Below are 144,179 nucleotides of genomic sequence, written 5' to 3'. Positions count from 1 at the left end.
CATTTTGGGATGCCAATTTTAAATCCAATTTAATAGTTTTATAAGTTGCCTAAAACCTGAAGTCTAAAACTGATAGGTTATATACATCAACTATACCTAAATTAATAAACTAATTAAACTGATAGGCTAACACCTAAAATTCATACAGAAATGGCAAGGGACCTAGAATAGGCAAAATAATCTTGAAAAGGAAGACCAAATCTAGAAAACTCTCACTTCCTGATGCCAAACTTACTACAAAGCCATAGTAATCAAAACAGTGTAGGACTAGTGTAAGGGCAGACAATGGAATACAATTAAAAATCAAGAAATAAACCCATACATCTATGGTCAACTGATTTTTGACAAGGGTGTCAAGAGTATTTAACAGAGAAAGAGGAGCCCTTCAACAAAGGTACTGAGACTACATATCCATGCAAAAGAATGAAGCTGAACCTCCTCTTGGCACCACACACAAAAACTGACTTCAAATGGATCACAGGCCTAAATATAAGAACTAAAACTATAAAACCCGTAGAAGAAAACACAAGTAAATCTTTGTGACCATGGATTAGGAAAAACGTCTTAAACAATAAAAGCATAAGTAATAACAAATAAATTAACTGGACTTCTAAATTTAAAACTCTGATGCTTCAAAGGACAATATCAAATTACCTCACACAAGTTGGAACGGTTACTATCAAAAAGAAATAACAAGTGTCAGCAAGGTTGTGGAGAAAAGGAAACAGTCCCACACTGTTGGTGAGAATGTAAATTTGTGTAGCCACTGTGGAAAATATTATTTCAAATATTATATATATTATATATATATACTTCCATAGATATATATCTCCATAGATATATATCTCCATAGATATATATCTCCATAGATATATATAATATATAATAATATAGATATATAGAAATATAATATATACATAGAAATACCATAAAATTAGGGCACCTGCGTGGCTCAGTCATTAAGTATCTGCCTTCAGCTCAGGACATGATCCCAGGGTTCTGGGATGAAACCCCACATCGGGCTTCCTGTTCAGCGGGAAGCCTGCTTCTCCCTCTCCCACTCCCCCTGCTTGTGTTCCCTCTCTTGCTGTGTCTCTGTCAGATAAATAAATAAAATCTTAAACAACAAAAAAAAAGAAAATACCATAAAATCCAGTAATTCCACCTCTGGATATGTACCTGAAGAAAATGAAAACATGAATTCAAAAAGGTATATGAACCCCTATGTCTACTGCAGCATTATTTACAATCACCAACATATATGAAAGCAACCTAAGTGTCCATTCATAGATGAATAAAGGAGCTGTGGTACACATACACAATGGACAACTCAGCCATAAAAAAGAATGTGATCTTGCCATTTCTGACACAGATGGACACAGAGTATATTATGCTAAGTGAAACAAGTTAGACAGAAAAAGACAAATACTGTATGACTTCACTTATATATGAAATCTAAAAAACATATGTACAAAAAACGGAAACACTCATAAAGAGAAAAAACGGGTGGTTTGGGGGGACAGTGGGGATAGGTGAAATAGATGATTAAGAGGTACAAACCTACTGCTATAAAATAAGTCACAAGGATGAAAAGTACAGCATAGGAAATAGAGTCAATAATACTGTAATACTGTAAGACAGTAATGGCACTTACACTGGTGAGCATGTCATAATATATGTAATTGTTGAACATCGTACACCTGAAGCTAATATTATACATCAACTATATACTTCAATTAAAAATAACTTTTAAGGGGCACCTGGGTGGCTCAGTGGGTTAAGCCTCTGCCTTCAGCTCAGGTCATGGTCTCAGCGTCCTGGGATAGAGCCCCACGTCGGGCTCTCTGCTCAGCAGAAAGCCTGCTTCCCCTCTCTCTCTCTACCTGCCTCTCTGCCTATTTGTGATCTCTCTCTCTCAAATAAATAAAATCTTTTAAAATAATAATAACTTTTAAAAACAAATAAGTTTTCAAAAAGGACAGCATCAAGAAAAAAGCCCACAAAACAGAAGAAAATGTTTACAAAATCATGTATCTGATAAAAGACTACCCAGAATATACAAAAACTCTTGCAATTCAATAATAAAAACACAAATAACCTAATCTAAAAATGGGCAATGAATCTAAAAAGGTATTTCTCTAAAAATATTTTTAAAAGCACATGAAGAGATGTTCAACATTAGCCATCAGAGAAATGGAAATCAAACCCACAAAGAGGTATTACTTCACACCCATCCACTACAATAAGACTGATAACAAGTGTTATCCAGCATGCAGAAAAATTGGAACATCAGACATTGTTAGTGGGATTGTAAACCATGCAGTCACTTTGGAAAACAGTTTGGCAGTTTTTCAAAATGTTAAAGAGTAACAACATGACCCAGCAATTCCATTCCCAAAAGAAATGAAAACATTTCCACACAAAAACCTGTACAAAAATGTTCATAGCAGTATTTATTATTCATAACAGCCCAAAAGTGGAAACAACCAAACGTCTATCACTGATGAAGAGATAAATGTGGTATACACACACAATGGAATGTTTGGCCATAAAATGCAACTAAGTACTGATACATGCCGTATCACGGGTGAAGTGTGGAAACACGCTAAGGAAAAGAAGCCAATAAAGGATAACACATATGATCCCATTTATATATGTCCACAAGAGACCAATCTCTTTGGCAAAAATTTATAGATTAGTAAACTGCCTAGGCTGAGTTAGGGGCGAAGGAGGTAATGACTGCTTATGGATACAGAGATTCTTTCTGAGGTAATGATACTGTTCTAAATTGATGTGGTGACGTAACTGCACAGACGAAAAACCCCTGAATTGTACACTTAACTGAGTGTATAGTATGTGAACTGTAACTTCATTAAATATTTTTTATTTGACAGAGAGAGAGAGAGAGGGAGAGAGGAAACACAAGCAAGGTGAAGGGGAGAGGGAGAAGCAGGCTTCCCGCTCAGCAGGGAGCCTGACGCGGGGCTCGATCCCAGCACCCTGGGATCATGACCCCAGCCAAAGGCAGATGCCCAACGACTAAACCATCCAGGCGCCCCATAAGGGTATTTCTTAAAGAAAAACCTAATGCCTCGTATTTATGTCGCTTGCGGAAAACAAGAAACATTCAACCCAAATGACTAGGAGCTGATTTGATTACTAAGTCCATACGTGATACACTTAGAAATAAGAATTTAAGACACACCTCTTCTTCCCTGAAAGAGCAATCCTTTAATTACTTCTGAATTTTAACTAAAATGGAGCTGTAGTACTTGGAGCTGTCAGGACCTATAATGAGATTGACCCAAGATACCGGGGTAAACATGCTCCTTCTCCCGCACTCGGCTGCACTGCACTTCCCATTGCAACAAACAATACAGAAAAAACACCCCGCACGGTGACTGAAGTCATTCTCAGAGAACCACCTAATACTAATACGGAGTTAAGAAGAGGGGTATGGAAAGAATGAGGAAGGGAAAGGAGCACAGGACACAAGGGGAAGTCTTCGTGCATTTAAGCCCAAGGAATCCAGTTACATTAAATTCAACTTTTACACGCTTTGTGAACAGGCCCAGAGGCAAAGTCCTGGGCGCAGACCAAAGAGCCGAGCTGCGAGGCCGAGAGGAAGTGCTGATCCAGGCCAAGCCCGCAAGGGACTCCGTGTGGAAACCACGGGGGGCAAAAGGGCTAAGATGGGGGCTGCCGCGCGGGACGAGGGCGAGCCCCCTCCGCCCAGCTCCGGCCGGCGATCGCTGGCAGCGCGCAGGGGGAGGCGGCCGTGCCGCGGGCCCGGCGACCGCGTCCAAGCCGTGGAGCGCGCCGGGAGCCCAAAGCCTCCGGCGCGGCCGGGTCCCGTCTCCCGCCCCATCCGGCGCTTTGTCCCAGCGCGGGCGGCGGGCGGCCCCCAAGCGTCCCCGCCGCGGGATGAGGGGCCGTGCTGACAGCCCTCGTCCCCGCAAGGGCTGCGAGCCTGCGAGACCTGGCGGCCGGCGGCCCGCAGCCCTCCCGGCTTCATACAAGCCGGACCCAGCCGGCGGCGGTCCGAGGACGCTAGAGCTCACCGCCGAGCCTTCGCCGCCGCCCGGAGCGCTGTACACAGGCCGAGGTCAGGCGGAGAAAGCTTCGCACCCCAAAACCCAATTTCCAACATCCCGCTCTTACCCAAAAATTTTCGACGAAATGCGCCATGACCATCCTGCCGTCGCCGCGCCAGGTTCCGCGTCCGCGCCCGCCCGCCGCTGTGTAAACACGGGCACGGCCCCCACGGCTCCCCCGCCTTTCCCCACAGCCGCCGCCGCCGCCGCCGCCGTCGCCGCCGCGGCTGCCTTCCTCCCGGAGACCGGCCCGCACCCTCCAGGGCGCATGCGCCACCTAGCGGCTGCGGCCGCAGGGCGAACTCTTGAAAGCCACCGCCTGGTTGCGCATGCGCTCTTCATTCTATCCCCGGGTTTTAGTAACCCTCCCCTCTACCCAGCGCGGGCGCGGCCAAATTGAGTATTCTCTTGGGAATGGTGGAGAACCGGGTTCTTGGGGAGTCACTGGGGAGACTGCGCGCACCCTTTGCGGTACGATGGGTACTGGCCCACGGATGAGCGAGGAAAAGGGCCGGCCAGTGGCAGTGGATACGGCAGCCTGACTGCCTCCTCTCTTCCTCCACGCAAGACGCGCTTCCCCGGCCTTGGAGGATCTTGAAGGGACCAAGTCTGGTCAAGCTATGATGGGGGAAATTTGGCCTCCGGCCACCGGGAGGAGACTGGGAAACCTTTGGTCCGTAGGGTTCCTTTCCTTGACATGGAACTAAGAACCAAAACAAAACTTTCCGAGGCCGGAAAAAGAGGAAACGCCCAGTGTCGCCTGAGAGTCTCTGGAGCAGCGCGAGACCCAGGCACCAAGTTCCTTGCGGAAGCCACTGACCTCCAGCACGCCCCTAGCAAACCAGGCCAGCTGGGGCAGGAACGTGACCCGAAAGGAACGAATTTCCCTGACCCACGCATTTAAAAAAAAAAAAAAAGTCTTTTCCAGGACTTGTTAATTTAAGTCTCTAGTTCTCTTAGCAACTTGTACATTTTGGAAAAAGAAACAAGTTTAAACACGTCCTGGCACAATATGAACTAAATCCCCTTCCCATGCCTTGGTTTCCAGAGGTTAGGGGGAAAAATTAAACCCTTGTGGAGAGGTCTCAGGTTCACTGTCACCAGGTCGGCTCAATCCGAAGTCTGCTGTTCTTGACACCAAGCCCCACTAATAGACTTAGTGTAGCTTTAACTATATACACTCATATCACACCTCAGATGCTCTGACTTCAGATATAATGAACACTAGGACACATGTTTCTTGGTGGAAACTTGTTTTCATCCTCAAAAGCAAAAACCACACAATGCCTTGCACGTGATTAAAACTGTGAAGTGTTTGTTGAATTGGGAATAAGTGGATATTGGTATTGTGATTATATCTTTTTTAAAGAATATCTTTTAGAAATATATAGGAGGTAACAGTCTGCTTTAAAATAACTCACTGAGGGAGGAACAATGAATAGAGGTATGCATGAAACAGGATTGTTGGAACAATTGTTAGGACCTAGGTAACGGAGACATGGTGGTTCACTATACAGCACTAGACTCATTTCGTATATGTTTGCTATTTACTTTTCTTTAAAAAGTCTTCATAACACTGTCATTTACATAACACCGTCATTTCGTATATGTTTACTATTTCCTTTTTAAAAAGTCTTCATAACACTGTCATAACATTGGGAAAGTCTAACTTAGAAACTTGCTACTATTCTCTAAACCATTAGTCTAGCACTATCTTTCTTCATCCTGAAAAAATTCTAAAAAATACAGCCATCTAGATCTCTCTGCAAATAAGCTTGACATTAAAATCCTAGCGTCACTAGGCACTACCGAGCTTAGATCTCGGGAGGAAAAACCTTATCCTAGACTTATACTTCAAAGGGCCTTACATATTACATTAATTTATTAAAAAAACAAATAGGTGCGTTTGCCAGTGATGATCTGATGCTGAACTCTGTCCCTTAACCATATAGACCCTCTCTCATGACCCAACACCATTCAGGCCCCCCAGAAAACAATTCTTCATAGCTCTTGCCCTAAGTCTTCAAAACAAAAGGCACAACTCCAAATGCAGTGAAAATCTGTGTGTAGGATAGCTTCCCATAACAGAGATAGACTCCTTTGGAGTTCAGGCAGAATCTGAGCAGCAGAGTGCTTAAGTAAGAGAAGACAAATCAGTTAACTTGTTCAATTTTTCCTCCCAGCACAAATGCAATAGATTGTTGTTGTTGTTGTTTTAAGATTTTATTTATTCATTTGATAGAGATACAGAGGCAGAGATGGAGAGAGAGAGCACAAGCAGGGGGAGAGGGAGAGGGAGAAGCAGATTCTCCACTGAGCTGGGACCCTGGCATGAGGCTCGATTCCAGGTCCTGGAGATCATGGAGACATGGAAGGCAGACGCCCAACCATCTGAGCCACCCAGGCACCCCAATGCAATAGATTCTTACATAACAAAGTATTGTTTTGCAAACAATGTGATGTTAAGCACAGATTTTCCTTTTTTTAGTGTTCTAACCCTGACAATTTAGCATAGTACTCAAATAACACGCATGGTACACTGGTCTCCATTTGTACTCTTACCTCTGATCTCATAAGTGTCAGACCCAGACTTGCCATAAAGATAAATATTCTGTGTATTTGGATATTTACAAAGCTCATTAGGGCCAAAACACCCTTGCTGTAATTGCCTGATACTTTAATTGTGGGAAATTAAAGTAAAAGTGATTAAGGTGACTAAATTTCAGACGAGATGGGGAAGTACAAGAAGAATGTGGGTAGTATCAGGCACATTCTGTTCTCTCAAGTGAGGCTTCCTGGGATGTGCATACAGTCTGGCAGAGTGTAGATAAGGCCCTGAGAGGGTAGCTCACTTATGTGTCGTTAAGTATTTGTGACCCAAACACTTAGCCTTTGCTTATTCAAACACATTCTGAAATTACTAAAAACTGACACAGATAACAACACTGTTCTACTCACTGCCTATGCCACCTGGCATTTAATAGTCACTCAATAAATGTTTGGTGAGACAACAGGTGAATGATTGAACCTATCAGGGAAATGTCAAGGGTGGATGAAACTTTGAATATGCAGTAGTAACTCCATTCTTTTACTCATACTTTTCATTGGTGCTAGGTCTTTAGAGCTTATAAAAATAGCATTATTTACATTCTACTTGATTTAATTGTCTTACATTATTTCAAATATTTTCAAAAGAATTATTTGGGGCTTGAATATACTTCTTTAAAAAAAAAAAAAAAAGGTTTATTTATTTGAGGGGGGAGACCGGGAGGGAGATGGAGAGTGAATTCTCAAGCAGACTCCTCACTAAGCACAGAACCCGACCCCAGGACCCTGAGATCATGACCTGAGCTGAAATTGAGAGCCATCTAACCTACTGAGTCACCGAGGCGCCACAGTTTGAGTACACTTCTTAAAGGATAAGTTGCCTTTTGTAATAAAGACAAAATTAAATTCGGATAATAATATTCAAAATTGGCTCTCAGGGGATGTTGCTGGTCCCCATTAAACTCTGTCCAAACATATATGTTATAACCAGAGCTCTAACATAACTGCTATAACATAATTTGACAAGTCGTAGCGAATAAGACAGGAGAAATTAACACAAAATTACCTAAATCTACATTCTCTGGTTTTACAAAATATAACTTGTCTCCCAGATTTGAGGACAAGATATCCAAAGAATGTCCCCCTTTTCGTTCCTTAGTTTGATCTCTTATTTCCGATCTTGGGGTCACAGCTCACACCCCCTTAATCAACATTTAGCTACAAAGGCCATTTCCTCATTACTTCATTTAAAACTAGCTCTGGGGGCACCTACATGGCTCAGTCAGTTAAGTGGCTGCCTTTGGCTTAGGCCCTGATCCTAGCTAGGGTCCTGTAATCTAGCTCCACGTCGGGCTCCTTGCTCAGGGGGGAGACTGCTGCTCCCCTTGTTTGTGCCTGCTCTCCCTACCTTTCCTGTCAAATAAATTAGTAAAATATTTTAAAAAACTAGTTCTGTCCCAGAAAAGTGGGCTATAAAATAAAACATAATTTTTCCCATTTATTTTCAATAAAATTTTGCAAATGTACTTCTAATTGTTTCCAAGACAAGAGCAGCAGAGGAGAAGCTCCTATAAACCTCTATTTCCTGCTAATTTCTTCAAGGACAACATCCTGTGTCAGGTGCAGTAGTCCTCTGTACTTGTACCTGAAGAAAACAAGCAGCAGAAGAACTAAGCTCCATTAGAAGGCTGAAGAGAAAGAGGCAGATCCCAGAAGTCTGGTGTTCTCTTATTTTTCCCTACGCCACTGCAACATATTGAAAGCAATAACGTTAAGAAAAACAGAAAGAAAAGCAAAAGCTCAGCAGATGGTAGCCAGGCAGGCAGTTATGCAAGGCCAAGGAGATGGAAACATGCTAATCAAAGTGCGGAAAGCAGCTAAATATCATCTTCCTTACACTCTTCTCGTTTCAGAGCAGCTTTCTGGGCATGCCCTTCTCTCCTGCCTGCAGCTGGGATCAACTGCCTGCTCTTTGATGTAGCATCATCTCTAACTCCAGAATGAGATGTACTTTTCTTTTCTTTTTTTTTTTTTTAAGATTTTATTTATTTATTTGACAGAGATCACAAGTAGGCAGAGAGTGAGAGGAAGAGAAGCAGGCTCCCGGCTGAGCAGAGAGCCCGATGCAGGGCTCGATCTCAGGACTCTGGGATCATGACCTGAGCTGAAGGCAAAGGCTTTAACCCGCTGAGCCACCCAGGCGCCCCAAGATGTACTTTTCAATGGACCCTCTTATCAGCTGTCTGTAAAAGAAACACAAAACACCTGACAGGTTTTTCAGGGCTTTATGGTGCTCATGATCACAAGAAACCCAACACAGGTTTCAAAATTTCAAACACACACACACACACACACACACACACACACAAAACAAGGATAGGACCACCTGCCTGGCTCAACCAGCAAAACATGCAATTCCTGATCTTGGGGTCATGGGTTGGAGCCCCACACTGGGGGGTGGAGATTACTTTAAAAAAATTTTTTTTTAATTTTTAAAAAGTAAGAAAAGAAAAGTTGATTACAGAAAGTCATAAAGGTACAATAATTTTAAAACATGCAGATGTTTGTCATTAATGTTAAGTGGAAAGGCAGAAGATGACATGAGATACATTAAAATTATAAGGGTGTACAAATACACATATAAATGGACAAAAATCAAAAGAAAATGGAAAATATGTGTTGAGGTGGTGAGATTATGGCAATTACTAAGCATCTAAAATATATTCTAATGTAATAACATAATCGCTTTTCGGGCTTTTGGCTAAGATCAAGTCTAATATAATAATATAGTACGATTTAAAGAGCAATCACTGTTCTTTGTTTTCATTTGAATATAAATGTAACCAGGCAAATCTTCCCTAGGTCTTTCATTAACCTTCTCTTCTCATTGATTCAAGCAAGAGACAATAACTGGGCACTTAACACCATGAAAAGACCATATCTGCTCTTACAAAATTCACAATCTAATATAGATACAGAAGAAATAAGACAATAGAGATGATGACAATTATAAAATAATAAGCGTAGAAGAGTACCTGGTATATAGTTGACAATAAAGATTTTTTTTTTTAATTTGACAGAGAGAGAGAGAGAGAGAGATCACAAGTAGGCAGAGAAGCAGGCAGAGAGAGGGGGAAGCAGGCTCACTGCTGAGCAGAGAGCCCGATGCGGGGCTCGATCCCAGGACCCTGAGATCATGACCTGAGCCGAAGGCAGAGGCTTAACCCACTGAGCCACCCAGGCGCCCCGACAATAAAGATTTATTGAATAAAAAATGAACAAATCACTGTTCAGGCTAACCTCAAAGGAATTCAATTTGTCCTTTTTCATTTTTCTCTCTTCCCCCTACCTCTCTCTCTCTTTCCCTCTTTTCAAGATAGTGACAGGAAATTGACCTGGATTCACAGGGGGTTTCTTCCATTAGCACAGAAGTCTTTGGGTCCCTGGGATAACAGAATCCAGAGCAACTTTTAAAAGTCAGTGCTTCTGGGATCGGCTAGCCACTTAGGAGCTAGCTGTATATGGGAATTGGAAGAACAGAGCGCCAGGAATTGTAACCATAGGAACCCACAAAAAGAGGCACCTTTGGATCAGCTAAGAATAGAGGAATGGGCTTGGTCTCCTCTGGAGATCAGTTGAAGCCTCACACGTGACACTAGATTTTAGCAGTAGCACTAAGTACTAGTGAGAAGGATAGTCCCTGCGTTTCCTGGACAACTGAGGGGAGGGAGCTCCACCCAACCATTTATGTAACAAACATTTAGTAAACACCTATATTAAGCTAGGCCCGCTTCTAAACACTGGGGGATCCAACAGTGAAAAACACATGACTTCTCTACTCTTGTTGCACTCAGTGTGGACAGACAGACCACAAGGATATAAATAAATGAGAACCTTTTGAATAGTGATACATGCTATGACATATAATTGGGATAGATTGTGGTGGGGAGTGGTGACTTCTTCACCTAGAGTGGCGTCTCTAAGGAAGTGACATTTGAGCAGAGACCTGAATGACCCAAAGGAAACAGCCATGCAAACATCTGCAGAGAGGTCCACGTTGAAGGAACAAACTGTGCAAAGGCCCAGAGTTAGCAATGAGCTTCGTGTGTTCAAATAAGTGGAAAGGAGACCAGCATGGGTGGAGTGGTGATCAAAAGGGAGATGATCAGAGATGAAGTCAGAGAGGAAAGCAGAGTCAAGGGTGGAGAGGCTGGTTTATAGACTTAAGTGGGATAGGAAGCCAAGAGAGGGTTTTCAAGCTTCAGAGATGCCTGATTTATGTTTTACAAGATCACATTGACTGCTCTGTGCAAAAGGGTGAGGGGGAAGTGGTGGTAAAGCGGAGGTCACTGAAAAGACAGATGTAGTAGTCCTGATAAGAGAAGACAGTGGCAGGAACTCGTCAACAGCAGCAGAATTGAGAAGAAGAAGCGATTGGGCTTAAGATCTATTTTGATTGTGAAGCTGACAGAATTTGCTAATGGAGTGGACATGGGGTGTGAGGGGAAGAAAGAAATCAAGGATAATCCCAGCAGCTGTGCCTGAGAACGCAGATGTAAAAGAGTGCCACAAAGATAGAAAGGATATGAAAAGCAGCTGTTTCAAAGAAAGGAAGACCCAAGGGTTCTGATTGGCCTTGTTAGGTTTGAGGGCCCTACTGGAAATACAAAGGGAAATGTCTATCAGACAATTGGATGCATGATTTTGGAACTTAGGACACAGGTTGGATTGAAGATGTAAATTTGAGGGTCATCAACAAATATGGATGAGATCACAGACAGAAAGGACAGGAGCGGGGAGCTGAACAAAAAGCTCTAGGGCACATCTACATTTTCAGTTAGGAGAAGGAGCTGAGCCAGTAATAGAGATGAAGGAAGGGTAGCAAAGTAGAAGTGCCAGGAAAAGGGATAACATTGAAGCCAAGAGAATGTTTTAAGACTGGTCAGTGGATGGGGCGCCTGGATGGCTCAGATGGTTAAGCATCTGCCTTTGGTTCAAGTCATGATCCCAGGATTGTGGGATTGAGCCCCATATTGGGCTCCCCGCTAGCTCAGCAAAGAGTTTGCTTCTCCCTCTCCCTCTGCCTGTTCCCCTGCTTGTGCTCTCTCTGACTCTGTCTCTCTCTCTCAAATGAATAAATAAAACTTAAAAAAAAAAAAAAACTGGTCAGTGGATGACAAACACTGAGAAATGACCAACAGGTTTAGGGATGGAAGGAGGAGTCTTGGCAAGCCAGCCTTCTCTGAAGTGCCGAAGATACAAATACGATTATAATGGGTTGAAGAGAGAAAGGGAAGTAAAGACCACAAGTAAAGACAACTTGTTCAAGAAGTTTTGCCGTGAGAGGGAAGGGTGAGGTAGGTAGATATTGAAGGGACCCGGGATGAAAGGGGAAAAGTGTTAAGATGAGTGGTAGTAAGTCATGCTTGGATGCCAGAGGGGATGAGCCAAAGAGATGGAAAGAGGAGAGAAGGGTGGAAATGTGGTCCTTGAGTAGAGGAAAGGGATCCAGAGTGAAACTGGAGCTTCAGGAGGGTGTTTCTAGTTTTACAGCTAATAAGTCTAATAGGACCGTGGTCACTAAGTTGGAAAAAGTCTCCTTAACTGCATGTGCAATTGTGCTTTTCTGCATGGGAAATGCCCCTTTCATGTATCACCTGCCTAAGCCCCCACATGGACCCTATGAAACCACTACTGTTACGATCCCAACTTTACAGATGAGACAATATGCTCTAGAAGATTTAATAGATTGCCAAGGTCAAACAACTAGCGGATGGTAAACTACTGTTAACAGTGGCATGAACAAACTCTTAATGAAGGAAGGTAGGTGAGTCCTCAAGAAACACAAGAGGTCAAAAAAAAAAAAATACTAGTCAAGGGTGAAAGTTAAACTCATCCAACAAGGGCTTTTATTTGTGTTTGTTTGTTTTTTTTAACTCATGGTCTGGTGTTCCTCAGAAAGACCCGTGGTTACCGTCTCTCTAACCCAGGTTTTCTGAACGATTATGAATGCGAAATACTAAGGATCCCATAAAAATTTCAAACTAATGTATTTATATCTAAGTCTTTGAAAAAAGTCTTTTCTCTCCTCACAGTCAGTTCTGAAACATGCAAAAAATGTAAGTGTCCAAAACTCAGATTCCAGGCAAAATCTAGAGCTGTCCCACCCTAAACAGGATGTCTGGTCATTGTACTAAAAACCAGTCACTTCTGACAGGCAGAGGGAACAGACAACCAAAGCAGTCTGTGGTCTTGGAATGTTCTCTATCAAATCCTTAGACCACTAAATTCTGATGAACTATTTGCAAGGAGGCCACTGGACTGGGTCAAACAGGCCAGATTGAAAGGTGACAAAATAAAATTTCATTTCTAGCCTCACAACTTCACTAGATGACGTCTGCCTTAATATGCTTTTTAAATACAGTTTTAAGAACAAACTGTCACCAATTAGTTGTTTTTTTTTTTTTTTTTTTCATTTAGGTCCAGAAGATGTATGTTTTTTTTTTCTTTTTCTTCCCACTTCCCACATGCTAGCTAAAACCAATTCTTTCTTCAAGCTGTCTTCAAGTATAACTCCTCCAAAAAAAGAAAGCTGCTAAACCATTACCTTCTGGATAATCTCATTATATTTCTTCTTTCCTCCATTACTCACAAATATACCCTTTAGATTAAGTAGTTTATATGTTGTCAAAAACAGCTACATACTGCTTTTTATGGTGTCTTTTCTTGTTTTTCTTTCTTTCTTTCTTTCTTTCTTTCTTTTTTCTTTTCTTTCTTTCTTTTTTTTTTTTTTTTTTTTGCAGGTGCATGTGCTTGTATTGGTGGTTATGGGGATTCATCAAGATATATTAATAAATAGAAAAAAATAATAAATAGAAAAACCTGGCTGGCTCAGACGATATAGTGTGTAATCTTGATGTCAGGGTTTTAAGTTCAAGCCCTACACTGGATACAGAGACTACTTAAAAAATAAAACCTTAGGGGTGCTTGAGTGGCTCGGTCAGTTAAGTGTCTGCCTTCAGCTCACGTCATGATCCCAGGGTCCTGGGATCGAGCCCCACATCAGGTTCCCTGCTCAGCTGGAAGCCTGCTTCTCTCTTTCCCTCTGCCTGTTACTCCCCCTGCTTGTACTCTCTCTCTCTGTGCCAAATAAATAAATAAAATCTTTCTAAAAAATAATTAAGAAAAAATCTTGAGAAAAACTGTATACATACATGCAAACATATATGTACATATGCACACATTTATACATATACATAAATGTTTTATACATAGATACATAATCTATGTCTATAATGAGTATTTTCTTATGTGTACATTTCCTATCCTGGAAAGGATATATAAGAAACTGGTAACCACACCTGTCTTTGAATTTAATCTTAGCCAAAAGACCCAAAAGCCACTGTAATTATATTTGAAGAAAGGAACTAGATAATAGGAATTTAAAAGAAGCTGGCTTTTACACCTTTTGTGTATTGTTCTATGTAGAAGTACTACCCATTTCAAAAAATAAAAAAATTTGTAAGGCGCCTGGCTGGCTTGGTTGGTAGAGCATATAAGTCTTGATTTGAGGCCTGTGAGCTTAGGCCCCACATGGGGCATTGACCCTACTTAAAAAAAAAATAAATAAATAAAATAAAAGTAGATAAGAACTTAAATATTAAAAGAGAAGAAACAAATCAAAATTATTTTTTTCCCAGATATTAAAAAATGGTGGTCAAACTAGGATTGGGAGTTAGGGCAAGAACCGGAAGTACCAGAATCCAGGGGATGCTTGGGAAGAAAAAATACAAATGTCACCACCGAAGGTATTTTCAAAATAGAACAAAAGTAAAATGTTCTCCTCTTACCTTTTTTGCTTCAGTGACTATTTGACTACTTCAACTGTGTGCAGTTATTGTGTCAGGTTTTATTTCTTCAATTGTATAGGGCTGTTCTACTCTCTCCTAGAAGGAAATATCCTGCGGAGAAGTCTGAAGCTAGCCAGAATTATTTTTCCTTTTTTACATTATTTTTTCAATCTGTCTGTTCAAAAGGTTATCTATTTTTCTTTGAAGGCAAACGAATATATTACAATATTTCTTCCTGTAGATGTTCCACATTCATTTTTTCTGTGAGTCTGTTGAGATAGGCTAAATCATTATGATAGATCCCAAACAAAATGGTCCTAACAAGACCAGGTTTAGTTCTCCGTAGGGTAACTGTCTGCAACATATGTCAGGTCATAGGAGAACTCTTCACCAATAGTGATGCAAGGATTCCAGCCATCTGGCCAGCTCTTTGGAAGAAGGGGAGAACAAATTTTGGTATCTAGCAAGTAGGTTTGGCCAATGATATGTTGTGTCTCTTCAGTCAGTTGGTGTAAGTCTTTGGTTACTGGAATATTCTTTTGAATTATATCTCAGATACTTCTTAAATGTTATTTGAATGATATCTTGACTATCTTATTTCAGTGTTTAGACTGACAGACACCAGTCATGCATACATAGCTTTTCTTTTCCTTGTTTTCCAAAATAACAATGTTGCTTTTTCATTTTGTTCTTTTTTTTTTTTTTTTTTTTTTTTTTTTTAACCCTATCCTCTGTGTACCTACCTCATTGTGCTTTCAGCAAAGCCTATTTTCCATTGTGGGCTTCCAATGCCATATTCTTATCCACAATTTTTTTTTCTAACTTTTAAAAAGTGATCTCTATACCCAATAAGGGGCTCAAACTCAGACTCCAAGATCCATAGTCATGTCCTCTACCAACTGAGCCAGCCAGGCGCCTCTCTACCATTTTTCTTTTCTTTCCACTTCTCCCTGAGCCCAACTATCTTGTGTCACAACATGAAGAACTTGTCTTCATGTTTTTATCATATGTTCCCTTAAATATTTCTGCCTGGTGCTCTTATTTTATACAGATGAATTGAATAGAGACCCAATTTTAAAACTTAATTCATGACAATTTGTCTTGTCTGTTTTTAACTGCTCCACGGCGAGAATTCTTCATGTCATTTGTATTGCCTGTTTCCCCTCCCCCCCACTACTCTTGCTTGTCTCTTCCCACTGTTTCTGTGATAGCTCTTTCTTTTTTCTCTTAACTTATTCAGCTTTAAACAAGCTATTTAGACAGCAATTTACTGGAATTTTGTGTGAGAAAGGCCAAGACTGCCTTCATGGTCTGAAGAAACTCTCCTCATAATACAGAGTTGTGTGTGTGCATCAGCTCCTTTAGATTTCGCTTCTCTGTAGCCTACTTGAGGTCTGCACCGAAGGCATGACACAACGCAGTCCTCTCCCTCTCCCTCCTCCCTCAACACTAGACTACTTCCTGAAAAATATGATTAGTCTATGATATTTCTTGCTTAAATCAACTTCCTTAGCTTTTTCTCAGTAACAAACTGATTCCAGAGAAGTTCCCACCTCCTCATTCCATTGTTGCTAAAGACCGACTATCGATTTTCACCTCAAGAGATGTACTTTACTTGGGAGTGGTTTCTACTGGCTTTTCCTCCTCTCTGGAGCTCTGGGCTCCAAACTTCCCTGCATCTGTTTGACCTTTGCCAGGCTGGCAGTATTCCTTCCTATTTTAGCTTCAGATGCCTTCTAGTTTCATCAGATACGGAGTTGGCGTTATTGTTTCTCATTCTTCAAATTACTTATGGGTGGTTTCTAAAAACAGAGGCAGGAAAAGACTTAAATTTTCTTTGTCATGTTAATACTTGAATGCCTTCAAAGGATAATTTTGCATTAATTCTCCCTGGCATTTAATAGGCCCCTTCTTTTCATGTTCCTCTTTGGTTCTGGGAACTCTTTTCTTTCTTTTCTTTTTTTTTAAAGAGTTTATCTATTTATTTGATGGAGAGAGAGAGAGAGCCAGAGAGTACAAGCTGGGGGGAATGGCAGAGGGAGAAGGAGAAGCAGGCTCCCCACTGAGCAAGGAGCCCAATGCAGATCTCTATCCCAGAACCCTGGGATGATGACCTGAGCTGAAGGCAGATGCTTAACTGACTGAGCCCAACCCCAGGCGTCTTTATTTCTTTGATAATTTCTTCCCTTTCATTCTCACAGTCATATACTTAGAATTTTTGTTATATCTATCTTCCATGTCTTTTAACATTTCTTTCTTTTCTCCTTCATCCATCCTTTCTTTCTTTCCTTCCTCCTTTCTTTCTCTTTCTCCCTTTCTTCCTTCCTTTCTTTTCTTTTCTATCTTTCTTTTTTTTTTAAGATTTTATTTATTTGACAGACAGAGATCACAAGTAGGCGGAGAGGCAGGCAGAAAGAGAGAGGGAAGCAGGCTCCCTGCTGAGCAGAGAGCCCGATGCGGGGCTTGATCCCAGGACCCTGGGATCATGACCCGAGCTAAAGGCAAAGGCTTTAACCCATCGAGCCACCCAGGTGCCCCCTATCTTTTCTTTCTTTCATTTCTCCCTTCTTCCCTACCTTCCTTCCTTCTTTCCTTTCTTCCTGTCTTCTCATGCTCTCTCTTTCCATCCCATCCTTCCCTCCTTTTCTCCCTCTCTTTCTTCTTTTTTCTTACTTTTTTGGTGGGGGGGGCATACCATTTTGGAAGAATTTTCTCAACTCAGTTTTCCAACTCATTTGTTGCATATTTGGCCCAATTCTTAGGTTTAGCAATCATAGTTTAAATTTTTCATCAATTCTGATCATGTTTCATAACAGCTGTCTTTTTTGGGTATGATGTGCTTTCAACTACCTCTGAGGATATTAACTATGTGTAATCTATTTCCAGTAACTCTATAGTTTATCCCAGGGTGGTTCTGTTTGTTGAATTTGCTGTTATCCTTCATGTTCTTGGTTTTTAGTTTCCCAGAATCTTAGTGTTCTGCTCCTTTTCGTAGGTGCAGGTCTGAACTGAACTGAACTTCATAGCTGAAATGCATTTCCTCACTTCATATAAGAGGGCCTGCTCACCTGGGAGTGAATGCAGGCATTAGTTACAAGGATCTGCCTCATGGGATAGGCAGATTATGTAGGTAACTTCTCTTCTGAGCAGTCTCTCTGACCCTTGGGGCATTGTCCTTTTTCTGTAATCTTAGTTTACCCTGGAGCAGTAGTATGCTGGTAAATGTTTAACACCGTGCTCTGGGTGAAGGGAGCATGCCTTGATTTGCAGCATTTGCTGATTTCCATGGTATCAATTTTCCTTTCCTGGGCTAAAACTAATGGGCAAAATAGAGGACTACTGTTGTTTTAAGCCACCAGGTTTTGAAGTGGTTTGTCATGCAGCAATAGATATGCCCCCTGGATATCACCTGCTTGACACCATGAAATCCAAAACTTCTGTCTTGTCGGAGATCCTTACCCTGAGGGCTCTCTACTGACCAAATTTGCCTCACTTCTGCCAAATTGTTGAGCTGCTTCAGGAGAGAACGAATATAAAGAGTACATTTAGAATCTTTCCCTGATTTCACTTTTCACTTTCAAATCTTTAATCTCCTAAGGATATATTTTAAGGCATGATATAGGGATCTGAGTTTTCTTCAAGTTATCACACAAGTGTTTACTAAATTTTCATTTTGTTACTGATTTACAACATCACCTTTATCATAATTTGGGACATCAAAGGCAATGTTATCAAGGTAAAGGTCAGCTGGAAACAAATCTACTGTAAAGAAGGGAAGAGCAAAGAGACTTGCTGATCCTGACCTTCACAGTGGAAGGAGAAAGCAAATCTCTGCAAAAATCAACACGAGCTAGCCCTTACATGAATTTGTAGTCTGGATTCCTGCTATTTGAAAACACAAACAAACAAACACCTCAAGCAGAGAACTTATTTCAGTGGCCCTGGACTACTTACCTGCCAAAATGTAGCAGAGGAAAATAAAAACCCCTTTGGGGTGGGGCACTTGGGTGGCTCAGTCTGTGAAGAGTCTATCTTCCGCTCAGGTCAGGATCTCAGCATCCTAGGATCAAGCCCCTCAGGCTCCGTGCTCAGTGGGGAGTTTGCTTCTTGATCTCGATCATGCCTCTCTCTCTAATAAATAAGAGAAATTTTAAAAAATCCTCCCTGGGGGACAATAATTTAAGTCCCTGGGTCAAGGATTTCTATGAATAAAACTTCAAGGAATATGAGAGCAAAGTTAAAAATCATAAAACACAAGCAAATCAGGCACCATAAGTGATAGAGATAACAGAGATACCAGAGTCAGACAATATGTTCAGATACTGAAATTATCAGAGGCAGAGTATGAACCACTATGATGAATATGTTTAAAAGCAAAAAAAGATTGAAAATAATGAGCAAGTAATTGGAGACTATGTAAAATGACCAAATTTTGAAAAGAGTCAGCTAGAATTTTGGTCAATGCTATAATTTTACTAAATTTTAATAAAACTCAGTGGGAGGCTGGGGCGACTGGTGGCTCGTCAGTGTCCAACTCCTGGTTTCCGCTCAGGTCATGATCTCAGGGTTGTGAGAAGGAACCCCACTTCAGGTCCTACACTCATCCTGGAGGCTGTCAGAGATTCTTCTTCCAGCCCCCTGCCTCCCTGCCACCCACTCCTCACCCACTGCTCTTGTGCACGTGCTCTCTCTCTCTCAAATAAATAAATAAAATCTTTTAGAAAATTTTAGGAAAAAACTCAACAGGAGGATTAAATGGCAGATCAGAATTAAAGCTAGAATTAGTGATTTGAAAGATAAATCTCTGAAGACAGTGAGAGATAAAAATAGGAAAAGAATATTAAAAGGTAGAGATGATAGAGCAAGTTCTGACAAACATTTAAGGGCAGTTCCAGAAGTAAATAAGGGATTAAAAAATAAAGAAAGATAAGTTTCAATATTTTAAGAGAGAATGGGCTAGGGAGATGAATGGGAGACATGGGTGAATGGGAGTGGGAGACACAGGCTTCAAGTTATGGAATGAATAAATCACAGGGATGAAATTTACAGCATAGGGGATAGAGTCTATGATATTGTAGCAGTGCTGTATGGTGACAGATGGCAGCTACACTTGCAGTGAGAACAGCATAACATATAGAGACGTTGAATCACTATGTTGTGCACTTAAAACTAGTGCAAGTGTGCAAACTATATTTCAATTAAAAAATAAAGTAATTAATTTTAACAAAGAGAATGGATAAAAATTGTTAATAGACATTTATCTTCCGACTTAGCCAGTCCAGTGTATTATAAGAAGGATAAATTATAAATATTTCCACATGCAGAATCATCTTAGTGAAACATGCACCAGAGACAAAAAAAGATCTTGAAAACAAGAACAGATCACCCACCCCACTGCTGCTTTGCTTCAAAGATTGTGGTCTCAACAGTGAACAGCTCAAGAGGGTGGAATAATATCTTTAATGTTCTAAGAAAAAAGAAATAACCTAGAATTATCTAACAGGCCAAAATATCCTTTCAAGAAAGAAAACAAGGGCGCCTGGGTGGCTCAGTGGGTTAAGCTGCTGCCTTCAGCTCAGGTCATGATCTCAGGGTCCTGGGATCGAGTTCCGCATCGGGCTCTCTGCTCAGCAAGGAGCCTGCTTCCCTCTCTCTCTCTCTCTCTCTCTCTCTGCCTGCCTCTCCGTCTACTTGTGATCTCTCTCTGTCAAATAAATAAATAAAATCTTTAAAAAAAAAAGAAAGAAAGAAAACAAAATTAAGGTGTTGTTTTTTTTTTTCCAGACAAGCAAGAACAGAGTTTAGTAAAACTAAAGGAAATTCTTAAGTATATACTTCAGGCATATAAAAATTGACTTTAGACAAAAGATTTGAGATACAAAAAGAAATGATAAGGAAAGACAATAGCAAATATATGGATAAACCCAAACAAAAGTAAAATATAAAAGTAAATATAATGTATACTTTATAGAGTTTTTAAAAAAGAGCAGGAACTGAAGTAAGATTCAATAATGGCCCATAAGTAGGAGAGGGTGATGACCAGAGTTACAACAGTCTAAGGTCCTGGCACTGTTTCAAAAAAAAAAAAAAAAAAAATACTGGTTAATTGTAGACAGCATTGAGTGACATATTAGGTAGGAATGTTCAAATAGCTGAAATCACCGTAAAAGAATATAACTTTCAAACTAACAAAAAAAAAATGACATTAAAGAAAGAAGAAAAAGGTATAATCAGTTTCTCCCCAAAAAGTCAAGGATAGAAAAGAGTTGGGACAGACATAAAGCACAGATAAATCCATACACAGTAGTAATCATAATATACCTAAAAGGACAACAGTGAGAAAGGAAAGCCCCTCCTTACGATAGAAGGCCAACTAAAAAATGTCAAAGAACACAATTTCATAGCCTGCATAATAATAACAGACTCAAGAGTAATCAATAAATGCTGCGATGAAGGAGTGAAAGTTTAATGAGAAAAAATATTTGCATAATCTTACGGTATTAGCCCATAAGATACTTACTAATAACAAAGGGAAAAATAGTAACTTTATATTTGAGAAATGTGCTAGACAGGACCTCAGTTAAGAGATCAAAGTTGGGGGGCGCCTAGGTGGCTCAGTGGGTTAAAGCCTCTGCCTTTGGCTTGGGTCATGATCCCAGGGTCCTGGGATCAAGCCCCGCATGGAGCCCCGCATCGGGCTCTCTGCTCTGCAGGGAGCCTGCTTCCTCCTCTCTCTCTGCCTGCCTCTCTGCCTACTTGTAATCTCTGTCTGTCAAATAAATAAAATCTTTAAAAAAAAAGAGAGAGAGATCAAAGTTGGGGTGTCTGTCTGGCTCAATTAAGCATGGGACTCCTTTTTTTTTTTTTTTAAGATTTTATTTATTTATTTGACAGACAGAGACTACAAGCAGGCAGAGAGAGAGAGAGAGAGAGGGAAGCAGGCTCCCTGCCAAGCAGAGAGCCCGATGTGGGACTCGATCCCAGGACCCTGGGATCATGACCTGAGCCAAAGACAGAGGCTTAACCCACTGAGCCACCCAGGCGCGCTTCCTTTTTTTTTTTTTTTTTTTTAAGGATTTTATTTTGTATTTGAGAGACAATGAGAGAGAGAGCACAGAGGGAGAAGCAGACTCCCTGCTGAGCAGGGAGCCCAATGTGGGACTCGATTCCAGAACCCTGGGATCATGACCTGAGCAGAAGACAAACCACTTAACCCTCTGGCCACCCAGGCACCCCAGCATGGGATTTTTGATTTCGCCTCAGGTCATGATCTCAGGGTTGTGAATCGAGCCCCAGCTCGGGCTCTGCACTAGGCATGGAGCCTGTTTAAGATTCTCTTTCTCCCTCCGCCCCTTCCCCAACCACCCCTACTCCTCCCCATACTCTGTCTCTTCAAATAAAAAAATTATCAGTACAATTTTGTCAGCCACCAGAAATATATAAAAGCACTCTAATACTAAAGGTCCCTAATCTGAAGGTGTTGTTTAAGCAAATCTCAAAGTTTCCTTGAATGAGTTCACGTGCTCTCTAAAAAAAAAAAAAGAGAGAGAGAGAGAGAGAGATCAAAGTTGACATGATTAATAACAGCATATACTGGCACCTGCCAGAAATGCATATTTCTGATCCAATATAAAGAAACAGTAAATGAACCCAAGTTGTGGGACATTTTATAAAATGATTGGTTTATCCTCTTCAAAAATGTCAATATCATGAAAGACTATGATTGAGGAATCTTTCCAGATTAAAGGATACAGAGTGAAATGAACTTGCCTGAATATGATGAGTGATATGGACATTTTATTTCATTATAAATGACATTGGGACAATGAGTAAAATTTGAATAAGCATGCAAATTGGATTCTAATTTTGGTCACTTTCATGTGGTCACGCAAGAGAGTATTTTATGAAATACCTATTGAAGCATTCATGGATAAAGCAACATCTGCAACTTACTCTCAAACGATTCAGGAAAAAGTATTATCAATTTCTCTGTAACAAATTGCCCCCAGACTTCAAGACTTCAAACAACAACATTTACCCATTAATATTTACCCAAGGAAATCCCTTATGGTCACACAAAAACCTGTATGTGCAGGTTTATAGCAGTCTTATCCATAATTTCCCCAAATTGGAAGCAACCAACACTTTCCCCAACAAGGGGAAGAATAATTAAACTGTAGTATATTCATACAATGGAGTACTCCTTAGCAGTGAAAAGAAATGAGCCATCGATTCATGCAATATGGATGAATCTTAAAAGCACTTGCCAAAGTAAAAGAAGCCAGGCTCAAGAGGCTATATACTGTAGGATTCCAGGATGTTATTGAAAAGGCAAAGCTACGAGAATGGCAAACAGATGAGAGGCTGCCAAGGGCTGGAGGAGAGGAGGGTAGCTGCCTACAAAGAAGTTGTTGCACGGGGAATTTTTTTTAGAGATGATTTGTTACATTTGTCAAAATCCATAGAACTTTTACTGGAGGCAGATTTTTAAAAAATCAACCAAGAAGTTGGGGGAGGCAGAAATCCAAGTATGAAATAAAGATTGATACAAGTCAATGTAACAGATACCTAAGTGTGGCGTGGAAAAAGGAGCTGAGCTCTGGACAAGGGGAGGGCATGGTGTTCCGACAAGGGACGATAAGGCCCAAGAAAGAAAGAACTATACACTAGCACTGTTCTCGAGGTGGTAAATTTGTTTCTCACAGCAGTTCTGGTTAGAAGTTCTGAAACTGCTTTATGTGTTTACTGGAGTTGAGCAAATAAGTAAATTCACTGGGCTGGGTTATTACTTTCGGAAAAGAAGTTATACATAAGCAAGGCAGGGGCCAAAGGGAAGACTAGGATGGATTAGAGTTGCAGATGCCAGGATAAATTTAAAAATAAAGTTCAGGGGCACCTGGGTGGCTCAGTGGGTTAAAGTCTTCGGCTCAGGACATGATCCTAGGGTCCTGGGATCGAGCCCCACATCGGGCTCTCTGCTCAGCAGGGAGCCTGCTTCCTCCTTTCTCTCTCTCTGCCTGACTCTCTGCCTACTTGTGATCTCTGTCTGTCAAATAAATAAAATCTTAAAAAAAAAAATAAAGTTCATTTTTACATACTGATACAGAAATAAATACAGATGCGTGGGTATACTCGGGTTAGTGTATATACATGTATTTCCTTGCTCTGTCCATTGAGAGGACGTAGGGAAGGTTATACTCTGGTAGCAGTTAGTCCACCCAGCACCCAGATCTTGGGTTGTTTTTTTTTTTTTTTAAGATTTTATTTATTTATTTGTCATAGAGAGAGAAGGGAGAGTGAGCACAGGCAGACAGAGTGGCAGGCAGAGGCAGAGGGAGAAGCAGGCTCCCGGCCAAGCAAGGAGCCGGATGTGGGACTCGATCCCAGGACGCTGGGATCATGACCTGAGCCGAAGGCAGCTGCTTAACCAACTGAGCCACCCAGGCATCCCAGATCTTGGGTTTTAAATTCCATTCTCCAATAAGGGCAATAGGGCTCCTTGAAGAAATAGCTGATTCTAGGGCTGGAGCAGATACAAGATGAGCCTGGGGCATCACTTCGTGCTGGAAAGTAAGGAAGTGCTAAAAATGAAAATAAGAAAGGATGTGGACATACCAAAAGTACACAGAAACCAAACTGAAAGTGTTCCCAGTAATCAAAGCTGGAACCATGTGAGCAAAAATTGTGGCAGTCTTGGATAATAACCCAAAGAATAAAACAAATATCTATGAGTTCATACTGATAGAAACAAACAAAAACCCATAACCCCAGCTTAAAACAAAAACAGCAGACCATCCAAAATTGGGAAGTGTAAAGTAAAATTCTATAAAATACCAAATACTCCTCAAAATTGGCAAGGTCAGCAAAAAGAAGGAAAAGACGGAGAAACTGTCAAAGATTGGAGGGGATTCAGAGAGACATGATGAACTAAACCAGTGATGCTGAAAAGTAAACCTGAGATATGACAGAAAATGACTTGCAGGTTGGATTGGGTGGTGAGGACCCACAGGGAGGTGATATCCAATCTGAAATATGAATTACCAAAAGGAGCAAGCTGTGTGAATCAAAAGGAAGAGATGGGAGGAACAGATGGTGTGAGGACGGGAAGGTATTCCTCACTTCACACAGGTTGGAGGCACAATGATGTCTGTGTGGCGGTAGCTTCAAGACAAGGGTGAGTGTGAGCTGGGAGATGTCGTAAGAGGCAGATGGCACAGAAATTTGTGAAAATTGGATTTGGCCCGTAAGAAACAGAAGAATGAAACAATTTTAACATGGTAAATACTTCTTCAAAGTACTGGGCTAGAATAGTTATTCAGTATGGGTGAAAAGATAGGAGAATGTATGGGCCAGAGACCTAGGGATCACAGGGAACTAAAACAGTCTAAAAGGTAGGGAAAAAGTTTTATGGAAATTTGAATTTATACTGGCTCTGACTTTTCTGTTTCCCAGGAAGAAGATAAGAACTTTCTGAGGGATCCATGGATCTTCATAAACTCGTTCATAAAAATGTTTTTACTAGGGCGCCTGGGTGGCTCAGTGGGTTAAGCCACTGCCTTCGGCTCAGGTCATGATCCCAGGTCCTGGGTTCGAGCCCCACATCAGGCTTTCTGTTCAGCAGGGAGCCTGCTTCCTCCTCTCTCCCTGCCTGCCTCTCTGCCTACTTGTGATTTCTCTCTGTCAAATAAATAAATAAAATCTTTAAAAAAAAAATGTTTTTACCAGGGTATTAATTCAGTGTTAAATGCAAAGCTACGGAAGTTCACGTTTCCCCTGGAAAGCACATAAAGTAGAATTCGTTGTAGGAAATTTGTTCCAGTAACAGTGAGTAAACTTTATGAGTATAACTCACCCCATGACTCTTTAAATGAGTGACTTCTGGTCGACTTCTGGTAGCTCTGTATCCTTTTGACTGGGTTTGCCACTGGGATCAAATGGTAGTCCTAGAAGATCAGGAAAAAATAAGGCAAATAAATATAAAGTAAAAGTTCCTTCTGACAATACAGGATATAACTGGAATAGCAATTCCCAATAGTGAGCCAAGATGGTCCAACACAGGATCCTGGCTCAGCAAAACACCCTCAAGAGTGTGAGAGAGATATTAAATGATTCCAGGTGGCTGCGTCAAGGAACACGTAAGGAGCGTCTGTCTATTGGTCATCTCTAATTTGGGATCATTGTTCATTCTTTGGGTCAATGAAGCTACAAAACTTAACCAGATTAGATAAAGGGATAAGGGCTATGGGGCGCTTGTTCCTTCATGAATGCGGAGTGGGTCTTAGTTGCACATCTCTTCTTTCCTTCCCACCCCAATCTGCCAGCCAGCTCCGAGGGTGGGGAAAGGTCTGTGTGCTGATAGTGTGCACTCTCGACTCCCATCGTCGGGACTCGATGTAGCAGCATAGCAAACCCCCAATCTGTCGGGAACAAGTGGCCATAAAGTGATATATTACAACAGCCTTTGGACAGTAAGTGTCTCTATCACTTTGGGCCTCTTTGTTGGTGAGGGGCTTGCCTAAAAATGAGTGACTTTGTTAAAAGCACAGGCTGTGGAGCCAGACTGACAAGTTCAACTATGTGCTTGAGTTCAAATCCCAGTTCCACTACATAGGGCTTCAGTTTCTTTGTCTGTGAACTGGAGTAATAGTAGTAGTAATAATAATAGCAGCTGCCTTTGGGGCACCTGGGTGGCTCAGTCGGTTAAGCGACTGCTTTCGGCTCAGGTCATGATCTCAGGGTCCTGGAATCGAGCCCTACATCAGGCTCCTGGCTCAGTGGGGGAGTCTGCTTCTCTCACTCTCTCTCAAGTAAATAAGTAAAACCTTTAAAAAAAGAAAAAGAAAGAAGCAACTTCATACATTGTCAAGAAGATTAAATGACTTACTGTACACAAAGCACTCACTGTCCTCATTCAACAAACATTTACTGGACATCTACTTCTGTTTCAGGAATTGCTCCAGGCACTGCAGACAAGACACACAAAGCCCCTAACCTTTTCTGAAGTTTATATAACCATTTAGTCCCTCCTATCATAAGGAAACTTTAGGTTCCTAAAAATTCTCTAGGTTCTTGCCAACCCAAAGTAAGGTCCGTAGACAAGCATGGCGACAACGTCCGGGAAGCTATTAGAAATGTGCACTCATGGGCCCCACCCAGACTTACTGAAATGGGATCTGCTCCTGAACAAGATTGTCAGGTAACATGTATGCATGTTAAAGTTTGAGAAGTCATGCCTGGACCGAAAAGCTTGTAATTGAATTTGAGGAAGCCTCATGAAAATTCCCTGTGCTCTAAGGGAGAATAACACTGAAATTTAAAAATCGCATTCAGAAAAAAATTTTTCAAGATTATTTTCATGTAAAAATGACATGTTGGGTGTGAAAATCTCACTTTCTATGTATATGCCTTATGTTCCTACAGTGCACTAATAGTCTGGGATTAATCTAGGTAAATGGCTCCATCTAGTGGAGATATTTTGATTCTACATCCTTGGGTGTACACGTAAAGTTCACGTTAAGAACCTTCAAGAAAATGTGCATGCCTTAGAATTGACAAAAAGGTTGAGGCTTAACAAAAAGAAATTCTTGTAAAATCCCAAAGTTCATGAAAAAAAAAAAGATTCCTTCCTTCTCGCATATAGTGGGACTTCAGAAATGAGTTAAATTTTTGAAAGTCTGAGCTATGATAAGGAAGTAAGAGTTAGGAAGACAACATCTTAATTATACTTTATTTGGGAAAATGTGCCTTCAAAGTGAAAATATAAAAATAAAAGACTTAGTGAAGTTTATCAGTAAAGCTGCCAGGAAAGTGAATGTAGTATATAACCTGGCCTTGTAGAAAGTATTGAATACCTGAGAAGTTGAACAACAAAATTCCCATGGGTCTTTAGTCCCTGAGTATATTGGATTGAAATGACCTGGAGCTAGCTCATCAGGTGTTACCAGAAACTTGCCTGCTTTTTTAGTTCAGGTCTGATTTTGTTACAAAAGACCAACTTGTTATGAAGTTATGTGTGAAATATACATAAGTACTTATTTATGTACCATTTGAAGAATAACAATAAAATGTAGCCACAACTCACTGATCATGATTGCATCCTCAGTTCTCTAAGACCTAACCATCTTCATTTTGTATTAGACATGTATTTTATACTATACATGTATGCACTCCTATTCATGTATTTTTTAGTTTCGGCTGTTCTTAAAAATTTTTTTCTTAGAGATTTTATTTACTTGCCAGAGAGAGAGAGAGAGTACAAGCAGGGGGAGCAGCAGGCAGGCAGAAGAAGGCTCCCTGCTTAGCAAGGAGCCCAACGTGGGACTCGATCCCAGGACTCTGGGATCATGACCTGAGTTGAAGGCAGACACTTAACTGACTGAGCCATCCAGGTGTCCCTGTTTTTTAAATTTTATGTAAACGGTTTTTCTGTAGGCATTCTACAGAAACTGGCTTCTTTTGCTCAGGCCTTTTTTTTTTTTTTTAAGATTTTATTTTTAATTTATCTCTACACTCAGCATGGGGGCTCAAACTTACAATCCCGGGATCAAGAGTCCCATATTCCAGCAACTGAGCCAGCCAGGGGCCCCTGCTCAGTTCTACTCTTAAATTTATCCATTCTGTGAAACATTTTGACTGTTACTTTTTATTTTTTGCAGTTACAATGCCTATATGAAGATTCTTGTGTTTCCTGGCACATATATGGAGCTATTCTAAGGCATATACTTAGGAGTAGAATTACTAAGTCTTAGCATATACAAGTGTTCAACTTTTCTGGGTAATGGAGAACTGGTTTCTAAAGCAGTTGCACCAAATCAGCACTGAGAGTTCCTGCTCCTCTGTTGTACTCTCTCACTGGTATTTTCTATTTTTGCTTATTTAGTGTGGAAAATATGTGGCATCTTTTCATTTGCGGGCTATCGTATAGGTTACTTAGGCGATGATTTATATTTCAAAGCATATACATGTGTATTTGTAATTTTGAGGTATATTTCTAAATTGCCCTTCATTTGTATTAATTTCATGCCTAACGATGTATGAATTTCCATTTCTGCATTCTCCAGGGAGGCATACACCGTCACCAAGCCTTTCTAACACTCATCAATATGAAAGCAATTTAAGGGGGCGCCTGGGTGGCTCAGTGGGTTAAAGCCTCTGCCTTCGGCTCAGGTCATGATCCCAGGGTCCTGGGATCGAGCCCCATATTGGGCTCTCTGCTCAGCGGGGAGCCTGCTTCCTCCTTTCTCTCTCTCTGCCTGCCTCTCTGCCTACTTGTGATCTCTGTCTGTCAAATAAATAAATAAAATCTTAAAAAAAAAAAAAAGCAATTTAAGTATAAATTTCAGTTGACTGAGTTGAATAGATGTATAAAACTACATTCAGTCTTCTGTGAACTATTAATATTCTTTGCCTGTTTTTTTATTGGGTTGCCTTGCTGACTTGTCTTTATAACTTAAGAAAACTAACCATTTTCTGTGAAAGGAGCTGCCAAGTTTCCTCCAAGTTTTGTCATGCAGAACTTGCAGGCTTTTAAAACAAATCTCTTTCAAGACTCACATGGGGTGTCAGACCTCAAAATCCCTTCCCTACACCAAGATTATATAAAAAGAAACTTAAAGTTTTACTATTTTTCATTTAGAGATATCTAGAATTTCCTTACTCAATATGAGGTAGGAATAAGTTTTTTTTCCCCGAATGTCTACCATTTTCCCCAACAGTTATCGAATAGTCCATTCTTTTTTTCACTTAAGTGTCATATACTAGTTTCATGTATATTTAGATGTTTCCAGATTTTTTTTTTAAAAGATTATTTATTTATTTGACAGACAGAAATCACAAGTAGGCAGAGAGGCAGGCAGAGAGAGAGAGGAAGCAGGCTCCCTGCTGAGCAGAGAGCCTGATGCGGGACTTGATCCCAGGATCCTGGGATCATGACCTGAGCCAAAGGCAGAGGCTCAAACCCCTGAGCCACCCTGAGCCACCCAGGCGCCCCCCAAATTTAGTTCTTTTGAGTTGCCCGTTCTTGAAGCAGTTTTCTTGTAGCCATAATTTAAAAAATAATAATAATAATAATTGATTGGAATTGCTCCATCTTCACTACTACCTTTCTTTCACAATTTTTCTGGCACCTCTTGCTTTTTCTTCTGAACTCTGAAATGATCCTGTCTAGAAACAAACAGAAACCATTTGCTAATCTTTTGGTAAGTTTTTAATCTTTATATGTAGACATTAACAAGCTTCCTATCATTTAGGGAAGTTCTGTATCTCTGGCCACTTTGGTCACTTTTCAAAAGCTTCCACATTTCTTGAACCATTTATTTTTAGGAAACAAAACTACTTGGCCTTGAGGGAAAGGAAAACCTATGGGCTCTCAATCCTTGGGCAAGGAAGATAGCTCCTATTCTGATCCTTCTATACCCATGTCTGCCCAAATGACTTCCATGGTGCTAAATGCAAAGTTCTTGTTCTGTCCATCTGGATGTCATGGTTCTCTAGTTTTCTCATTTAAGACTTCAGCGTTGGGATTGTGTCTGGTTTAGTAACCGTCGTTTTTCTTCAGTCCTCAAATGATGCTCACCTTCATGGTTTGAAAACACCACTTACACATCCCGTTTCCTCTCTGTAGCCAGATCATCTCCTCTGTACTCCCAACTGCCTACTTCTCTCCCCACAGGGTGGTCTCAACCCGAATGCTAGATTTTTTTTCAGTCCTAGTTAATGACATTTCCATCCTTCTGGCTACGCAAGTCAGAACAAGCAAGAGTCATCCTGTTCTTCCCTCACAATCCATCTGGATATGTCAGCAAATCTGGATTCCTCTTTTAAAACAAATCCAGGTAAGACTACAATGGTTCCTTGGCTGAAGTGCAAAAATGACCTATACCTTCAGGTCCCTTCAGTCACCTCTTGGATCACACATAACTACTCTTCTCCCTTGCCAACCCCCACCCCACGCTGAAGGTACACCCGTCTTATTTGCATACCAATACCAACTAATACTCGTTCCCAAACATCCATGGGCTTTCCCCTTCAAGTTTTTGCTCAATGATACCCTCTAGACCTTTATCTTTCCACATCTCATTAAAAATATCAGGCCTCTTTCTCTCCCACCATACCTTCTATCTGTTTCCTCCCCAGCACTTGCCACCATGGAACTCACTTATTTGCATTCCTACAAGAGAATCCAAGTCCATGAAACCAGGGAATGTGCCTGTGACAGAAGACTTAAACAATTGCTAAATGTGTAATATGAAGAGATTTTGTATATTGAATTTCCTAGTTAGAAAACCTTGCTATTAAATTACAATTTACAGCACACAGTATCACCCACTGATGTTGCTGCTGGGTATGGGAATTAGTATGTTAGCCGAAAGGAAGCTGGGCCACAGCCATCTCATTTAAATAGGGAAACTGCACTAAGACATCACTGCAGACATATGCAAACATTTCAGCACAGGGACATTCATCACTTTATTTCTAAGAGTAAAAAAAGAGGACTTCTAAATGTGCAACACTAGTAGTTAAGACAGTTTTGTAAACTGCCCATGCAATAATGTAGCTATCACATCGATGTAGATTAACAGGCAAATTTGGGTACTGAGAACAATGCACCAATTCACTATCTTCCTGTGTGCACAGAAACAGTCAATTCTTAAAATGTTTAATGATGTTTTTTGAAAGGCAACATAAAAGCTTGAAAAGGAACACTTAGAATAGTCAGGCAAGGATTGCTGTAATAGGCATGGAATGAATGGCTCTTTAGTACACCAATTTTTCCAGTTAATCACTTTTGCCAATGGTTTAGAACTCATGTTGAATTTCTACATTGTAATTTGCAATTGTGCTGGACTGGAGATCATGTGGACGAACATGACTCTGAGGTCAAGGAGTAGAAAATGGCTGTCACAGCTTCAGCAGTTTCTATATTCAACTGTATGGGAATGAGGAAGTCCATACTCAGGAGCTGTCTAGTTCAAATGCTTCTTTTCCCATCATTCCTAAAGAATCAGATGTACATTATGGGAGTCACATCAATTATGAACTCATCAAAAGATCAAAATGCCTGTTAGTTCAAAAGGAAGTATAAAGTGAAAACAATCATGAAGTTTGTATTTTAGTCTCACTAAAATGTTCAAGACTTACCCCCAAAAAGGATATTCTTTTAGCTTCAGGCACAATTTCTGAGATTGCAGCAGCAGATCAGGATCCTGAGCAACTTAATAATTAGGCTGCCTTTGAGTATCTTCTCCTACAACCTAAATTCTAAAATCTTACATTCTTTCATAAAGATGTAATTTGTATTTTAGATTAAGTACTATACCACCCAAGTTTCACATTTTTTAACCCCTTGCCAACACAACTGAGGTTGTATCAAATATTTTCATGAGCCACTAACAAAAGGAAAATCTGAGGAGCCTCATTTCCCTTCACGTTTTTTGGGTTGCACTGATCTAATTTCAGATTTCCTTGTTCTGAGATGTTCTAAATCTCAAATAAAAAAAGACTACTCAACAGTTGTGCACACATTTCCCCTGAAATATATTAATACATTTAATTAGTCACATGCAACTGTAATAATGGATTACAACCTAAAACTATTTTTATAAGTATTAATTTCCAAAATAGCAAGTCTTAATTTTTTGAAGGATAAATAGGAAGCCTTAATAGGACAGACATTCATACACATTCATGCAATCTAGCCTTACAATGTTTTATTCAGGACTTCGTCTTTTAATTCCTTTGCAGAGAAGTATTTTCTCCCTCCTTGCCCACCAAGAGCTGAATCTAGAATCTACTGTTTAGGAAATACAGCAACATTAGCAGTTAAAACATGGGGCAACATTTTTTTCTGAATTATACAAATAAAAAAATATTCAATTTAAAAATGGTTGTCAAACAAGTGTACTATGTGTAAAAACTAAGAAAAATACCTCCAACAAGAAAAAGCCCCAAACAACAAAAAACAACGCAACAAGACTTATCTGGACCCAAAATGGGGGGAGGGAGAGAAAAGAAAGCTCACTTCCTTTCATTAAAAATCAGAGTGAAACATCTATAGTTAAACAACTTTATTAACATAGTCAAGCAGTGATTAACATTCACATCTATTATGTCACATCATACAAATGTAAATACAAAATTACTACAGTACAATATATATTCTCTGCATGATCCAAAATATTTGGTGGCCCCAAAAAACTCTCTTTAAAATTCAGCAGCTTATCAAAAATTAAAACCATATTCTATTTAAAATGAAGATCTGTTAGCACAGAGTTAGACTTCAAGAAATATCAATTTAGTACAGTTTGAGAAGTTGCAGGAGGATATATTTGAAGGACACATTCTAACATAGTGTGGCAGGTACAGAAACATTAGATTTAAAGCTTTTAAGCGTAACTCATACAACCTAAGTTGTCAGCAGAAAGATCCAGTTATTTATAACTAAAGCTAAAACTACTAAATTATTGCACCCAATGTTAACATGAATATTAATTGTAAAACTGCCTTATAATATGAAGTGAAGTCATTAACCACGTTTAAACATCTCTTCTCACAGATGATAATCTATTAAGTAAAATTAATTACACAGTATTGTCTAATTATTATCTCCATAAAAATCATCCAATCTTAATTTGGTTATATATCCACATAGGAGAACATCAATAAGGGAATATGGGGAAAGTACAGTGAAACCCCTTTATGAGGCTGGTATTAGGAGGGGACAAACACTGCCTTATAGGCTAACCATGTTATAGTAGGCTTTAAGGAAGATAATTAGATTTGCAAAATAACTAACTCTGCATAATACCAAGCCATAGTAAAAGGGGACTCTATGGTAGATGAACAAAAATTGTTAACGAAAGGGAAAATACTACTTTCCTAATTAGTGATACAATGCTTGGCAAATAGATTTGGTTTTAAAATGTACAAGAGGTGAAAAAAACAATCACCGTTTTAACTTCCCTCAAAATCATGCATACAGGTTTTTTTTTTTTAAACAATACATTCTGGGATACAAATCACAATAAACAATTGCTATAATTAAATGTATACCTTAAAATTAATATGTATAATAATTAGGCATAAAGATAAAGAATCCTCTACATATAAGTAATACCAATGGGGGAAAGGTCTATGTAAGACTGAAAAAATTAGTCACGTGTCACCTGGAAAGTGTACAAGTGAATGAAACTTTTATGCAAAATTTAAGAGGCATTAGAAATATCTCCATATTTAATACAGTATGAAATGTACTAAAGTAGGTATACAACGCTCTTGCATGGTATAATTATTAGATGATATTGTTACACAGCTCTTTATTGATCTGATTTTTCAACTAGATTATCCCTTAATCTGAAGACCACAGTTTTAAGATTCCAATGCCTACACTTCAGTAACAGTAATAGTAGCAACAGTTAGTGTTTTCCCCCTTGTAATATTTGCAAAAAATACCAAAAAACCAAAAAAAAAAAAAAAAAAAAAAAAAAAAAAAAAAAAAAAAAAAAAAAAACCAAAGAACACCTCAATAAGCAAAGCTGTGTGTATTTTATTTAAAGTACTACTAAAGGATTCAAATTGCAGTTATGCATGGTGCATGGTACACTCTTCTCTTGGGAAGAGTGTCTTTTGCACCGTTATCTGTTAATACATTCAATATGAATAATATAGATTAATTATATGAAGCAAAACCCCACTTTTTTCTTTATGGCGAAGGACCTAAGTTAAATTTAGACTAAAGGGCTTAAGATATAGTTACTTTAGTTCTGGCATTTCAGCTATGCAGGGTAATTTAATATAGGACAAAAAAAAATCCATTTTCCTATCTTGAGGGTTTGGCGAAGAGGACCAAATTAAACTCACTCTCAAGGTAAACCTGCATGCAAAAGGCTTGCCAGGAGGGATCTTGCCCCTCCCCCCCAGTCTGCTATAGTAAGGACTAGAAAATCCGACTAAATGCAAAGATTCTTCATGAAATACACTAAAAAACAAAGTTAAGTATGATGACCCCTTATAAGCATATGTCACCAAAGCAAAAAGGATACAAGAGTATTCACCTGAGATAAAACTTGTATCTGAATATTCCATAACTGAGTAGACAAAGCATTTCAATAGAGGAAAAGTCAGTTGAAATTATTTTAAAATATACATCTGACCCTATTTTACAATATATGCCATTTAAGCAATTCAGATCAATGAAAAAGTCTTAACAAAAAAAATCACAGTGTTTATCAATATGTTAATTACAAAATGTATGCTACTTATTTCGTTTTTAAGATGTAATGGCTTGGTTAAGTGTCTTAAAATCTATTCTTCTGAAACCTAACTTGCGTCACAAAATCAAGTAGCAATAATGTAAAGCATCAGAACTGGCTCTTCAAGATTATTTACACGTTGATTATTTGGGAAATAACCAACTAAAAAATATAAAAAAGTGATTTTTTTTTTTACACAGTATGAAGTTATTAAAGAGATTAGACAATACAAAAAGCAAAATTCTTTCCTGAATAAATGAATTCTGTGGCACTAAGTTCACCTGCTAATGGACTGACTACAACACTGAACTGCCAAACATGCATTTAAATTATATTAAATACACTTTCTGTTTCCAACTTAGGTTGATCAGCAGCTTTTGTTCTGTTAGAATCCTTCAAAGAGAGAAGCTCGAACAGGAAAAAGAAGGCATATATAAAACAGTAAACACTGACCTCCTGAGGTTCCTACAACATAAAAATATTCAAGTAGAAAATCTACATCACTTAGCAGCGGCTATTTCTGTAGTTGAGCACACTAACAGCACTTTAGTGTGTAAGGAGCAGATGAAGTAAGCCGTGCTTTAAGCATGCCAAGAGGCAGAAACACTGGAATGTAACAAAGACAAACACAAGTTCATAGACATTCAGTCAACATTCAAAACTATTAAGACTACACCACAAGAATTAAGTTGCTTTATATATATCCCATGATGTATTTTTATCAGAATAAATGCTAAATCAGAGCTTACCTCAAAAGATAACTTAAATGGCTTCTGCAAATTCCTATGCTATACTATGTATCTGAAATATAAATTAGGGAGAAACAATAACCTCATGGTGGGGGGGACGGACACACAAAAAACCCAACCCAATCAGGTTGCCAGTCGTGTTTACTTAATTTTACTTTCTATTTTTAAATTAAATTTCCTTTTAATTTAAAAACAGTTAAGTGACTACAAAAATGGGCACATTCTTACCTTATCTCTTAATTAAAAACCAACTTTTAATCAAATAGGTGACAAACTGCTTTTCAGTCAATAGAGAGTTGTCAATCACAGGTCCAGATAACTTTATTGAAGGTTGTTTTTATTTGTTTTAGTAGTGTTTTAGAGAAGCATTTTGCCATTTTCTCCAACTTAAATTTTACTTATTCCAGAATACTAAGGTATCCTCCCATATTAAATTCTAAAGAATATTTGAAAAACTACAGACTATCACTAAGATTTAAGGATAAAATAGCTACTCTAATCAGGTTTTGAAGACTATGAAGCAAATTTTGAGCTTCCAGCGAAGCCAGGTACTAGAAAGCAAAATGCTACATACCCTTTGGATCCAACTTATAATTAAAAACAAAAAACAAAACAAAAAAAAACCCAAAAAACTGGACATTGTAAAATAGGATTTAATTTCAGGCTCTACAGACTGAAATTTGCAAAGCCAAAGTAGAGGAAAAAAGGTGAAAGAACATGTTTAAAAAAATACACACATATATACACACACACAGTAACAAAAACCTTTTCTGCATGCTACCATGCATCTGAAATATTTTGAAACGGTATTTTTAAATTCACACGCATACAGCTCAAACTTCAGTGCAATGGCTGTATCATTCAACACCTTTAGAAGAACAGAACCATGCAAAGAGGAGCAACTGCTTATAAAAATGGTTATTCAGGATTTATTCTGCAATGCAAAGGTGACAAACTAAAATATAAAAAGGTTGTTATGGCTTAACATTTTTGTTGCAGATTAAATATGCAGCATTGAAAAATGGAAAGGTGTGGCTTCATCTCTGACCAGCAGAGTTAAAAAGAAAAAAATCTCTCCATTTTCCTTCATCATCATGGGATACACTGTTCAGGCAATCCGAATTAATAAAGACTTGCACTTCCATATGCACACAAGATCAAGTGTACCAGTTAGGATTTCACATTCACAGTATATAAGAAAATACACATGGAAGGAAAAGTAAAGGGTTAACTTAACAAGGATTTATTCACAGGAATACATGTAAGTAGAGAAAAATAACAGAAAAGCTAAACAAATGAAATGAAGAGGATCCAAACCAACTTTCACTCTGTAGCTTTTTACTTGCACCCTGTGTGCATATATCTAGGGCACAGAGGGCCACCAACATGCGCCAATACAGTGTAGGAACCCTGCATTACATCCATTAACTTAAACATATCTTTAAGATCATGCTTTGAACAAAAAAAAGAAAGCTTAGAAGGCAATATGTTGAGTGGGAATAAACATTGAAATATAGCAATCATGTCTTCAACTTCTACAATTGTCTTTATGTGCCAACTAACATTTACGCAGCCTCTTACAGATCTTTTACCATGTATTTTAAGTTTTAGAAGTTTTGATAAAATCACTAGTAGTATATAACCATGCAGAAAGCACATCACACTGACAGCACAGAGGCAAAGATTTTGCACAGGTATATCAGCTTTCCACATTGTGCAGGTTACACACAATACAATATCAATCTTACTCCTAACAAGATCCTAAAAAGATATTTCAAGGCCTAGCTGTAAACTACAGTACTTTATATCTATATTCTTAATAAAAATAAAAAATCCACAAATCTTCAAAAGGAATTTTAAATGCAGGGCTATATTGAATTGGTAAACTGCAACACAAACTGGCGCCACAGAGGTAAATGAATACCAATCTCACTCTATGCGATGCAAGCATGCTACTTTCCCACTAATTTAAAGTACTTTCAATCACTATGAGCCAGAATGCATGCCTGAACCTTAAACTGCACTTTAAAAAGAACATCTTGGCCTAGAAATTAAATCTAATGAAGTACAACCATCAAATTATATCCACTACATTAATGTTTTAATGCAAAATCAAGATGTCAATCTTTAGTCTGATATGCCCAACCCCATTTATTCCTCCCTCCCTGCCCACCCCACAAAGGTAAAAGGAGTGACTCATTTGGCATTTCACAGGGTGCTTCATTGTTTAAATTTGTTTTGTTTTATTTCCAACTTTTTGGGGGGTACCTTAAATTGTAACTTCCAAGAACCTGCTTCTACTATGGGTAGGCAAGCTGATTTTAATTCTATTAGCTTCATTTGTGTAGTTCTTCAACAGCATGCAAAAACAAGGCCCCAACACGTGGGAAAATTTATAAAATCTTTAAATTAAGGAAAAAAAAAAAAAAGCTTCTTTACTGTTTGTAACCCCCATTCTTAAGGTTTCCTTTATTGTACGCTATAGAATTTTTCCTCTTTCTTATCCCTATGCATCATTTATGTGGTTCTTGTTTTGGTACAATTCCCCATAATATTCCAGGATGTACTGTTTTTTGAGTAGACTGAATAGGTTTTGTTTTTGTTTTTTGCTTCTTCACATCCAGTGCGGAGTTGTAATTGGAGACAGATTTCCACCCACAAAGGCTCCAGATGTTAAAACGTTTCCCAACATCGACTTAATACAGTGACGGCAACACCTCCCTCCCGCCCCTCCCAGTAGGGTTGGGATTGTACTGTATCCCTACTGGTTTACCCTTCCCCCCTGTAAAGGGTAACATTTTCCCTGGGTGCAGAGGCTCCCTCATAGTCTCCAAGACTGAAGGACCTGTAAGAAAACAAAACAAAGCAATTTTATATTTTAACAACAGTTTCTCTTAAAGCCAGCAAAACACAAAATCAATCAAGTAAGAATGCTATCTCTAACCAGAGAAAATGAAAACTGGACAAAGTGCCTAAGATCAGGCCAGCAGTCACTGATAATCCATGTTAGTACCTTCCCCTATGGCTTTCAACAGTCATCTGTGTCAGATATGAAAAGTGACACCAAGCTGAGGACACGCAGAGAGACGTGTGGAGCTCTACATTACATAGATGAAATTCAATGGATGCCCTGTAGGATGCTATCAATCTAACTCTCTACCCCCCATTGGTTATTCCTCACTTGTTTAACAAGATGCCTTACTTTCTGCAAGAAACAAGCAACACCTTCTTTAAAACAATCCTTTAACTTGTTGAGAATGAAAACATTATTCTTCCCCCCGCCCCAGTATGTCCAATATTAAGCAAACAAAAAAATCTAATTCATCAAAAAATAAAGGAACATTACTTCTTGTTGGTTGTCTGACATTCTAGCTTAGGAGGCACTAAAGGTGTTCATAATACACTAAGTTTACTAGATTCAGTAATAGCAAAAAAGTAAATTTTAGGGGCGCCTGGGTGGCTCAGTGGGTTAAAACCTCTGCCTTTGGCTCAGGTCATGATCTCAGGGTCCTGGGATCGAACCCCACACTGGGTTTTCTGCTCAGCGGGAGCCTGCTCCCCGCCGCCTGCCTCTCTGCCTACTTGTGATCTCTGTCAAATAAATAAATAAAATCTTTAAAAAAGGTAAATTTTAACATCTCCTTCTAGATGTTCCTTACAAATAATTCTTTTGACCCTATCCTACACAATCGTTTCCGATGTTCTCAGACCTCTTGATATTCCTGTAAAGAACCTTTCAACACTAGCAGTTTTAATGATAACCACATTAAGAACGAAAATCAGATCACTAGGATATTGTAGCCAGCGCCTGATGCTGGTCCTTTCACAACAAAAATCTACTAACCACTCAAGCCAAATACGGGGTATATATGAAGACTGATGTGGATTCACAGAGAACGATTAGCCCATCTGTGGGAAAGTGCAAGCAGGACCTTTTCCCTGACTCTGAAAAAAGGCAGGAATAGAAGACAGTGATCCACTTTCATCTCTAATTAGAAAACAGGTAACTATTTTATGCCTCGTCTTAGAACACGATCAACTCAATAAATCAACGTAATTGGTGACATGATAGGGATACAGAAGTTACCAAATCTGCAAGTGCTCAAGACTCAGCTCACTATTGTATCATCTCTCAGGCCCTGATGTTAAGAGTCATTCTCATCCATTACATTCTCATGATTTAATATAAAGACAATTAAACACTATTTCAAAATGCTAAAGCCACAAAATAGCCACGAGTACTCAAAACTACAGGGGGACAATACACAAAGAGCTCTGAGATATTCCAGAGGCTGCAAGTCCATTTTTACTGCCTTGTAGGTTATACAGCACGGATGTGGAAACCTTTTCAGGTTTAAAATCTAGTTCCAAGTAAATGAGCAGGAGAGCAAACAAAAACTCCAACAAAGGAGATAATTAAATTTGGTGGACATCTTTTGGACACACACTAAGTACACTCTCTGAGCCCTCCAGTCAATTATGTCTCAGTTCATGTTCAAAACCTAAAGAAGTGGGGGCGCCTGGGTGGCTCAGTGGGTTAAAGCCTCTGCCTTCGGCTCAGGTCATGATCCCAGGGTCCTGGGATCGAGCCCCGCATCGGGCTCTCTCCTCGGTGGGAAGCCTGCTTCTCCCTCTCTCTCTCTGCCTGCCTCTCTGCCTACTTGTGATTTCTGTCTGTCAAATAAATAAATAAAATCTTTAAAAAAAACAAAGAAACAAACAAAAAAAACCTAAAGAAGTGTATCCTTATTCACTGTACTGACCCATATTCCTAACATTTATTGAGCCAACTTAGTGTGTTAGGTAATATACTTAGTTCTGGCATCACATATAGTTTTAATCTTCAAAACAACGAAAGAACTGAAGCTATGAGATCAGGATTGTTAGTTTGACTTAAGTACAGAAAAACTGAAGGAACAAGAGTCCAAATGGACTTACCCCTCTACTACCCCAAATAGACTCATCCATTGTCCATTTTAAAATACAATGCAGGTCACATGGTAGGTGCTCAATAAAATACATGTTGAAAAATGAGTATTAAATATTCCCATCTGCTGAGCCCAAAACTAGTTGCAATTCTAGCAGGCTTTTCTCAAAAGCTCACAACACAGAAGTCCCTGATGTATCAGAGACTATAAATTTACACTTCAAAATAATCTTTACCCTACCAAAGTAAATGTGGGTGACTTCTTACAGGGCAAAAATTTTAAAAACGGGGATTAGTTTGTTGAGTAATCCAAACAGCATACCAATTTAGTTTTCTTTTTACTCAGGATTCGAAGTAAAACAATGCATTTTACCTTGCTTCCTAGTTTCTAAAGAAAATTCTCTAGCTTTAATTTTAAATTTCAAGGCTAATATAGCCTGAGTTTTACTCAACCTCTGCAGAAAACATACAGCTTTTATTCTACTCAGTAATTTTAGATTGTAGACCTAAGTTTCTTTATCCTGAAAAACTTTCACAAACTTCTTAAAACTTACCCCTAATTATGGGACTGCAGCTTAAGTGTATGAGATTAAACACCGTAAAAAGCTGCAAGACGCTCTTTTAAGGGAAGCGGAAACTGGTCAGAGAAACGCCTCCAATTTTCATCCCCAACTTGATTTTTAAATCCGTGAAGGATCTGCAAAAAGTGAAAAAAATCATTAATTCATCACTAACAGGAGAAAAATTCCAATCTGCATAGCTTCCGAAGTAAAACACTACTGACTTTATTTTTCTAAAATTTTATCAATTTTAAATCAATGGTTCTCAAACTCTGTTGGATGCTATACCACTACATGTCTTACCTAAAAGCACCTCATAATATATTCTAAACCTTGGTTTGAAAAGTTTAGAATTCAAGCAAGTGTCCTAGTAACAGATGTATGCTAAGAAAACTCTGACCTACTACTAATGGACAACAAAGTACAGAATTCATCCAATGGATAAAATTTTTATGTCACATTAAGTTTTTTCAAATTGGAAATATATAAAGCTTTAAGTTCATGTCTGCAATCACAGCTGACTAATTTTAGTATAAGAGGATTCAAACGGGTAACAACATTTTATTCTTATTCTGTTATGGTTGAGTACTGACTGGAATGAATCCAAAGGGACACTACTAAAACAAGGAACTATATAGACTTAATCCCCGTGGAAACCATTTCAGATTTACTTTATTCAACAGTTTACATTATACTCCAAATCTCAGTCAGCAGTCTTTGAAAATATACGGTGCTTTGGGTAGGTGGGATGATGGGACATCAATCAGCAGTATTGCTTGAGAAAATATTTTTGAAGTGTGTGCTCTTGTGATAGAGTCACTGCTGTACCTTTAAAAAAGATCAATATAGATGATCTACCAATATTGATTTGAAGCAAAGAGTCTAGTTCTATATGAAATGTAAACGTAATTTAAAACTTTCCAACTAGTCTTGTAATAGTCCCAAGATGTTTATCATGGAGGCTTTACAGTTACCTTACCTTACAGAACATGTCTCTCAGATCATCTTTTGGGTTAATCCACGATGCAACAGCATCACAAAAAAATATAAAATCCTGTAACAAGCAGGAAATACACCTTAGGTTGCTATTTGTCAAACATAGCAAAATGTACCTATCACGAAAGAATCCTACCTCAAAAAAATTAAAAAAAAAAATCAAGTATGATAAGAAATTATAAAATAATGGCTGTCCCTATTATTCCACCATCAAGGAATCTCTACTCATTCAGTTTATATTGGAATTTAATGCGCTTTTTAAATTTTTTTACACAACAGAACCCCTGTCTAGTAAATATGTAGCACCAACAATGGAATTAAAGTACCAAATGAGCACCAATCTTAAAATCTTACTTAATTAATTCATTAATCAAATTACTGAATTAAAGAAATACATAAATTCAATAATCGCACAGTTCTGACTGGCCTAGAAAGAATTTAAAGCAAGTTAAGTATATGTCAAATAAGCTTGATTTGAACTATAGTAATTAATAGATCTAAATTTCAGAATGAAATTTAAAGAAAATGACCAAAAGCTAGAAGAAAAACTACTTATATAGTTATAGTACCTAACGCAACCCAACCCAGAGTAAACAAAAGACAACAAAAAAATCCAATGCTCAATTACTAGGAAAAACTGCATTACTCTCATGATAAGAACAAGCTGACAAAAGGTATAGGCTTTAAGTGTTTCATTTAAATATTTTTTGATCTTGACTATCATACTGAAACAGCAGTTCAATATAGAGCACTTAAGATTACTGCTTATGTTCTGATATGTCAACTATTTAAAATTTTACTAAAGTCAGAGAACTTTCTTAATTTTAAAATTTACTGACTTAAGTATGTGCATAAAACACACATTTAAGCAATTAAAATTCCAGGTGCCTGAGGTTCACTGTTTATTCAAATTATGATTCTTTTTCTTCCAAATATCAAAGTCTCATGTAAAAATTTAAATATTTACATATCTAAATTTGTGATGAAAATTTAAACATAAAAAATAACACTTAAGATATTTTTTTCTAACCACATCCAAATAAAATATGTAAAAAGCAAAGATTTGTACTAACTCTAAAGTTGGTAGTGATTTATTGACCACATATATACGTGTTACTCTCACCGTCTTAAATGTTAATTTGAAAACAAAACAAAACAAAAAAAACAAAATCCTGATGGGAAAATGTTTCTTCTTAATATAATATACATTGTATCAGATAACTCTAAAACACATTTAAGAGGACATAAAGTTCTTAAGTATTGAAAAAAAATCGCAGGAGGTTATTTTGCAACTAGGGACTATTTCCAAAGATAGCACCGGCTTGTTTTCATACAAGTTACTGTTTTACAAATGTGAAATAAGTCAAAAGACTTTTTCCATTTCTAATTTACAAGTTTTCAATGCCTATCACTACATTAATTTGAATTTTTAAGCTGGTAATTAATAATGTTTCTAAACAAATTAACAAACACAGTCATTAACACAAGCCAAGAGGTATCAGAGACTATTGACTGGAAGATGTTCAAAGCATGTGTCTCCTGGAAATGAAAGGTTATTTTCTTGAAAACATGTCCCATAATTTCTTTTCCTTACCATTCACCTGCTGAGTAACCTGGGATACTTAACCTAGAGTTCCACGGCCTGCATTTTGTTGATTTCATACACATGGTGTCAATCAACATGTTCCTCCGGTGTGTGTGTCTTGCAAACTGACACTTGGATCCAGGTTATCAGATTCATATCTGATACTTCCGCCAAATAATTTTTTAAATGCTAAAAATGTCCAGATACTATCTAAACTAAGGAAACAAGAGAAATAAATCCTAACCTCTCCAAGTTATAACAGTTTCAATGGTTAATTTGGTATTCTGTTTTGTTAACTACTGAATTTCTAAGTTTAATTCTAATTCCTTCGGTCACTCTCTTAAGTGCAGACACCTGAAAATTCAACTACCTGATACTCAACAAAAGAAGGCATGTACAAGGGGTGCCCGGGTGGCTCAGTTGGTTAGGCATCTGCCTTCGGCTCAGGTTATGATCCCAGGATCCTGGGATCGAGCCCCACATTGGGCTCCCTGCCCAGCAGGCAGCCTGCTTCTCTCTCTCCCACCGCCCCCCCGCTTGTGTTCCCTCTCTCCCTGTGTTTCTAAAAAGAAAAAAAAAAGAAGGCACGTACAAAGTGGAAGATGCTCCGGCTTAATCAGAGTCAAGAATATAACTCCAGTACCCTAATGTGTTATTTATTCCACAACAAAGATTGAGGAAGTCATAAACAAGTATTATCATTTCAAAATATTAATAAGTATACAACTTCTTAAAAACATAATTTGTTTTGGGGTGCCTGGGTGGCTCAGTGGGTTAAGCCTCTGCCTTCGGCTCAGGTCATGATCTCAGGGTCCTCGGATCGAGCCCTGCATCAGGCTCTCTGCTTGGCAGGGAGCCTGCTTCCCCCTCTCTCTCTGCCTGCCTCTCTGTCTACTTGTGATCTGTCAAATAAATTAATAAAATCTTTAAACAACAACACATAATTTGTTTTTATTATCTTTGAAAAATATGTAATATGTGATACTTTCATAATTAAAGTGTTAAAATAATTCGCCCTGTAAAGTTTCATTATTCAGAAGATTAAAAGTTAAAAAATCTTTGTGACATCTTACTTGGATTACTCCACTGGGATTCACACTGATCATGGTACAAATCCCACGAAACGCTGAATCCTTTTCCTCATTGTCCCTTATGTTTCTCAGAGAGGTGCACCTATTAAATTATAGAACTGAGATTAGCATTTAAGTAAAAAGCAGGTTCAATCACAATACTAATGGACAGTATTTAATGGAATAAGCACATAGTATAGGTAATGTTTAGATTCAAAGAATTTTCATGAAGTTTAAGTTTCTCATTCTCCCTGTATGTCTGGCTCATCTTCTAATCTCAATATAGTGGAAGCCTTGAAATTCACATTTTCTTATTAATAGATTGCATCTATAAAATGGACAGTTGATTTTAATCTCCCATTTAAACATAATGAGGTTGAGCCAAGAGTATGTTATGAATTTTTAAAACTGTATTATAACTTGTATTCCATTAAACACTACTAAAAATGACTTGAATTGAAAGATTATCAATTGAAAGAAGCAGAACATAGGATATACTGCCACAATATAAACTATTATTACACAACTTATGGTGTAGATGTTTAACTTTAACATTAACAAGCAAATAAAGTTTTTATACATAACGTAATTTAAACATGTATTTCTTAATGCAATCCAAGTTTTCAAATTAATTCTAAAAAAGAAACAATGCAAAAACCTAAATTTATAGAATTTGCATGCATCTTTATTTTACTGGTGGATATTTAAATGCTTTTCATGTATAATCAAGCTTTTTAACACAGCAAGCATGTGACAATCTTATCCCATGCATCAATTAGTCGTTAGCCACAACATAAAATAAATATACATGACGATGCTACTGAAAAACCTCACAAACCTGATAGGACAAGATTAGTCACATGGTTGGCAATGATTAAGGATTGTGATTTTTGTAACCAACTGAAAATATATCTAAAAGTGAGATAGAAAGAGAAAGAAAGAGTGAAGAAAAATGAATTAAAAAAAAAAGATTGAATAATACACACCAGGGTCTTATAAACTGCTGTAGCATGGGGGCCACCTCTTGAGGACAAACGTAACCAAGACGACCAATTGTTATTGCTAAGGTAACGCAATCACGGTTATACACCACCAAACGCCAACCAAGACATGAGCAAATGAGGGGGAAGGAGAAAAAATAAAGAAAAAACAACAAATAACTCAGAAACAGAAACCAACAGAATTTGTGTATGATAATAAACATAAGATTTCACCAGTGCTGTTTATTACCACCCCCTAAAATAAGGGGCAGCAACATATATGGCATACTCTTGGAAAAAGGAAAACAAAAGGAATTAAAAAAACTTTAAAGATTGAGAGAACACCAAAAACCATGAAGTGCTTTTCTCGCTCAATCAAGTAAGAAGAAATTCTGTTAATAAAAAGATGAGCGATTAAAATGCATGGATTTAGAGATTCTCCATTCAAAGCCAGTTGAAATTTCAGAATTTAATAATGAAATCTATGTTTTTTCCCCCAAGAATTATTAGTAAATGCGAATGATTACATTTCTGAATTGTTTACTCAAACACAGTTCTCAGAAGTTAAAACAGTTGAAATTTCTTTACTTCTCTACGTCTTTTTAAATAAGTGATTTCCAATCTTTCAAAATCATCTAGAAATTTAATCGCAATTTAAGTAGTTCTGTTTGTTAACATTTCTAAAATGAACCAGTGGACCATTTGTTGCTTGATATCAAAATCAACCATCAATTTTAGGAGTTACAGTATACACCGAATGAATGAATTGGAAAATTGCTGTGCTGTTGTCAAATTCCATTCCAATTAACCTTTGATGGTGAGGATCATGGTAGCAACTCAGATAATAGCCCACTAATTTCAAACCATTATTGGACATTAAGAAAATTTACAGTCCACTGTAATGACGTGATATGTGGACAAAAGGAACAAATACATAATCTGTCTTTGCTATAAAAGGCATAGCACAAAATAGGTAAGACATTATACTGATCACATGCTAGAATTTTACTTAAAAATTTCGAAGTGGGAATTACTCAAACATATTCACCATCAAAATTCATTCAGGAAGTCCTTAAACTTACGAAGAGCTAAAAGAAGTTGCAACTCAGAACTGCATTCTGCAATTCAAAGGTACATACATATAAATACATTTATACACAAAGGGAAAAAAAAATACAAACAGAAGACAAACCATAAGGTGCTTTAATGGTGTTCTCTCAAAAACTTACAGGTTAACCTTTCATAAAAAAAGGGTGGGGGAGGGTAAAGAAAAATGTTTAAGGATTACTTGAAGCAAACTACACAGATAATACTAAAATCCAGCAGATTCATATGAAGCAAGAGAAAGAAAACCTATGTTCAAAAGACACAAACTATGCAACATTCTCATTAAACAGGCAAGTATGAACAATCCAATGAAACATGCGATAAAGCAGATGATGGTCCATTGAAAAAGTTCAGTGTAGGATATACTAATTGGAAAAAGAGCAAATAACTGCATGTACTTAGAATTGGCTTTATGAAATATTAAAAAGACAGTAGTAATTAAGTTGATAAAATCTACAGACATTAGCCATTGACAATGGTTTTATTTTTATTAATTAACACCCACTTCCCCCTTTTGGATAAGGAATAATGGGAACATTTTCTGCAGCCACTTGTGATTAAGATTAATCCAGTGAATCCCAAGTGCCTTTCAACCATTATCAATTTAATTTGTCAACTTGATGGGCATTATCAACTTCTTGGTTTACAGTAAGATAATAATTAGAATATAAACTTATAAATAAAGCCAATTTGTTAAAGGAACTATCTTAACAAATTCACAAGCTGATATCCCACAAGAAACTTTAATATACATTACATTCAACATTTATTTGCAGTTATGCATTCACATTTAAAAATAAATAGGAAGTTTCTTTAGGTTCAACAGTAATTTTATAATGGCAAGTGTTCCAAATCTGAATGTCATGTATCGGTACTGCATTCTAAAGAGATAAAAACCTGACGAGATTTCATAACCATCCTAATACATAGGTTTTTGTACTTTTCAGCAAGAAAATCTAATTCACTTCACGATATAAACAGTACCCATACAGCCAAACAGCTATATAACTGTTTCTTAATTCAAAGATTTCCTTCCATACCAATAAACATATCAACTTTAATCACATTAAAATATTCACCTTCTATAATTAAATATTAAAATGCCTTTGAAAACAAATTTTCTTATTTAGAAGACCTCATTTTAATCTTCACATAGTATTTTGGTAAAACCCTCACTGACTATATTTACTGGAATTATATCTTAGTTATATAAAGAAAAGGATGTGCCTGATTGAAAACAAAATTCACATCTTTTATCATTATTAACAAAAATCAGGGCGGGTGGAAAAAAAAAAAATCACCCTGAAATGTGTTCTATAGTATGGAAGGTACTCTTTAATATCAACATGCTCTCTATAAATGCAAAAGAGAAACAAGCCTCCTGAATAAAAATCCCATAAAGTACTGCCTTAAGTTCCCAATTTGAAGGAAAATAATACAATGAAATACAAAATACACATGCCATTGTTAACCAATTAGCCTCTACACTGATGTCTATTTTTGGCTACAATTTTGTAGATTAAAAAAAAAAAATTACTTCCCAGCTGCCAGTTACTCTCTGATTTAATATAAATTAAAATTCATATTGTTCAATAGTTATTTTAGCTGGGGTCCATTTGAGGGAGTATTTAAACACATAATAGGGGAGAAGTGTTTTTGAAAGTCTCTGAAAATTGGTTATGCAATACAGTTAAAACAATACATACTGTCACTGAAATCTCAAACAGCTGTTAATAATAAGCTGGGTTTCTAAAGCTAGTTTTGCTTTGGTTTCTCTACGCATCTTAACTTTAAAAGGCAAATAATTTTCTCTTCACCATAACAGTTCAGTCATATGGTACCTGTATTCTCTAACAACGTCTTTGGTGTGTTGGGTCTGTTAATGATTTCTACAAGCTGGTGCAACACCATAGGAATATAAGGCTGCATCTCTATACCTAAATCACCCCCAAAAAAAGAAAACAAAAGAGAAAAATTTTAATGTTAAAATATCAACATAAAATATTCTGTTCCCTTTATTAACTGTGACATAAGTTAATAATAAGTATTTATGTATAAAACTCATTTAGTTTAAAAAGAAAAAGCAATTACAAAAATACTAAGGCATCTAAAAATTTACAGTGCTTTTAAAAGGGGAGAAAGATCTTACCCATTTGAATGGAGATTTCTCCAATTGCCCATGTGGCATTATTGCAGACTGAAATGAACTCTGGATTTAGGTTGGTTCCCAATATAGGCATGAAATCAGCTAGAAAAAAAATTTTTTAACAACTATGTAGTAAACTTTTCAACAGCAGTGTATTGTGCTTTAAAGGAAATCTACTAGGTGGAAACTGAAATCTAGGCAAGAAATACCAATTTTTAAAAGGTTTTGATAATATTTAATTTTAGGAAAGTAAAAAAGGCACTATCTGGCCACTGAACTTTCTATGAAGTAGACCAGGAAACATTAATTTTGGTCTATTTTAGGGATCATTAAAATGAGTTGGTCAGAGTAATCGCTCGTCATTAGACGGAGAAAATTCAAATTAAAAATGAGGAAAACATGATATGACTTTCTTCAAAGCTAGTTTTTCACACGCACAAATTTTTTAAGAAAATCAATGATTTTGGCTTTTAAAGAACTTTGACCTTAGTGTTCAGATTGTGATCTCTAAATATCATTTTCCACTTAAAAGGAATGAGGGCTCTCAGAGAAATGTCTCATTGCAGGCTAAAGGCAGGAAATGTACAAAACAAGCCTGGACTATTTTGTCATACCAGGAAGGACTAAGGAGCCAATTTGATTAAGCTCCCACTGCCAGTGGTAGGACAATTTGAGCATCATGAATTCATACTGACACTCAAAAAAGAACCAAACACAAACAAAAACTGAACTCTGAAACACAATATAGATACCTGTGGAAGATGCTGGGAATCAATTCATTATTTTGAAAACTGGTAAACAAAGAGAAAGAATCAAGTAATTATCCTGCCTCCCCTATATGGTTTGTACCTCATGGTAATAATACACTGGTATGAGAAATGTCTCTATGTATATATTCTCACTGTTAAATCAAGAATTAGAGTAGCATCCTTTTTTTAAATCCCCAGTAAGCTTTTTAAAGATTTTTATTTATTTATTTAAGAGAGCGCAAAACTGAGAGAACTCACAGAGGGAGAGGGAGAAGCAGACTGGCCGCTAAGCAGACAGCCCTATGAGGGGGTTGATCCCAGGACCCTGAGATCATGACCTGAGCTGAAGGCAAACACTTTACTGAATGAGCCACGCAGGCACCCTAAGTCAGTAGACTTAAGCCAGAGTTTTTTCTAAACCTCAGCAATACAATAATTTTGTCCAGATCATTCTGCCATTGGGGGAGGGCAGTGCACATGAAGGGCACTGTATCATGTATTTGTTTGATCTTTAGCAACATTCTTTGCCTCTACCTACTAGGTACAAGTAACACACCTCCAGGGTTAAACAAATGTCTCCAGACACTACCCAATGTAGTGTTAAAACTGCCCCTCATTGAAAAAACCCTGATCTAGAAAATAACCATCATGGCCAATAACATTAAAAAAAAAAAAAAAAAAAAAAAGGTAACTAGACACAGTGTACCTCCTGAAGAAGATACACATGGTTTGTAAAGTCTGAAGAAGAAAGAAAAGAAAATCATACAAGTTTAAATTCATAAAAACTAAAGCAGGTGTTAAGTATCGGTAGAACAAGCTTTCCATAAAATAAGAATTCATTGTGCTTTCATTTAGAGTAGTTAGGCTTAAACCTGAGGATTTAGCACAGCATAATTAATGTTATTACTCAAAGTTCAGAAATACACTTGTTATTCAAAAGCACAACTGGGAACTGGGTCAAGTTGGTCAAAGGGTACAAAATTCCAATTATAAATAAATCTTGGGGTTGCACTATATGACATGATAACTATAGTTAACAATACTGTATTGTATATTTGGAAGTTACTATGAGAGGTCTTAAAAGTCCTCATAATAAGAAAAAAAAAATCTTTTCAGTACATGAGGTGATGGATGTTAACTAAACTTACTGTGATTTTGCAATATATGCCTATATCAAATTAGGTCTTACAGCCAAACTGACACATGTTATATGTCAATCATATCTCAATATAACTGGGGGCAGAAAGCTGAAAAACCCGAAGTACAACTCTATCAAATGAAAAAACCATTTCAGGTCCATGTTTTAAACCATGGTCCACGAAATCGTGTATTTTAAGAAATTAGCATACAAAACGCTGAGATATAGATTCTAAAGAAAACCAAAAAGCCATTTAATCCACGATTTTGAGAGCAGTTCAGTTTACGTTATTCAAGGAATCCCTTATTGTCACAAAAGGCTAAGACGATGCTGTAATGTTAAAACAAAAACAAATTGTTACTTAAAGTAAATGCTTTGGAAAGTTTCCTATGATATCTAAAAAAGTACACTGGTTTATGAGGAAGGCTATTACTTGTGGGTACCTCTAACCCCCGCAAAAGAAGGTTACTCAAAAGTTACCAGTAAACTAGCATATGGTACCAAGGTTACACAGGTGGCATGTCCTTCACACTAAAGTAATACTTTTCCAGCTTTTCTCCAGTCATACTATAAATGAGTGCCTCATGAGCAGCTCAAGTGATCATGAATTTAAGGGAGCAAGGACATTCTCATCCTACCTGTTTCACTCAGAGCAGCTTTAACTAGTATAACATGTATTTATAAAAGCTGGGATTCCATGACATTTCAATTTAATAATAGAGAAATATAACTGATGTAAAACTAATATTAAGCACATCATAGCAGTAGGAAATGTTCATACCTATACAAGGCTTAACATGCTGAAAGCAAGCTTTTGTCAGGTCACCTAACAGGGCGAAGGAACTCTGTCGAACTTCTGGCATTTTATCCTACAAGGAATAAGAAGAAATTAACCCCAATGTGACACAGAGAATCAGGTTTTAATACATTTTAATTTAACAAGTCTCACCTGCATGCATTGATACATTAGTGTTAGAATGTTACTTCGGGCTACTAGCTGTTCAATGTTGCCTCCAAGCCCTTCAGCCAGGCCACTGAGTAAATCAAGAGCCACTATCATAAAATCTTTATCAGGAGCCTCATACTGATCTGGTTGAGCATTGTTCAGCTGAAATTAGACAAAAGTTTTAAAAAATTTAGTTTGAATCAATTAGATGAAAAAAATTTGTATACATTATGTCTATCCTTAGAAAAAATGCTTATGATGTGAGGGAGAGTAGATGTAACTATTTTTTAAAAATACCATGGCTTGTGCAAGAGTCTTCTGTACTAGGTTTACACAACGCTGGTACACAGGTTCACAGTATGGAAGGAAACCAGACTGCAGGGCTGTGGCAACTGAAGATAGGCACTAGAAAGAATAAAGGAAAATGTAAATTTCTGGACATACTTAAAATTATGATAAATGCTTACAAGAGTACTCAGTAAGTTTCTGGTCATTTGTGAGCCTGCTCTACTATTCTACAATGGCAGGTTATCTTTTCAGACCTCTCCTCTTTGGATGCCACTCACTGCTGTTCAGTTTGTGGAGGTTTCCTCAAAAAAGTTTCTGTTAGGAACATTATCCTTGGAGAACTTAAGTATTACATATGCTTATTTTTTTCATCAAATATAAGATATTTGTTCATCCTTTCATGATTAATGATATGGGTGGACTTTTAATGAGGATACCCTGAGCGCCTGCCTGAAAGTAAATCTATTTAAACATAATGATTTTTCTTGTTTTGCTGGGCCCAGAATCAGCCACTGCTCTTAGTCATGGAGGTTTTTACTTCTCTGGCTAGGGACAAACAAACCATGGCAGAAATGATGACCCCTGAAATGACAGGGGAAACAAGAATGGCAATGACTGAAATGGCTCTACCAGCATCAATTCATTTAAATTATCATATCTGATTGCATGTTCAGTTATTTGAATAACATATCAACTATCAAACCTCAAAATGGACAGAAAGGGTATGAAGCAAAGTCCTTCCCTTATCAGCACCAAGACTCAATGCTACTTCACATATGACTAAATGTGTGTATGTACAATAGGTATATAACACACAAAATAATTTAAACTATATCAACTGTCATGGTATAGCTATGTATCTATATAAAGAAATGCAATTTAACAGAGGACCTATAAGCTGATATGGAAACATCTCCAAGTTAACTGATTAACACTGAAGCAGAGCAGGTGAGAAAACATGTAATACAATCCTTTGATGACCTAAAGAAAAAGAAAACAAAAACCAACCAACTTTACACATCCATTATGGGTTTTCTGTTTAACAGTATTTCTTAGTATGGAAGTACCATAATTAAGAAAGGGCAGTTACCTACTTATTCAGCATTTTAATAGAAGTGATTCAAAATGTTCATCTATTAACATTTTACTCATCACATATTCCCCCATTTTAGATCTACAGATGTATTTTGATGAAACATGCTATTAGATTAACTAAAGGTTACCAGCTCAGCATACCTCAAGTAAAGGGAAGAGATCTTTATCTTCATCCTTTAACATGTTCCATTTCTGGATCAGTGGAGGCATTAGCATCTGAATATATTCCTATTTGTGAAAAACACATAAAGCTCCACTATCATATATCATACAAGTCCTTTTTGGGTCTATGAAAATTAAAATCAATTTAATCATGTAAAATCATTACAGAATGCATTTTAAAGATTCAGTCTGCTCTCCTAATTAGCGCCTTTAAAATTTTTATTTTCTGCTTTTTTATAACCTTGTTCTATTTTTAAGTCATCGTATATCCTTTTTGAAATAAAATGTATACAAGTATACCACTACCCCAAAATTATTTGATTAAAATAGGGATAATCTGTGTAAGTTTTACTCTGAAATTTTTCAGTCCTGGAGCTTTTAACATATAGTATGGTCCTTGCTGTACACTATGTTATAAATGACAGGTAAACTTACAGAGGCATTTGTATAAGAAGATTCATAATCATTTAAGCATCTTTGAACTTTAGAATTCATAAATAAATAAATACTAAATAAACAATGGTAATCATGTAAACAAGGGGCACAGATTCCAAAGGGTCTAACACATTCAGAAGAACTCTTTCCAGCCCCCTGCACACAAAACAAAACCAACATCAAAGCAAACCCACAAACCAAGTGTCTTGCACTAAGCTTTAAATTTAACTTCTAAACACAATTTTTTAAAGACTTCATATAGCTATCATAAACATGTCATCTATTCTTCCACTGGGAATTTTGAGCCTGAAATTCTATTATTTAAATCCTATTCAAACAAATCCAATTCCATCATACTCTTCTTAACCCTACTAAAAACAGAGTTTGGCTCCTTAGCCATACACACATACTTCTTCTATACCACTATTCAGTACTTCCAACTTATTATCCCAATTTCTAATTGTCTTATCTTAGTGTATGTTCGTTCCCCCCACACCTCTAAGTTCCAGTGAGAAAACAAAGATGTCTAAATGTGGTACTCTAAAGCTTTAATATTTATGAAGTGGTAGATAAAAATACCTGGAATTAAGTAAAAGCTGAAACCCACAAGACCTTTATCATCCCTTTTCTAAAAAGTGTTGGTACATTCATGTGATATGCTGATATGATTTCCACACCAAGAACATATTTACTTTTAATACTATCTAGAAAGTTAAGTATGTTTGCTGACTTAAGATCTACCTTCTTAAAGTAACCAACACTAAGTGTTCACATCTCCCTAATTTCATTTCCAAATATATGTTAACCTTTTGATCTTAAATATGGTATGTATTTTTTTCTTAATAGTTAATCACAGATACTCACTGGTTTGTTTAAATGATGTCCTACTGAATCTGCTAAAGTTCCTATGGCATCATAAAGAATGAGCAGGTTCTTATGCTGGTATTTACTAAAAGCGAAGACCAAGGTATCAAGTATATAAGCAAGGTAAGGAACAAGTTCCGTACAAGCCTCCTCTTCTAAGGTAGCAAAGGCACTAGAGTTTAAAAAAACAAAACAGAGAAAGAGAGAGAGATTATTACTGCTGCAGTTTATCATAGAGATAGGAAACCAAGTCTGTAGTATACAGAACATCTATTTATACTTTATATGCCTATCTCCTTACCTCACCATACTAGAGACTTATTTTTATTATTCATTCCCCTTTTCCTATCACTTCTTTCAAAGAGGCTGTCACCTACAGGCATTTGCTTCACTATAATACTAACATCTAAGATTACTGTTGGTTCTTAATATTCAATCATTCAATAAATTGAGCAGTGTCGTGACCTCCTAAATGTTTCCCTTAGGAGGGGAAATGGGATGATGCAGGTGGTCAAAGAGCACAAATTTTCAGTTTTAAGAATAAATTCTGAAGATCTAAAGCACAGTGTGGTGACTGTAATAATGCAGTGTCGTCTTATTTGCGGAGCATAACAAATAACACGGAGGACATGGGGAGATGGAGAGGAGGAGGAGTTGAGGGAAATTGGAGGAGGAGATGAATCATGAGAGACTATGGACTCTGAAAAACAACCTGAGGGTTTTGAAGGGCCGGGGGGTGGGAGGTTGGGGGAGCCTGGTGGTGGGTAATACGGAGGGCAAGCATTGCATGGAGCACTGGGTGTGGTGCAAAAACAATGAATTCTGTTACGCTGAAAAGAAATTAAAAAAAAAAAAAAATGCAGTGTTGTATACTTGAGAGTTAATTACTTATGTCAATTATGTCAGGTGATGGATGTCTTAATTATCTTTATCTTGCTAACTGTTCCATAATGTATGTTTACCAAGTCATCACGCTGTATACTTTTTAATTTTTTTTAAAGATTTTATTTATTTATCTGACAGAGATCACAGGTAGGCAGAGAAGCAGGCAGAGAGAGGAAACAGGCTCCCTGCTGAGTAGAGAGCCTAAAGTGGGGCTTGATCCCCGTTCCCTGAGATCACGACCTGATCCGAAGGCAGAGGCTTTAACCCACTGAGCCACCCAGGTGCCCCCATGCTGTACACTTTAAATACATGGATTATTTGTGTCAACTTTTCCTCAATAAAGCTTAAAAATGTTGGTCTAAATTCTATACCATGCATTAGGATGCAAAGTGTGTTATTACAAACTTGCCTTATGTATGGCTTACCTATTAAGACAAATTAAGACACAAAAAACAAACACTCCAGAGTCTGAGTAGTTACTTCAATTTAGGCCTAAATTTGTCTGGACTCTAAGGTGTACCTGGCTCTTCATTTCTAAAATTAAGGTTTGTATTATTTTCTATTCTACCCACTCAGCAATTTCCCAAAACAAAAGGCTTAAGCCATTTGTTAATGAAAGCCTGGTCTTAAATTGTTTATGTATTTCCTTTATAGCACTTGCCATGAATTATAATTATACAGTTGTTTAGTATTCTATTATTAGCCTCTAAATTTAAGATGGCAGGGACTGTAAACATAGCATTTAATACATGCCTAATGACTAGTAGAGTTTAAAAAAAAAACCCCCACAAAACACCTTAAGGAAACCAAATATAATATGTATCCTCCCCTCATTAAAAAAGTAGTGCCAAAGCCCTCTTTTTAAGGATTAGATGCTTTCAGGTGTTTTTGCTTCTCATCTGGTAAAGAGTACAACTCCACTTAAACTCATTTCCCTTTTTTCTTCTTATTAACAAAGTCAACAGTAAAGCAATTTTAATTAAAAAGTTAAGAGCTGTAAATATGTCAGGACTTTTCAGAACACAAAAGGTTTGTTCCAGAAAACTGGAATATTTATAGTAATGAAACTAACTGCTGATCTGATAGAAAAATAGCCCCAAACCCAAACGATATACAGCTACTGGAGTGGGTTCACTAAGTGAAAGCTAAGTCATTGTGGGACTTTTCTAGCTGATCTTTAAACTAATGATAGGAGTCTGGTCAAACTTTGTTATTCCTTCAAGAGCAAGACCCTCACTATCACCACTCTAGATGTCTGCAAGAATTAAGACGAAAGAGAATTCTACTGTTATCCTAGGCATAGAGAAAGGAAATGAGTTGAAGGAACAGCTGACACCTAGTTGACTCACATTTTGACTTACAGAATCTACAGGTAATAAAAGCTCCATTAACAGTTTAAAACCAACATTCCACCACAAAGCTGAAAATTAGTTTCTCACTGAAATACCCACTCCCTTTTCCTGCAATCAACAATGTTATGGATTTGTCCCACCTGCAGGCAGCTTCTTGTACTCTCTTGTTGCTGTCGAGGATTCGCTTTAGCAATTCTGTCATTAATGGCTTCAGGTACGTATCAGGGGGCTGGCTGACTACCCAGTGTGCATAGCGGCTAAGAGTCCAGCACGTTATGGAACGCACAAGAGCCTTTTTATCAGAGAGGCACTGAATAAGGTGGGGAATGAGCTCAGGCAGGTACGGAATCATGCCTTGCATACAACCTGAAAAAAAAGTAACAAATCTCTCAGAAAGTGCTAAAATTCAGTTAAATCAAAATTATTTCAGTTGAATACTAAACTGATAAATGCAGCCATGAAAAATATTCAGATCAAAAAAATAGAATATACTGAGATCATCTCTATCGCCAATAAATATTCTCTAATAATCTGTTCCAAAATTAAAAAAAAAAAAAAAAAAAAGAAAAGAAAAAAGAAAGTTAATTGGTCCTAAGTATCTTCTAGTAGTTAGGAAAGCTTGTTTTACTTCTGCTACACAAACTACGGCTTTCAGAAGTGCCTACAAAATAATTCAATTTCTTGTATATATATGCCTATCTCCAAGACACAGTAACCCTTTATGGGGGTTGATGCGACTCTCCTACCATGTTTTTAAACACTTACCAATGGAGAAAATTGTTTTTCTAGCAGTGGGGATGCTTCTAACATCAGCCTTCTCATTCTGTTCCCTTTATTGTAACAGAAGCATTTGTAAAATATCATGATGGGGTTAAAAGTAAGCCTATGGCTAAATAATAATTAACTGGTTCAAGGTAAAAACTTGTCCTGACAGGTTTTTTTTTTTTTTTTTTTTTTTAAATTGCATTCTTTTACTCTGAGTGAGGCTGAGCATCTTTTCATGTGTTTAAGGGCTATTTGTCTTTCCATTTTTGCTAGTTATCTATTAGCATCATTTACTAATGCTGCTATTTAGGTATTTTCTTCCATTTTTGTTAGTTATCCATTAGTATCATTTACTAATGCTGCTATATAGGTATTTTCTTTTTTTCCAGGTTCATTCCTTTTGTTTCTTTTAAAATTTAAACTCAATTAACAAACATATAATGTATTATTAGTTTCAGAGGGTGAGGTCAGTGACTCATCAGTCTTACATAATACCTGGTGCTCATTACACCATGTACCCTCCTTAGATGTCTATCATCCAGCTACTCCATCTCCCCCAACCCCCCCGCAGTCTCCCCTCCAGCAACCCTCAGTTTGTTTCCTATGATTAAGAGTCATAGGACTTATGGTTTGCTTCCCTCTCTGATTTTGGTAACAGGACTTTTGGATTTAAACATCTTTTTTAAGGTTAATGTAGATCACAGTGTCATCTGTTCCACATCAGCAACACAAGAGAGCAAAAAAGTATGTGAATTCCAGACTGAATCATCTTTGCTTATTAGAAATAACATTCCTTAAAGTGGTCCATCTGCATTAGAGCCTATTAAAGACTTCACAGTTCAGTTTTGACTTAGACTTACCTTCAGCAATTGCTCCTAAAACCAAGATGCCAGATTCTTTAACAACCCATTCATGATGAAAAAGCAATTCTTTCAAAAGGGGCAAAATGTGTGGCAAAAGCTCATCACGATACACATTTGCAAGAACATCTAGGGCAGCTGCAGAACATTTTCCTAAACAAATATTTAATTCAAAAACATTACATTAAACTCTATTATCATTAACCCTATTATCGTATTTGTTCTATGTACAACACTTTATTCACCTACAGTTTCAAAGAATTCAATTAAATAGGAAGCAATCTGTCAACAAGAAATATTTTTTGGCCAAGAATTAGAAACCTAATCATGAAGGTATTCTCTTTTGCGTATGACTGCCACACTAGGATTCTTTTGTCTACAGAGAAAAATCAAAATACATACTGTTCCACTCAATTTAGTGCTTCTAGGATATGATACCCACTTCTACAAACCTGCAGTAAAATGTCTTTAGTATTTCTACTTAATATTCTTAGTGGTAGATCATTTCAAATCAAATACGTAATGACTCAGCAAGAGATCAGGCAAAGAAATCTTACCAAGTCACTAGCACCTGAAGCATAAAACATGCCAGAAAACATTCCTTCCAGATAAAGGAACTATTAGCCATGGAACTATGGATCAATTAAGATTTCATTTAATGTAATAATTAAGAAAACAAAAACATAATTAAGCATAAAAATTTTTCCAAATGGGATTAGGCATACTAAATAGTGGGTCACAAATCATTAAACAATATTAAAATCCTTTTTGAAAAAAGGCCGTTAAATTGGCTAGAAGTAACACCTTACTCACATCAGTAAGGGTCTTGGTTATATTGTATGGTGGAACCATACAAATGAGTACTATACTACCATGAAAGACAAAGAAATCTTAACGTACGGATACAGAATGAGTTAGTTATATGATAAATGGAGAAGAACCAACAGAGTACATGTAATCTCACTTCACTGCTGGAAAGTCAGCCTTGTCTCCAAAAAAAAATTTTTTTACATACATTTTTTTCTGCATGTGCACAGAAAAACTTCTGGAAGGGTATGAAAATGGGTGGGATGTTAAGAGGGAGTAGTTCCCTCCCCCAATTCAATTTACATTAGTGCTTTTGTAAAGTTACCTGTATCCTGTCTCCAGCCTAAAAGCAGGGATATACGAGGAGGTGGTATACTAGCCCCCCACTGTGCTGTTTTGCTTTCCATGGTTTTGGTTACCTTCAGTTAGATGCAGTCTGGAAGCAGATGCTCCTCCTTCTGATGTATCATCAGAAGGTTAACAGTAGCCTAAAGGCTATACCATAATGTCTATTTCAGTTAATGCCCCCTCCCATCTCATCATGTGAACATTTTATCATCATATATCATCACACAGGTGAATGCAGCACAGTAAGAAATTGCGAAAGAATACATCACATAATGTTTACTATGGTATATTGTTATAACTGCTCTATTTTATCATTAATTAATATTGCTAATCTCTTATGGTACCTAATTTATAAAGTAAACGTTATTGTAGGTATGTTATGTGTTAGAAAAAACAATATATACAGGGTTTGGTACTATTTGTGATTACAGGCACCACTTGGTCGGGTTCAGGTATTAGAACATACCCCCCTGCAGATAACAGGGGCTACTCTACAATCTGACAGAGGTGAAGACATTGGGCTCTCCTGCTATGGGAAACTTGGGTTCCAAAATTAAGTGTGTCATTAGTACTAGCCATGTTAAATAACCAACCTTGGTAAGTTTCTCTTTTTGCAGTTTCCTTACCAACCTAAGGCTGTTGTAAAGATTAAATGGGATGTTAAAACAAAACAAAACAGGGTTTCTACTTGGGGTGATGAGAATGTTCCAAAATTTACTGTGGTGATGGTTGCATAACTCTGTGAATATATGAAAAACCACTGAATTATAGTCTTTCATGAGGGCATTGTACAATATATGACTTAGTTCTCAATATAGTTGCTACCAAAGCAGGCAACTCCATTTTTTCTTTTTGACTTACTTAGATTCCAGTCAGAAATTGTATCATCATCATCAATTTCATCATCATCATCATCTTCCTCTTCAATTCCATCTTCATCATGCTGCTGAGCCACTGTCCTTGATCGATGAAAACGTGGCCTTATATCCTGTTCACTATCAGGAATTGTTTCATCTTCTTCAACATCACCCTTTTTTTAAAAGAAAAATTGTGATGATATTCAATTATCATTATTGAGAGATGACGCCATGTACGTGGTTCTGAAAGTGTACCTAAGAACCACTCCCCTGCGCAGAAAAGAAATCTTTGTCGAGGGGAGAAAAAACTACCTCACTGCATATTAGGTTCAGGCCCTGTAACTGCATTACATTGTTTCCCATCAGCTGTTATAATCCAGACTATCTGTATAAAATTCAGACTGTATTTGAAAATTTTAAAATAAACTACAAGTAATTTGAAACAACAGGAAATTTATGCTAACTCTACCAGTGTCACCATCTGGTTCCAATGAAGTTAGAGTACATTAGCACCCAAATTCATTGTTGGCTTCTACCTTTAAACTCTGTAGCATATAATATATAAGAAGAAACATACTTACACAGGGTTGATTTTAAATAAATATGCTATAAGTCAAATTCAAAGATTCTCTAAAATCAATAAAAAAACAACCTTACCTATTCATCCGAGAAGTTTCCTTACCTTAAGTAGGATAATATCTATATCGGAGTACTTCATCCCATTCACTAATACAGGAATCAATCTGTAAAGGAATAAATTCATGAAACAAAGATCTAAAAGTCTTCTAAGAATTAGTAAGAAGTCTTAATGACCTTACGCATACTAGAAATACCAAAGAGACAACTACCACTGCTAATCTGGTCTTGAAGCATATTCTGTGATGTCTGTCCTCCTCAAATATTGAGTATTCCTAATACATATCCCAGGCCTCCCTTACATACTCACATATGGGATCTACTGGATGAAATCTTAGTAAGAATAAGGTAGCTTATCAAGAGTGGTTAGAAATAAATCTAGTAACAAAAAATTTAGTAATTTCTCCCCTAAGAATTTATCCTGAACATCCTAACAAACATTCCCAGTTCTTTAAGACTTAATGTTTCTTGATGAAGTAACAAAACTAGAAAACAATCTAAATAGGGCTTGGTTAAAAATAAATTACAGTAAAGTTAAAAATGAAACAGAAATGTGTAAAACACATTTAGCATGGTTCTATTGGAGTTAAAAATAATGAGATTACCCATGTAATTACTTGTATAAACAGACTACTATCTAGAAAGGATATGCAAAAGAAACTGGTATATTTGGAAAACTGGATAGACTAAAAAGGGATAAAATTAATCATTTACTTTATTTCTAAAGAGTGTGACACTTTTACAATTAGCCTACATTTAGTATTTGTACTCCTTTTAATAAAAGAGATGACAGTGTTTAAAATGTATACTAAGTCTAAAATAATTTATTCAAAAGAAATAATGCAAAAATGGAAAAAGAGCTCTACCAATAAGGTTATTATATTATAGCCTTCAAAGAAGAAATTAGGAAATTTTAATTTTTTTTAAAAAAGATTTTATTTACTTATCTGACAGACAGAGATCACAGGTAGGCAGAGGCAGGCAGAGAGAGAGGAAGGGAAGCAGGCTCCTTGCTGAGCAGAAAGCCCGATGCGGGGCTTGATCCCAGGACCCTGGGATCATGACCTGAGCTGAAGGCAGAGGCTTTAACCCACTAAGCCACCCAGGCACCCCAGAAATTTTAATTTCTTAAGAAATTAAGAACTTAAATTTCCAGTAAGAAAATGCTTAAATCAGGATATCATGTCTAATCTGAAGCATTAACATAATCATTAAGCCAGAACCAAGATGTCTGTAAACATGGAATCCCAGGTATCCTGGAGTAGTTAGGAAAAAAAATTTACCAAAACACACAAGGAAAGGTCAAAATACTAATGACTTCAATTCCCTTTGTAACTATGAGAAGTTTAAGCTTTGACTGGTTTAAGTTTTGATGATTTCCTTTCTCACTGGGCCCTTAACATGTTTAAGAGTCTACTGTGGATAAAAGGTTTTGAGAAAACTTAGGAAGCATTTAAAAAGTCCACAGTTCTAGGGGCATCTGGGTGGCTCAGTCAGTTGAACATTCGACTCTTGATTTATGCACAGGTCATGAAGGTTCAGCAGATCAAGCCCCACCCAGACATCCAGGCTCAGCACTCAACAGGGAGGCTGCTTGGGATTCTTTCTCTCCCATGCCTCTGTATCACTGCCCCCCACCACCCCCACAGCTGGCACATTCTCTCTCTCTCAAAATAAATTAATAAAATCTTAAAAAAAAAAAAAAAAGTCCATTGTTCTCTGCTTCTGAATTCTACCTTTAACTGTTCTGGGTGGCTTGGGAAATTTGAACAGCCAAAGGAAATTCATACCCATGACTACCATGTGGGCTTATTAATAAGCACTTTCCTTATAATCTAATGAGAAGGTATTATTATTATTTTTTTTAAAGATTTTATTTATTTATTTGTCAGAGAGAGAGAAGGAGAGAGAGCAAGCACAAGCAGACAGAATGGCAGGCAGAGGCAGAGGGAGAAGCAGGCTCCCCGATGAGCAAGGAGCCCAATGTGGGACTCGATCCCAGGACGCTGGGATCATGACCTGAGCTGAAGGCAGCTGCTTAACCAACTGAGCCACCCAGGCGTCCCTGAGAAGGTATTATGATCTTCATTTTATAGATGAGTCAACTAAGGCTTGGAGAGGTTACATTACTTCTACAAGGTAATTAATTTTAAGTAATGGGAGAGTCAGAATTCAAGACCAGTTTGGCCTGCCTCCAAAATAATTCTTTCCCCACACCAGATATAAGAAACTCTCACCCTCCACGTTCATGTGTTAGGCCTTTGCAGAGGCCTTACTTCAAAGAGTTAAACACTTTAATGTCAATTAAATATGTGCAAAACCAATTCTGAGTACAACTTTACCATCAGTAACCAATCAGTTAACCCTTATTAACTAAAGGAATAGCAAACGGGAAAGCAGTGGGACTTAAAATCCCCTAGACAGATATAAAAAATGTGAGACGGCCAAATTTTCAAGCTGAAAAGTCCTTCTAAATTCTAAAATACGGATTAATAGTAATTTAACATTACAGCTAATGAAACAGAACTATATCCAATTTATAATAAATAAAACCCTATTCGTAAGCTACAGGCATTTTGTAGCACAGGCCGATTTATTTCATTCACCAACAATGAAATCATTTATCATCTCTGTCAGTAATTTGGGGGGAAATAGTGAGGACAGATGGAAGACTATAAAATTCTGCAGTTAACATGAGGTAAAGAAGTAAAGACAGTGAGCCCTGTCTATCCTTTTTAAGATGGAAAAAATTATAAAGTTATGGAGAAAGAAGAGAAAGTTCGAAGAGAGAATGTATCCATTTGATGGGGTGAGGTCCCTGAAGTAAAAATTATGCTAACCATTTAGATTTTAAAAGACTCCTCTAATCCCTATGCAATTAAAATTATCTTACCAGGAAATACTGAGTACACTGATGATAGGTTAACCTTATTTAAAGGAAGTAATATGTAGTAAAAAGATGAAATTATTATTAGAACCAAATAACTTGTTTGGGCAATTAAGATTATGATTTAGAATAAACCATCTGCAATTAAAAAAAAAATCCCAAAAAACAACTGCTTCCTGAAAAATCTCTTTAGTTATAACGCATGCTTATGCTAAGTAAAATTAAGTCTGGCTTCTTTAGAACTTCCTTCCCTGATGGCAGAATGCAACACGAAAATGTAAAAATGAGGAATCACTATAAATTTAAGAAAAAGGTAGCATTCAAAGGAAGGAACACTTACTTAGGAAGATGCCTTACAAGTACATCTTTGCATATGGGTTGCTCAGCCAAAGTGAGCCAGAATTCACAGGCTTCTAAAGCTACATTTTCGTCTTGATCTTGCGTCCTCTGTAGCATGTACTGAAAACAAAGAAGCATTAATATTAATTGGTTTAGATCATAAAATTAAAGTAAACCTAATGCTTGCTCAGCAAGTTAAAGGTCCTCTGCTATCGCCTTGAACTTTACAGTGATTCTTAACCTTGGCTTTGATTTTTTTTTTTTTTAAAGATTTTATTTATTTGACAGACAAATCACAAGGAGGCAGAGAGACAGGCAGAGAGAGAGAGGGGGAAGCAGGCTTCCTGCTGAGCAGAGAGCCTGATGTGGGGCTCGATCTCAGGACCCTGAGATCATGACCTGAGCTGAAGGCAGAGGCATTAACCCACTGAGCGCCACACAGGCGCCCCTCGGCTTTGACTTTTTTAAGAAGTTCCTGAGTCAACTCTAAAATCCAGCCAAACTTAAGAACAACTTTGGAATGCTGCTTAATGAAAAGTGTTCAAACTATATATGGCATATCTGCTTCTGTAGAGGTGTATTTTCTTTTATGAAACCACTGAGATTTTAAACATATATTAATAATCAGTCTTCTTGGAAATACCAAAATAAAGACCATTATACCTTTCATGACCATTATACCTTTCATTAAAAAAATGAAGAATCTTTTCATAACATAATTATTTAACCTGTCTCTTACATGTATTTTCATATATGTAACATATGTGACATACATGTATTATACAATTACAAAACTTAAATTTTTATATTTAGAAGGAAGTAGGGATATTTCTTAGAGCAAATATAATCTGTAGTCTCTAACATGCCAAGCTAAATTCATTCTTAACTTATTTCTTATTCTTAACTTCAAATAACATTCTTAACCAAATTCATTCTTAAGGAACATCAACCTGAAATTTATCCAAAGGCAGTGTCTACCCCTCTTTAAAAAACCTTTATGTGCAGGGGCGCCTGGGGGGCTCAGTGGGTTAAAGCCTCTGCCTTCGGCTCAGGTCATGATCCCAGGGTTCTGGGATCCAGCCCTGAATCCGGCTCTCTGCTCAGCAGGGAGCCTGCTTCCTCCTCTCTCTCTGCCTGCCTCTCTGCCTACCTGTGATCTCTGTCAAATAAATAAATAAAATCTTTAAAAACAAAAAAAACAAAACAAAAAAACCTTTATGTGCAAAAATAAATAAATATAATCAAAGGTACGTGTATGATTTCCCACAGTACCTGGGCCTGGAAATGGGGTCAAGTGTTAGATGAAGCCTTTGTACATATTCTCTTCCAGACTAAAACATCTCACATGACAAAACGTGGCAACACAAGAATTGTGACAGGCCAATCCCTATTATATTCCACACCATGTCCTATTACCATGCTGAGTACTTCTAAATAACTATACCATTTTAAGTTAGGCTCCCACAGGTGACATGGCCCCAGCAAATGATAAAATATCTTTTAATTTTCCCGTTAGCTCCAACTTTCACTAAACCTTCAACCAACTTGACCCGATTCTTCTAGGAACTTCAGAGAGAACAGGTTCATCAGAGAAAATGTCTAATGCTGCTTTGCAACTATCTTTCCTTATGCTTTAGAAAAGGAGCTGCTGCACACTACAGATGCTAGCTTTTTTCTAACAGTTCACAGATCCCCATCCTTTAAGAAAAGATCTTCCCTCTCCAGACCATATAATTCTTTGGAGGTGAAAGGGAGGATCTAAATAATGTACTATTTAATGCAATTGGAAAGCTATATATATACTACTCACATACAAATGTATCCAGTAATATGAAAAGTAGGTGGTACAGTTTGCCACTAGCAGGACTGAGTACTGCCCAAACAAGTTATTTGTTCTAATAATTTTATCTTGTTACTATATATTACCTCCTACTAACCTATCATCAACATACTCAAAATTTTCTAGTAAAATTATTATAATTGCATAGGGATTGAAGGAGTCTTTTAAAATCTAAATGTTCTGTTAGAACTAACTGTAACAATTATGTATTTTCTACTCAGAAATTTCACTTTTACCATAAATCTTAAGTGGATCAGATCAGCTTTACCAGTAATGGGTGGAAAGCAAACACTTCTAATTCCAACTCCAACGACACAAGAATGTGCCACTTAACCTACCACAGTTCTAGTAATCATTTAGCCTAACACGTATCTAGCGAACACAAAAAATTTACATAAGTTATTCTTGTTAAAAGCTGTCTATTCCTTTAAATAACTTTCCCCCCTATAAACATCTTCAATCTCACAAAAGTCACCATAAAGAGAACTTATAATTTTAAAACAATCATGAGCTGTTTTTCATAGATCACTGCCAACAAATGTATTAAACAAATTTAACATTTTACATTTTGTTCTCAAGATTTTTCTTGGGAGAAAAAGGAGGAGAGCGCCTTTAAGTCACCTGTATTACCTCAACTATGTTATGCATGTGAGGAAGCAGGCGATCCATTCGAACTTCAAGCAACATCACAAGTGCCCGGCATACATTTTTCCGTACCTCTGGTTCTTCATCAGCAGCCAAAGCAAAGAGGTTCTAGTCAATGAGAAACATTTTTTTCTAGTTAAGCATTCCTGTGTATTAGAAAGGTTTATACATAATAACAAGTCATCTATAAGTTAGTAACATTTGGAGAAACCCTAAGAAGATATGGTACAAATAAACACTGTATTAACTGGCCTGTAATACTAGGTTATAAAACAATTAAACATAAGATGGTAACTGCCAAACAGTATGACTTGGTAAATAATCTAAAGTCATTCTTTTGGAAAGACTATGACTAGTTGTGTTTTAAGGTAATTTTTAGGTTTTTGAGAATAAAATCGTGTCAGAATATGGGACACTCATTTAGCTCACCTAGAAGAAGATAAATCTTTAAAATACAATTTATTTAAAAAAATTATACAATTTATTTTCCTTCAAAAGCACTGTGTGTCAAGAGATTATTTCTACCAATCCGGATTCTTAAGGTAGTAACAGGTACAAGTTCTTTAAAAGCATCGATAATGGGGAAATGGATGCTGAGTTTTCAACAACTTAACCCCAAACTGCTGTTGTTCACCAAGTCAACTACTGAATAAGCAGTAAAAGTAGCCATTAATCTTATGCTGTTCTTAACAAGTTTGTCACCAAGGTTAAGGAGGAAGAAAAGTGCCTGAATAAACGACAGACTGTTTCATTTAATCTACAAGACACTATTATTTGATTTGCAGATAAGGAAATTTAGAAGTTACCTAACTTGCTAGGCAGGGGAGAATCTGAATATGATTTTCATGGAATTTTAAGTCCACACTCATTCACTATATCTACAAGCCTCCACTAGAAGAAGAGGTTGTCTTTGGTAGAGGTTGCAAAGTGGACATGTGAAAAGATACAGTAAGCCTTCCCCGATCTCATTCTTGAGTTTTTCTTTCTCTGTGCGTGTGCACACACACACACACACGCACGCACACTTACACTTAAAAGTAGTAAAACAATCATTAAAAAAATACATAAAATCCAAAGTGTCCCACAATCTTATCTCAAAAAAAAAAAAAAAAATCACAGAAACATCTCCAAATTGAGGAACCTGAAAGCTTATTAAAAGGGGTAAGACAATGGAGAAATTCAAATACCAAATGTGACAGTATGTGAAGTACTGTTGTGAAATTTTAAAAATTTCGACCTCTACAAGTCCTGCCCCTGCATCTGACGCTTTCACAACTCTGTAGTTCCTTTTTAAGTCAGATATATTTTACATGTTTCATAGTCTTCATTAAATCTGATGATGTCTTAAGTATAAAAATATCTAGCTTTGTCAAGATACATCTTAGGCATGTATTAATAACCAATACATTTTCATTCATTATTGTCACACTCAGCAAACATCCGCCCCCAATGAAAACTTAAAGAAATAAATGATCCACTTATTAATTTAGCCAACAGCTTTCGAGGGTCTACTATGTGTCAGGCACCTCCTATGGAGGTTTACTCCTCTTGGATGGAGAACTGGCTTAATCTTACAGGATTATCAAGGAGCAAGAATGTGTTCACATGGTATTTAACACCAATGGGAAATACTTTAAAATGTTGAGAAACATGCTTACTCCACTTGCTGAGTATGGTCCTGTGGAATTTTTGTTTTCAGAGAGAATTTTATTTCTTTTATTCTGAACTACATTTCTATAGAAGATGTTGGGCTATGTATTCCTATTCCTTTTTTAAGCTGTGAAACACTAAGAGGAAATATTATTACAACTACTACTTCTAAGAATAATAATAGCTGTAGCTAACATGTAGACCAGCTTATTCTGTAGCAGGCACTGTTCCAATTTAATTACAGCAAATGTCTATAACACTCCAACAAGGTAGATCTATTATTGCCCTCATTTTACAGATGTTGAAACTGAAAATATCAGTTAAATAATGTGCCCAAGGTTAGCAGCTGAGGACCTGAGCTTTGCTTGAACCCACGCAGTCTTATTCCAGACTTTTAGTATTATCCACTGCCCTCTACCTCAAGGTAGACTGAAGGCAGAAAATTTATTTATGTAACCCTAGCACCAAGCACAGTGCCTCATTTATAGTATGACTCAGTAAATATCCAATGAAGACTCATGTTTTAGTCTCAATATTTAAATGGCTAGAGGATCCTACTATTCATAGTCTACTGGTCAGAAATGCTCAGAAAGAAGCTTGTTAATTTAAGTGATGAGGAAAAATGATGACACCATTCCCCTCTTCCTTCTTTTAATTGTCCAACAAAAATACTAGCAGGATGGCCTCTAAAATTTTTAAGCATAACCAGGGTGGGAGGGGAGTGGGTGGCGCATGCATGCGTGGGTGGCCCAGTTAAGTGTCCCACACCTGATTTTGGCTCAGGTCATCATCTCATGGGTATAAGATCAACCCCCACACTGGGCTCTGCACTCAGTGGATAGTCTGCTAGAGATTCTTTCTCTCCCTTTCCCCAACCCAGGGTCACTCTCTAAAAATAAATACATACATCTTAAAAAAAAAAAAAAAAAAAAAAAAAAAAAGCTTGAGAGGAAAAGACAACTTTCATTTAATGAAAATCAAAGTGAAGTGCTTGAAGAACTTTAACTTGTTCACAATTGCTATTATCAAGTGGTAGTAATTCTGAAAAACAATTCTATTGCTTTGAGTTCATGGCCAGAAAAATGATGCTTGACCTTCTGCTTTTATCAAAAAAGTAAAAGGGACTTTAAATGCTTACAGAGATTTAGGAGTCAAATTTTTCCCAACACCTCCAATTCTACAATGGAAACCAATGGAAAATGAAGCACCAACCTTTTATTAGTCTGTGCCTTCAGATTCTTAATAAAGAACAAGTTTAAGATTATTAGACTCACCAATGTTTCATGTTTCAAATACTGCAAATGAACTGGGACACTCAATTTACATCTGGAATTTGAATAGTACATTCAAATAAAAAATTTCTAGTTAAGATATTAAGCACCCACAAACCATAATCAATGTTTGTACCGTAAGTAAAAAAATCAGTTAAACAGAGAATTCTTTTATTTTCAGTTAACGAAAATCACAAAGTCTACACTGTACCCAATTTTAAGACTATCAGAAAAAATTTAACATTTTCTAACTTTCCCAAAAGCAAAAGGGGGGGGAGGGGAGACAAATCTTACCTCAATAAAAGAATCAATATGCAACATCAGAGCTTGAGTCCTACTGATGATAAACTGATTGACACATGCAACAGCATGAGACCTAGAAACAAAATTTAAACGTTAACAATGCTCACTATAGATTTTTTCTATTTACAGAAGACTGACAAGAACTTAACTATTCCTCCATAAATTATGATGTATGTATAGCCAGAAACGTGTTTGTACATACATATATATGTATATACACATACACACCCTGAAAAGAATGAGTTAAATTTCTTTCAATATTTAACACAGAAAATGATGATATATTAAGTGAAAAACACAGGTTCCAGAGGATAACATTAATACTTCTCTCAAAATGTTAAGTGTCAGAAACGGCATGTCCACATTTTTAATAGTAGATACCTCTGAAGGGTGGGACAGTGGATGGAGGCATACTGGAAAATTGTTTTATATACCTACAGATTTTAAAATCATGGCTATTTATTCCTTTTATTATTATTATTATTTTTTAAGATTTTATTTATTTATTTGACAGAGAGAGATCACAAGTAGACGGAGAGGCAGGCAGAGGGGGGGGGGGGGGAGAGAGAGAGAGAAGCAGGCTCCCTGCTGAGCAGACAGCCCGATGCGGGACTCGATCCCAGGATCCTGAGATCATGACCCAAGCCGAAGGCAGCAGCTTAACCCACTGAGCCACCCAGGCGCCCTATTTATTCCTTTTAAAACTAAAATGATGAAGTCTATAGTTTTTGTGTTCAGATTTAGCCAATTCAACTCCACGGCAATTCCTAATGGCACTACCTTTGAAAACACCCGTAAGCCAATCACTTCTTCCTTAGTCCAAACTATCCAGATTACTCCAACAGGCTCTAACTGGTTTCCTGACATCCTTTACAGACTATACTACAACCTTTTACAAATACATGAATAACATCATCACATTACACCCTTGTTCAGGTTGCTCCAAAACACATCATCTAACTTTTCCTACAAAAGATCAAATGGTAAATATAAGTGGGACACAATCTTGTCAATTTAAGTGATGAGGAAAAATGAAGACCATTCCCCCCTTCTTTTAATTTTCCAACAAAAATACTAGCAGGCTGGTCTGCTACTATAAGCCCCCACCACCTTTTAGACACACATAAATAACATCACATTACACCCTTGTTCAGATTACTCCGAAAATACACAATCTACTTTCCTACAAAAGAATGGTAAATATTACAAGACCTCCGTGGCAGCTTCATCCCCCATCCCCCAAGCACAACCTTTTAAAAGTATAAAATCATTCTTAGCTCAGTTTATAGGCTGAATTTGGCCCCATGGGTCATAGTTTGCTGACTACTGGCCGAGGCCTAGACCTTCCACTATGCTGTGGTTACTCTTACTCTCCTAATTTCATTTCTACTGTGCTACAAAGTTTTCTTCTTTTGTCACTGTAAAAGGCTTGTCCCTAACTCCAGGACCTTTATACTTGGTGTTACCTGTCTTATACGTCTTTCTCCTTGACCTTTCAAAGACTTGCTACTTTAACTTTGTTCAGGGTCTCTGCACAAACGTTATCTTTATAGAAAACCTTCCATATATAATACCTGTGAATCACTGTCTAATCGCTTATTCTATTATTTTCCACAATATTCATCATGAAATTATTTGTCTGTTCTGTCTGCCTTTTCTGATAACCCAAGAGAAAAAGACAAAAGAAAAAGGTACTACAAACAGACAATAAACCTATGACAAGATGTTCAACATGATTAATGACAGAGAGGTAAACCATCAAATTCATAACGAAACACAATTTTATATCTGACTGGTGAAAATTAAAATACATCACACAATACTTAAATGCTGTGCACCCAGAGAATCTTGCGCTTTGTTAATAGAGAGTATAAATTGATGCAACCACCCTGGAAAAATTTTGGTGTTCTTTTCTTGTTATTTGTCTTTTGGCCTAGAAATTCCTCCCCAAAGGTTTTATGTCTTCCTAGAGAAATTCTTGCAAATACACAGAGACAAGAAATAAATGTTTTCAGCAGTACTATCCACAACAGCAAATACGTGGAAGCCACCCAAAAGCTGCAAAGGAGGGCGAGTGGGGGCAGATAGCATGAATAAATTGTTTAATCACCATGCCAAGTAGTATACAGTAGTCAAAACAAGTGAGCTACAACAACAAAATATGGATGAAACCTTTATATTTAATTTAATAATATTTAATATAATATTAAATTTAAAAAGCCGCCAAAGATTAAATTCATTAAATACTTTCTATAAAGTTAAAAACAAAGACATACATACAAAGACATGCATTTTACATATATATGCAATACATTTATTTTTTAGGGACGCCTGGGTGGCTCAGTTAAGCATCTTGCCTTCAGCTCAGGTCAGGATCCCAAGGCCCTGGGATCAAGTCCAGCATCGGGCTCCTTGCTCAGTGGGGAGCCTGCTTCTCCCTCTGCCTGTCGCTCCCCCTGCTTGTGCTCTCTCTGATAAATAAATAAAATCTTTAAAAATATATACATATTTTTAACAATGCAAGGGAAGGAAAAAGTTGGGATGTGATGTGGGTTGTTGTCATCAAGATCTTAGCTTTTGTTCTAGGTGGCAGTGATTATTAAAAATACCTAAAAGGTAACTAAAGACAAAATGGAAGTGGGCCATGATGAGAACATCATGAGGCAAAAATCATAACCCATCTTTGTGTACCTCTGGTAGGGTTTAAAAAATAAAATGCCTCTAATTTTTCAATTGCTTAGTCATGTGATGGATAAAATTACATTCCTTTGCCTCATTCTATATTCTCAAAGTTCAACAGTTATTGAGATGGAAAAAACATTTTTAAGAGTACATATGAAATACCAGTTAAGCTGTATAAGATAGTAAGTAGTAATACAGAATAAAATCCTATAAAGATGGAGTTCAGTGTATTGCTAAAACATACAGCAGATACATTTATCCAAGTATACATTAAAATGGAAAAAAGTGTTTACGGGTATGTAGAACAGATTCTCAAATGGGTAATAACGAACATTCACTGAACAGGATCATTTCTGTAGTACTGAATTCTACTGAGTTAAGTTTAAACAACTGACCAGCTACAAAAATGTATTAAATTACAAAAAACCTGTGTGTCCAGCAATAGTAAACAATTGCCAGGATTATCTTATTTGGATTTTTCTGTTACTCTTTTACTTGCTAAGACCTGGTCACAAAAAAGTGAGTTTCTTTCTTAGACGTAAAGTAGGCAAATTACCACACTTTCTTTCATCACCTTACTTTAAAGATTAATAGACAACTTCCTAGGGAACATGAACTCTATCTAGTTAACTATTTCGGGAAGAGTAACATCTTATTTGGGGCATGTTACTACTTATTTGCATGGCACTACCATAAATGAGCATGTATCTCTCTGAGAACAATACTGCATTAAGTACCATTTAAGATGAAAAATAACTAAAATTAAATCGGGGTAAAAGAAAAAGAACTAAATACAGAATTTATGCGAGAGAAAGATGCCTGATTACCCTCTGGTCACACTGTTTAAACCATAATCCTTTGAATACAGCTTGGGATCTTGGGGGTAAGCTCCAAAGGACATCTAAACGAACAATCACAGCATATGCAGTAAAGTTCATGCTGTTGGATGGATATCCTTAAACAACCACATCTAGGAACCCTCTTAACTTCTACTTTAAATAGCAATATGGTTTTTGGTCATTCTACATAAATTAGAAACAACAAAAAACAAAGCAACTACCAATCAGAAGAGCAATGACTTTTCCACAGTAGCAATAAACAAAAGACAAGTTAGATTAAAACACATTAATTGGAGATGGGGGGGGGAAAGTACAGCAGTTTGGGGGAACTTCTGGTATAGTTACAGACAGGGGTCTTACACACTTAAACTGTGTGAAAGCATCTTGATAATTATAGCTTGACAGGATAACAGATGATAAGTTAGTCAAAGGTTAACTTAATATTTAAATATAATCTTGCAACAACTATATGCTAGGCACCGTTTAAGAAACTAGGGATATATACAGGACAATAGAGCAGCCCAAGGTTAACTTCTGCCCAAGCAGGCCTACTGATTGCACAGTGTTCTAAAAAATCCTTCCGCCTTTACGCTCCAAATGTTTTTAATTAGATATAAAACTCTTAATCTAAAATTACTAAATAATCCAGATGTCATATTGGAGGGTGAGTTAATTTAATACTGCCTACACAAGTACCTGATTTTTGGACTACTGTGCTTGAAGAACTGTAAAAATTTGGGGATCATGATGTTGAGAGGACGGTCCAACACATCACTATCTAAAATCTCAGCAGAATCTTCACAGATCTTCTGAAGGGCGCCAAATGCTCCCTGTGAAAGACATTTATATCATTAGAACTAAAAATGAAGGCATTTGAAAAGCAAACTGAAGAATACTGATGAATTTGTATGAATTAATGTTCTCAGTCCCCATCAAATACTGCCTCATAAAATCCATAAATTCAGTCATCAATTTTAAGACAGAAATCACTATACCACTAAGTTATCTAAAATTTCAGTTCAAATATAATGGTATGTTTTATCTTAGCATTGAATGACTTACAATTAGAGGATATTCTGGTTGGCAGAAACTATAGTAAAAAAGCTAACTTCTCCCGAAATATTCTGGTGAATTTTAGAAGTCAGAAAGTCTTAACATCATTTAAAAGTTACTTAATATGTAAACCATTCACTGGATCATGGTGACAAAATCAGTTAAAAGGGCAGAAAATTTGAATTAGCAACTATTTTCCTATAACCATTTTTACACTAAAGGGGCCAACCTAGACCTCCTAAACACAATATGCAACCTACTAATTACACCAAACATCTAATTTACTGCTTATAATTCCACCAGGAGGAGAAACCTGGTGCTTATTTTCATGGTACAGTTAACTGAAGAATACTTTCTTTTTCAAAATGTGACTTATGTAGAAGCTCCATAATTTCATGATTACTGCAGTTTTAAGTTTTTATTCTTGGTTAGTGACTGTTTTTAAAAATTCTCATCTCCTTTCATATACCAAAGCACAATTTAAATTTTAATCAACTCTTACTCGATGGTTGAACACTATTATTATTTTAGTTTCTCTGTAATCTTAGTGTATTTCTTAAGTGTTAATGGAAAATGTATATATGAGAAAGTAATTTTTTTTTCTGGGGGGAGGGAGGGGAGAAGTGGAACTTTAGAGACCCCTTTGCTTACTCCCTCTCTTTCCAGTCCCTCCTTTCCTTCTTTCGGATCTGGCAACAAACTGCCAAATCAAAAGACCACTTAAAATTTTTTGTTAGGTTATTTATTTAGAAAAAGCAAAATACCTAAAATGGTTTCCATTCAAAACAGATTTCTACACAAACTAGAGGCCTGGTAATGAAAGAGATATTTAAAAGTACTAATAAATAGTGAGAAATCCATGGACTTCCTTTCCCATACGGAAAGGTTGCTATTTATCAGTGGCAAATAGGAGATTATAAGCTAGATTACATATACTTCAGCCATGTCATAAAATAAGAGGCATAGAAACAATTTAGAGAAGGCTGAAAGTGCTCAAGGTTGGTAAATTTAAATCTTTGAAAAATAGCACATTAATGGATTGACTGATTATACGTCCTTCTAGCAATTACAGTAAAGAGGCTTCAGAACTTAACAGTCATTATAGAAAACAAGAAGATAAATGGTCACTAATGTAAAATAACAGGGTAACTTGAAGCTTTCAAGTTTTTGAAGTTGTATGTTTCAGAGCAAGTATTTTTTCCAAAGGTTGAAAATACACAACATGACAAGAAAAACAGAGAAGAAAATGTGAAAAGCGTATTTCTTTACCTCACAAGTGTTGTAATCTTCAGAATCCAACAGGCTACAGAGTTTCGGTAGGAGGTCAGGCCAATTCTGCAATTCTCCCTTGGAAGCTATGGTTGTAATCAGAATACCTTGAAAGGAAACACATACCATTAGGGAATCTGACTGCATTATGTCAGATACTGCCACACGAATGCATGCATGCACACACGCTCATTTAAATGGCCCACATCAGCCCAGGACCTCTTTTCACCCCAACACATCTGTAGAAAAACCACAGCATAAATCAGAGGTTTCTAATCTTGTTTTCCAACACTTCGTTTACCTTCTTTTGTACTTTTAACAATTATCTGTACAAAAAAACTACACGCCTCGCTCTTTTCCAACAATAACAAGAACAGTTCCACTCATTATAGGTGATCCCTGAACAATGTGGCCAGGTTAGGGATGCTACCCCCCCAGTCGAAAATCAACACGGAACTGCAGACTCCTCAAAACTTAACAGCCTACCGCTAACTGAAAGACTCAATGATAACATAGCTGGTTAACAAATTTTGTATACATGTATTTTATATGGTTTTTACAATAAAGTAAGCTAGAAAAAATGTTATTAAAAATCACAATACAAATACATTTATTTTATCTACAGAAAAACCAATTCCACATGTAAGTGGACCCACGCAGTTCAAACCTGTACTGTTCCAAGGGTCAAACGTGTTCCTCCTTTTATAGAAATTGTACACAAAATAGTAGAAAGAAAATATACCAAAACATTAGCAGAGCTTATCACTGGGTGATGAGTACCTGAATCTAGTAGTTTTTAACAAAAATGCATAAAGCGAAAATCAGCTTTCTGACTAAGCTAGGACGGATCACAGCCAAGGACCAAGGTAGGGAATATTAAAGTAGATGGACCATCAATGGCTAACAATCCTGTGTGCAACAACCCTTCTAGTGTGGAAAGACCCACACAGTCCTCCATCAGTTCCCACTTATAGGATCAAGGATGAATCACTGGCATCATCCTTGTTTTTCTCTGCCTTAGCAAATTTAACATGAGTAAGATAATATACTTCATTTGATGATTATAGACCTTTTAGTACCATAATTAAGATTTGTATAAACTCTGACAGTAGGCAAATTATATGCACTCTAAACTTCAAAATACTAATTTGTAAAAGTGAGAAAAAAGAAAAAGTGTTCTCTTGCTATTTTGAGAACTCACAGTGAGACAGGCAAACAAAATGCCTGCCTGGCATACAGTAAATAATCAATTACTAAACAGTGAATTTTTCTTGTTTCTGTGTATAAATGGTCTTTGAATTTTCCACAGTTAGTTTTGAGAAGATTGCTCCCAGTGGCAAAGCACTAAAAAGCCTAAGGTTGTTAGCCAATATGTACTCTGCACTAAAATCAAACAACCCCCCCAAAACCCCCCATCAATTATATGGTAAGAGTCAATGGATTGGTAGCATTTTTTTAAAAAATATTTATTTATTAGAGAGAGAGAGAGAGATCACAAGTAGGCAGAGAGGCAGGCAGATGGGGAGGGGGAAGCAGGCTCCCTTTCTGAGCAGAGAGCCCGATGCGGGGCTCGATCCCAGGACCCTGAGATCATGACCTGAGCTGAAGGCAGAGGCTTAACCCACTGAGCCACCCAGGCGCCCCAATTGGTAGCATTTTTAAGACATAACCCTTAAAACAGTCTTCTAGTAAGATCAAAAAGCATCAAGGCCAAGGGCAGAGCTGCTCCTTCTTCCCAATTTTTCTTTCCTAAAGTTAAAATTTTTAAGAATTAAGGGTAAAAGCAAGCTCTGGATCTGCCTAAAGAAAACTAAATATGTCTTAAAAAAAAAAAAAAAGCAGTAACAAAAATTAAATGCCAAGCTACAACTTGGCACTGACAGACTGCTGACATGCATTACTTCTGCTAGAAGAACATTAGAGAATGTTGATAGACCAACAAATTCAAATTTAACTGGCCCATATAGTTTCATCTACTCCCCGAAAAATCTTTTTCCCATATTATGTAAACACACATAAATGATAGTCACTAAAATAATAAAATTACAAACCAACCACATACTCTTTAACAGGAGAAACAATTTTACATTTGTCTAATGGATTACCGCACAGTCAACAAAATGTAGTCTTCTCAAATAAACTTCCTCGGCAAGATTCCTAATATGTAGTTAAGATTAAAAAGATTTGAGAAGTTTGGCATATACTCACCATTCTTTTTTACCACTGTCAAGAGGAGGGCAGAACATTAGGAAGGTATAAGAGTCCATCAGAATAAACCAGGAATTCCCTTTTCTCAAATCACAAATGCCCTCCATCCATCCCATTTAAAATCAGTGTTAATAATGGCAGTATTTATTTTGGGAGAAGTCACAGAGCCTTTGTTTTTTAAGTAAAAGATGTATTGGGTACTTTTCCCAAACCCACCACGAGACAAAAAATACAAAAGTAAAAGAACATTCAATGAAAATGATTTAATCATTATGGAGGTTCTTAACTGACTTCCGTTCAACCAACCTGCCAGATTAACGGAAGCTTTCCAGATCTTTGTGAAATGTAGTTGCTTTAAGTCCCATGGCATACTGAATGCTGCCCTTTAGTAGGCCACTTTTTAAGTCCTCCTGCCTATTTCTGCGTCCATGAATGCTATCACCAACTATCACCCAACAGTCAATTGTGTTTACTCCCAAACCTATTTATACCAGCTATAAACATTTTAATTCAGTATTACATAAACTGATAGTTCTTTAAGTTGAAGAACTCTGAAGACTCAAAAATTGCTGTAATTAGATACAGACAAGGCAATTTTTTTTTTTAAAAGATTTTTATTTGACAGAAAGAGGGATCACAAGTAGGCAGAGAAGCAGGCAGAGAGAGAGGGGGAAGCAGGCTTTCTGCTGAGCAGAGAGCCGGATGTGGGGCTTGATCCCAGGACCCTGGGATCATGACCTAAGCTGAAGGCAGAGGCTTTAACCCACTGAGCCACCCAGGAGCCCCAAAGACAAGGCAATTATTAAAAACAAGGATAGAAAATAACAAAACCTAATGTCCTATTCTTTCTTTTTTTTAAAAAAAGATTTTATTTATTTGACAGAGATTACAAGTGGGCAGAGAGGCAGGCAGAGAGAGAGGAGGAAGCAGGCTCCCCACTGAGCAAAGAGCCCGATGTGGGGCTCGATTCCAGGACCCTGGAATCATGACCTGAGCTGAAGGCAGAGGCTTTAACCCACTGAGCCACCCAGGCGCCCCCTAATGTCCTATTCTTAAGTTGTTTTACGAAATTTTCTTTCCACGTAAAGAAAGTGCAATGAAATTATATCCCATGTTTATTATACACGGAAGTCAGATAGTAAGGAACTCAAAAAAAAGGCCATAGTCCTAAATTAGTATCATTTGTTTATGTCCCACTTGATGAACTTTGAATAAGCAACTACCAGTGACTCTGGTCTCACTAATTAAGGGCTTTTACTACAATAATGACCATTATTTCCAAAGCATTTGAAAGTGGCAATGAAAAACCCCCCTCTCCTCCAATTCAACATGAAACGGATGACAAAAGTTCCTATGAGAATAGTCTACCATCTCAAAAAACAATCCAGTTACAAACCAGAAAAGCAAAACTATGTAACAATGTAACTTACCTACAGTGGCTCTAATCAAAGGAGAGGAGTCACCAATATTGTTTAAACATTCACTCTTAATAAAGTCTGTCACACCATTTGGGAAGTTCTGAAAATGCGCTTTCACGTTATTCTTTAAAATGAGACCACTCAATGATCTTGTGGGTTCATCTGTAATAAAACAGCATTATTGACTTTTAAAGTAGTTTTCATTTCAAAATATGAAAGAACAGTAACTTTTAAAATACTTATATTCAAAAATTGATTGCAACATTCCAGTAATTTTGCTATAACCAGGAAAAAAGGAAAGCAAAGTATCATAAATGACTATCGGAAGATTAGCTCCATGATTTGTAGTTCAGAGTTTCTCGACCTTGGCATTATTGACATCTTGGGTCAGATAATTCTTTGCTGGGTGTTGTCCTGTGCCTCCTATGATGTTTAGCAGTATTACTGGCCAGAGATGCCAGTATCACCTTCCCAAGGTACTAACAACAAAAATGTTTCCAGATAATGTCTGGATTGTTGGAGAAGTTGAATGGATTGCAATGGGGGGTGGGGAGGGGGGCAATCTGCACCTGGTTGAGAACCACTGACTCAGTTTGAGTTAATTTAGTTTATATATGGCCACTGTACTCAAGCTTTATTGGACCTGATACAAACATCAAATTACAGATCTGAAAGTATTAGTGACTACAAATATCCTATTAAAAAATTAAGTGGACAAAGAATACATGGGATCACCTCCACATACAAATAAATGATGTTCATTTATATCATGTTTTTCACTTGACTCTGAGCTAAAAAGAAAAAAAGGGTAAAACAGTTTTAAAATTTTCAGAAGTTAAAAATAGAATTTACATAAGAAAGTTTAGTCCATAGATGGGTGTCAACAAATTTTTAAGAAGAAATTTAATACCAGTAGAATGTAACTGATGCTTTACCAATTGGCATCACCACCAGTATTAGTAATAGTTAATATCTTTTGAAGCTTATTAGGCACTAACACTGCTAAGTGCATTTCAAATAGTGTGCTTTTAATCCTCACAACCTCATGAGACAGGAGTTATTATCCCCACTGCATAAATGAAGAAACTGAGGGCTTTGCCAAAGTCACAGAAGGCTATTAAGTGGGGAAGCCAAAATATGAATCTCAGGAGCCTGGCTCAAGCCTAGACTTCAATGCATGCTGCAATATCACCCTCCTTAAAAGACTGGAAGACATGAAGAGCTGGTGTGGGGAACAGAATATGCTATTACAGCACTACTGTTTTACAAACGCTATTTAAAAAACTGAATACTCTGAGTTTGTTCTAGTTTGCAGTATGCTCCCATAGTCTGACTGGCACTGAAATATTCCAGGGTGATGTATACCGACGGGCAAAAAGAATAGCAAAGTTTCTCTGCACATAAACCCCATTCAGGTCATCACAGCAATATACTCTGAAACCTTTTATGTCACCATTTAAAAACTTCTTTCTGGTTTCAATTACAACCCATTCCAATGAATAACATAAAAACAAAACAGAAACAGTTCTAAATTCTCTTGCAAGTTTAAAACTGCCATAAAATAAACGAACAGCCAGATTTTTAACTTCTTCAAGCAATAATCCTTTTGTCTAAATTAGCCCTTAGTAATTCAGTCATATAATTTTATCTTAAATGGCATGTATTTGTTTATAAGAAATCATTACTGTTTTTTACAATAAATGCTGTAAGATGAAGCATTTTAGTAAGTCACAATACAAAGCAGAAATGGTTTAAAATTAAAAAGCATTTTTTTTTTTAAAGATTTTATTTATTTATTTGTCATAGAGAGAGAAGCGAGAGTGAGCACAGGCAGACAGAGTGGCAGGCAGAGGCAGAGGGAGAAGCAGGCTCCCTGCCAAGCAAGGAGCCCGATGCGGGACTCGATCCCAGGACGCTGGGATCATGACCTGAGCCGAAGGCAGCTGCTTAACCAACTGAGCCACCCAGGCGTCCCTTAAAAAGCATTTTTACATTAAAATATTTACTTAAGCTAAAACATGTCCTGTCCTAAATCCAAAGAGCCACCAATCAACCATTTACTGAAAAAAAAAAAAAAAAAAAAAAAAAGTTAAGGCTTTACTTTGTTGGACCTCAATTTGCTATTAGATAAGCTTATCTCTGAAGTCTCTTCCAGACCTAAAATTTTACTCCATACTTCAGTGTAAACAAATTCACAAGAGGATGGTGGACAGATTACTAAGTAAGCATTTCCATTTAAAGATGTTATTTATGTTCCTTCAATAATATGATGATCCCAATGCCAGTTTTGTTTAAAATAAAAAACCAGACAGAGTAAACCTGTGTTCCAAACAAGACCCAAGAATATTATGTTACACAGATGGTAAGCTCCTATGTCCTTTGAGAAATGGTGACTAATGAAATGAAGGTAGTCACCCATCCTCTCTTGCTTTTTGAATTCTGTGGTTCCTTTTAAAAATACTTACTCTTATATCCCCAAAACTTCAAGAAAGAGTATAATATTCTAACAATCTCTAATATTTGGAATTTAGGGTGCACACACAACATGACAGAGTAGATGGCTTGGTGAAAATAAGTTTAAAAATTTTCAAGTAGAACAGTTTTACAAAAATTCATTTACTAAATACTAAAGTTCTTAAAAAAAAAGAGTAACACTAATTTGATTATTATTATGTAGGAAAAATAAAATTTCTATATTAAGAAAAAAGTATTAAGTATATTTAAAAAACAGAGTATTAATTGCTGAATTTAAATATATGCTGAAGGAATTTCTAGTTTCTTAAAACCTAGATTTAGGAAAAGTTTTAGTTTCCACTACATCCCTCAATCACAAATTAAAATCGCTCAAGTTAACCAGAATATTTAAAATTAATTAAAAACAAATCACTGTACTCTATAAATTATCAAAATCTTAATAAAAGAAAGATCAATGAGGGGTGCCTCGGTGGCTCACTCAGTTGAGTGGCCAACCCTTGATTTAGGTTCAGGTCATCATCTCCAGGTCCTGGAATTAAGCCTGGGTGGTCAGCAGGAAGGAAGTATGCCTAAGGACCCTCCCCAGCCCTCTCCCTTTGCCCCTCCTCCCACTCATGCCAGTGGCTCTCTGTAAAATAAACTAATAAATCTTTAAAAAAAAAAAAAATTAGTGAGAGTTTACTACACATTAAGGCCGTTAACCCCCTAGAGCTTTGGAGATGAACCCTTACAAACGGTTTGGTAGTCTAACACAGACATTATATAGCTGAGAAAAGCAAGACAGGTGAAGCAGTGTCACTAAGACTTGCTTCCCAACTCCCAAGTGCCCTTGGTTTTTTTTCTTTTTAACTAATTGCTCTGTGGCTTCTGAAACACTAATCACTGAACAGCGTATGATGTTTACATTTAGAGGCCAATTACTCCATAGTATTTGAGTGCCTTTTGTGCATATGACAATGTTTCAAGAAGGGAATCTTCAATAATCAAATAACTCTATGAAGAACACCTCTCACTACAGTGTAAGTTCCATGAGGGCAGAGATTCTTATTTTGCTTACTTTTATTGCCCCTGAGCCTGGAAATGAAGTGGTGCTCAACAATATTTGTGAAATGAATAAAATCTACTGGGACACATGACCTGTATTAGAAACAATCAAATGACCACACCATTTAAAAAATAAAACTAGGGGCGCCTGGGTGGCTCAGTGGGTTAAGCCGCTGCATTTGGCTCGGGTCATGATCTCAGGGTCCTGGGATAGAGTCCCGCATCGGACTCTCTGCTCAGCGGGGAGCCTGCTTCCCTCTCTCTCTGCCTGCTTCTCTGTCTACTTGTGATCTCTCTCTGTCAAATAAATAAATAAAATCTTTAAAAAAAATAAAAAATAAAAAAATAAAAAATAAAACTAGTTTAAAAATAAATAAGTAAAACTAATTTTCAGGCTTTGAAGTGGCATAAAAATAATTTAAGACTATTGCAGAAGAACAGTTAACGAAAAAATTTCATTACACTGTTCAGTGTACTTAGAAGTTAAAAAAAAACAACACAAAAGTTTATGAAGAGAATGATCCCTATTATAGTTAAATTTAAAAATGTATATAGCCATAGAAGACTGCAGAATTCATTAATCAAGAGTAATAGTAATTCTCTCTGGGTGACACGACTAAGTTAATTTAAATTTTGGTTATATGAACTTTCAATTTTTTTTTTGTTCTGTACCCACATAAACTTAATTAGTAAATCCTACATTCAATCTGTGTATTAAATCAACCTTTAAGACACCCATGAATAAGAATTCAAGCAAAACACCAAAGCAGACTTTGAAACACTCTTTTCAGTCACAAAATATGAGGGAATTTATTATAAAACACCCAATTAACAACCTAATGCTTATTAAGCATCTAAATACTTAGACTCAAGTCTCGGCTCATTCCACATATGTAAAGTAGTGGTTACTACAAAATGCAAAACCTTTAAATTAAATAACTCTCAGCCTATTTTAATAGGTCTTGAAGACCTTTCCAAGTAGTTTTATCAATACAATCCTTACTTACCTTCAGATTTTAATTTTGTAAGAACAAAAATCAGGTAGTTGTTAAAATCTGGATATTGATTGAGTTGTTCCAGTTTCTAGAACAAACAGTAGTTAAGGAAACTTCTCAATGTAATCTAGGGAAAAAACTAAGCGTTTTCAATCTAAAATCAAGAATCCCTTTCATGGTATTTTTAATCCAGCATTTTTTTCTCAGTAAGAATAAAGTTATCTTATTAAAAGCATCAACCTCACCATGAGATTTCTTAGGTGCTTTATGACTGAAATATTAAACTTACTATTTTATATCAATTATATTCATTACAACATAAGCCAACTTCCACCTTCATGTTCAACATAGCAAAAAAACTTTCAAAACAGAATTCTGGATTTATTTGAACTTTAAATACCTTAATTAGAAGGGTATTTAGATACAAAAATAATGACAAAAATGAAAAGCATTCCAAAGAAATAAAATCATTGAGAGAAATTAACCTTATAAAAAGTGCTTTTAGTAGACTCGTTTTTCCAGAGTTAAAAAACTGACTATAAAATGCCACTCATACACAAGTCTACATATCAAGTCTTATTACATAAAGTCAGTATAAAATTACTGAACTGCAACAGTTCTAAAATTGTTCCCCCTCCCCAAGACTTACCATTTCTGGTGACTTAAATTTGCAGGTATTTCATTCTGTTGGCAGTCAACAGTAACGTTATGTTCTATTATATCTTTCTTCACTCCCCTTTAACCTCTAATACCCTTCTTAATAACACTCCTAATTGTGTTTTATTAGACAAATATTCAAATGTTTTCACTGAGATCTAGATTTTTTTAAATTAATCCTATGGTACAAACTCTAGGTACACTGTATTAGCTATTTATTTCATACTAAAATACCCTCAATAGTTAGTGGTCAGAATTAACTAGCAAAAGACATTCTCTAGAAAATTTCCAAAGTCTACTTTCCTTGACAAAGAAAAACCCAGTGGTTTCTTTCTTTAGTGAATGGTCAATATTAACAAGCTGATGTGCTAACTTTTCAAAAATACTTCCTGGTAAGATTTACTTTCTTACAACTTGGGCCATCTATCCATATTACTAATAGTCTTGCAAAAGGTGCTCAAGCCTATACAGAAACAACAATAAAATAAATGCTTTCCTAAGGACACACAAAAGAACAAAGTCATTCATCATTACGCACTCTGAAAATACAAAGCAATGTGTACTTTTAAATACGGTTCACGTACTGAAATTTTATTTGTTCTTTATGCAGCAGGCATATCATGCTCCAGGCACAGAATAAACTGTAAAATTGATTGTCAGCCCAACCACAGTACCGGGCATATAAAAGGTATTTAATAAATATGTACCAAAATAGAAAATAATGATATACAGTGCTATAGAAGAAATTACAAGGTGGTTACGGGCTTGGCTAACTTAAGAAATAACTGTGTCATACAATTACCTGTAATTCATTAAATATCTTGTCATTCCTACAGCCATGACAACAGAAATTAAGACTGGGCTACAGCAAGGTTTCAGATACAAGGTCCAACACACTCCAAAGCTACTACTCTTAACCTCAGCACTAGCACATTATCCTCTCTGGTTTTAAATGAGCAGTGTATTATTAAATAAGAAGTTATGTACTTCCTCGCCTATTTAAAGTTTTAACTTAGAGTAGCAATGCAGTACTTCGACTTCAACTTACTTACCAGAGTTTCTGTCGGAACTGTACATAATTTCACCATAACAGCGTATTATATTCAAATAAGCCCGAACTGCACTAAAGAGCTTACTTACCAAATTTTATAGTTCTGTTCACTACCAATAAAAATCAAATTGTTTCTGCAACAACAGCAGACTTTTAAGTTTTTTTTTTAAAGAATTCTTTAGCCTCAAAGTAACAGGGATAAAAAGCTTATTTGTTGACTGAGTCAATCTGTCTCCTTTATCGTATCCAAAAAGAGCTTTTATTTGTCCACCGTTCAGGGCACCACAGACAGCAAGCACACACAGCACAGGTTTTGCTGCTTCTTTTAACCTTTCTGGGCTCTAAAACCGTAGCAATTATGACTGCAACCCCAGCAAACTCGGTAAACACGGAGTAACCGAGCAGTCAGCCTTTGAGCCAAAAAGACTATTTCCCTCAGGAGCCAGGAAACTTGCAACAGGTGTGAGCAAGAGCAGCCCCGGGGTAAGACCTGAGACCCCCCCCACTTGTAGGTCCTCCAACACTTTGAGAGCAGGGGTCTCGAAGAAACCCCAAACCAATGCGGCGGCAGTTTAAACCCCGCGCCAGCTCCACCCCATTTCTGGCTCGACGCTCGGCCGGCGAGTCCCGTCTCGCACAGAGAGCCCTCCACCCAGACTCCCGCTCGGACCGCCGCCCCTCGGCGCGGGGCGCATTGTGTGGGGCCGGGGGTCCGCGCCGCACCCGGGGCGCCCGCCCGCGCCTCTCTCCACCCCGTGGGCAGGTCAGCAGTGGGCGGGCGGGGACGTGGCGGGCCGGCGGGCGCACATGTCGCGATCGCGGGCGGCGGCCGAGAGCCCCCGCCTCCCGCGAGCCGGAAGCCGACGGGAGCGGCGGTACCCCGGACCCGGGCTCGAGGGCCGCGTGCGCGAGGCGCCGGGCAGGAGCTGCAGCGGCGGGCGGGCCTCTCCCCGCCGGCGGGCGGAGGGCGGAGGGATCCGGGGAGCGGGAGGAGGGGGAGGGGCGGCGGGAGCTACCCGGCCGCCGGGAGCGGGCCCCGCGCGGGGCGAGCTGCGCGGGCGGCGGCAAGGCCTCGGAAAGGATACTTGTTGCACGGTTCTCTGGATGGTGGTGTCTGGGGACTGGGACTCCTTCAGCAGCTGCAGGATTTGCTGAAGCCCTTGCTCGTCAGGTTTCCACTCATACTCCATCTTGGTTTGCTGCAAATAAAGCCAGACACAGGAAGAGACGGAGCAAATGTTACTCCCCGTGCACAGGCCCGAGGGCTTCCCGCGCCGAGCAACCCCCCTTTCCCCTCCAGAACGACCCCTTTGCTCCCCAGACGCCTCGGACCTGCTTGGGGTGCCCCGAAAGAAGTCTCGTACGGAGAAACCCGGGGGGAACTGATCCTAGCAGCTCGGCCGCCAACGTCTGCTGCTGCTGCCGCCGCGGCCGCCGAGCGCAAGGAGCCGACCAGACTGAGTCACCGCGAATTTGCAATCTGGCCCCTAGATCCGCTCACGGGAGCCCCCTGGGTCCTAGTGCCACGCAGTTTTCTCCAACCCAACCCAAATGGAGTTCTGTCCAGATTATTACTGATTTAACGACTCATCAGAAGTTGAGTTCTTATCCAAACCCCTGCAAAACACCTGAAGAGATCTGATTTTGGGTATTAGTCATTTTAAGTTAACGTGGTGAAAAATGAAGAATAGGGAAAAGAGCCTGATAATTCCCGACAACTCAACAATACTTAGAAAAATAAGTTTACATTTCAATTTGACATACATAGCACTAATATTTGGTCTAAAAAGTTAAGAATGTAACCACAATCCACACTTCGATATACACTAAATGTTGCATTGACATTTGCAGAACGTGACTGAAAAAACTGCATTCTTCATAAACTTCTGATCTCAAGTGAAATAAATTCCATCTGAAATAACCACATTTCACAACTAAGGACTTTGGGGCGAAGGAAAAACAAAAATAATGTAATCTTATAAGTGGATCGTGTTTAATTCCATTGAAGTGTTCTTACATTTTCTCATTTCATTCTCAAGCCAACCTGGGGAGGTATTAGCCCCGATATCAACCTATGGCTCAAAAATATCTGAGCAAATTACCATAGTTTATTAGTGAAGACTGGGCGAAGTATAGATTTCTTTTTTTTTTTTTAAGATTTTTATTTATTTATTTGACAGAGATCACAAGTAGGCAGAGAGGCAGGCAGAGAGAGAGGAAGGGAAGCAGGCTCCTGCTGAGCAGGGAGCCCAATGTGGGGCTCGATCCCAGGACCCTGAGATCATGACCTGAGCGGAAGGCAGTGGCTTAAACCCACTGAGCCACCCAGGCGCCCCCGAAGTATAGATTTCTTAAGCTACTAAGAGTTGCATTTGCTACAATCAGTTGAAACTATATTAATGACAGTTTCATTAAAACATGCTTAATCAAAAACAGAACTTGAGAATCAAGTATGAATTATTTGTAAAAATCAAACAGTATGATGAAAGAATATTTCATATGGCTTTATTACCACATGATGGTTTGACAGATGAAATTAGTCCCTTCCTAGTAGGAGTCCCTTCCTAGCAGGGGTTAAAGTTACCTGACTTTACCTCATGTCTCTAGTTAGCATTTTCTTCCCCCCCCCCCCTTTTTTTTTTAAACCTTTCCTCTCTCCTTCACCCTTATTTTCTGGTTAATATCCTGTAGTGCAGCTTTGCTCACCACCTCCTACAGACTCCTTCAACTACCCAAAATGAAAACCCAAAACCAAAAATAATCTAGACATGATATCTGTTAATATTGTAGTTTATTCCAGTCTTCATTCTGTGTACTTATATGTACCTTATATTTCATAATAATGGGGTTGTCCTGTTTTTTGCACACCTTCATATATCATTATAGTTACTCAAAGTGCTTTTTAAAAACATGATCATATTCCCTTGTATTGCTGTGACATAATTTTAATACACTTTGATATATATACAATCTATACAAATCATAGGCATACAACTATATGGATTATTACAAACTGAAGATGCCTGTGTAACCAAAGCCCACATCAAAATATAGATCATTACCAGTACCAAGGTTTCCACTGTACCCATTTCTCAGTCATCCAAAGTAATCCCTATTATTAATTTCTATCATTATAGATCTCTCCTTCCCTCTTACTTCAGAAACTTGTTAAAAATTACAAAAATTGGGGGCACCTGGGTGGCTCAGTGGATTAAGCCTCTGCCTTCAGCTCAGGTCATGATCCCAGGGTCCTGGTATCAAGTAAGCCCCACATCAGGATCTCTGCTCCGCAGGGAGCCTGCTTCCCCCTCCCTCTCTCTCTCTGTCAATAAATAAAATCTTAAAAAAATATTTTAAAAATTACAAAGATTGTGGGCGCCTGGGTGGCTCAGTGGGTTAAAGCCTCTGCCTTCAGCTCAGGTCATGATCCCAGTGTCCTGGGATCGAGCCCCACATCGGGCTCTCTGCTCGGCGGGGAGCCCGCTTTCTCCTCTCTCTCTGCCTGCCTCGCTGCCTACCTGTGATCTCTGTCAAATTAAAAAAAAAAAAATCTTAAAAATTACAAAGATTGTAACAAATCAAACAACATGGTTGTACACATAAAGTTAATCAATCCTACCTCTAAGCTTATGTCCATGACAGAATCCATTTTAAGTTTGATATGAATCCTATTACACTTTTCTCTATTCTCTAACATACATATAGTTCTGGTTTTGTTGTTTTAAGATCATACTACAAATTATTAATGCTACAACTTTTAAACACATAATATACCATTCATTCCCAGCCAACATATAGATTTAGCTCATTTTTTAATAGCTAAATATGGGTCTTTAGAATGGTAGAACATTTGTTCAACCACTTAACTGGCTTCCAGGATGCTTGTACTTTTTTTTTCTTTTTCAACCACAATAAACAACACACACACAAAATAATCTTGTACTAATGTCTGTACACAATAGTGGCAACTCAGTGGGATTATTAAACCAAAAGTATGTGAACTTAAAAATTTCTAACAGTTATTACCACATTATTTTCTAAAAACAATTATGCAATTCACACTCACCAACAATATGAATGTCTCTCATATCTTCACCAGCACATTCTTTTAATTTTTGTGAATCTAATGGGTGAAAATTTAATTTCTCCTGATACTGGGGTATGGGGACAGGGGGAGGTTAAGAGGAGGGAACCTAAAAATCTGAACTTTAGAGAGCTGGAGCTGCAACCATGCACCTCACACCAGTGTAGGTGACATTTGGATAGCCTACTTAACTCCTTAGCCACCCTTCTGAATAAAGGGAAGCTGGGGCCAATAGCAGCCAGTCCAAAAGGCATCCATCTGGAGGATGAGTGCCTCATAATATCATTATCATGCTTCTGTCTTTATACCTGCACCAAAGTAAGTAAAGTCCTTTTTTTTCCCTAAGTTTGTATTAAGAACATTTAATTTGATGATGGGATAGGTAGAACGAAGATAAACCATTCCCTTACACCTACCTCAAGTTATTGGGAACAAAAGATTCTCAAAAATATGTGGTTAACTGCTTGATAAGAGAGAGATCTGAAGTCATTTTGAACTTCTATGCTATATTTTTCTTATTGTGGTAAAATATACATGATATAAAATTTAGCATTTTTTAAAACATTTTTTTTTAAGATTTTATTTATTTGACAGAGATCCAAGTAGGCAGAGGGGGGACGGGAAGCAGGCTCCCCGCTGAGCAGAGAACCAGATGCAGGGCTGGATCCCAGGACCCTGAGATCATGACCTGAGCTGAAGGCAGAGGCTTTAACCCACTGAGCCACCCAGGTGACCCAAGATTTTTTTATTTATTCGTTTAACAGACAGAGATCACAAGCAGGCGGAGAGGCAGGCAGAGAGAGAGGAGGAAGCAGGTTCCCCGCTGAGTAGAGAGCCCAATGCGGGGCTCGATCCCAGGACCCTGGGATCATGACCTGAGCCCAAGGCAGAGGCTTTAACCCACTGAGCCACCCAGGTGCCCCTAAAATTTAGCATTTTAACCATTTTAAGTGTACAGTTTAAGGGCATTAAGTGCATTCTCATTGTTGTGCAATCACAATCCCTATTTCCAGAACTTACCACATTTAATAGCCATTAAAATCAGGAAGAATCTTCTGCTAGGGTGGCCAGAGGGTTCACAAATCTAGATAACATCAGAAGCACTTAAAGCTAACCAAGGACACCAGATTCTGAGGCAGAACTCATTATTTAAATAGTAAAGTACATCCATAATAAATAGAATATCAAGATTAACACTGGATGTTCTTAAAGTAATTATAATTCTTTATATATGGTGAAGACTATGATCTATGTATTTCAAAAAAGGGAAGTAGTGCTTCAAATTTTTCTCTTTTAGAGTATGCAAATCATGCTGATTGGGCCATGGCATTCCATAGTGAACACCCCCCAGCAACCAAAGGCTCTTCATTAGTCAAGGCAGTTATTTGAACTAGCTAGATAGAAGATAACACCAAAATAGAAAGTAGTCTGCTAAGTTACCATAAGATATCATTTGGGGCCTTCAGCAAATGAAAGACTCCCAAACTGTTAAGAACTTAAAAGTACATAAAAATTTTGAATTTTTTTTTTAAAGATTTTATTTATTTATTTGACAGAGAGAGATCACAAGTAGACAGAGAGGCAGGCAGAGAGAGAGAGAGAGAAGCAGGCTCCCTGCTGAGCAGAGAGCCCGATGCGGGACTCGATCCCAGGACCCTGAGATCATGACCTGAGCCGAAGGCAGCGGCCCAACCCACTGAGCCACCCAGGCGCCCAAAAATTTTGAATTTTGCCAGAGTTGAAAATCATGCAAGGTAAAGACACTGGTTGAAAAAAGTAAAAATAAATCTAGTTTCTTCCCTGCTGGAGGGGCTGTAAAATACAGTTTAAAAAGCAGATGGGAGGTCTGGACTCAACCAACCTAAGTTTAAATCCTAGTTCTTCCACTTAGTAGCTGTGAAAACCTGGGCAAGTTAATTAATCTCACTGAGCTTCAGTTTCTCAACTATAAAATAAGACTGTATCAACTCTGTAGTAGGATTATACGTACCTGCCTGGCATATGGTATGATTTGAAATATAGTGGTTTTTTAAAAGATTTATTTATTTGACAGAGAGAGAAAGAGAGAACGAGCAGGGGGAGGAGCAGAGGGATAGGGAAAAGCAGACTCCCTGCTCATCAGGGCGCCTGATATCATGACCAGAGCCCAAGGCGGAGGCTTACCTGACTGAGTCACCCAGGTGCCCCTGAAATACAGGAGTTTTACTTGTCACATCATTGGTTTTCCACTGCCTGCAAGATAAAAATCTAACTTCTTTTTCACGGAGGAGGCCATTCATGATCTGGTCCATCACCTCTAGGAACAGCTTTCTCTCTTATGACTTAACCTCAAACTTTATGCTCCACCAATACCAACTGAGTCTCCAATACCTCTGAGCCTCTGAATACGATTTCCTGTCTGGAATGTTCTCTTTACATTTGACAATTTGGCAAACTCCTTGGCACTCTTCAGATGAACTATGCTCATCTATTCAATTTCTAATATTTACTGAGAGTCTTCCTTGGCACTATGATTGATACTGGATACTATTTTTCTTTCATGGTATTATTCCAGGACCTCCCCATTAAGACTTACATGTTTTTTTCATTACAGATCTAAAGTTTATAGCTATTGCCATTTTGGAAACTATCATATTATAATTATTTCCAGGTCTGTCTTGGCAATAGATCATGTGTTCTTTGAGGGGGACAGTATCTTTTTGCCCTCTTTGCCTAGCAGAGTCTCATTCAATAAATATTTGCTGAATAAATACTATTGCTGTTGCAGTTAATTCAACTGAGTATTAAGCTGAGCAACTACCATGTGCTCAATGAGCAACAAAGATTCAAAGGTATGTAAAATACTGTTATTACCCCCACTAAACTCTGGTTTAATGAGAGAGACAGATGTGTGGTCTGTGAATGATATGAATCAGGTGCAAGAGTAAGAGAGAGGAACACAAATATATTTGGCCAGGAAGAGAAAAATGCTTTACCCTCTCTTTGGTTCAGAGCTTTTTTTTTCCTTCTAATTTCAGTTACATTCAAAAAAATATTTACTGAGGAGTCAGATGTTTCCACCTATATGGTGAATTACAAGAATGTGATAAATACTGCTGTCATTGACATAATTTCCCAAAATAGTGAACAACTCCAAAGAAAACAAGACATAGTCTTCCTTCAATAGTACAGTAGTTTTATTCCTGGAAAACTCAGCATTTAATTAAAATCCTGCAAAAAATTCCTTATGCATATGTAAAATTATGTTAGGCTTTAGGCTGACATTGTTTTCATCTATGTGACCATCTAGTGGGATGGTCAAAAATCATTCGGGGCTTAAGATAATTCTTAATGGTGAACATCTAGAATCCCTCAGCCCCACCAACTAAATGCCAAGAGCACTTCATCAATTCTAAGACCCTCCTCGACCCCCACCCCAGAGAGCAGCACTATGGTAGGAGAACGACTATGGCAGAACAAGTATAAGGGACATTAAACTTACCCCTTTAGGAAGTCAGAAAAGAATGACTTTTTGAAGAAATGACTTTTTGCCTGAGACTCTAACAGGAATTACCAAAAATGGAAGTGAGAGGCGGGCAGGGGCTAAGAGGACCTCACAGCCATGTTAAGGGTTAGCATACATACTAAGGCTAACAGAAAGCTTATGAAAGGGGTTATAAACTAATAAAAGACACGATCAAATAAAAATATGGAAGAGAATTACTCTTCCTAAGAAGTAGAAATGAGAAAGGAGAGGTTAACTTCCTGCTGTTCAGTATTACGTTAACTTTCACAATAAGCATAATATTTTCCTAACAAAAAATGATTTCTACATAAAACCCATCAAAGTGGGAAATCAGTGGAGGGCAGGAGCTGCAGATCTAACTGTCCATTCTGAATTTAAAATGGAGTTCCAGGAGCCTGGGTGCTCAGTGGGTTAAACAGCCCAAATCTTGATTTAGGTTCAGGCCATGATCTCAGGGTCATGAGATCGAGTCCCACCTTGCGCTCTGTACTGAGCGCGGGGAGCCTGCTTAATTAAGATTCTCTTTCCCTCTGCCTTTTCCCTTCCCCACTTTAGCTATCTCACTTTCTACAGACAGATAGATAAAATGGAGTTCCAATCTCTCAGAGTTTGAGCCCCATGTTGGTTGCAGAGATTACTTAAGTAAATACACTTTAAAATAAAATAAAATAGAGTTCCAGTTTGTTAGGGGAAAGGCTGTCATCTTTCACACAGAGCCAGAATACTACCAAAATATCTGGTACTTATATATTAAAAGGATAAACACATATATTATTTTGTCAGTAATACCAATAGCTTAAAAAATACCAACAGCTAATGTTTCTGAGAACCAGTGTCCTAAGCACTCATATATGCTAATTTAATCCTTAGAACTCTATGATGTATTAAAATTACCTGTATTTTGCAGAAAAGTAAATTGAGGCAGCAAGAAGTTAAATTACTTGCTTTATTGAGTAAGGTTACTTACATAATAAACAAAGCCCTGATTCAAACCCATCTAATCTGGCTCCAGAGTCCAGTCTGTAAGCCTCTGATATACTGCCTTTCTAACAGAAACATCAATTTCTGTAAACTGGTTAATCATAAATAAAACCATTTGTATGCTAAAGGAATAACATATACTTGATACCTTGGTCATGAGGTAAAAGAGAAAAGTAAAAATCATATTTCACTATTGTAAAATAAATAAATAAAGCAGTATATATATCGGAAACATATAATAAAATGGAATATTTCAATAGTGCTGAACACACGAATTCAAGATATTCTAAATCTAATCTTTACAACGTTTTGTTGTAACTGGGTGGGTAAGTATTATCTTCATTTGATAAACAGATACAACAAAATACAACTTAAGTCATTTGCTGAATGTGAATCAGAGCTGTAGACTTCCAAAGTCAATGTCTCTTACACTGGCTTTGTACAAAAAGATGCTATGATGAACAAGGAAGAAAAAAAAAAAAAACAAAAAACAGAGATATCCAAAGGGCTACAAGGAAAATAAAGATACCTAATAAAACTTTTATGAGAAATCAAAGATCAGATATGAAAGAAAAAAAGGCAAAGTCTAAAGGTAGCAAATTATTAATAACTTAAAAAATGAGGTGTTTTAATGTCAAAGAATCAAAATGTCTACTGGCTTGTTAAATTATAGCTATCAGTGAAACTACAAAGTTCTTTAAGAGATTCTATAAAGTAATCAGCGATCAAGGCTCAAGAACGAAAAGGAGAAAAGCAAAACCCAACTGTATAGCCCAAGCTGTTTGAAAGGTGCTGGAACAGAGTAAAGGGGAGGGACCATAGCATACAGCTTCTCTGATGTTACAAGGCTTGAGGCACATAATAGGTTTTAAATCATCCCTGATTGATTGGAGTGAATGATCTAGCTCACCACTTGGAAGGATTATGCTAAAAGGCTAAAATTATAATCCTTAGGCACTACAATTTATTGTCATCTAAAAGCAAAAAAGATTAACAACAAAAAAGAAAATGGAAAACAGGTACTAAGGGAAATTTAAATAAATACATTCTTAGAGCGCTCTTTCAGGAAGACCTTTAAAGATGACTAGACATATGACTCAAATACTTTACAAACATTAAAAAAAAAAAAAGGGAGTCTAGTATCAAAGTGAACAGGTGATAAGAAGGAAAACTTGATCTCAAAATCCAATACAATCTACAACCAGGTATTTCCTAGATACTTCAGCTCATTTAATATTCACAACAGCAGTATGAGGTAGATATTAACTCCATTTTATATTAACTGAGGTTGAGCGAGGTTAAGTACTTGCCTGGCCAGTTTGTGGCAGATTGGGCATTCAAAACCAAATCTGTGTGATTTTAAAGTTTCAACTGTGCCTAGTAATAACAGCAACCCTGTTATCATTTATGGAGCACTTCTTATGTGCCAGTTATTATACTAAGTGCTTTAAATGCATGACCTCACTGAATTCCATGAATAGGGACTATTATCATTTCCATTTTCCAGAAAAGGTACAGGCTTAAGTCAAGTTAACGAATGCATCCAAGGTCACAGAGGTCATAATGAACAAAGGTGGGACCTAAGCCCAGTTGTACCTGACTTTAGGGCCTGTCTACTGAACCATGCCATTGTATTTTTCTCATTCTGCCACTTTCATGAACACCTGACTAACCATTAACTGAACTCTTGGGTAGACTTCTTGAGTAAACTTCTCTCTTCCTCTCTCTTCCAAACATAACCAAAAATTCAATAGCTCTACTAGTTAGTATTCACTTTCTTCAGATCAGGTATGGTAACTGCACCTTGCTTTTCAGAGTTTAAACTTTTCTTTCCAGAGTTTACACTATTCTTTTTTTTTTTAAGTTTTATTTATTTAAGCTGTCTCTATACTCAATATGAGGCTTGAACTCATAATTGTGAGATTGGGTTACATACTCTTTGAAATGAGCCAGTCAAGCGCTCCAGAGAGTTTAAACTATTCATTTTTATTATTATTATTTTTTAAATTTATGGACTAGTTTATTATAAAGGCACTATATCAAAATATCTTTAATAAATAACTATCATCTTTACTTCACTGCCCAAGCACAAAAATTCCATTGGTTTAAAATGACATTAGCAAAATGTGTTCATTACACAAAAATGTGTTCTTAAATTTTGTCTATACAGATCAGGAAACTATGGTTTTCCATACTAAATCATGTCTATACATAAAATTTGGGTTAACTTTTTAGTTGAAAATAGTTGGCAATCAATTGGTATAGTAAGGATATGCAAAATGTGCCCGTGGGAGTTGTTTATTAATATTGACCTTAAAAAACTATATGGTTGATTTGCATATTTTGGTCTGATGTCCTTGTGAAGATTTTTTTATTTCTTTCAAAATGGAAATTTATTTTTATAATTAATTTTAGAGATGAAGGTCAGTGATTCATCAGTCTTATATAATACCTGGTGCTCACTGTATCACATGCTCTCCTTAATTCCATCACCCAGTTACCCCATCCACCTTACCCCCTCTTTCCCTACAGTTCAGCTCATTTCCTATGATTTAGAGTCTCTTATGGTTTGTCTCCCTAATTTCATCGTTTTATTTTTTCCTCTCTTCCCTGATGATCCTATTTTTTTTAAAGATTTTATTTATTTATTTGACAGAGAGAAATCACAAGTAAACAGAGAGGCAGGCAGAGAGAGAGGAGGAAGCAGGCTCCCTGCTGAGCAGAAAGCCCGATGTGGGGCTCAAATCCAGGACCTGGGATCATGACCTGAGCCGAAGGCAGCGGCTTAACCCACTGAGCCACCCAGGCGCCCCTGATGATCCTATTTTTTAAAATTCTACATATGAATGAGTTCATATGATAATTATCTTTCTGATTGACTTATTCTGCTTAGTATAAGATCCTCTAGTTCCATTCATGTCATTGCAAATGGCAAATTTCTTTTTTTGATGGCTGAGTAGTATTCCATTGTGTGTGTGTGTTCCATTGTGTGTGTATATATGCACATATATGTACACTTATCTATACACACACACACACACCACATCACATCATATCTTTTTTATCCATTCATCTGTCTATGGACATCTGGGCTCTTTCCATAGTTTGGCTATTGTGAACACTGCTGCCATAAACATTGGGGTGCAGGTGCTCCTTCAGATCACTACGCCTGTTATCTTTGGGGTAAACTCCCAGTAGTGCAATTGCTGGGTCATATAGTAGCTCTATTTTCAACCTTTTGAGGAACCTCCACACTGTTTTCCAGAGTGGCCGTACCAGCTTGCATTCCCACCAAAAGTGTAAGAGGGTTCCTCTTTCTCTGAATCCTCGCAACATGTCTTCTCCTAACTAGTTATTTTAGGCATTCTGACCAGTGTGAGGTGGTATCTTGTGGTTTTGATTTTATTTCCCTGATGCCAAGTGATGTTGAGCATTTTTTCATGTGTCTGTTGGCCATTTGTAGGTCTTCTTTGGAAGAATGTCTGTTCATGTCTTCTGCCCATTTCTTGATTGGATTATTTGGATTATTTGTTCTTTGAGTGTTGAGTTTGATAAGTTCTTTACAGATGTTGGATACTAGCCCTTTATCTGATATTTCATTTGCAAATATCTTCTCCCATCCTGTTGATCATCTTTTGGTTTTGTTGACTGTTTTTTTGCTGTGCAAAAGCTTGATGAAGTCCCAATAGTTCATTTTTGCCTTTGTTTCATTGCCTTTGGAGACCTGTCTAGCAAGAAGTTACTGTGCTTGAGGTCAAAAGAGGTTGCTGCCTGTATTTTCCTCTAAGATTTTGATGGATTCCCACCTCACATTTTGGTCTTTCATCCATTTTAAGTCTACTTTTCTGTATATGGTGTAAGAAAACTGTCCAGTTTCATCCCTCTGCATGTGGCTGTCCAATTTTCCCAACACCATTTGTTGAAGAGGTTGTCTTTTTTCCATTGGATATTCTTTCCTGCTTTGTTGAAGATTAGTTGACCATAGAGTTAAGGGTCCACTTCTGGGTTTTCTATTCTGTTCCACTGATCTATATGTCTGTTTTTTGTGCCAGTACCATACTGTCTTGATGATTACAGCTTTGTAATACAGCTTTAAGTCCAGAATTGTGATGCCACCAGCTTTTTTCTTTTTCAACACTCTTTTGGCTATTCAGGCTTTTTCTGGTTCCATACAAATTTTAGGATTGTTTGTTCCTGTGCTGTGAAAAATGTTGATGGTATTTTGATAGGGATTGTATTGAATATTTAGATTGCTCTAGGTAGCATAAACATTTTAACATTTGTTCTTCCAATCCATAAACATGGAACATTTTTCCATTTCTCTGTATCTTCCTCAATTTCTTTCATGAGTGTTTTATAGTTTTCTGAGTACAGATCCTTTGTCTCTTTGGTTAGGCTAAGATTTCTAGGTATCTTATGGCTTTGGGTGCAACTGTAAATGGGATCGACTCTTTAATTTCTCTTTCTTCTGTCTCATTGTTAGTGGATAGAAATACAACCGATTTCTGTGCATTGATTTTATATTCCTGCCACTTTGCTGAATTCCTGTATGAGTTCTAGCAATTTTATGGTGGAGTTTTTTGGGTTTTCCACATAGAGTATCATGTCATCTGCAAAGACTGAGAATTTGACCTCTTTGCCAATTCAGATGTCTTTTATTTTTGTTGTTATTGTTGTTGTTTGATTGGTGAGGCTTGGACTTCTAGTACGATGTTGAACAACAGTGGTGAGAGTGGACATCCCTGCCGTGTTCCTGATCTTAGGGGAAAAGCTTTCAGTTTTTCCCCACTGAAAATGATATTCGCTGTGGGCTTTTCGTAGATGGCTTTTATGGTATTGACATATATTCTATCCTTACATTGTGAAGAGTAAATTTTAATCAAGAAAGGATGCTATACATTGCCAAATGCTTTTTCTGAATCTATCAAGAGAATCATATGGTTCTTGTCCTTTATTTTATTAATGTAGTGTATCACATTGATTGATTTGTGGATGTTGAGCCTTCCTTGCAGCTCAGGGATAAATCCCACTTGGCTGTGATGAATAATCCTTTTAATGATCTGTTGGATCCTATTGGCTAGTATCTTGGTGAGAATTTTTGCATCCATGTTCATCAGGGATATTGGTCTGTAATTCTCTTTTTTGTTGGGGTCTTTGTCTCATTTTTGGAACAAAGTAATGCTGGCCTCATAGAAAGAATTTGGAAGTTTTCCTTCCATTTCTTTTTTTTTTTTAAACAGCTTCAGAAGAACAGGTATTAATTCTTCTTTAAATGTTTGGTAGAATTCCCCTAGGAATTCCTGGGCTCTTGTTTGCTGGGAGATTTTTGATTACTGCTTCAATTTCCTTGCTGGTTATGGGTCTGTTCATGTTTTCTATTTCTTCCTGGGTCACTTTTGGTAGCTTATCCTTACATACGTATCTAGCAATGCATCCATTTCTTCCAGATTGCCTAATTTGTTGGCATATACTTGCTCATAATATGTTCTTATAATTGTTTTTATTTCTTTGGTGTTGGCTGTGACCTCTCCTCTTCATTCATTTTATTTATTTGGGACCTTTCTCTTTTCTTTTTGGTAAGTCTAGTCAGGGGTTTATCAATCCTATTCTTTCAAAGAACCAGATCCTAGTTTCATTGATCTGTTGTGTTCTTTGGGTTTCTATTTCATTGATTACTGCTCTAATTATTATTTCTCTTCTCCTGCTGGGTTTAGGCTTTCTTTGCTGTTCTTTCTCCAGCTCTTTTAGGTGTAAGGTTAGGGTGTGTATTTGAGACCTTTTTCATTTCTTGAGAAAGGCTTGTATTGCTATGTATTTCCCTCTCAGGACCACCTTTGCTGCATTCCAAAGATTTTGAACAACAGTGTTTTCATTTTCATTTATGTCCATGAATTTTTAAAATTCTTCTTTAATTTCCTGGTTGACCCATTCATTCTTTAGTAGGAGCTCTTTTGCTTCTTTGTATTTCCTAATTTCCTTCTTGATTTCCTCCTGTGACTGAGTTTCAGTTTCAAAGCAGTGGTCTGAAACTATGCAGGGAATGATCCTAATCTTTTGGTACTGGTTGAGACCTGATTTGTGACCCAGTCTGTCATGTGGTCTGGAGAACGTTCGATGTGCACCTGAGAAGAATGTGTATTCTGTTGCTTTAGGATGGAATGTTCTGAATGTACCTGTGAAGTCCATCTGGTCCAGTGTATCATTCAAAGCCCCTATTTCCTTGTTGATCTTCTGCTTAGATGATCTGTACATTGCAGGGGGTGGTGTTAAACTCCCCTATTATTATTGTATTATCATTGTGTTTCTTTAATTTTGTTAATTGGCTTTTCCCATGTTAGAGGCATAAATAATTACAATTTTTAGATCTGCTTGTTGGAAACACCCTTTAATTATGATATAGTGTCCTTCCTCATCTCTTATTACAGTCTTTGGTTTAAAATCTATTTTGTCTGATATAAGGATTGCCACCCAGCTTTCTTTTGATGTCTATTAGCATGATAAATGGTTTTCTATCCCCTCACTTTCAATCTGGAGGTGTCTCTGGTCTAAATGAGTCTCTTCCAGACAGCATATGCATGGGCCTTGCTTTTTTTTTTTTTTTTTTTTTTTTTTTTTTAAGCAAATCTGATACCCTTTATCTTTTGATTAGGGCATTTAGCCCATTTACATTCAGAGTAACTACTGAAAGACATGAATTTAGGGCCATTGTATTATCTGTAAAGTCACTGTTTCTGCATATTGTCTCTGTTCCTTTCTGGTCCATGTTACTTTTGGGATCTCCCTTCACTTAAAAGATCCCTTTTAATACTTCTTGCAGGGCTGGTTTAGTGATCCCAAATTCTTTTAGCTTCTGTTTGTCCTATAAGCTTTTTATCTCTCCTTCTATTCTGAAGGACAGCTTAGTTTAAAAACTTTGTTATAAGACACTGTATGTGAGATTTGTGGTAACCATAGAGGAAAAATCTGATAGATTATGAAAAAGGAATTAAAGCATACAATATAAAAAGTCATCAAATCACAAAGGAAGATAGCAAGATGGGAAGAAAGAAACAATCTACAAACCAGTCAAAAACCAATTATCAAAATGGCAACAATATGTCTTTACCTATCAATAATTACTTTAAATGTAAGTAGATTATATTTGCTAATCAAAAGACAATGGGAGACTAGATTAAAAAACAAGATCCAACAATATGTTGCCTATGAGAGATTTACTTCAGTTTTAAGGACATACACAGACTGAGGTTGAAGAGACGGCAAAAGATATTTCAAGTAAATGGTAACCAAAACAAAGCAGGCTAGCAATACTTATATTGGACAAAATAGACTTTAACTAAAAATGGTCTAAACAAAGAAGCTCATTACATTAATATAAAAAGGTCAATCTATTAAGAAGTTATATAATTACTGTATATTTATGCACTCAACATCAAAGCACTTATAAATAATGTAAATACAAACAGAACTAGAAAGAGAAATAAACAGCAATGCAATAATAGCTGGGGACTATAACATCCCACTCTCAACAATGGATAGATCATCCAGACAGAAAATCAGTAAGGAAGCAGTAGATCTGAACAACACTATAAAACAAATGGACCTAACAAACGTTCCATCCAAAAGAGGCAGAATACATATTCTTCTCAAGCGCACACAGAAAACTTTCTATGACAGATCTTATGTTAGACAATGAAATGAAATATGTCTCAACAAATTCAAGATAGCAATTATATCAAGTATCTTTTCTGATCACAATGGTGAAACTAAAAATTAGGAATAGAAAGATGGAAAATTCACAAGTACATGGAAATTAAACAACACACTCCTGAACAACCAATGGATTAAAGAATAAAGCAAAAGAGAAATAAAAAAATATCTTAACACAAATGAAAAGGGAAATCCAACATTTCAAAAGTTATAGAATGCAGCAAACACAGTTTTGTTTTTTTTTAAAGATTTTATTTATTTATTTATTTGTGAGAGAGAGAGAGAGAGCATGAGCACAAGCAGGGCGAGCAGCAGGCAGAGGGAGAAGCAGCCTCCTCACTAAGTAAGAAGCCTGATGCAGGAGTCGACCCCCAACCCTGGGATCCTGACCTGAGCCAAAGGCAGATGCTTAACCGACTGAGCCACCCATGCAGCCCAGCAAAAGCAGTTCTAAGAGGGAAGTTTATAGTCATAAGCACATACATATATCAAGAAAATACATCAAACAACATAACTTTATACTTCAAGGAAGTAGAAAAAGAAAAACAAAGTAAGGCCAAAGTTAGAAAAAGGAAGGAAATAATAAAGATTAGAGCAGAGATAAATGGAATAGAGATTAAGGAAATAATAGAAAAGATCAACGAAACTATGAGTTGATTATTTGGAAAGATAAAATGGACAAACCCTTAACTAGACTAATGAAAAAAGGGAAAAACAAAATAAAATTATTTTTAAAAAGGAGCTATTATAACTAATACTACAGAAATACAAAGGATCACAAAAGATTACTATGAACAACTATATACCAACAAATTGGACAAGCTAGAAGAAATGGATAAATTCCTAGAAACATATAACTACCAAAATTGAATCATGAAGGAAAAAAACCTGAAGAGACTTAAAATAAGTAAGGAAAATGAATAAAGTTAAATCCCAATAAAGAAAAGCTTAGGACCGGATGGCTTCACTAGTGAATTCTACCAAATACTTAAAGAAAAATTAACATCAATTCTTCTTAAACTCTTACAAAAAACTGAAGAGAAGGGAACACTTCCAAACTCATTTTACAAAGCCAGCAATTCTCTGGTAGTGAAGTCCCATAAGGACACTAGAAGAAACCATAGGTCATTATCTCTAATGAATATAGATGTAAACATTCTCAACAATTACTAGCACAATGAATTCAACAGCATATTAAAAAATCATATACCACGATCAAGTGGATTAATCCCTGTGATGCTAGGACAATTCAACAGACACAAATCAATCAATGTGATATATCACATTAATAAAATAAAAGACAGAATATGATCACAAGAAATGCAGAAAAGCATTTGACAATATTCAATTTCCATTCATGGTAACTCTCAACAAATTTGGTGTATAAGGAACATATCTCAACATAAACAAGATCATCTATGACAAAACTACATCTATGACAAAACTACATGTAAAATGACATGCAACAGTGAATGGCTGAAACCTTCTCCTCTAAAATCACAAACAAAATAAGGAAGCCCATTCTTACAACTTCTATCCAACATAGTACTGGAAGTCCTAGCCAAAGCAATCAGGCAATAAAATAAAATAAAATAAAATACACCCAAATCAGAGTGGAAGAAGTAAAATTGTCTCTATTCACACAAGACATGATTTTATACATAGAAAATCTTCAAGACTCTATCAAAAACTAATAAATGAATTCAGGAAAGTTACAGAATACAAAATCAACATACAAAAACCAGTTGCATTTCTATTCGCTAACAATAAATTATCTGAAAAATAAAGTAATTCCATTTACAACAACAATAAAAAGAATAAAATAAGGATGGGAAAGTTCTGTACACTGAAAACTTGAAGACACTGAATTAAAAAAATTGAAGAAAACACAAGCTGGTCTTGGCAATGATTTCATGGGTATGACACCATAAGCACAAGCACCAAAAGCAAAAATAAACTTTTGACTTCATCAAACCAAACAGCTTCTGCATAGCAAAGGAGACCATCATCAAAACGAAAAGGTACCCTTCAGAATGGGAGAAAGTTTTGCAAACCGTTATCTGCTAAGGAGTTAATATCCAAAATATGTAAGAAATTCATACATCTTAATAGCAAAGAATTCAAACGATTTGATTAAAAAAAAAAAAAAAGCTGGGCAAAGACCTGAATATACATTTTTTCCAAAGAAGATATTCAAATGGCGAAAAGGTACATGAAAAGATGCCCAACACCATTAAAGCAAACACAAACCAAAATAGCACAATACCTCAAACCTGTTAGAACAGCTATTATCAAAAAGAACAGAGATAACAAATTCTGGCAAGAATGTGGAGAAAATGGAACTCATATTGATGGGAATGTGCAGCCACTATGGAAAAATAGGATGGAGGTTCCTAAAAATTTAAAAATAGAACTACCATATGATCCAGCATTCTACTTAAAATCACTATGTTGAAAAGATAACTAAGCCCTCATGTTGACTGCAGCATTACTTAGAATAGCCAAGACATGGAAATAAATGTATCCATCAACAGATATATGGATAAAGAAAATGTGATATACAGTCGACCCTTGAACACCACTTTGGATATGAACTATATGGGTTCACTTAGGTGCAAATTTTTTTTTTATATATAAATACTATAAATGTATTTTCTTAGTAACACTTTCTCTAGCTCACTTTAAGAATAAAGTATTTAGAATATATACAAAATATGTTTTAATCAACTTTTTATGTTTTTGGTAAGGCTTCGAGTGAACAGTAGGCAATGGGTAATTAAGTTTGGGGAAAGTCAAAATTACATGTGTATTTGTGACTGCACAGTGGTCAGCACCACTAACCTCCATGTTACTCAAAGTCAACTGTGTATGTGTGTATATATATATAAATATATATATATATATATATATATATATATATATATAATGGAATATTATTCACTATAAAAAAAGAAGGAAATCCTGCCATTTGTGACAATTTGGATAAACTTTAGGGCATTATGCTAAGTGAAATAAATCAGAGAGAAAGACAAAAACTGTGGATCACCTATTTGAGAAATAAAAAGAACCCCAATCTCACAGAAACAGAGAGCAGACTGGTCTTGCCAGGGTAAAAGTGGAGAGGGGAAATGACTTAAGACAGTCAAAGGATACAAACTTCCAATTATAAGCTGATTAAGTTCTAGGATGTAATATAGCATGGTGACTACAGTTAACAATATTGTTATATATATATGTGTACATATATATATTTACATTTGAAATATATATATTTTAAAGTTGCTAAGAAAATAAGTCTTAAAGGTTCTTACCAAAAAAATAATATAGTAATTTAAAAAACTATAACCATGTGAGATGATGGACATGTTAACTAACCTTACTATGGTAATCATTTCATTATATATACATATATCAAATCATTATGTTGTACATCTTAAAGTTCCACAATGTCATATGTCAATTATATCTCAATAAAGCTAAAAATTTTTTTTTAAATAAGTAGGTGGATAAGAAAGTTTTACTATTATTTCTCCCCCACCAAAAAAAGACTTGGGTTTGGAATGGAAGCCTTCCTATTCTTGTTCCAAATTCTTGTTCCAAATTCTTCCAATTCTTGTTCTACTCTGAACTGTTCCTTTAATTCATGGTTCAAAAGATATTTAAGTATAAAGAAGAGTAGCTTGTTTTAAAATAACATTTCTCTACACTGTTTGATTATGTGTGAACATGTATGCAAGACAGAGACAAATCTGTATGTACTCTAGTAAGACTACGATAGCTCTTGGTAAAATCCTGGTACTGAATGATTTAAAACATATCAGCACCAGGCAAGTTACTGATTATAGCTACACTTACTATATTTAAGGAGTTGATAAAAAAGGGCTATGATGCAAATAGTTAAAACATTTTTCTGTGTAACACATCTGAAATTATAAAGTCAGTCAATACAAGGCATGAGCCAGTATTTTATTTTTTTTTAAAGACTTTTATTTATTTATTTGACAGAGATCACATTCTGAGGCAGAGAGGCAGGCAGAGAGAGGAGGAGGAGAAGCAAGCTCCCTGCTGAGCAGAGAGCCCAATGTAGGGCTCGATCTCAGGACCCTGGGATCATGACCTGAGCTGAAGGTAGAGGCTTTAACCCACCCAGCCACTCAGGTGCCCCAGTATTTTAGAATCTATGTGTTTATAAAGTGAGATACTGTATATTGACAGACTCTAAGTTGAAAATTTTTAGAAAAATTAGGACCACCATTACACATCATTTTGGTAACTAAAAGTGTACTGTGTCATTGTGGTTAGATTGCTCCTAAAGTTCTAAAGTGACAGGGCCCTAAGAATTTCACATTCATGTCTATATCCTTGATTGTTATGGTGCAGTGAGTTGATTCACTATTTCACATTTTCAAGTGTAAACAGGAAAAGGAACATAGCACTATGCTCACTGGCAAGAGCTGAATTGGAAAAGGGGCAGAGTACCTTAGCCAATAAAATAGAAAGGTAATAAATAGTTAAGTGGTTAGTAGGCTGATCATCATTAGCTTTTATCCAATCTTTCCTTTGTTCATTAAAATCTTTCTCACACTTAACAGAGGCACATATCCTACTGTAGGAAGCAGAGACAGGAGAAACAATTTACAAAAGGAAATCAATTTTTGCAATTTTAGTTCCTAAACTGAATACTGTTCTATGCTATTTATTGTTGGTAAGCTAGAAGACAGAGTAAAGGAAGCATGGGTTCCAGAGTCCTATATACAGGAGTTCAAACCTCAGTCCTTCCCACTGTCTTTTTGAGAAAAGTAGCTTGACTTTCTAAGCGACAGTTTAGTTTTCTGTGAAATGGGCTGAAGGGAAGATTAAATGAGAATGCAAAATGCTACAATGGTAGGTCCTTAGTGTTCATTCATTCCCTTTGCACTTCAACTCCCACTAAAATTATCATTAAGACAGATCTACTGATGGCAGTTTGTACTATCAGACACCATTAAGAAGAAGGTGAAATTATTATTTTTTTAAGATTCTATTTTCAAGTAATCTTTATACCCAGTATGGGGCTCAAACTCACAACCCTGAGATCAAGTGTCACATGTTCACTGACTAAGCCAGCCAGGCACCCCAAAGATGAAATTATTTTTGTATGATAAAAGGATATTCAACAAAATAGGCTGTATGACTTCTCATTTAAACAGAAATATTGAAGGAATAATAAGAAGAACGAAGCATCAGAAATCAAATGTTGAATAATTAAATCAGATATGAATGTAGTAAATCTATAAAAATTTTACGAGGGCAAAAATTTAGTTGAGTGAGGGTAGTCTTCACAGTATACAAAGAGATTGGAAAAGAATATCACAAAACAAATTCCATAGAGGTGAAAAATCCCATTTTCCACAAATGGAAAAAAATAGCAAGAAATAATGTAGGACAGATGGTACTATACAGCTAAGCATTTAGCACAGAAAACAAAAGCATACATGTTGTGAGTATTCAAGTCTGTTTATCTCTTACTGTGACAAAGAGACAATGAGACTCAACCAAGACTGAGGAATAAAAAAATTAATGAATATAAAACCTAGAATGAAATGTGAGATGGTAAGGAAATCTGAGGATATAAACACAATAATGCTAATCTACTATATATAATAACAAAGTGTTCAGCTTATGAGAATATACCCTTAAAACTGAATCTTGGCTTAAAAATCTTATTGTCCTCTTCCAAATAGAGATACTGAGTTATTAGCCAACTGAATATAACATCCTTAGCACCATCCAACCCCTTCAGCCCATGAAACTGGAATTCATCAACTTTAACTGTACTCAGAAAGGTAATCATAACATCTCATCTTCAGGATGAAAACAACAGACCTCTATCTAATCCTTCTATTTTATTTTTAAAGATTTTATTTGAGAGAGAGGGAGAGTACAGAGGGAGAGGGAGAAGACCCCCTCCAAGCAGAGAGCCCATCTCTGGGCTCCATCCCATGACCCCGAGATCATGACCTGAGTTGAAGGCAGACACTCAACCAACTGAGCCGCCCAGGTGCTCCCAATCATTTAAAAGGGGGTTGGAATCAAGACCTAGAAACGTTACAAATGAATTTTAGGAAGAATCTGACTTCAACTTTTAAAAACACAGAAGATTCAGTTCTATAACATGAAGTTCTTTTTTTTTTTTTTTAAGATTTATTTGTTTGACACAGAGAGAGAGAATACAAGAAGGCAGAGTGGCAGGCAGAGGGAGGAGAAGCAGGCTCCCTGCTGAGCAGACAGCCCGATGTGGAGCTTGAACCCAGGACCCTGGGATCATGACCTGAGCCGAAGGCAGACGCTTAACCAACTGAGCCACCCAGGCGCTTCTAACATGAAGTTCTTAACCCCCTTCATTTTTTCATAGTATACCGATTTTCTGCTAGTTATCTACCAGTAAAACCAAAACCTTTTTCTGAAGGGAATTGGGTAGCCCTCAGCCCATGCCCAAGTGTTGGGTCTAATGGCAAAGTTGTGACTGCATTTCCTAAATGTGACTGACTAAACAAAGACCAGGTACATGATGATGAATCCTGGCACAAAAGGAAGAGCTAAATAAACTGGATTTCCTTTCTCATAAATATGAATAGAAAGTACTAGGATCATTTACCACTTAACAGTTCTCAAAGAAGACGCTAAAATGTTACGATGTGGTAGGCACAGGGCCATCATTAGACTGCACATGCAAGACAAATTACAAAGGGGCGGAAATTCTAAGCATGCAGAGACGAGAATGGACAGCACCAAGAGAAGCAGGGAACCACTGAGCAAGATTATATAGACCACCAGACAGACAGTAACTGCTCCTGGGAGTTGCCTTGCTTCCTGATGGCTTTCTACTTCCACAAATGACTTAAAATAAACCTCTGTTTCTCTTAAGACGATTAGAATGCATTTCTCTTCCTTGGAACCAAAAGAGCTTAATTATAATAGAAATATTAAGTAACTACTATATATATATAATCACATGATTATATATGTTAAATGTTACATTATAACAAGCTATTCCCAAATTCTATTTGCTTTAAGTGGAAGGAACTAAACTTTTTAGGAAGTTATGTAGGAACTGTAAGGATTGGTACAATGAGGCTGATGACTACTATGGAAATAAATTTCCTTAGCTTGAACAACCAGACTAAACTGGAGAGCTGATATGGAGGTCCCTGAGAGATACCCAAATGGGTGGAGTATTAACCGAGTAGGAAGATAGAGAAAACCAAGAATAAAGCCAGCTGCCAGTTCAGGTGTACATCCTTTTTACAGACAGCAGAATTCCTTACTCATCTACTTCTGCCTGTTCCCTGCCTTTTCCAAATTATACAATTTTGGTTTTGAACACTGGCAATCACTGCCCCTGCTGCCATGGAAAAAATTCCTTGTAATATTTGTTTCCTGAATACTTTACCCCTGTGAGAGATGTAGAACGAGTGGTAATTTACTCTCACTATGATGTTAGCTTTCAATTAATACTGGTTTCCCAAGACTAGCACAGTCTGCATGTCAAAGAACCTACAGTATCTTTTACACATTTCCAGGAGGCACCACAATTTAGAAATATGGTGGATAAACACATGACTTACTTGAACAAACACAAAAGGAGCACATCAGAGCAATACAAAGTTAGATGATGCAACAAGACGGTAATATATTAATTATCTAGAAAACTATTTTAGAACCAATAGACAACACATGAAAGAAAATGCACAAAATACAAGAGCAAATAAACCTGGGAAAATACTGAATAATGAGATAGAATTTTTAGACTAATTAGCAAAGATAATTTTATAACAATAATACCCTATTGCTGCTGAAGATATGATGAATCACCTCCAACAAATTGCTGAAGGTAAACTGACAGAACTCAGCAACCTGTAGCAAGAGCCATACGCATTTTTTTACCCTTTGTCCTCATGATTACACTTCTTAGACTGTATCTCAAGAATCCTAAATAAAGAAAAAAAATTGTTATTCTCCAAGAGTTTATCCTGGGATTATTTCTAATACAGCAATAAATATATGCGTAACCATTCAACTGTTGGGTTATTATGCAGTTAATCAAAAAGATGGTTGATTTCTGTAATGATGTGGAAAATGTTTATGATTAGAAAGTGAAAAAAGTGATAAAAAGTTGTATGTAGAGAACAACTACAAAGAAGTAAAAGATGTATAAGATAAAGACAGAACTGTTAAATGAAAGAGACTAGAAGGAAACAATGAAAAGCTAGCAGTGGACTAGTGTTAAGATTATGGGCCTTTTTTCTTTTTAAAAAATTTTCAATACTGTGGTTTTATTACCTTGAAAATGAAAATAAGTAATAAAAATCTCCAAAAGTCTAATTGTTTGAAGTCATATATAGGACAGGGCAAAAATCCTAGAGAATGTTCACAATAATGACAGAATCATCAAAAAGCTTATATCACACCCTGTCTACTTGTTAAAATGTCAAGATGTGAAATATAATTTAGAAAGATTTATATGAAAATGCTTAAAGGTTATGGCACTTAAAGGGTTAAACTTTGTGGAATTATAGAAAACTGAAATACTTGCAAAACTTTTTCCTTGATTATGCCATTAAAATGAGTAGACACATACTTATAAGATAGTGGAAATTAAAAAAATCTTTATAGCAATGGAAAAAACCTCAGTTTCTGCAAAGCAAAAGAATTATACCAAAGAAACTGTTTTATAATCCCAGAGACCTAGTCTCACAAAAAGAATGGAAGTTTTACTTTTACTTAGATGATGGGAATTACTATAGTTTCTACATTTCTGTTTAGTTTTTTAGATTACAGTTTAAATATCTCATATGCACAGAAGAAGTTTTAATGTTATGATAACAAATTAATATTAGGACTTATTTAAATGTTTAAATGAAATACTAGTAATGGATATACAGAAAAGTAAGACTACTACAAAATTTGAAACAAGAATACCAACATTTTGTTTAATATAAAAAAAATTTCAGGGCACCTGGCTGGTTTAGTTGATAGAGCATTTGACACCTGATCTCAGGGTCTTGCATTCAAGCCCCACGTTAGGCCTGGAGACTACTTAAAAATTTCAATCACCTCTTATCAAGTTCCTAATTTTTCAAAACACTGATACACAATTCTAGAAGTACCACTTAAAAAAAAATCAATAAATATCTTGATTAAACCCTATGTGGAACGAGAAGAAAAGAAAATCCCACAAAAATATAAAAGCCAAAAGTAAATTAAAATAAATTTTAGCTTAGAAAAGAGGGTCGATAATTCTTCTAGAATAGTTCTTAAGACCTTCGTGGCAAAAAGTTCTAAAGAGTCTCTCAGTAATCACAAGTATGAATATTACATGCAAAATTTATTAATGTATAAGAAAATTTCAATTGCAGAAATAAGTGAGCACATACTACAAATAATTTAAATTTGTCATGAAGCATATACTAAACTGATAAAGGTTAGAGTACTGGTTCTTTTCATTTTATTAGTCAATCATTTGTGTTATGTATCATTTTACTCCTTAAGAAAATAATTCATAAATAATTTAAAATTAAAACCTTCAGAAAATAGTAAATAAAAACTATTCAAGATTAAAAAAATTGTTAGAATCATCAATGGATTCTTTATATATTTTTCTAAGGAAGTTAATGTAATAACTAAGAAGGGATGGAAAACAAACACATGTTTATAAATCATCTTCACTTGAAACCAATGGTAAAGTTCTGTGTACCTATGTGGTCTATGAGATAGATAACCATCCATAAGCACACATTTGTAATTGGTAGACAAAGGAGTCTAAAGAAAGCTTCAAAAGCACACATTTTTTCCATTACACTAAACTGATTCTTAGGGAAAAAAATAAATTCATTTATTATAAAAAACAGAACAAAACACTTTTCCTACATTATTTTCTTGGAGTACAGCTGGGTGCACAGAAAGCAAATCTTTGTCACATGAAGTATTTCCACTAAAAAAAAATTTCATACAGCAACTAATCCACATTTACAGTTCATAAAATACATAATCTCCAGTCAACTCTTCATTATGCTTTCTTACAGTAGTATGCATATTCTAGAAGGAAGGAACTCCAGAAATTAAATCAATAGGCAAACATTCAGTAAGCACTGATAAATGTGGGATTTTATAGCTGGAAATTACAAACACAAATTCCCAAGATTTCTTTATGTTAATAAGTTCAACAATTCAAATCATTGTAAGGCATTTTAGGAATCTGATTCAAAACATTTAAGATGTCCAGGAGTTTGTATCTCCAAGATTCAGAAAATGATAATTTTACCTGAAATCACAATTTTGTCCTGATGGCTGAGCAACTGAAACTACTAGAATCTCATGGAAGTAAGAATGTATCAATTCTGTTTTACAAATAAAAAACTGTCTGCTGTGTACCAGATCAGCAAGCACCAACGCCAAAACAAAAGCCCCTGCCCTCTAGGATGTAAGGGGAAAGTAAAGCTGGGATTTTTATTAGAGCCGTTTCCTTTTTATGCTCAACCTTTTATTTCTCTACCAGCTTTTAAGATTCCCCATCAAATTCCTACATTAAATCTTAAACTACTATATCACACTCATGAATCTGAGCTTATTATTTGCACTAAAACAAGACTCCAGGAAAACCTCCTACTTTTACAGTTTTTCCAAGTGTTTCATCCTTGACTTATGGAAGGATGAAGTGTGAGGCCAGGAGAAGGATGGGTGACACAGACCCTTGAAATCACAGCTACAGCCTTTCTGGAGCTAACAAACCCATTGTAATTTCATGGAGCTTTAGGACCAACTGCTTCAGACCATGGGTCTTTAAACCTTCTATGCCATGAAGAGCCAAAATAACATCAGGAAAAAAGGCGTGTCAGAGATCTGGGGCACTTGTTTCACTTCTTCCCTATAGGGAGAATAGCTGCCTGGCAATCCTACACAAATCACTTAATACTCATTTGGTTCATTTCCCCAGCTATACAGCAACTAAAGACCATGGTCTTCTCAGCTTCTAGAAGTGAAACATTTTGTTGATTATAAACAATCAGTCTGGTCATATTCCACACATAAAAGCAAGATTTTCTTCTTTATACTTGCTACTGAAAGCTCTCCAAGCCTTCAGTGAAACCTGTATTCAACTCAAGTGTTCAAATGTAGTTATGGGACTACTAAGTTACATGTCACTTGATTCTTTCTGCAAATACTTGGGCTCTTGTATCAGGGCACTTCTTACAGAAGTCACATTCAATAGCAAGAACAATCTTTAGTTGAAAATGTCAGAAAATGTTTTATCATAACTTGGGTTTCTACCCAACAGAAGTCTTTACCCATTAACCCTTTAAAACTCTAACAGAGATGATGTAAAGCATTATTCAACTAAAAATCCAATGCCTGGGTGGCTCAGTCCATTGGGCTTCGGACTCTTGGTTTTGGCTCAGGTCATGAATCAGGGTCATGAGATTCAGCCCTGCAAAGGTCAGGGTCTGCACTCAGAGCGGAGTCGGCCTGAGAATCTTTCCCCCTCCTTGTCCCTCTTCCTCTGCTCCTCCCCACTGCTTGTGAGTGCTCTCAATCTCTCCCTCTCTCTCAAATAAATAAAATCTTAAAAAAAAAAAAAAAATCCAATGGAGCATTCTAATTCCTGTTCTGCAGTACCTGTGGTCAATGAGCCACTGTTTAATGCTCTCTTCCTAAATTAAGTCTCATAATATTTTCTAATAATGGTTAAACAAGCAGCATTTTATGAGCTTAAATAAACTCTTTTTGAAACACATCAGGGCTCTTTAGATCATGCCCATATACTTCCAACTGAACTCAATCACAAAAGAAATTAACCAAGTATTTTATTTTGCGTTTCTAAACAATCAGCACCAATAACTCTAAAGACATATAATTTATGCCAAAGGCTGGAAAGTTTTACATACAAAGTTTTTGGTGGTTTTTTTTTTTTTAAGATTTTATTTATTTGATGGAAAGAAAGAGAGATCACAAGTAGGCAGAGAAGTAGGCAGATAAAGAGGGGGAAGCAGGCTTTCTGCTCAGCGGGATTTGATCCTAGGACCCTGAGATCATGATCTGAGCCGAAGGCAGAGGCTTAACCCACTGACTCACCCAGGCGCCCAGGTTTTACATACAAAGTTTAAATATCTTCACTTTTCTTGCTTTTTCTTCAGTCCTAAAGCTCATCAGGGTGATGTATAAACCCGATCCACCACTACAAAGAGTTATAATGCAGATCTAGAAAGTTAAAATCATCCTTTTGATAGAAGGCTCATTGCCTCTGATCTTTATATTTGACTTATTTGTCCACTTCAAACAGGAAATTTCAGATTTTTCCATGCACTGCTTGAGAGGCACTGTAGTACAGAGCTTAAGAGCGCAAACCCAAGGGACACCTGGTTGGCTCAGTTGGTTAAGCATCTGCCTTCAGCTCACCACATCAAGAACTCCTTGCTAAGCAGGGGGCCCTCTGACCATGCATGCGCACTCTCTCTCTAGCTCTCTGACAAATAAATAAAACCTTAAAAAAAAAAAAGAGTGCAAACCCCGGAATTTCTCTGCCTGACTTTGCGTTCCTGTCCTGCCATTTATTGGTCAGAGAAAGAATAATTAACCATGGGGTAGTTATGAGGATAAAACAGCCAAGTTTCAAAAAAAAAAAAAAACAACAAAAATAAAACAAAAAAAACCAAATCCCAAACCAAAAAACCTCTATCTAAAAAAAGACAATTAAATGTAATATAAAACCCGGGCTGGATCCTGTATTAGAGGAAAAAATGTTATGAAGAATGTTACTAAGGAGCAGTTTGCTGGCTCAGTTGGTTAAGCACCCAACTCTTGATTTTGACTAAGGTCATGATCTCTGGGTCGTGAGAATAAGCCTCATATTGGGTTCCACGCTCATGATGCAGGGAGATTGCTGGAGATTCTTTCTCTCTCTCCCTCTGCCCCTCCCCCTGCTTGTGCATGCTCTCTTGCTCTAAAATAGGTAAATAAATAAATAAGTCTTTATTTAAAAAAAAAAAAAAGTTACTGGGTCAAGTGACAAAACTGTAATACAGAATGTAAAAAACTTAAATTTCCTCAATTTGATAACTATATGTGGTTTCAGAAGTGAACATCTTGGCTTCTAAGATATACACGTTAAAGTATTGAAGGGATAGAGGCAAGATGTATGAAACCTACTCTCAAATGATCAAAGAAAAGTTGTGGGGGGGGTAGTGGGAGAAAAGAATGTGGCAAAATGTAAACAACTGGTGAATCCAGGTAAGGTGTATTTGGGAACTGTCTGAATTATTCCCACAATTTTCCTCTATGTTTAGAATTATTTTAAAATAGTATCTTTAAAAAAACAGCTTTGACTCAAATCCTCTCCACTATCACTCAATTTCTCCACTTCCTTCCATTCACAGAAACATCTTTTTTTTTTTTTAAAGATTTTTAAAAATTTATTTATTTGACAGACAGAGATCACAAGTAGGCAGAGAGGCAGGCAGAGAGAGAGGAGGAAGCAGACTCCCTGCTGACCAGAGAACCGGATGCGATGCGGGGCTCGATCCCAGGACCCTGAGATCATGACCTGAGCCAAAGGCAGAGGCTTTAACCCACTGAGCCACCCACACGCCCTTCACAGAAACATCTTGAAAGTTCTCTATAGTCATCATCTCCCCATCTTCACTCCAGTGAGACTGAGATTTCCTTGTTGCCAAACCCAGTGATTTCTTCCTGGCCTTAACACCATTCCTCCACAGTGCTGAACACAAGCAACCGCTCTTTTCCTTCCTAGCCTCACATCTCACTGGTTTTCTTTTTACTTCATTGGCTGCTCTTTTGTCAGTCTCCTTTGCTGGCCCCCTATCTCTAAATACCCAAGGTCCCTTTCTTTTCTCTGTCTGTATAATCTTCATTTAGTCTGTGTCACTGAATAGCACTCTGAACTCCACACTTAAGCATCAACATTTTATAAGACATACTCCTTTGTCTGTGAAATGGGCATCTTAAACTTTGTTGGCTAAACCACAATTCTTGATATTTCTCCTCATCCCATTCATATCTGCTTCTCCTCTAGTTGCCTATGTCACTAAGTGTTCATCCAGTTGTTCAGGCCTTTATGTTCCACATCCAAATCAACAGTCAGTGCTATCAAGTTTTACCCTAAAATATACTCTGAATCTGACCAATTCTCACCTCCTCCAGGCTACCCTAAGTCCAGGTATGTAAGATATACTAGCATGTTCTACAAGAGAATGTTCTACTAAAATGGGTTTTCCTTGCCTTTCTGTTTTGTCCCCTTACAGCCCATTCTCTGAGATGAAGCAGCAAAAATGATGTCAAAGCTGCAATTAAATCAAGTCTTCCAACCATCAAAACTTTTCAATAGTTTCTCATCACACTTAAAATAAAACCTCACATTCTTAGCACAGCCTATAAGACTGTACCTACAGAGACTAAGTAAATAAATAATTACAAACCCCCTTTCAAAATATGCCTTCGCTTTCCTATTCATTATATATAGCTCTACTTCATTACTAATTGCAATATGAGTTACTGAACACTTAAGCTATTTATAATTTTGTACTATTATAAGCAATTCATTCATTTAACAAATATTTACTGAATGCCTACTATATTCTATGCACTGTTCTAGCTGCTGCAGATAGAGCAATAAATAAAACAAAAGATCTCTGCCCTCTTGGAGCTTACATTTGTGTGGGAGGAGAAAGACAATAAACAGAATATACAATGCAAACTGCGTCTGCAAAGAGCCAGGTAAGTAAATGTTCCAGGTTTTGCAAGTCACATGTTATATATTATCGATTTTTGTTTTACAACCCTTTAAAATGTAAAAACTGTTCTTAGCTCATAGGCTGTACAAAAACAGGCCAGAGGGCAGTGGGGCTCTAGCTTGCTGACCCCTGATATGGCATTATAGAAGGGTATGTATTATGCAAAAAATAAAAAGAGAATCCAGAATAAGGGGGATGAGAGAGGGTAGGATGCAGTATTAAAACGGGTGTTTAGAGGAGGAAAGACCTGACCAAAGAACAGAAGGTAAGGCCAGTAAGCCAAGTAGATATTTGGGGAAAGGAGATTCCAGACAACTGAATCCGCTAAAGCAAAGGTCCTAAGTAGGAGCATGACTGATATGTTTTGATATAGCAAGGTGGCCAGTGAGCAAGGAGGGAACTGGTAACAGGAAATAAGGTCAAGGAGGTAAGGAGAAAGGGGAGTGAGTTGGGCAGATTACATACAGCCTTTGTGGGCCACTGTAAGCACTAGATTTTCTAATCAAAAGAAGGGCCAATGCAGCTCTGAATGAAGAAGCGATAGGGTCTGTCTTAATTTGAAAAAGGCTAGTTCTCACCACTATATTGAGAAAAGGCTATTGGAACAGACTACAGTAGAATGGGGAGACCAGATAGTAACCTATTTAAACAGTATTTATGACAGCAGTAGCTTGGATCAAGTTGGTAGTACTAAAGAAGGCAAGGCACAGTAAAATTCCGGATGTATTTTGATGCATAGAAAAAAAACAGTCTATCCTGAAAGAACAGATATGAAGAGTCAAAGAAAAAGCAAAGTCAAGGATAATGCTAAGATTTTAGCCTGAGCAATGGGAGGGATGGAGCTACCACTGACAGAAATGGGGAAAATCTGTATGTAAAGTAGGCACTGGGGGGTGCCTGGGTGGCTCAGTGGGTTAAAGTAGGCACTGGGGAGGAAGTTTAGGTTAGTTTTGGACATGCTGAGTTTGTTGTACATTATTAGACATTTAGGTAGAGAGGATGAATAGGGAGTTGAACATGTGAGACCGGAATTAGAGAGAAGAGCTGAAGATCTAATTTTGCCTGTTGCCTGTATTTAAATGGCATAAAAGCCAAGAGACTGAATTAAATAACCAATGAAGTGAGTACTGATAGGAAAAAAAAGAATAGAAAACAAAAAGCAAGGACTGAGCCCTGGGGTTCTCCAACATAAGTCTGTGAGAAAAGGAAAGGAGAATTATAAGAGGCCAGGACAGAGGTAGAAGATAAGCAGGGGTGTGTGGTATACTGAAAAGCAAAGAAGAAAGTGTTGCCAGGATAAGGGAACAAACAGCTCTGTCAAATGTTGCTGATAGGCCAAGTAAGATGAACAGAATCAATGGCATATGGCATTTGATAACATGGAAGTTATTGGAGAACATAAGCTGCTCCAGCAGGAATGCTACAGACAAAAGCCTGACTGCAATGGGTTTAGGAGAGTACATGGGAGGGTAAAATTTGGCATACCAAGTGTAGAAAAAAGTCTTTTGAGGAATAAAGCTGCAAAAAGAAATCTGAAAAATGAGGAAACTGGGTGAAAAGTGAATCAGGTATTTTTGTTTTGTTTTTTCGCTTTTTAAATAATGGGAAAAATAACAGCATGCCTGTTTGCTGATAGAAATAATTCAATAAAGACGACATGGCATAAGAGAAGCTGAATCAGTGTCCTTGAGCACATGAGAGAGGATGGGATCTAGTACAAAAGCCTTTGTGGGACACTTTCTTTGAAGAGTCAGAGAAAAACCACAGTCAAGTATAACTAAGATTTTAGCCCAAGCCACGAGAAAGATGGAGTTGCCACTGACAGAAATGGGGGATTTGGGGTCATAGTAGAACACATAAAATTGTAACTAAAGAAGGACTGCAGTTACTAACAAGGCAAGGGGGCATCACGATGCGAGTGAGTAACTGAGACAGGCTAGACAAGCCCGGGAGGAAAGGTCTAGGAATGAGAGGACAGGGTACTGGAAAGATTAGTTATGTATATTCTTTTCAATTTCATTATAAAGAGAGGCAGTCTGAAGAAAGCGCAATGAGGCTGGAGCTAAAATAACTAAAGAACGAAGAGGAATGACCTGGAAGTCACCGCTATCAATTATGCTATCAATAGTTGGTAACAATCATAAGGGGTAATGGATTACATAATCTGAGGATTTTGAGAGAGAAGAGAGGGAGAATAGTCCAAAAGCAGCCAAGAGATGCATAGCAGACACCCTTCTCACCTCCAGGAATAGGGATAGGGAGAGTTATAGGAAAGGAAAAAACCAAACCAAACCAAACCAAAAAACAGCCACAGCCACACAGTACAAAAGTCAGGTTTCCATACAAGCAAGAAAGTGAAGGGAATTTTTAAGAATAGGTTGAGGTTGGACTTTGTAGATGTTGGACTGTACCAGTGGGAACAGTAGAAGGGTATAAAGAGTTAGAAGAGTTTGGGTTGTTCGTTTGTTTTAAGATTTATTTATTTGAGAGAGAGAAAGAGGTGGGTGGAGAAGATTCCTCAAGCAAGCAGACTCACTGCTGAGAGCAGAGCCCAACATGGGGCTCGATCCCAGGATCCTGAGATCATGACCTGAGTCAAAAGCAAGAGTCAGATACTTAACGGAATGAGCCACCTGGGTGACCCTGCTTTTTGTTTGCTTTTAAAAGATAAATACGGGGGAGCCTTGGTGGCTCAGAGGGTTAAGCCTCTGCTTTCAGCTCAGGTCATGATCCCAGGGTTCTGGGATCAAGCCCCACATCAGGCTCTCTGCTCAGCAGGGAGCCTGCTTCTCCCCCTCTCTGCCTGCTTCTCTGCTTACTTGTGATCTCTGTCAAGCAAATGAATGAAATCTTTAAAAAAAAAAAAAAAAAAAAAAGACAAACACAGACCATTTTATGAACTGGAGTGTGAATGATGAAAGGTGACCTGAGAGTCTGGAGGTTCTGTGGCTACTGAGAGATCCTTGAACACAAATGTCTCCTGATACACCCACATGCTTCTCTGAGAAATGGAAATTGCTGGGTCAAAGTGTTTTTGCTTGAAAATTAACATGGCTTTACTGATTTATTTAATGTCCAAGTTTTGGTACAACCCTGCCAATACATACTAACAAAACTTTCTCACTTTTGCAAGTATAATGGGAAACAAAATTTTCACCATTTTACTTTGCACTTCCCTCCTGGTTGGGGAGAGCATTATATCATGTTAGCTCTCTGTATTTCCTCCTCTGTGATTCTGGCCATTTAAGAAATTGAGTTGTCTTTTCCTAATGGTTTATAGTGCTTAGAAAGAAACTTTTTTTTTTTTACTTGAGAGAGAGAGAGAGAGAGCACGCACATGAGAAGGGAGAGGGTCAGAGGGAGAAGCGGACTCCCTTATTGAGCAGGGAGCCCGATTCAGGACTCGACCTTAGGACTCCAGGATCATGACCTGAGTTGAAGGCAGTCGCTTAACCAACTCAGCCACCCAGGCACCCTGTTTTTCTATTTTATTCCATTCCTAAATGTTCACACAAATCAGTGTTGTGAATTTCTTGTTTCAAATATTCCAATGGTTCATGCTAGGCCCAATAGGTTATTTCCTCCTCAAATCCCTCTACTATTTATTAGAGATAATTAAGACCCACGAGTCAAATTGGTCAAACCCTTTAGTTTCTGTACTGTCCCTGTTTTTGTACTACATTTGAGATGGTATGGCTCACAAAGCAGAAAATATTTAGTATTTAGTTCTCTACAGAAAAGTTTGTGGATTCCTGCTCTGTACCTTTTAGGGCCCCTGAACTACTGGGAGATTCGGGAACACAGTAGGTCCTTATCTTAGCTGACATAGTCTCTGAAATGCTGCTCCTATTCCCCTGAAATGCCTAAGTCACTTCTCCCACTCTCCACTTGGAACCTATTACTAGTCCTGCTGGATGCCTCCAGATTTATACCATAAAAGCTGTAACAACATTTTGTTGTACTTTTTCATTTACTTCTCTCTCTCCAGTAGTATTTAAATCTCTTAATGAAAAGGGACAATCTCAGCACTAATAAATGTTTAGCAAATGAATAAATGGCCACATTATAAATCCATCATAATTTGCCATCTTTCTCATAATTTTCCTGTTTTCTTATGCTCCAGCCAAAACTTTTATTTTTACTTAAGTATTTTTCAAAAACATTATTTTTAATGGCAGCATATTAATTTTATGACTATTTCTTTACAGTTTTGGTGAATACCACCTATTTCTAATCATTCATGTGTATCTATTTAGAATGTTCACAATTTTGTGAAGTATTTCTCTGATTTAATTCCCTCTTTAGTAAAGACAAGAGCAATGAAATCTTTGTTTTTCTGAGATGATCCTTTTTATCTATGGCAGCCACTTCTGCACCTGAGGACTAAGGGGCTTTGCCAAATATTATTTTACTAATGGCTTCAGAGTGCTTCAAAGTCAACTATAAAATCCAGTTAAATTTTTTTCCCTTTAGTTTTCAGTATATAATTTCCAACAGCTTGTGGGTAGTCTTATTCTCCTTAACTGAAATATCTCTATGATTTTTTTTGTTGTTGTTGTTATTTCTCTATTAAGACCTTAGCTAAGTTTGAAAGGGGTTTTACTAAACTATTTTTCAATTTGGTTACTTAATAGGCCATTGTCACTTCTTATATAGACGCCCCAAATCTGATGGGATTTTTTTTCTACCCTATTTGTGTTGAGCTCGTTACTGAGAGTGTTTCCCCACAAATCATTTTAGAAATTAGCTTTAAATACTCATTACCAATTACATCTCATTCAGGTAAGGTTATTTTTTCCCTTTGTAAAATATATGCAGATACTTAAGCCATGCCTGGTTTATGTCATTTACCCATTCATTACTTCCAGGTCAAATTTTACTATCTTTGTAATATGGTCTATGATCTACAATTAGTAGCTCCATTAAATTATAGTAAATTATAAAATTCATTATAAGGTTCTGTATTCATTTGATATATGTATTCATTATGAGATTCCTAATATGTATATTATCTAAAATTTTACAAATAAGCTTTGCAATCAGGCAGATCTATATTAAGATTCACCTTGAAAACTCTGGAAGTACTCACCTATCTATAGGTAACTGCCATGCATAATACAGGGCTATGATAAGGAGCAGAATGTATGTAAAAGTAACAATGGATGATAAATGCCTACAAATAATGCCTTGCATATTACACGGAAAAAAATGTTAATTTACTCCCTCTTCTTTCCCATCTCAAGCAATAATAAGGTCAGTAAATGCTGTGCTCCTCAATTTATCTTAAGCCCATTATTAAATTCCCTTAATTAAAAGCAAAATGGGAATACGGACCATGAGCTTTGGATGTTCATATACTCCAACCAACCCAATATTTTCACTTTGGAGGATCTATCTTAATGAAATAATCTAAAACCCAGAAATTTTTTCATGTACAAGGATGGTCAGTGTAGTGTTTCTTAGAACTGCAAAAAAAAAAAAAAAAAAAAAAAAAAAAAAAAATCAGAAACTTGCCAATTGTCCAATAGGAAAATGTTTAATCATGAGAAAGTCACATTGTGTGGTCATTTTAAAAGATGCTGACAAAATAATTAATAGCATGAGAAACTGCTTATGATGCTACATGAAAAAAGCAGAATGCAAAGTTATTCATATAGTAAAGTCTCAACTATGTAAAAATCAAATAAACTGAGAAAAAATACTGGAAGAAAATGTATCAGAGGGTTCACAGCAGTTATCTCATAATCTAGATACTAGTGATTATAATTTTATGAGTTGTTTTCTAACATATTAATGATCATTATGATAACAGCAGTTATTATTTATGGGGTGTCTACTACATCAGGCCCAGTTCTAAGAGCATACTCATTTAATCCTCACAGAATTGTGAGATGAGAAAATCTGAGGCACAGTGAGATTAAATAATTTGCTCAATTCACACGTAATTTCAGAAGGTACCACGATCTGAATCCAAAAAGTCTGGCTCTAGAGCTCCTATTCCTAACTGCAACATTCAAAGATTTGCTTTGCTTTTAAATTTTAACCATTAAAAAGGCACATGTCAACTCAAATCCTACGGTCTTCCAGTTACCAGCTTTCTTTTAGCTTTAGGCATTCCTTCAGTTCTGAAATCAAATAACTGCTCTGCATCAGGTGTCATTTTGGAGTTAAGACGTAGCCACCATTCCTCTATAGGTTCTATGTACTCCAGAAACTTCCAAGACAAATCTGCATCCCTATTTCCTATTCCATTATCTCATTTAACCACTAAGACTCATTTAACCATTCTTAGTTATTACACCTACTTTCAGTACTTCCAAAGAATTCTAGTAAGGAGGTCCAGAGTTAACCAAAGTTTCTAGGAACATACCTACACCCATCCATATAACTACAAATCTAGTTATCAGCCTTACAGACATCCATCTTCCATCATAAAGTTCACTCACCCTGTGACCCAGGAGACATCCCTCACCTGCCAACTCTCACAGGATATCTACCATAGGATTGGATGAATGGGACCAACTGAGAAAGATTTGGGGAATTTTTTTTGTCTCTGATCCCTATTTCGGAAGATGGCATTATTCTCTACTGTTTTTGAAAACAATTATCAGTTAATCAGTCACTTTGATTCTTTCAACTTTCTCACCCTTTTGCTGGTAAATGCAATTGATTTTTTGGAACAAGAACTTTTGGGCACCAATATATGTATTCAATATCAATCCCAGGAAGAAATATTCACAACTTATACCCTCGACAATAAAAACAACTCCCACTTAATTGCTGTGCTCCTCTCTGCATTTTACACTTGATAAGTCTATTTCATGACCTATGTCACATGTTTTGCCTTCCTTTATTAACCAAATTTCTTTTCTTAAAAACAGTTATTTGCAGAATACAACATGGATAAAAGCCAGCAATTCTTCTAAAGAAAGTACATTTACATTTCAATGCAGTTCATTTACAGTATTTAGAAAAACTGAGTTCATGTGAAGGCTTTAACATTATACAAAAAAGAAAAACTGGTCATAAAAACAATGAATACAGTATCAAATGTTGATAATGGAAATATTTACAACCAGGATCATATATATTTTTGCTAAAATCTTATTCTGCTCATAATATGTAATGGTAATAAGTTTGATTACTTTGAAAGATTTTTACAGATATTTCAGCAGAAGGAATTTAATAATTCCCTGAATACCTAGGGCAAAAATGTAACTGATCAAGGCTGATCAAGGTGGGGACCCCTTATAGGAAAAAGAAAATGGAGCACTAATAGTTCATCAGGCTAAGATTAAATTAGGTGAAGTAAAAACTGGACTGCTAAACTGTTATGCATTTATGACTACAGATGCGGAGGAGTAAAAAAAGAAATATGCGCCTCTGAACTACAATCCCCTTTCTGCGGCTACAAGTTTTCAACTCGGTGGAGACATTCTCTAAGAATGGTGTGCAGAGTAGGATAAAAGGAGAAAACATAACTTTTTCCAAAAAAAAAAAAAAAGGAATGCGTCCCTTTTTCACTAAGTATAACTTATTTGCCATTCAAATAGGAAAGCTCTGATGTAACAGGGAAACTTAAAATCCGAAAGGTACTTTTGTTATCCTAAAAATGAGTAGATCAGGATAGCCATCTTATAATCTCACATTTCCAAATAGCTATTAGGCCATACAACTTAAAAAAAAAAATCTTTAGGCTGAAAAATAAAGTACTATTTATAATCTCATCACTTAAGTCAAAACTGTTTCAGGGCAGGATTGTTATTAAGCTTCTTAATACAACTGTCAAAATCAATTTGTGGACAGCCGCCAAGTTCAAATTTCTACATCTGTCGATGGACCAAAGTGATTAGTGATCGTTAAGATAACGGACTTAAAGGCTAAGCAATCTTTGCAACATCCAGTTGGTTTTTACAGCCGGTAGACAAACAATCGATCTTTTTTTTTTTTTAATCGATCATTTTTAAAGGAAGGAAGCCGTTTCTTTTTAATCGTGGTAGCCGGCCTGCTCCTCAGCAGCTGTTCCCTGTTCCGTGTTCGCGTGGGAGAAGTACAAAAGGGTGGAAGTGCAAAAAACAAACCCACGCGAAGCCCGTACAAACCTTAAAATTATGTAAACATGTCGTGAGGCCAAGAGGCCCCAAGGGGCAAAAACAGCCCAGAGAAAGCGATCAGCCAGCTGAGTGTGGAGGCGAAGGGGTGTGCGGGCCCGGGACGCCAGGGCAGAGAGGGCTGGGCGGGGACAAAGACGGGCCATTCGGGGCAGCGCCCGGCAGTGCCCCCAAAGCGCCCAGAACCGGCGGAAGCAGCCGTCCTGGGGTAGCGACTGCGACACCAGGGCCCTCAAACGCCGCGTCTAACAAAAAGCGTCCCGATGAGAAGCCTCTCCTCTTCGCACCGCCCCCACAGAGCCCAGGCCCTGACCTCGGACACCTGAGGAGCGCTGCCCGACCCCTGCCAGTGTCCCGCAGGACGCCCCAGCCGGCAGCTGTTGGGCTTAGAACCGCGCCGCCGCCGCCGCCGGGCTCCAAACGGCCGGGAGGGCGGCGGGTCGGGCGCCTCTCCTCGCAGCCTGTCAGGCAGCTTCGGAACAGCTGGCCTCCGCTCCCGCCCTCCAGTCTGGGGCCGCGCACCCTCAACGCCACCTACCCGGTCCCACACCATCCCAGAGGCCTCCGGCGCTCGGGCCCTCTGCCGTAGCGGCGCTGCCTCCCGTCCGAGGCCTGAAATGGCTGCGGAACAAAGAGAATCTGGGCTCTGGCGAGCGCGGGTCCGATTGGCCGGGGGGCGGGGCCCGCCTCGGGAACGTTCGGCGGCGGTCGCCTAGGCAACGGCGGCGCGGCTGGGAAAAGCTGGGCCTGGGCCTGCGAGGCCTGCGGACCTGCGCCTAGCGGCGCGCGGCCGTGGTTACTCAAGCCGCGCTGCCGCCGGCTGTTCAGCGCGGTGAGGACTCGACCAAAATGGCCCTGGAAGTGTGGATGCTTGGGGGCTGTCTAGGGCCTCCTAGCATGACGACCCTACGCCAGCGAACTTCCGTACCCCAGGAGAATCGCCCAAGTGACAGCCCCACCCCGGGAGCCTCCTTAACACGGAGCATGCCACCAGTCCCCAATAATACAGTTCCAAAGTCGCCGGTAAAAATAAACAAACAAACAAACAAACGACTTCAGTAGATGGATATGGGCAGAAGGCTGCTTGCTAATGTTGCGTGATTGACTTTTGAGGTCTACTGCACCTAGCATGTCAACTGCTGTGTATGTTAAAATTAATGCGTTTATAAAAATTTTTACATGTCCTAGTGTGTATTCAAATAAAACTAGTTTCTTGCTCTTAGAAATAACAAGCCTTTCTCTCCGTAAGCAGCCATGACGAGAAATTAAAATGTCTTCGGTTTTCTGAACAGAACATAATTCAAAATGGGAGAGGTGGCTATTTTTATACTCAATTATGATAATGGTAATGATTGATAAATAACAGTTCCCTTACCCACATTATTCTTATATATAAATGGACTATATGTGAATATTTTTAATTTGCATAGCTGGATAATCATTATATCCTACGGTGATGATGCCGCTGATAATATTCTTCCTCATAAGATCAACTTGTGTAAAATGCCGGCAGTTTCGACTATCCTATTTGCAAGTGCTGTGTATATCACGTTTTGAAAATGTGTAGCAGTTGTTGTCTTCCAGGCATAGTCTAGGTAAAAGTACAGTACTGGTACTAGAAAGTTTCTTAAATTTATATTGGTGTAGGTTATTTGTTCACAAACCTGCTAATAATTTTCATTTGCAACAAGTCATTTTACAAAACAATTTATTTCACTTAAATTTTGAGTATAGGACTATTTTTATCATTAGGAAATGGAACATAGTAAGAAAAATATTTTAAATAACTAAAATGCTCATAATTATGAACCCACCATTCCTAATGTTAACTTGATAGCACTTGGTTACAGGAGCATGCAGCAAAAAGAGATCTCTAAATGGGAACAGATTGCAAGAAAAAATACTTAATGCAAACATTCTGAAATGGTTGTTTAGTGTATCTGCAAGGACATTTATCCAGAATATGTGTATTTATCCAAATAACAAAAAGGGCTTATTTCTGCACTTGAAAAGTCCCACTGTGGGACTTTGGGACATCAAAGGAGCCCTGATCTGTACAAATCAGTTGTGTGGGATCTGCATTCTACTTTGCTAAAGAAATGTAATAGGAATTCAAATAATGATGGATGTAAAGAACTACTGACAAAGCAGTTACTCAGGAATTCACCTGAATAATACTTTGGATTATTATACATAATAATTGAAATTAACTTAAGAAAATGAAGTATTGTTTGGTGTGTGTAAAAGGATTTATTGACCAAAATCTTTTGAAAGAAAAAATATTGATTATCAAATGTTGTGAAATTGAGACTGAGTAAATTACTGTACATACTTCTATGAAATTTAAATGAAAGCGAATTAAAAATTTAGTATGAAATAGTTCTGCATTGAATGAAGAGATGATTCTATGTAAAGCATTTTTGTCTCTACCTTCTAGGTTAAATTAAAAATAGATGTTTTAAATAGTAGATCTTCTTACCATTAACAAGGGCTTATTAACATGGCTTATTTTATTTTTTTCTGTTATTTGTTTACCCTTTGCATACTTTGCACATGAAATAGCAGCTATTCAGTAATATTTTCTCTTTATGCCCAAATACAAAGCAGCAGAACTCCTGTAGTAAAACTTTGTCAGTATTTTTTAATGACATATACTTAAGTTAAAAGCGGTAAATAACTTAAATTTTTAACCCCCAAATCTAGTACACATACCCTATATTTAAAATTTCTGCATTAATTCTTTTCTTAGGTGAAAAAAATTGACAAAGATAAAAATAAACAATGGTAGAAATTATAAAACAGCATTAAGGGAGAAACATACCTATAAACTTTCCCCTTGGAAGAAAAGATGCTTACTCTGTCAATGCAGCATTGTCAAAACAAGCATGAAGCTGGGAGCCAGAGGGCCTGTATGCAGATGCTAGCTTTACCACTTATGAATGCTTCCCATTCAGCCTTTTTGAACTTCACCTGTCTTAAGCGGGATTAAATAAGATAAAGTATATTAAGAGCTCATTAGCAGAGTGCTTGGCAGATAGTTAAAGGACAATGAAAGATAGTATTACTAGGTATTAATATACATAAAAGAACAGATGTTTGAGAAGGAGGAGTGGTGATTGAAAAAAATTATAGGTTTGGAAATCTAGAAATTGTTAAGTATCTTTAATAGGAAATTATTCGTGAATATATAGATACACATAAAAGAAGTGAAATAATCTTTTAGATACCGGCAATCTTTTAAAATAGAATACTTCTCCCTCATATCAGGGAGATCATATGATAGCAACATGGGGGGTCGAGGGGGTAGGAGAAGAGTAAATAAGATGGGATTGGGAGGGAGACAAACTATAAGTGACTCTTAATCTCACAAAACAAACTGAGGGTTGATGGGGGGAGGGGGTTGGGAGAGGGGGTGGGGTTATGGATATCGGGGAGGGTATGTGCTATGGTGAGTGTTGTGAAGTGTGTAAACCTGGCGATTCGCAGACCTGTACCCCTGGGGATAAAAATATATGTTTATAAAGCTGTAAAAAAAAAAAAAAAATAGAATACTTCTGGAAATATTCCCGTCGTATACTTTGGGAAAGATGTGGGAATTCTCATTATAATCTTTAATACTAGACAGTTTCAGGAATCGCCTTCCATTGCAGTATCTTCAGATTGGCATTAAGGAAAAAAAATTTTTTAAAGTAATTATTTAGAAGAATTTAATTCAAATTTTGAAAGAGAACAGTTATTTACGTATTCAGAAATGTGTAAATAATCTAGAGCCATTTTTCTTTTTTTTTTTTTAAAGATTTTATTTATTTATTTGAGAGAGAGGCAGTGAGAGAGAGCATGAGCGAGGAGAAGGTCAGAGAGAGAAGCAGACTCCCCTTGGAGCTGGGAGCCCGATCCGGGACTCGATCCCGGGACTCCCAGGATCATGCCCTGAGCCGAAGGCAGTCGTCCAACCAACTGAGCCACCCAGGCGTCCCTAGAGCCATTTTTCATATAAAGCAAACCCACTATACTGTTTGAATGTACAAAAAAGATAAATTAGAGAGTTATTATTATCTGGGAAAGGATTAACTTCAAAGTTCCCTCAACTATTAATGTCTCTCAGTGATTAAAATATGAGTCTATTTATAAAAAGGTCTACTTAGACTTCTACTTCTGGGAAGATGAAGTAGACCTACTTTTCCCTATTCCTCCTAGTAAGTACAATTATGTGCCCCTAAACATTACATATAAAACAAACATATGAAGACTCTGAAAGATGGAGAGAAGACAGACCAGCAAGGACCTCAAGACCCAAGCAACAACATAAGGAGTAGTTCCCTGGGTTTTTTGGTGTGTGTTTGTATTGGTTTTTTGCCTCCTCTACCTCAGACTTAAAATTGAAGGAGTTGTCAACCTGAAAATTCCAGTGGTTCAGACAAAGAAATCCCCAACAAAATAATGCTCACTTTAGCTGAAGAACGAGAAAAGAGGCAGTACAACAGATTTAGAAAATAAAACAAAACAAAAACAAACAAAAAAACGAACAAACAAAAACCATTTAGACAATAACCAATAAAACTAAAGAAAAGCAAACTACAGGAAAAAATCATGACCACTCCTCCTCATCCCTCACACAAGTCAGCAAAGGTTTAGTGGAAAGCCTGGAGTTCCTCATTCACCAGACTGTAAAAAGGTGCCTCAACCCCATCTCCCATCCTATGGTGTCAAAGAAGTTAGGTAGACAGCCAGGACTTTCTTCCCACTGGCCAGTAATGAGAGAGAGAGAGAGACAGACAGACAGACTTGGGTGTCTGTGGAGGCCAAGTGAGGAACTTAGACTACTCTCCAACCTGGCAGTAAGGAGGTGGTGCCTGTTCCCCACCCCGACTTCCTCTAACAGTGCTTTGTCAGAAAAAGCCAGCTGAAATAGAATATTTAAATAAAATCCAAAGTCTTAGAACATGATATCTCAAATGTTTAGGTTTCAATTGAAAACTGCTCATCTTAACAAGAACCAGAAATATCTCAAACTGTGCAAAAACAAAGCCAAAAAACAAACAAAAAAAACAACTAATAGATGACAAATCCAAGGCAACAGAGATGTTAGAATTATCTGACAAAGATTTTAAAGCAGAACTGAAACACTTCAGTAAGCAACTACAAAAACACTTGGAACAAATGGAAAAAATAGAAGATGTAAAGAATGGCTGAATAAAATTTTAGACCTAAAACATACAATAGCCATAATAAAAAATAAAATGGATGGGTTCAACAACACAGTGGAGGAGACACAGGAATGAATCACTGAAAATGTAGATAGAACCATAAAAATTACTCAATTTAACAATGGAGAGAAAATAAATTGGGGAAAAAAACAAAAGAATTGAGTCTCATGGAATTAACAAGAGGTCTAACACTCATGTCCTCAGAGTCCTGGAAGAAGAAAAGAAAGAAGGTGACACTAAAAATAATAGCTGAAAACTTAAGAAATTTGACAAAAGACATAAACCTACAGACTTAAGAAGCTGAATAGAGTTGTAACAAAGGTGTTAAAACAATAAAATGGGGAAAGACTGTTTTCAACAAACAGTCCTGAGACAACTGAATATCCACATGCAAAAGGATAAAGCTGGATCTCTACCCCATGTAATAGTACAAAAATTAACTCAAAATGTAAGAGCTAAGTATAAGAGCTAAAACCAAATGAAAGAGCTAAAACTATAAAATTCTTAGAAGAATGCATGAAAGTAAATATTTATGACCTTTAGTTAGGAAAACTGAAGACTTGTTAGATACCATACTAAAAGCACAGGCAACAAAAGAAAAACTAGATAAAACTGGACTTCATCAAAATTTAAAGTTTGTGTTACAAAGGATACCATTAAGAAAGGAGGTAAAAAGGTTACCCATGGAATTTTTAAAAAATTGCAAATAATCTATCAGATAAGAGACTTATGTCTGGAACAAAGAATTCTTAAATCTCAATAATAAAAAAGATGAATAACCAAATTAAAAAATGGGCAAAGAATCTGTATATCTCCAAAGAACCTATACAAATGGCTGATAAGTATAGGAAAAGATGCTCAACATTATTAGCTTTTAGGGAAATGCAAATTAAAATAATGAGATACCCCTTCATACCCAGCTCTAATAAGAAGGACAGGTAATACCAAATACTGGCAATAATGTAGAGAAATTGGAACTCTTATACATTGCTTGTAGGGATATAAATGCTACAGCTGTTTTGGAAAACAGTTTGGCATTTCTTCAAACAATTAAGCATAGATTTACCATATCATCCAGCAATTCCACTTATGGAAATGAAAACATATATCTATACAAAACTTGTGCACAAATATTCACAATAGCATTATTTATAGGAGCCATAAAGTGGAAAATGATGGACTCAAATGTCCATCAGCTGATGAATGGATAAATATATTATATCCATATATGGAATATTAATTAGTACTAAAAAGGAATAAAGTACTAATACATGCTACCTTGACAACATGCCTAGTGAAAGCATCCACTTACAAAAGACCATCTCTCTCTATACATATATCTAGAATAGGCAAATCTACAGAGACAGAAAGTAGATGCATGGTTTCCAAGGATTTGAAGAGAGAAAATAGAGAGTGACTACCAATAGATATAGTGTTTCTTTTGGGGGTGATGAAAGCAGTTTAAAATTAGATAGTGGAGGTTGTTCAAGTCTGTGAATATACTAAAAACCACATTATGGTACATTTTAAAAGGGCAAATTTTATAGTACATAAATTATATCTCAATACAAGTTATTTAAAAAAATAAACAAATGAAATAGGATTAACCCAAAGAAATTCATGACAGGACCCACTGTTCAACTTCTGCACACTAAAAACAACTCCTGCACACTAAAAACCTCGAAGACAGGAGCAAGAAATGACATTTTACCTGTAAGGGAAAAGCAATTTGAATGACAATGATTTCACATCAGAAACCAGGGGTTCCTGGGTGGCTCAGTTGGTTAAGCATATGCCTTTAGCTCAGGTCACGATGTCAGGGTCCTGTGATCGAGCCCTATGTCAGCTCCATGCTCACTGAGGAGTCTGCTTCTCCCTCTCCTCTCTCTCCATCTACCCCTCCCCCCCACTCATGCACATACACACTCTCTCTCTCTCTCAAATAAATAAATAATATCTGTGTTAAAAAAAAAAAATCATGGAATCCAAAAGGAAGTAACACTACATTTTTCAAGTGTTGAAAGGAAGGAACAATCAACCCAGAATCCTCTATCTGGCAAAAATATCCTTTAGGAGTGAAAATCATAACATTTTCAGAAAAAGGAAAACTAAAAGGTTTTTGTAACTAGCAGATTTTTTGTAAAAGAATGGCTAAAGGAAGGTATTTAAACAGAAAGGAAATCATAAAATAAAGAGTGTAGGGACACTGAGAAGGAAGAAAGAATAAGTTAGGGGAAAATATGGGTAAATATAGTAAGTTTCCCTTCTCTCTCTTTTTCTGAAATGATTTATTATTTTAGAAGGTGAGCAAGAGCATGTGATTGGGGGAGGGGCAGAGGGAGAGAAGGAAACACCCCTCTGACGGTGAAGCTCCATGTCACAGACCTGAAATCATGACCCGGGTGGAAATCAAGAATCAGATTCTTAACCGACCGAGCCAACCAGGTGCCCCTTCCTTTTCCTTGAATCTTCTAAATGATATCTGATGGTTGAAACAAAAATGTTAACATTGACTTAATGTGGTTCTAAATGTATGACGAGGAAATATGTAATTATAGTATTAAACGGAGAAGGTAAAGAGACATAAAAGGAAACAAGTGCTCTACACTTTACTTGAACTGGTAAAATGACACTACCAATATACTGGGATAACTTACACATTCATAATATTTATTAAATAGAACACATATGTATTATATGTAATGCATACAATATATAACTATAACTATATATATAATGTACCAGCTAGAGAAACCAGTCAAAAAGTTATGTAGAGATACATTCAAAAACTTTATAGATAACTCAATATGGAATTCAAAAAATGTACAATAACTCATAGAAAGGCAGAAAAACAAAAATAAAAAACAATAAACAGAAAGTAAAATGACAGACTTAAAGCCCATACATATCAATAATTACATTAAACATAAATGGTATATAAACATCATTGTATTTTGATTAGCAGAGTGGATTAAAATTTGAGCCAAGTGTCATCTACAAGAGACTCACTTCAAATATAATGTAAAAGCAGACTGAAAGTAAATGGAAATAATAATGATGAGAGCAGAAATCACTGAGATTGGAAAAACAGAAGAGAAAAATCAATGAAACAAAAAGCTTCTTGGGAAAAAAAAAAGCAGTAAAATTGATAAACCTCTAGCAAGACTGAGAAAAAAAACACAAAGTGTGTGAGCATGTACTCTCTCTCTCAAATAAAGAAAATCTTAAAAAACAAACAAAAATAAAAACTAGTCAACATCATTAGCCATCAGAGAAATGCAAATTAAACCACAAGAGATTAGATATCCCTATCCACCTATACAAATGGCTGGTGAAAAAAGAAAAAAAAAACAAAACCATACCACCCAAATCTGAATCATTCACACATTGCTGCTGGGAAGATAAAATGGAATAGCCACACTGGAAAACAGTTTAGCACTTTCTCAAAAAACTAAACATGTGATTAACATATAACCCAGCAATTACACTCTCGAGCATTTATCCCAGAAAAAACGAATACTTGCTTTCATACAAAACCTGTATGTTTATAGCAGCTTTATTTGTAACAGCCCCAAATTAGAAACAACCCAGATGTTCTTCGATAGATAAATGGTTACCATAGAATACTGCTCGGCAATAAAAAGAAACAAACTATTGATACACACAACAACTTGGATGGATTTTTGGAGAACATTCAGTGACAAAAGCCTACCCCAGGTTTCTCCTAGCAAAGAACATTTATCTGCTTGATCTCCTTCCAGGCTTCTCTTTCCTCTATCTTCAACCTTTCCCTCTCCACTGGATCTACAACATTTGCTAATTTAAACTGGATATGATTTTACTATTAGTAAGAGTTGAGGTGTCCTACATTAAGAAAGAGGGCAAGATTCCATCAAATTCAAAAGCTTTTTTAGGGTTGGAAGGAGAATGTGTTTGCATATCTTATGTCAGAGAAACACAAAGTTCAGCCAAGGGGTTCACTGGAATAGAAGACACAGACTTCATTGAATAGACTGGGGCTGCCTACTATGTGGAGTTTGGGTGCCACAATGAGCAGACTGCCAAGTTCTGACCTCTCTACCATAACCTAGAAATAGGGCTCAGTATGTTGCATCAGTGTTGCTGGGAAGATTCCTCTAAGTGTCCTGGCCCTAAATTCTAGTCATTATGCAGTCTTAAGCAAGCTAAGAACAGAGTGTGTTAGGATTTGATTCAGCAGCAAGTGACAGAAAACTCATAACAAGATAGTAATTTATCTCTCATATAGAGATATATCTCATATAGATATTCTCATATATATTTATCTCTCATATCTCTCATAGGCAGTTCACAGCTGGCCTGGAAGGTTCAAAATTACCAGGGATGGAGGTTCTTCCATCTTGCTGCTTTTGTATCCTTAGCATGAAGCTCCCTTCTCATGGTTCAGTATGAATTCCCAGGTTTTACCTTGGGGATTTATAACCATATCCCAGCCAGTGGAAAGGGGAAAAAATAAGGAGAAGTATATGAGCCTTCCTTTGAGAAAGGTACAAGCACTGATTTCATTTGTCATCAGCTAAAATTTTTTCACTTGTCACATACCTAGCTTAGCATCTAGGCCTTACTCCATTCTCAAAGAAAAGTACATGTTTACCTCTCACTCCGCTCCAGGCCTCTCAGAAATCACATTCTACCATTCTTCTGAAAACCTCCTCAAGGGCTTCCCATAACTCCTAGAATACAGTCCTTATCACAGTTATGAAGCCCTACATGATCTGGCCTTTGCCTACTTTCTGACCTCATCTCCCACCTGTCCATTACTTGCAGACCTGATTTCAGCCATACTGTGCACAAACATACTGAGCTCATCTCCAACATTGGTTCTCAACACCTGCTGTTTTCTCTGCTGAATTGCTGTCCCCCTTCAGGTTGCAAACATCCTGCTAGATATTTCTTGACCAACCTATTAAACCTCTATCTTCTCACCATGAAATTTTATTCATTGCACTTATCAGTATCTGAAGTCATATTCTGTATTTGTTTGAGGTTGTACATGTCTTGCACTAAAATGCAGACTTCATTAGAACAGGGACTTCTGTCTCTCTTATCAACACTCACATTCTTAGTGTTAAGAACAATGCCAGGCATAAAGTAAGAACTAAATAAACAGTAACTGAGCGGATGAGTGGATGAATGGATGACCAGCTTGATGTAGGAGTGCTGACAATACCATCTCCAGCTCTGGCCCTCCATCTTGTTCATATCCTCCCCATGACCTCCCTTGGCGGTGCATGTTCCAGGCTCGTTGGAGGTTAACGTATGCCCCGACCAGAATGCAGGAAGGCTTATTCTGATCCTCCCTAAAGTTGTTTAGATAACTTGTAGAGCCAGCTTCCTCTTCCTCTCCTTTGGCACATGGATTATGTCACCTTAGATAACCACATCTCTTTGCTCTATAAATTTGTGGATTAAGATCAGAACTTTGCAGAAAATATAGTGGTTTAGCACCTAGATCGCCGTCCACCTGATCCTCTCTCCCTCTCCACAAGCAAGTGACCTTGAGTAAAACTCTCCCTCAATGGTATGGACGGTTCGCTTCATTTTTTGCCTCAAAGTGCCTTCTCAGTCTGGAGGAATCTTCACTGTCCCCCATCCACCTTCTAACACTTGGTGAAGCTAGCTAGCTATTAAGAGAATCCATAAATAAATGGCTTTATTTCCATGCTAGCTAAGCAACTGTCTGATTATAACTTAGCTTTCCACCCAAATTTGATTAATGGAGAAAAAACTGTTCCAGGCATGTTTAGACACTGACATTTTGGTTCTTCATGCATAAGTCTCCCTGCATTTGGCTAATGAGAATTTGCTCCTGAGAAGTAGATCTACCTCTGTGTTTAGAGTTTTGCTGGGTGACCCTGATCTTGCTGGGGACCTTTTCTTAGAATAGCAGTTGGGACCTCCAACTTTGGACCGTGGTAACCCTATCAAGGTAAAGGCCTTGTGTGAGGCCCTGACTAGGAGAACAGCTCTGCTTCCTCTGTAACATTTTAGGTTTATTTTTATCTTCAACTTGCAAAACTTTTAAAAATATATATTTTATTTATTTATTTGAGGGAGAGAGCATGAGTGCAGATGAGTGGGGGGAGGGAGGGACAAAGGGAGAGAAAGAAGCCAACTCACTGCTGAGTATGGAGTCCCCACACAAGACTCCATCCCAGAACCCTTCGACCTGAGTTGAAGTCAGACACTTAACAAACTGAGCCACACAGATGCCCCAGCTTATGAGACTTCTGAGGAAGACATCTATCAAATGATATAAGTCACTAGTTTACCATTTAATCCCCTTCCACTTGCATGCTTGCAATAGAACTTTGATTTCCTTTTCCTTAGTTGAGATGTAGTGAACATGGAGGTTGAAGACAAAGCTTTAGTGCCGGGCACAGGTAGATTCAAATTCTTTGCCATCTTGGAGATGTTGAGCAACCTTTAGAATCCTTGGTTTCTGCATCTGTATGATGAGAGTAACAGCAGTAGCCTCTGACTAGGGCTGTGGAGAGCGTGATGAGAGATTGTCCTTGTCCATAGTCTGTCACAGTGCCCAGCACAAAGGAGGCACTCAGTACATACCAGCTATCTGCCTTCTCATTATTATTATTACTGCTTGGAATGGGAGATGATTTTTGCTAAGTGAACTGAAAATAATGCTCATTCCTCTAATATTATTAATCATATAATAGAGGGATAAGAACTTTTTTTTTCCTGTAAGAATGTCTCTGTTTTGATAAATGTTTTGAGTAATTGTGTTATACTCTACTAAAGATAAAGACGAGTTGGGCAGGTTACCTAGCCCCGACAAAGCAGAAATAGTGGCAAATAGTGGTAGAACTCAGTGAGAGCGGTACCTAAAGGCATCTCAAATCCAGCTCTTTTAAGGAGAGCATGGCAGGAAACATTCGGGTTTCGTTTTCTCTCTTGGGGGATATTGATCAAAGTTTAAAAGTGAAGTTTTCTTCTACTGCTTGCATTCTTCCCCTTGCCCCAAATTCTTTTTATTTTTGCCTCCACCTTTCATCTTTTCACTTGGAGGTTTCTTAAATGTCTGGTGAGACTTTGCTCACCATTCAGGCCTACTTAAGAGTAAGGCACTGAAAAGCAGACTGGAAGCTCTGTTTTGATGGAGAAATTATGGACAAGTGGGCATCTTCATTGTGGGCACTGAGACAACTTCTAAGTTGACAAGTGTTGTGATATGTTGGCTGGGAGGAATGAGCATGACTGTGGGTATTCCGGGATCTGGAAGGGGTTCCAGGCATGGAAGTGGGAGCTTGCCTTGGACATCATGCTAACTCTGATTTATTTTCATTTTGGTGCCTCATCCCTGCCCTTTCCCGGGTCTAGAATCCTCAAGTCTAGGGCCTCTCTAGTTTGGTTACTGGGGAGAATAAACCTCCCATTTTTCTAGGGTGAACCAGGAGTCCTGGTCAGGCTTCACAGGTAGGGTTCCAGAGTTCTTTTCACATTTTCAATATTGTCAGTGAAATTCGGCATCTATGCCTGTTTGAATACATCTGATTCCTGAGCCCTTCCTCGGCTCTACAGAGAGAATCAGCATGCCTCAGTTTGGTATTTGGCACTCAGATTTTAGGTTTCTCTGTTCTTCTAAGCCAGTTTCCACTTCTTCGTCTGCTTTCCATCTTCACAAAATTTGTTAACATTCCTTGTCTGCTGTAGTGTCTTTCCAGCTCTCCTTGCGCTTGTGGACTTACACATTTTAGAAAATTTCCTTTACTGACATTTTCAGGGGATTTAATACAGGAGAGGAGAGAAAAATACATCTAACAGGTTAAACCAGAAAATTTGATTCTGTTTTTAAAAAGTAAATGGTATGTGGAACATGAGGAATAGCGAGGAGGTAATATATATATAGGGGTAAGGGAGGAAAAACTGAATGGGAAGAAATCAGAGAGGGAGACAAACCATGAGAGACTCTGGACTCTGGGGGAAAAAAAACTGAGGGCACGTGTGGTGATAAGCACTGGGTGTTACACACAACTAATGAATGGTTGAATACTACATCAAAAACTAATGATGTACTACATGTTGGCTAACTGAACATAATAATTTAAAAGACATGAAAAAAAGTAAATGGTAGATAATATAATGGACATAGTTTCATTTTAAATTTTGAGGAAGAGATGAAGTATTTCAATGTATATAATTTGAGTCAGTAGATTAAGTTAGCAACTGGGAATTGAGTATTAAAAAAATTACGTGTAATTCCACTGGTATCTTAGGAATCCTGTTATGATTTTATTATAGCCCATGGAGGATAACATTAAATCAATCCAAATAAATGGCCCTATAATTTTTCATGTTTTGTATGTCATGAAAATTCCTCACAAAATTAATTTACAAGTGAATCTTCACCTCTCATATAAGGAAGATATTCTGTCCAGAAAGATTTATGTTTTTAAACATAGACTGTCATAGCAAAACTTGCAAATTAAATATATATGCAAATCTTTTCAAATAAATCATCCCTGGAGACAGAAAATAGGAAACTCTTTTTCTAACTTTTAATTTCTGTACCAGAAATTCTGGGGTTATAATATCGAAGGATTCCACCAAACCACAGGGATTCTCTACTATATTTATTCATAAATTTTAAAGCAATAAAAGCAATAAAAGATTTCCTTCTGAAGTTTTCCCTTGGGGCTCTGAAGTTACATATATGCTGGACTGACTTCTTCCCCCCAGCCCTTCTCTGCATTTTTAGTTCAATTTTCAGCTGCATCTCTCAGCTACTACTTTTGTCTTGTCCGTGGTATTCACTGTTGTTCTTCCTTTAAGAGTCACTCGATTGGCAGTTTGTCAAAAGACCAATTTTGTGATTCCGTATGTTATGCTTTTCCTAGTACTCCTGTCAGAGAAAATGTAAAGATTTCTGAAATAAGGGCTATCTCTTTGCTACTTGGCCTAAAGTGGAAGTGGTAATTTGGATTTGCTTTGTCTATACTGGTCATGATTGTAATTTAGATAAATGAATTTTAAGGCATAAAAGCTGTGCTTCCATCTCACAGGACTTGTGTTGCCTGTGGGGGAAAACATATCTTATGGTCTCTAAGGACTAAACAAAAGGAAAGCTTTCTAACTTGGAATCGGATTTTTCTGAGGGATGCAGATTCGCAGAAATTAGAAAGAAAAACGATTAGGGAATTTAATTATGAAGAACACACAAGCCGATAAGACATCCGAAAAATCAAAACAAAGGAAAATTTCAATAGTAAGCCATTAATTTATATCCCTTAACACCTTTCCCATTTCCTCGTTAACCCTTTTTTCTATGCCTGTTAGTAATAATTATGCTCAGATAATTTGTATTCCTTCCTCAGAAGTATGTTCCAATATAGGGAGTACATAATTACTCTGTTAAAAATGGATGTATTACTGGAATTTGGATTGCTGAAGAGGCAGGATGCCATCACATTGCCATTTGGATGATTTACCATGATTCTAATTTACCATGATTCTAATGTATCTTGAGTTGTTTTGCCTCAAATGACTATTTCTTACACATCTTTTATTTTTCTCTTTCACATAAAGATCTGAGCAAATGAAATTAAGGCCATTCTTATGGTGCAACAGAAGTATGTGGATAGTGTATAGAAGTATATAGATATCGTCTATTGATCTGGATCTATAGAGTTTTCTTTTACAGGAAACTATAGTGCTCTAACAGAATCTGAAGGAGAAGGGCTCAGAAGTGAAAGAAACAAGGTGAAAATATCTCTAAGTCATACAGGTCATTTTAGGGGTACTTTAGAAAGTACATCTTTTACTAGTTAGGCTAATAGAAATCTTTCAATTTCAATTTCAAGGAAGTACCACGAACAGATAACTAAAGACAATATAAGACTTCTATAAGAAGTCACAGAGATAAACAAGGCTAGAAACGAAGTAGTCATCCTTGGCAGGGAGATTAACTGAAGACTAGAGATTCTGACTTATTTGGATGGGAGTTATGTTATGTTAGATTTGGGGGGAGGGCGAGGCACCAAAACCAGATTTTGACCAACTAAGGCAAAAGTAGCTTACTGAATGTATGCTGAAGTATATCTCAAAGAAGAGTTAAACAATTTACTTTAGGGACTGTAATATAGTTCGTCCTTGGAGCAACAATGTCAGATTGTCTGCTTGCCTCCTGTTTCTGTAGATACTCTTCCCCGTGGGGAACACGGCTACCTGGTATATGCAAGGTTTACTTTTTGTAGCTTCAAATATTAGGGACCAACCCTCCATTTTCTTTCCCCCTAAGACCCAAATACCTGAGGATGGGACTTACTGTTCCTGAAGGAATGTGGTGTCCAACTTGGACCACCGCTGATTAACTGTGGCCATAAGGAAGAGTCATGTTGCAATAGGACTGTCCTGCTGTGGATACATTGCAGTGGGAGGGAGGTTAGAGAGGGAGGAGCAGTTTCTAGAATAAGCAGTGGGGCCCAGGAGATTACCTTAGAATTTTCCACTACAGGGGCACCTGGGTGGCTCAGCGGTTAAGCCTCTGCCTTCAGCTCAGGTCATGATCTCAGGGTCCTGGGATCGAGTCCCACATCGGGCTCTCTGCTCTGCAGGGAGCCTGCTTCCTCCTCTCTATCTCTCTGCTTGCCTGTCTGCCCACTTGTGATCTCTCTCTGTCAGATAAATAAGATCTTAAAAAAAAAAAAAGAATTTTCCACTACAGAAGTCAATCTCTAAATCACTTGATTCATGTGATTTAATTTGAAGAGATGATTTGATGTTCAGGGAGAAAAAAAAAAATCCCACTAAGCTACCACCATATTCTGGTAAGATGACAGTACCTGAAGGTTTACCAAGCTTTATTGTAAGTACTTAGGGATAAAAAGAGTAGTTTATTAATATTAATTTTATAAATTCTAATAAATTATTCATTTTCAATTGTGGCTAGAAGGCATTGATAAATCTAATGCAGTTCCCTCATTCTACAGAGGAGAAATCTAAGAGTATAAATAACTTGACCAAGGTCACTTAGTAAATAAATGAAAATATCTGGGCTGGAGTCCAAATGTTTTTTCTTATCTAGTGCTGATATCTTGTTCTTATTATTTGCTTAGGAATGGTTTCTGTTTTGCTAGAAAAGCTTAAGGATGACGTCTTATTTGTACAATCTCTGAATAAAAATATATGTAAATCCCTGATCTTCTTGTGTCCAGTGGCATCAAGACTTAACAGAGGCTTATAACTTTAGCTCAGAAATTGAAAACTTGTCAGCTCCATGCAGAACTCTCTCTTGAGTGAAAGGCCACTTCTGCACAGACATGACTTGAAAACAGATCTGTAGGAAAAACCAGGATTTCGGAACAGCTTTGGATTTCATCAGCTCCAAGATAGCACTGTAATGTTAGATCAGAGTATGTGACAATTTAATATGGCAATGACGAGGGCGCCTGGGTGGCTCAGTGGGTTAAGCCGCTGCCTTCGGCTCAGGTCATGATCTCAGGGTCCTGGGATCGAGTCCCGCATCGGGCTCTCTGCTTGGCAGGGAGCCTGCTTCCCTCTCTCTCGCTCTCTGCCTGCCTCTCTGTCTACTTGTGATCTCTCTCTGTCAAATAAATAAATAAAAATCTTTAAAAAAAATATGGCAATGACGAGCTCACCAGTAAGGACTTCAAAACAACAATCCCAGTAAGGGCCCAATGCACAGGGGACAGACAATAAATACATAAACAAATAAACAAGAGAATTCGAGATAGCAGTAACTGCCATGGAGAGAATAAAATGAGAAATGTGACACAGAGACAGAAGGCTACTCAACACTGGGAAATTAAAGAAATTCTCTCTGAATTCATGAATGATTTAATCAAAGGAAAATCAAAACAGAAGCCACATATCAATAATTTCAATAATAAGACCATATAAGGTCATAGCAATAAAAGCTCCAAATGATATATATATATATTTTTAAAGATTTTATTTATTCATTTGACAGAGATCACAAGTAGGCAGAGAGGTAGGCAGAGAGAGAGGAAGGGAAGCAGGCACCCCGCTGAGTAGAGAGCCCGATGTGGGACTCCATCCCAGGACCCTGAGATCATGACCTGAGCCGAAGGAAGTGGCCCAACCCACTGAGCCACCCAGGCGCCCGATTATACAAACATTTTAATTCTCTATAGAATGATAATTAGTAAAAGAATTTAACAAAGAAAATAAGCAGGGAATTGTTTGTGTTAAATATGACAGATGAGCTAAAAATTGTTAAATATATCAGTCTTTAGTCAAAGCTAAAGTCTAACACCAAATCCCGAAAAGAACAAAAGGACACTAACAGCATTCAAACAAGAGAAAATGTAAAAAATGTCTTTAGTGGCAATTAAATACATTTGTATTAAAGACAACAATAAGGTAACATCTCACATTTAATGAGCTTTAAAGTATAAGAAATACCACAAAACTATGAACAGGCTATATAGAAAAATAACAACTCAGGCCTCCCTATTGTTGATATAAATTAATGGAATAACAGTTAATTCTTAAAAAGTGACTTAGCATTGGGGCACCTGGGTGGCTCAGTGGGTTAAAGCCTCTGCCTTCGGCCCGGTCACGATCCTGGAGTCCTGGGATTGAGCCCCACATCGGGCTCTCTGCTCAGCGGGGAGCCTGCTTCTTCCTCTCTCTGCCTGCCTCTCTGCCTACTTGTGATCTCTGCCCGGCAAGTAAATAAATAAATAAAACCTTAAAGAAAAAAAGTGACTTAGCATTAAATATCAAGAGCATAAAAACATAAAAGCCTTTACAACCAAAGATTCAACCTTAGACAAAATTTCACCATTAATATTAATTACCATCTAGAGTGTCTTTTTGTGGCAAGGACATTTCTAAGTGCTTCACATAAATTAACTCTTCACAGCAGCCATATGAAATAGGTACTTTTATTACTCCCCATTTTACAGATGAGGAGACTGAGGGATGCCCAAGTTGCTTAAGATCCCATGGTTGTCTCTTGGCGGAGCTGAAACTGGAAGGTCCATGGTTTGGACTCATAATCACTGCATCATGATGGAAGAAAAGAAGTTCTATCTACAAAGATGCTTGCGGTGTCATCATTTATAACATTAAAAAAAATTGGGGGAAAACTACATGTTCACAAGGGAAATTGTTACACATATTATAGTATATCCATTCAAAGGATGATTATTCAACCAGAGTTGGTCAGACCTTTCATTTTCCTAGGATGCAATGGAACAAGCCACCAATGTCACAAAAACATTACTTGGCCTTTTGCAAGCCTTCTCTCTGTCCCTGTATCTTGGAGCTGTTCATAAGGACCAGGAGGCCCTATTCTCATTAGGCACTCTGTTATGTTCTCCTGCAGCAGCCCATGGCTCCACATACAATGTCTTTGAATGGGCTGAATGTGGCTGGAATGAAAGTTCTTTGGGAGTATAAATGACCATCTTCCCTGGACATCTTAGCCACATTTAATGAACTCATACATTTCTTTGGCCTCATATTCTCACCCTTGTTACCTTGCCCAAGTAAAGCTTTTTCTTACTATCAACATATTAACATAATTATCTACATATTTCTTACCTTAAAGGACTGTGAAGATCTAAATAGCGTTTTGCGTTGTAAATGTTAGGAAAAGAGTTTCAAAATACTACAAGTAGTTTTTATTTACACAGTAACAGCATTGAAACAAGAGAAGAAAAACACAAATTCTCTATTTCAGCATGGTTCTTCATGTGTTTTCCTATTAATTACAAAAATAATACATTCCATTTGTTAGATGTTTACTATGTACCAGGAACTAGGCTAAGCTCCTTACATAATTTACTGCTTTTAATCCCCTCAATAGCCATATAAAGTAGGCATTATTTATTATCACCATTTTACAGATGAGAACACAAAGCTTGCCACAGTTGAGTAACTTGCCCCAGGTCACACAATTCATAAATGGAAGAACAAGGACTTAAACTCAGATCTGTCTAAAACCAGAGATTAACCTGTTAATCTTACTGATACTGTCTTTTCTTCCTCTTCTTTTCCAAAAATAAATTTAAAGTTTCCTTCTCTAATGTTTAGCTCTATGATGAAGTTCTCTCTGATTGCAAATAACATTATAACTGGT

General features: G+C 37.2%; 2 protein-coding genes across 3 annotated transcripts in view; both read right to left on the bottom strand.

Moving 5' to 3' along the window:
- Positions 1–4,335, bottom strand: part of FCHO2 (FCH and mu domain containing endocytic adaptor 2) — a 169,438-nt gene extending 165,103 nt beyond the window's left edge. Inside the window, exon 1 of the mRNA XM_047729321.1 lies at positions 4,162–4,335. Within this exon, the coding sequence (XP_047585277.1) occupies positions 4,162–4,194 (33 nt within the window). The 5' untranslated portion in view covers positions 4,195–4,335. The remainder of the gene's footprint in view (positions 1–4,161) is intronic.
- A 33,744-nt stretch (positions 4,336–38,079) lies between these two features.
- TNPO1 (transportin 1) lies at positions 38,080–125,515 on the bottom strand. Of its 2 annotated transcripts, none has more exons than XM_047729135.1 (25): positions 125,386–125,515; positions 86,759–86,872; positions 83,978–84,053; positions 79,464–79,613; positions 75,826–75,932; positions 74,200–74,333; positions 69,974–70,055; positions 66,744–66,866; positions 64,275–64,393; positions 61,094–61,154; positions 60,416–60,584; positions 58,400–58,552; positions 56,915–57,140; positions 54,538–54,709; positions 53,218–53,304; positions 51,991–52,098; positions 51,697–51,855; positions 51,529–51,616; positions 48,864–48,962; positions 48,556–48,651; positions 45,614–45,689; positions 44,631–44,730; positions 41,956–42,030; positions 40,971–41,113; positions 38,080–38,334 (listed from the first exon to the last, which is right to left on the bottom strand). In XM_047729135.1, exons 1-24 carry the CDS (start codon positions 125,398–125,400, stop codon positions 41,006–41,008), a joined length of 2,697 nt encoding a protein of 898 aa, XP_047585091.1. In that variant the 5' UTR covers positions 125,401–125,515; the 3' UTR covers positions 38,080–38,334; positions 40,971–41,005. The 2 variants fall into 2 exon arrangements, with proteins under 2 accessions (XP_047585091.1, XP_047585092.1); XM_047729136.1 differs by lacking the exon at positions 125,386–125,515 and adding an exon at positions 87,006–87,147.
- Between the last annotated feature and the right edge of the window lie 18,664 nt (positions 125,516–144,179).

Source organism: Lutra lutra, chromosome 5 (genome assembly GCF_902655055.1).
Source record: "Lutra lutra chromosome 5, mLutLut1.2, whole genome shotgun sequence".
Classification (NCBI taxonomy): Eukaryota; Metazoa; Chordata; class Mammalia; order Carnivora; family Mustelidae; genus Lutra; species Lutra lutra.
This window is presented reverse-complemented; position numbering and strand designations above follow the sequence as displayed.

What these genes read in the sequence shown, in the direction of transcription:
- TNPO1 (XM_047729135.1), bottom strand. An exon ending in AAGATTACAACACTTGTGAG is followed by an intron (nt 74,334 to 75,825) that starts GTAAAGAAATAC and finishes TGTCTTTCACAG; the next exon opens with GGAGCATTTGGCGCCCTTCA. An exon ending in GACATCATTTAAACAAACCA is followed by an intron (nt 53,305 to 54,537) that starts GTGAGTATCTGT and finishes TTTCACAAATAG; the next exon opens with GAATATATTCAGATGCTAAT.